Here is a 143,152-nt window from a genome sequence, read left to right on the forward strand (position 1 = left end):
ATGTTTGTTTCAGTTCTATGAAGCTTTGAGTATTTTGGATCAGTAGCACTGCTGTGTTTGTTGCATCATATTGCTGTAATTGTTTATATGCTTTATATATTCTGAGGTAAGTTGATCTATAGTGTTACATCATATTCTATAAGGATGTTATGTGTTTGTATACTTTCTGCCCAGTTTGACCCATTTAGCAGAAGTCAGCCTGTTTAAGGCTCTGATATCTATTCTGTATGACTTAAAGCAGTTATGACATGGTCTGATTTTCTCACCCAATAAAGGAATGTTTCATATATCAGTCTACTCTTCATTTTATCAGAAACAGTTTTCACAGCTCGTACATTTGACTTTTACACATATATGTAAGTATTGAGCCAAATGTAATAATGCCAACATACTGAAGGAACAACATTTGTCTCTTATATATGATACATCTATATATGCACTGTCAAAAATACTTGTCTTTGAGTGAAGATTTAAGGTGATAGGACATATAAATAACTGCAACTTGAATCTTTACTGAAGCTCAGTATTTGAAACAGAGTTCACTCACATGTGCTGTACCAGTGTACCTGCACATGTGATGTGCAGGTACAATAGAAGTGATTTGATTTGAGAGTTCAAACTCACTGCTGTAATAGCTAATAATGATTAATATAATAACTATAATATTGGCCATATCATATTTACACTGACTTTAGTCTCATGAACAACATTAACTATTTGTTATTTACTAGCTAATCTTAAATGACTGTTCAGTACAGATATGAAGCCCAACAATCATGTTTTACAGTCCTGTGGTCTCAGCCTCAGATACTTATTAAATCACACAAAGCTCATGTAGAAACAACCAAACGAACAAAATATGTTCTCCTTCATTTCTGTCAACCACACGTTTCCAGCTATCATGGTTGCTAGGCAACCTGGGCAGCGCGACGGAGGCTAGACCGTCCCATTTCACAAGCCTCACGCTTCCGGCCTTAGCAGTCTTTGAGTACGCGGCCCTTGAGGACCATTGAGGCTGCGTACTTTAAGGCTGCAGACCCTGAATTGGGATACAGCCCTTGTCTGAGGCTTGGTGTGCGTGCTACTTCCTGTTTCATTTTGACAATCCCTTGTCTCTTGTGCATTGTGTGCGGTTTCGCTTCCCCTGTATTGTTATGCCTGATTTGTCCCTCCTGTGTTGCCATGTGTCTCCACTTTCCCAAATAATCCTCATGTGTATATATACTGTATCAGTTCCCCTTTGTCCTTCGCAGGAATGTCAGTTCACCTCCCTCCATGTGTCTTGTCCTTGTTCCAGGTTTAATGTTCTATATTCTGAAGATTTTGTTTTGCCTAGTTCAGTAAAGTCTAAGTCTCCCTTTGCCTAGTTTGGTTTTTCACCCAGCCTAAATAAACGGCTGGCTTTTTGTTAAGTCCAATCTTGTCTCTACACATCTGCATTTGATTCCTCTCTCCAACACAATCTGTGCATGACACATGAGACAGATCATGACACATGCATACAAACTTAATTATAATCTTAACTCTGAGCCGTTGTCCATTGACAATGTATCCAAGTGTACACACACACACACACACACACACACACACACACACACACACACACACACACACACAGAGTTACGGTTCAACGTGGGGGACTCAAGCGCAGGACTCCAGAATCAGTTGAACACAAGAATTTATTTACAGAGTTTACCCGATGTATATACAGGAAGTGCAGGGCAGTGCTATATACAACAATGTGGGGAACGGGGCTCCAGGGAAATCCAAAGGGGGGAATCACTCGTTCTCCAACTCTCCACACTCACGACCGCAGTTCCTTTCTCCATACTTGACACAAAGATTCACACAGGGAAGGTTATCCAGGAGGTCTGTATGTAGGTGAGGAAACAAGAATGAGTTACAACGTTCACAATAGACACTTGACTTAGCTTGAGCTGTAGCTTGACTCTCACTGACGCGTAGTAGACAACTATCCAGCGAAAACCAGCAGACTCCTCCTGGCTTAAACGCCGTTTGCCTTGATGGGCATCAGGTGTGTTCCCCTTCAGTGGGCGTGGGCCGAGGGTGTGAGCCCACAATGAGTTCTGCCCCAGCAACAGAGAGGAGGAGAGAGAGAGCAAGAGAGAGAGAAAAAGGCGGAAATGGCCGATCAGCGTCTTGCTGATCCCCCAGGCCATGACACACACATCGTATACAAGTGTACACACACACACACACACACACACACACACACACACACACACACAGAGATTTATGAGTTGTTTTGCTCATTTCAATTTTAAATCAATTTCAATTTATTTAAACAGCGCCAAATCACAACAACAGTCACCTTGAGGTGCTTTATATTGTAAGTTAGTTATATAATGTTATATATGTAAGTTATATTGCAACCCAACTATCAGACGACACCTATGAGCAAGCACTTTGGCAACAGTGGGAAGGGAAAACTGCCTTTTAACAGGAAGAAACCTCCAGCAGAACCAGGCTCAGGGAGGGGCGGCCATCTGCTGCGGCCAGTTGGGGGGTGAGGGGAGGGAGACAAGACAAAAGGCATGTTGTGGAAGAAAGCCAGAGATGAATAATAACTCATAATTAAATTCCCCTTCACTCACTGTATATAAACACACAGTGAGTGAAGGGGTGAGAGAAGGAGAAACACTCAGTGCATCATGGGAAGCCCCCAGAAACCCAAGTATACTGAAGCATAACTAAGGAAGGATTGAAGGTCACCTGATCCTCATGTGTATATAGCCCTAATTATAAGCTTTGTGACAAAGGAATGTCTTCAGCCTAATCTTAAAAGTAGAGAGGGTATCTGTCTCTAGAAACCAATTTTAATTGTTGGGTTCTTTTCTTTATGTATTATTGTATGGTCTACCTTTCAATAAGGAGATAAGAAGACTGTTGTTGTGATTTGGCTTTGTATAAATAAAAATGAATTTAATTGAATTATGTCCAGCTGTGATGAGTCAACTGCATGAAGGATGCACTGGGATCACCCGGTGGCATCTAGAGCCACCCATTTAAGTTCAAGGTAGTCCGTAGGCCAGGGGCATAGATTGCCGTGGCTGTGGAGGTGGGAGGGGTGTGTGTGGAATAGGGAGCAGGGGGTGTAAGGTCAGCCGGATGGCTCTCCAGCTTAAGTTAGGGTGATGGGGGTATGTGGCGGGGTGTGGTCTGCGACTCTGCTTCAGAGAAGGGGTGGTGCAGTGAGTTCAAGGGGGCAGTGCCAAGGAGGCTGGCAGGGCAGCTGGGACCAGAGAGTGGAGAGCTAAGCACCAACAAGGTTGTTGGTGCGCTCCACAAGGAATTGTAGACATTGTAAATAAATTGCCACTGTCCTTGCAATATTGTGTGATCATTTGGTCATACTTGCAAAGTGTAAATATCTAGAGATAAGATGGGATACATTGCTGTGTCAGACAGAAAGACAGTTCCAATGATTTAATTAGAGAAATAATCACTAAAATATTAGAAAAATGATGTTGTCCTGATAGCCATTATTTATTTTTTCTCTGAGCCCCTACATTCACCCCCGACTCTGCTCATTTTCTGTCTCCCAGCCCAATTCCGCTATCCTTCTGTCCTTCACACATTCTCTGTATTCTCCTTTCCCACAGCCTTGAGTCTATGTGACCCCTGGTGTGTCTATTGTTCAAAAAGTGGGGCAAGATGGACCAGCCATCTCCTTATTGAACCAGTAGTTGGGAAAATGAGGCCATGCTTAATGCCAGTTATTGTGTGTGTGTGTGTGTGTGTGTGTGTGTGTGTGTGTGTGTGTGTGTGTGTGTGTGTGTGTGTGTGTGTGTGTGTGTGAGAGAGGGAGAGAGAGAGAGAGAGGGCGCATGAGCAGGCAATGAACGATATGCTGTTTAATTCTAATCCTATAAGGATATCCTGTCTATTAAAGGATTATGGGTAGAAAACATATGCACTGTCGCATAATCACAACATAACAGTCTGTAATGACATAACTATAGAATAATCTCTTAATAATATTTTAATAGTGCACTGCAATCAGTGTGAAATGTTCTCCATGTAGTAACTGAACATTACTACATAGAGAAAAATATCTAAGAATAACTAAAATAACTAAAAATAACTAAAGTATCTTGAATAAGACTGGCTTGGGTTGAGAGGACAAAGACAGTACAAAGGCATGCTTTGGAAGAGAGCCAGAGATGAATAAAAACTAATGATTAAATGGAGAGAGGTGTATGAACAGAGAGTGAGTGAAAAGAAGTGAATGAAGAAGAAACTCTACACAGTACATTACGGGAAGCTCCCAGCAGCCTAGACCTATTGCAGCATAACAAAGGGAGAATTCAGGGTCACCTGATTCAGTCCTAACTATATGTTTTGTCAAAAAGGAAAGTTAAGCTGAAGGTGATTCTACAGAAGAAGGGCCTGAAAGCTGAAGCTCTCCCTCCCAGTCTACTTTTAAATACTCTGGGAACCACGAGTAAGCCCGCAGTCTGAGAGAGGAGTGCTCTAGTGGGCCGATAAAGTACTATGAGGTCTTTAAGATAAGATGGGGCCTGATTATTCAAGACTTTGTACATGAGGAGCAGGATTTTAAATTCAAATTCTGGATTTAACTGGGAACCAATGAAGAGCAGCCAAAACAAACACAGATATGAGTCAACTGTCAAAGGCCATAAGAAGATCAATGCTGTTTCTGTACTGTACTCTCCTTTCTAAAAGGAAAAAAGGACGGTTAGCGATAGAGGCCTATATTTAGCGAAAACAGGTGGGTCAAGAGATGGATTTTTAAATAGAGGCCTAATTGCTGCCACCTTAAACATTTGTGGTATGTATCCCAATAATAGATACATTGATCAGATTGCAGCATTAATCAATCATAGGACTTCTTTGAGCAGTTTTATCGGAATGGTGTCTAAGAGAGACACTGGTGGTTTGGAAGAAGTGATTACTGAAGTTGAAGTAGACATATATGCATATAGAGTGTGTATACACATGCAGTGGACCCAGGGGTGGGTCCATTTCATACATACTGTAATAGAAGAGTTACAGCTCTTTTTAATTTTGAATACTTAATCAGTGTTGCAAGAATAATGTGATAGTAATATCCTTGGATTAGCGTTATAAACAGAAGGCACAAGGATTTTTGCAGGATTATATCCCAAATGAAGGTCATTGTCTGTAAAGACAACTATCAAGCAAATCTTTACCAACTTAAAAAGCCTGAAAACAACATCAAGTTAGTGTAAGAAAATCCTTCACGTCAGTCAGCCTGTGTACATTTATGCTACACACACACATACACTCAACAAAAATATAAACGCAACACCTTTGTTACTGCTCCCATTCCCTATGGGATGGACGTAGAGACCTAAAATTCATTCCAGATACACAATATAACCATCCCTCCCAAACAGTGATCACAAATCAGTCCAAATGTGTGGTAGTGGGCACATCTGCTATATTGAGATAATCCATCCCACCTCACAGGTGTGCCACATCAGGATGCTGATCTGACATCATGAGTAGTGCACAGGTGTACCTCAGACTGCCCACAACAAAAGGCCACCCTGGAATGTGCAGTTTTTTGCGCTATTGGGGGTCTGGGGACCCAGAACCGGTCAGTATCTGGTGTGACCACCATTTGCCTCATGCAGTGCAACACATCGTCGCATGGAGTCTATCAGATTGTCAATTGTGGCCTGTGGAATGTTGGTCCACTCCACTTCAATGGCTGTGCGAGGTTGTTGGATATTCGTGGGAACTGGTACACGCTGTCGTATACGCCGGTCAAGCACATCCCGAACATGCTCAATGGGTGACATGTCCGGTGAGTATGCTGGCCATGCAAGAACTGGGACATTCTCAGCTGCCATCTGCCCTGAACAATGTGAACCATGATTCATCCGTGAAGCGCACACCTCTCCAACGTGCCAGACGCCATCGAATGTGAGCATTTGCCCACACAAGTCTGTTACGGCGACGAGCTGGAGTCAGGTCAAGACCCCAATGAGGACGACGGGCATGCAGTTGAGCGTCCCTGAGACGGTTTCTGACAGTTTGTGCAGAAATTGTTTGGTTGTGCAAACCAATTGTTCCAGCAGCTGTCTGGGTGGCTGGTCTCAGACGATCTTGGAGGTGAACCTGCTGGATGTGGAGGTCCTGGGCTGGTGTGGTTACACGAGGTCTGCGGTTGTGAGGCCGGTTGGATGTGCTGCCATATTCTCTGAAACGCCTGTGGAGACGGCTTATGGTTGAGAAATGAACATTCAATGCACGGGCGACAGATCTGGTTGACATTCCTGCTGTCAGCATGCCAATTGCACGTTCCCTCATTGCTTGTGGCATCTGTGGCATTTTGCTGTGAGACAAAACTGCACATTCCAGGGTGGCCTTTTGTTGTGGGCAGTCTGAGGTACACCTGAACACTACTCATGATGTCAGATCAGCATCCTGATGTGGCACACCTGTGAGGTGGGATGGATTATCTCAATATAGCAGATGTGCCCACTACCACACATTTGGACTGATTTGTGACCACTGTTTGGGAGGGATGGTTATATTGTGTATCTGGAATGAATTTTAGGTCTCTACATCCATCCCATGGGGAATGGGAGCAGTAACAAAGGTGTTGCGTTTATATTTTTGTTGAGTGTATATATATATATATCGCACACATTGGCACAATTGGCGTTTTATACCTCCTGAGCTACAACCACCCTGGTGTGTGCAATGGGTAGGATCATTTATGCACGTGCGGTGGCATACCATCTTTGGAATTTGGACAAATTTCCTGGCTTAGAGCATTTTTTGTTCAACAATAAATGTATGTGAAAGATCCTAAGAAATAAGTCTTCAGTTGTGTGGTATCAGCTATTGGATCCACTAAAGAGCTTTTGTCTCAACTATGACTGTACATGTCTGTGTAGGTTCTCAGCCATCCAGGTCATGGTAGTCTAAGGAGCTTGAAAAGAAAGCAACTAGATTTCTTTAAATTTCTTGACGACATTTCACCTCTCATCCAAGAGACTTCTTCAGTTCTAACACCAAATGGTGGAGAGTCCCAGGCATTTAACTAGTTATGTGCCTAATCACATGAGTCAAGGTGTTTGGGTCATTGCCACTTGAGTTTTGCGGTAAAACCAGTGTGAGACTTGAAAAACATTGAACAGAAGGGGTTGAAGTTAAGAAGCTTCTTGGATGAAAAGTGAAACGTTTTCAAGAAATTCCCTTAGATTATGACTGTACATGGTTCCTGACCTTAAATACATCTTTTAAGTAGGTTTTCATTAAAAACTGACTGAGACTAAAGCTGAATTAAAATCAGATGTCAGTATATGTTATCAATATTATTAGGCATAGTAACTTGTTCTGGTGCTCCTAGTGGCCCCAGAACACCACCATCAATTTAGCTTTGAAATGTTCTTTTAAAAACTCTTTTAATATCAAACCAGCTGCTAATAGAAACACCAAGACATGGTGCTATACAAATACATTGGAGGTAGTGGGTAGTGGCTTGCTCCTACTCTGTCTGCATCATGTAGGCATTAGATCCATTTAATAAAACAGGATAAGTGACTGTGGGATGAAATGGTGAAATCTTTCCTGTTTTCTATCTGAATAGAGATCTGTCCTGTGGTATCTGCCCACCTGTTTTTATGATTATTGCTTTGTCCATTTGATCTTTCTAGGCCTCCTATCCCATTTGAATAACTGTAAAGGATTCACAAATCACTTAAGATGATGATTGGCCATAAAATGAAAAGTGGTCAAAGGTTATTTAGGGTGACTGGTTCAAGGGTTCCAGAGAAGATGCTGGTATTTAACAACCTTTGGGGATAACAATCATAATAATATTTATGTAGTTCTAAAAGCATTTGTCAAAGACCTTTTTAATAATCATTAAAACCTTTATCATTTAAAAGCTTTTCTGAATTATTAATCACAGAAATCTATGATAAAGTATAAAAAACAAATCGTGCAACAAAAAAAGGAGGAGTCCACTGTGGGCGTGGTTTGTGGCTCATCTGCAGGGGTGGAGTGGACCAGTAGATTCAGAGGTGAACTGGCTGCTCCAGTTTGCATGCCAAATATCCATGGATATGATACTGCTGTCCAATGCATCCATTGGATGCATGTGTGATGGATAGAAAGCACAAAAGCATATAAGAAAGTACTTGTGTGAATGAAGAAAATAAGAATCAGACCATCTGCCATCACATTACTCCAGTGTTAGCAGCCTAGTATAGTATAAAGTATACTTTATACTGTGGCACTGTTCAAGTGACCTCAGGCAAACATCAACTGTAACAGTTTTTAAAACTAAGCTGAAGACTCGGCTTTTCTGTCTTTTCTGTAAGCTTATGGAAACTGCTGATTTTTCTATTGGTTGCTGTTGGGTTAGTTCATGTAAACATTGTGAATGTATGTAGGAAGTTGGGTTCCTAAAATGTTCCTAAAATGTTTTAGGAACCTTTTTATTCTATTTTACTTTAGTGTGAATCACCTCAATTTTATATGTACTATAGAAGTCAAATTTATTGAATCAACACCAGTTCCTTTCATCTCCAGCTACTTGCAAAGGTGAAGCCATTCCTCTGTTTCAGAGACTTTGAGAGAGATATCCATCCCTTCATTTCATCTCATCTCGACTTTTGGAATAGTAAGTCTGTCATCAGTTAGCCGACTGCTGCTGGTCCAAAACGCTCCAGCACGGTTACTAACTGGCACACACAAACGAAACCACATATCTCCCAAACTAACATTCTTACACTGGCTGCCAGTGAGTTTTTAAATTGATTTTAAGATTTAATTATCTAATGCTCCTAGCTGCCGCAAGGTCCAGATTAAAGCACTGAGGAGACCAGGCCTTTGCTGTGACTGCTTCTAAATTGTGGGACAAATTGCTCCTTCACATCAGGACCTCCCCAACATTGGACACTTTCAAGACCCATCTGAAAACCCACTTTTATTCTTTGGCTTTTAAATCAGAATGAGTTTGTACTGCTTTTATTTGTCTTATTTCTTACTCAAATCTTCCCATTTTATGCTTCTTTTCCTAAATAATATCAGGCATATTGTCTATATTATTATCTGTTTGGATGATCTTAAATGTACAGCATCTTGGTCAACAGTTGTTGTTTTAAATGTGCCATATAATTCATTTTGACTCTGACTACAAAAATGAATCATCATGAAGGTGTTTATCAGCTTGGTAAAATAAAACCTGGGTTTAACTGGGGCACATGAAAGGGAAGGTGTTTTGTGGCAGATGAACTGTACATAAAAATGTGCATGTTTTTAAAACACATAATGACTTGCTAACATGTGTCATTTCTTACAGGAAGAAAAAACCTTTGGATGTCAAAGAATCAAAAACTTGGAGAAACCTAGGTTAAAATAATGTAAAAATACCACAACAACTGGTCCCACATAAAAGTAAGTGCAGGTCGCGTTATCATTGCAGAAAGGATCAAATTACAGTTCAGCTGTGGATTTGTTTATTCTGTGATTTTTGAGGCCCCTTTTACTGATATATTCAACAAGTCAGCACAAAACATTTTGCAATCTGTGTGGTATTTCGGCAGGTTGAGCATCTTTTTGGAGGGAAAAGGGAGTGTGAAAGGAGGAGAGAGTAGAGCGAGCATTAAAATAATGTCAGGTGCGAGGGAGCGAAAACAGAGAGAAAGAGAAAACCAACCCAAGCAGCTGGTGTAATTACAGAGCGGCAAACACAGGGAGAATAAAGGGAGAGAAAAAACAAAAAAATGATATAAGATTGAATGCTGGGCTCCACCTCTTGCTGCCTCTGTGCAGCCCTCAACACCTGTCTACCAGCTGGACTAACTTCACTGGACCAGTTTGCTGTTTCTCTCTTAGTATTTTTAAACTTTGACATGCATTCTCTTAGAGTCCTGTATTTACGGCTCCAAGACTTATTCCCAGCACAACACAGCACATTACCTGGGCTGTAACATTAGCAGACCCTCAAAAGTTTGGAATAAAAACTTTTTTCTTTTTTTTTTTTAAATCTACAGCTTCTATAAACTATTACTGTCAGATGAATACAGGTTTTTATCATGAATATGGTATTTCAGATACCCTTCCGTTCTGGTAGAATATAACAAAGGATTTCCCCCTATTATTTTTTTCTTTCTTTTTTTTTTAAACACATCGTCACTGCAATGTCAAACACAAAGAAAGCTCAATAAACCAGGAATCCAGGATCAATCAGTGACGCCATTCCTGAGTTGCAGTTTCCAGAGGTTCCAGGTGTCGAGAGTGCCTACATGACTGAAACATGACCACTGCTCAAATCGGTTCATATGATGAAACATCACTGGCCCTAAGAATACTTAAAGAGAGATTTTTCATAGATTTTCCAGAGAGATAAAATGAGGAAGACTCTTGATGAAGCGGATATACTGGATCGCAGGTTGACCCAGGGCACTGCTCTGTGTCAGCGGTGGTCTTAAAATGTACTCCCAGTTTCTAGATGATACTTCCTTCAAGCAGTGGTACAGGAAGAAGCTCAGTCAACAGAAGTCAACATGATATACAGAACAAAGTTCCATCATATCTGCAGCCAACTACATTACACTACATTGCTCTCTCTCTCTCTCTCTCTCTCTCTATTTGCCTATTTGCACTACTCTGCCTGGTTTGCACTCAATGTCATTTACCCTTATATTGTATATTGTATAGCTTTCTTGTTATATGTAAAATTGTATTATATTATTTAATTTTTTTTACTTTAAAATATTTTACTTGCATTTTTAATCACTCTTATATTTAAATGTTAATTTTCTATTTTATCTAGGGATTGAGAGTAACGAAGTTTCTATTCTCTGTATGTCCTGTACATGTGGCAGAATTGACAATAAAGTTGACTTTGACTTGACTTTGACTCTCTCTCTCTCTCTCTCTCTCTCTCTCTCTCTCTCTCTCTCTATATATATATATATATATATATATATATATATATATATTATATTCATCTGTAAATTCTGCATGCTAATAATATCTAAACTTAAACTTAACTTAAACTTTCCCTCTGCTCTACATGTTCAGGTTTCAGATGTGGTCATTATGCTATCAGGGAATATACAAGTATAGGCTAAAATTGTGTTTGCAGTGGATCAAATACTTGTTAAGATTGATTCATTTGACCCCTTTAAAAGTCACTAATAAAGGCTTTGGAGCAGCACTCGTTTTGCTCTGCTTTTACCCACATGGGGGCAGCAGAGCATTTTGTAAAGACGACTAAACGTGATCAATTGTTAATGTTATTAAGGTGTTTATAGGAAACAGAAAAGGTTAATAAAATGAATAAATTGGATATTTGTATTTTTTTCTGTAGTAAGTAATCTCCAGCAAAGGTTTTGAAAAGCGTTTTCTCTCCTTTTAGGTGACTGTTGTTCACAGTCCAACAAAACACATGGACCCTGATGTTCACATATAGCACAAGGTCTACATATTATAGATTATAGATAGATTATTGATGGATGATGGTATGCCGTGAAAATGTCTGATGCAATTGAGAAATGATTTTAGAGATTATATCAAGTTATATGTAACATTTGTTCCTCGCGTGATATAAAATATTTAAATACGTTTAGATGGACAAATCAATGAGCAGAGATAAAAACATACACAGCTCCAAGGACCGAGTTCATTTACTATATCTACCAATAGGTGTCGCACTCGCCACACGAGGCCGAACAGCCTTATGAATACGTCTGGTCAGGTGTTACAATCGGAGGCTCGTTGGTCTAGGGGTATGATTCTCGCTTTGGGTGCGAGAGGTCCCGGGTTCAAATCCCGGACGAGCCCTCTTTTCTTTTTATTTGTACATTTCCTTGTTTCTTCAGAAAAGCAGTGACTGGAAGCAATTACTGCATGATTTTTCTTTTCTAACATCTACATGTTAGAGCAAGTTATACATTTCTTTCCATGATTTCTTTTAAAGCATTGTGACCGTATGTGATTTAGTGGTTGCCTTGTTATAGCTGAACTCCTCAGCAGCTCAGAGAGACACAGTGTTCTGGTTCCTCTGACTGTATCTACCTCCAAAGAGCTTTAAAGGATATGCAGAGGTAAAAAAGCCCACATGGGCTTTGCATTTGTTGTACTGTATGTAGTTTCTGTGTGCTTCTGTTTTGTATTTTCCATTAACCAAACCTTAGATGGTTTCCCCTCCCTGATTCTGGTTCTGCCACATTGCCTTCCTGTTGTACAGAAGATCTTGTTTCCCACCTTCTGCATCTGAATGCTGGGATGCTCTCCAAAACTGAAGGGTCTTCACCTCATATAAAGCAACTGCGACTGTTGTAAATTATATAAATAAAATTGAACTGAAGTGAACTGAATAACCTCAGACAAAACTTTCCTTAAAATAAAACCTTTATTATATAAAAATGCTTTTGATACAAAAAATGTCACAAGGGTAAATTACGCAAAGCATTCTTAGCAGAGACAACAAGTACAGGGTTTTACTGACACAGTGGTTTGAGGCAGGGCCTATAGCCCTCAACATAAATGTGTTGTGCTGCTAAAAAAGCACCCAACTTCAGCTACCTAAGCTGGAAATCTATTTTAGCTGTAATGTCACCTGACTGGAGATAATTTAATCAGGCAACAGGAACAAAGCTTACTCCAAGACCATGCAATTCCTGACCTTTACAAAGTGCTGCCAAACTGCACTTCCCTCTAACTCATCTAACACAGGTGAACTTCTTCCAGGCACAAAGGGGCAACAAAGGACACTTTCACCTTGATGACTGCTAAAAGAAGCACTTTTCTGACCCACTATCTGTCTTTGAACTTGAAAATGGTTAATTCTCGTGCCAATCTATAGTCTTTACGGTAACAGTGCCAAATATTCCTATAGGGAGTGAATAAAGTTGTGCCCTCTGGATCAGCATGAAATATCGTTGGAGAAAATTCTTTCTTTGAAGCAGGACACAACCAAATTAAAACAGGTCATTCGTAAGTTTAAAATTGTTCATTCTTTTAGGAGCATGATCACCAGCTGTTACTACGACATCAATTTCTTGTATGTAACGAGCAAAGATTAATGGGTCAGCAAAGTCTCGAGATTTCATCCTCAGTGGACTACTAATAGACAACTTCTTCAAAATCTCTCCAGTAGTTATTATCTTACAAAATGTGGCAAAGCTCAGAGGCCAGAAAGTTTGTCTAACCTGAGGCAACTGCTACCTTTGGTTTAATTTAATCCAATTTAATTACATTTTATTTATACAGTTCCATATTAAAGCAACAGTTGCCTCGAGGTGCTCGGGATTACTCAGAATGCTTCAAACTGTGTGTGTTAGACTCACAGCATCTAAACCATCCTTCAAGCTCAGGTTATGCAGTGATGAGTTCATTGTACGAAAACCCGCAAAAGACTTTGTGGGGAGATCAGGGAAGAGTCATCTGAAGCATGGAGGTTTTCAACCTTTTAACCTCCTTCCAAAAATAACTCCTTCAAACCAAACATTTCAACTGACACAGAGACATACATAATGATCTACATACAAAGTACAAAGAACAAACATGGCTATAAGAATAATTTGCTATTAACTGTAAAGTAGCTTCACGATCTACTGTCAGTATAAGAGTGGCAATTTTGGCCTTTCTGTGTAATGATAGTAACTGATATCGTATGTACACAATAGCAGCAAACATATTTTTGGTAAACAGGATGATGAGAATACAGAAAAAGTGATGGAAGAGGTTCTTAGTTACACCAAAAAGCATTAATTTCTCATAACTCAATCACTGACTTCATTACACATATTTACAATAGCTTTACATGTTGGCATTCGTCTGGTGTTTGCAGGCAGGCGGTGACTTTACTCAATGAAGAGACTGTTAGCAGTCGCTTTGTTGACTGGAGAAGGCTCTACTTCTTCACAAGGCACAGGGCTCAGCTATGGAGGATTGAAAGTTTGGAATGGAGGAACAAAATGTGGGAAAAGAAGCAGACTTGACCTCTGTGATCATCCACTCATATTATAAATCAGTCATCAGATTTTTCCAATTCACCTAGCAAGCCTTCACATGCCTGTATGCTCCTGTATATTCATTCATCCTTCATTCACACACTCACTCACTCCACTGTCCTTTGTTTTCTGTCAAGCTGGGGATCACCCACTATGAATAAAGTATGAAAAACATTTCCATTATTTGTTGTTTGTTTTTTTTGTTTTGTTCATGTGATTTTTAACACTACAGTATATACAGTCCTGCTGACACAGATGCTGTGAGGAAGGACAAGACAGATCTGTGAAGATTGGGGGAGATGAGGTGGTGGTCTTTTGGATGCACTGGATCTGTGGTTTTCACACTCAATTGGTGAGGTCACTGCATGCTGAAGAGGAAGTAGCATGAGAAATCAGGATCCTTTTTGGACTGATGGAAACCCAAAACCGGCCCAGCACAGGAAGGTTTCTTCATTCCATGGAATGAAAGTTAAAGAGGGAATGCCCTGAGGCATGGCAGGGACAGCCTTGAACCTTCAACCTGTTCCATGAGAGTGAATGTTCAAGCAGGGCATTTGGAAGATTAGACAATGGCCACCCTGAGAACTCCTGGATGACTGGAATGATAAAAGGACCAATAAGGCATATCAGCCTAATCAGCTGATATGAAGCTCTCGTAGCTAGCTGACTTCATCCCTTTCTTTCTCACAGGGGTCCCAGGCTGTTGAGGGTCATGAAGAGTCAGTGCAGGGAGAGGGAGGAGGGGGACATAGGTGGAAGTAGGAACGCTCTGTAGAAGGGGATGGAGGGCAGCTTTCCTCAGCTGACATGTACTGGGATCGGGGCGTGGGGGGTGGAGGGTATGGGTCAGAGTCTGAGTTGAGGTCCATGTAGTACTTGTGTTTGGTTTGGCTGCCATGGCCAGAGCCCTTCCAGCGACCCACTGACAGCCCCAGCCCAGCCGGCGGGTGGTGGGGAGTGTAGTCGCTGTCGCAAACATCGGTACTGCAGGGAGTGGTAGGTGGGACGGTGCCACGGACCGGGTTATAGGGTCTGAAGGAGAGATGACACAAACTTAGTTTTCATTGCAGTTTACATACAATTAATCTTTGTTTACATCATAATAACCGAAAAAAGTTAAAAAAAAAAAAGATCGCAAAATCAACAGCAGGAGATGTGAACGTCTCCTGCTGAGGAGGAAGTCCAAAGCCCAGTAAAATAATTACAGTGTCATAAAGTTTGCAAGTGTCTGGTAAACACACACATGACAGACACTTGCATCTCTGGCATGTGTGTGCTTGGAGATAGGCAATGATAAGACTGTATGACCTATATGATCTGGTGGTAGATGGACTGTTGGAAGAGTAGAAGATCTCTGTGTTGTAGAGAGAGCGGTCAGTGGCTGGAGAGGGAGGAGGATTCAGGATCTACAAAACAGAACAAAAATCTGTAAGTAAACCGGAAAGTAAACCATAAACAGCCTGTGCACTGTGTGTGTGTGTGTGTGTACCTGAGGATAGAAGGCTCCCTTTGTAGATGAAGAGCTGCTGGATGAAGCTCCAGTCACATGATTTCTATCATAAAGAGGAGCTCCACTGCTGCTGCTGCCCATCAGACTGACAGAACTCATCATGGACTTCCCACAGGAGATACCTGCACACAATAGTTTACAGGTATTATTAACACCTGTGCTGATAAGTAGCAGTGTAACCATAGCACTGCTGCTGTGTGCTCCAGCTTACCTTGATAGGTACCATGCTGAGAACCGCTGGGGGTGATGAAGTTGAGAGGTACATGGGGTGTCCCGCTGATGTACTCATGAGGAAAAGTCCCACTGGGGCCTTTGTATCGTCGACACACCACACGCTGGCAGACAAAATAAGCTCCCCCGATGATGAAGACGAGCAGGATGATGGCAATAACTGGGCCGATAGTGTTGGGCCCAGTGCTAGGGATGCCACTGGAGGGAGGTGACACATGCTCTGAACATGGACAAGAAAAAAAGAATACAGTGTAAGACGGGAAGTTTACCAGAGAATATACAGCCATGTTTCTGCAGTTTGAATATCTCAGTGTTTTTACCGCAGGCGAGCTCATCTGATCCATCAGGACAGTCGGAGTAATTGTCACACTGTTGTTTCTTTGTGATACATTGATTGTCACCACAGCGGAACTGGTTGGGAGGGCAGATAGCTGGAGTAGAAGAGGAAACGTAGCAAGATGTTTCAATGGCATTTTTTTGTTTAAAAAAACAATAAAACCAAAAGCTGTCGCATTTATGTACATTTTATACGCAACAGGAAGAAGAACGATGGAAAATTATATGCCAGTGATTGGAAATTTTCTTTGTTTAGACCGAGCATGGGGGGAACTGTTACTGAATGCAACACAAATATGAGGTGGACAAGATAGCAGAACACATACGTGGAACCTCTGCAAATATTTCTGTTGCAAACAGACAAATCCAGCCATAGCAGTGGAGAATCAACAAAAGAAGGGTGACGTTTCAAAAAGTAGGTGGGTTGGTTTTGTGACTAAGGAGACCCAGGGAAGATGCTCTTTATATATTCTATGAATGATCAGATCAATGAAAATAAACACACTGAGAGCTCCAAGACAGACACGAACAGTGTCGCTGACTTATTGTTTTTATCTATGCAACTGAAATTTCAGCAGTTTAAAAAACCGCAGACATCTTTAAGCGGCAGTTGTGAGCCTGTATGAAAATGTGAAAAATGGCTGTTTGGTGCTGGCGCTACTCATTAGACCAAACACAACAATGCAAGACTACAAGGAGTCACTTTAGTAACTGGCTGTTTTTGTTGGTCAGGCTTCTGTGGCTGTAAATGCAATAGTCTTCTATTCTCCCTGTAGTTTAATTTAAACACAATCTGCATTAAGAGGAGCCAATAATGCTCCAAGCACGCACTTGGCAAGAATGGTAAGGAAAAACTCTTAACAGGAAGAAACCTCCAGCTCAACCAGGCTCACACATGGAGAGCCAACTGATGTGAACAGTTGGGGGTGAGGTTAAAGAGAAGACAGCAGAGGGAGGTAAGGTCACAAGATCCAGCCCTAACTATATACTCTATCAAAAAGGACGTTTTTATAAAACAGTTTTTGAAAAGCAGAAACTTTTTAGAAAGAAGTGCACTATTTGGTCAGTACAGTCCTATGGGTTCTTTAACATTATAACTATATACACTGATAGAGCTTTAGAGGACGTAGAGAGGATGATTTTTTAACCCCACGACAATTCTGGTCCTAATGAGGAAAAAATGACTTAGAAACTTCGTATAAAGAGTATTTATACATTTCATAACTGTAAGGGTTTATCTTACAATAGAAAGTGCTTCGAGGCAACTGCTGTTTTGATTTGGTGCTATGACTCATAGGTAAACTCAGGCTATTATTTGTTTAGTAGAAATATCAAGCATCCTAAAGAACACTGAAAGTAAAACCTAATTTATCAGTCACAAAACTTCCATGCATAATGCTGCAAACATCTGTGCCTGAGTTGAGCGTGTAAACCTACTTTCACAGTCCTGCTCATCAGAGTGATCAGCACAGTCCAATTCACCATTGCAGCGTCTTTGAGCATCAATGCAGCCTCCTTTGTCACATCGGAACTGGTATGTAGAACAGATGGGACAGTTGTCTTCATCACTGCCATCTTCACATTCTGGAAAGCCGTCGCAACGCCAGGCCATTGGAATGCAATCAATCTCCCCTGTGGAGCAGGTGAATTGCTCTGTTGAGCAGGTAGGCGGCTCTGAGAAAAAACAGAGAAGACAACATATAAGGAAGAGAATGAAGCAGAGAGACAAGTCACAATTATCTGTGGAAGGGAGAAGCACTGAACTTTAGATTAGACCCTTCAGACTAAGAGGGACAAAACCTAAACAACAGGAGTGAACATGCATGCAAATGTATATACAGTGTATGTACAGTGTGTCATTAGACATTTAAACATTCCTATAAATAACCTCTGTCACTGTTAGAGTAATTACAACCAGCATTGCTTCCTCTCTGCTGCCTGTATTAATCTGTTGTGCAACAGTATAACTAAAACACAAAGAGTTCTTGAATTGGAGTTGTAGAAGAAAAAGCCTTGAATGTCCTTGTACTTCTGAAACTCAATCAGATATGCAGGTCGGACATGTCTGCTTCTCTGAATTCTCCACCCAGAAATGAAAAGGCACCTGAGTGCTGTTACTGTGTTGCTCACCTCCACAGTGCAGCAGGTCCTGCAGCAACACCAGGTGCATGGGACAGGAGCAGCGAGGTGTTCCATCACCCTTAGCAATGCAGATGTGAGAACAGCCCCCATTGTCACGAGAACATGGGTGGGACGCTGTAGAAAGAAAAACAGCCATTGATACAAAGGCCAAACCATAAAGCCACACTAATATAGCTAATAGTTCTGTGGGAAAGATCTGTACCAAACTCCTGTGGGTCGATCTCTTCCACAGCGTGGATGGAGGTAAGGTATGATATCCGTCCCTGTATGCGTGTGCGCCCATCTCCAGTAAGTTTGTCCACCCTTTCAATCATCTGCTGCTGACGGTCAATCCAGTACAGATGGTCACCCAGCACTGTCAGCCCCATAGGCTGGAGAATGTTTGAGTCCTGTAGGACAATGCGATTTGCTCCTGGGATAGATGCAATGATATAATAAGAACAAGAAAATAGTTTTTCCTGGTGATGATAATTGAGAGTTTGTAAAATCCAACAACCCTACGTTGTTTTTTCCTCACTTCTCTAAATAAAAATATTGATTAACGACAACTCATTGCCACCAAACTAAATGTGTCAGTGTCTCTGGTGGACAACCTCAGGGATGGGAACAGTAAGCTTGGAGTAATAACCACTTATGTGATATATTTGAGCAATGTAAATGAAGCCTATGCATAAGTTCAATAAGGAACATCTGTAATCATTCATCTGCCTGCTTTCCTGGGTGTTCATCTGCTTTTCTGTTGTAAACACAACTACTGCATTCCCACGCCGTCAATCACAATACTGACAACATTACTCTACTCGCCCGCCTTGTGTGAGCCAATGGCGCATGGTTTAAATCTGTGCTCTCCCTCATTCTCCCTTTCTGACTTTTCGTGCATCCCCATCTGCACCTCAGACACCTCAGCCAGCGCACTATCCAAGCCTCAGTCTTCATCTTCACCACCACCAGCGTCTACACTCCAAGGGGCCCTGTCCTAAATCTGATCATCACTGGGATTTTGTTTTGCCATGATGGGTCATCTGGGTCTAATTGCCAAATACATGAATTTCTCTATCTCAATAAATCTTGTTCACTACTTCCAAATGATCTCTCCTTGTTTCATATTTGTTCATATTTCTATTTTATTTTCAATATTTACTGTGAGGCAATATTTGAGTCATATTCTGGCACTGTTCTTTGTTTTATCCAAATGTGTATGAAAACATTTCTTTCATATAAATTACTTCTTTTTATGGTGACTCACCTGTCAGGTCACTGCTCTCAATGCGTTTAAGGTCAGCATCAACCCAGAATAGTTTTCCCAGCTTATTGTCGAGTGCCAGAGCTACTGGTCTGATGAGACCAGTGGTGAACAAAGACTCCCTCTCTGTCCCATCCAAACTGGCACCTTCAATCTTAGCTGAGCGCTCCTGCACTGTGGTGAAATACATGTACCTGTAGAAGTGGACATGTGTCAGCAGGGTACAACTCAAGTTTATTAATAAAGCACCTTTGACGGACCTGAAGTCTCAAAGCACTATATAGCAAAATAAAAAAAAATAGGGATAATCACAATAAATTGTAATAAAAATAGTTAATACTGATATAAAAACAAGGTTAAACAGAATAAAATAGAATAAAAGAAAACTGATCATTTAAAACAGTTAAAATGAATTTAAGCAGTGTACAGAGGAAGCTAAATAAACTTGGAGTTGGAAACTCGTCCAACTTCCAAAGTGCTAAAGACTGAAAGGCTCTATTCCCTCACTCTTCATTGTCATACGAGGAAAAGCCAATTGATTCTGAGCTTGCAACTGAAGACTGCGAGCAGCATTGTGTTGGAAGGAAATGTAAGAGTGGACTTAGTAAAAAGTGGCAGAATTCTGCCCATGGCATTTTGTATAGCCAGGAGGTGAGAAAGAGGTGATTTATCTAAGCTGGTAAACAGAACCGCGGAGTTACAAATGCAAGAGCAATTTTCTCCTGTTCAACCAAAAAACTACAGCTCTCAATTTAGAAAATCTCCTTAATTGGAAAAGGAGTATGCAACAAATGTCACATGCAAGTCAAAGCCCAAAGAGGAACCAAATATTATATTACATTATATAACCAAAATTATGACTGGTGGACTTTCCTTGGCTGATTTGTGAATGTAGATTTCAGTTCAGCATTCAACACCATAATCCCCCAACAGCTCATTCAAAAACTGGTCCAGCTGGGGCTCAACACCTCACTGTGCAACTGGCTGTTGGATTTCCTCACCGGAAGACCTCAAGCAGTACGGGTTGGCAGTAATACATCCAGCACCATCATTTTAAACACGGGGGCCCCGCAGGGATGTGTGCTGAGCCCCCTCCTCTTCACTCTGCTGACCCATGACTGCACTCCATCATACAGCTCCAACCTCTTCATCAAGTTTGCGGACGACACAACGGTGGTGGGTCTCATTAGCAACAGGGATGAGACCGACTACAGAAGTGAGGTGAGACGCCTGGCCACGTGGTGTGCTGACAACAATCTCTCTCTGAATGTGGAGAAGACGAAGGAGATTGTTGTGGACTTCAGGAGAATGCACACCCAACATGCTCCTCTGACCATTGACGGAGCGTCTGTGGAGAGAGTGAGCAGCACCAAGTTCTTGGGTGTGCACATCACAGAGGATCTCTCCTGGACGTACAACACCACAGCACTGGCCAAGAAATCACAGCAGCGTCTCTTCTTTCTCCGCAAACTAAGAAGAGCAGGAGCACCAGCCCCCATCATGTACACTTTCTACAGAGGCACCATCGAGAGCATCCTGTCGAGCTGCATCACTGTGTGGTTTGGAGCCTGCAATGCGTCCTGTCATAGAACCCTCCAACGCATAGTGAGAGCTGCAGAGAGGATCATTGGTGTCTCTCTCCCCTCCCTCCAGGACATTTACAGCACCCGTCTCACTAAAAAAGCCCTTTGCATAGCGGCTGATCCCACGCACCCAATGCAAAGCTTCTTCAAGCTGCTGCCGTCGGGGAGGAGACTGCGGAGTCTCCAGGCCAGGACCAGCAGGCTGAAGGACAGCTTCATCCATCAGGCTGTCAGGAAGCTTAACTCCCTCCCGATTCTGCCCCCTCTCCCCTCTCTCCTCCACGGTCTCACTGAACTCTGTCACACACACACAAACACACACACTCTCTGACTCACTCACTGGCCTGCACCAGTTACCAGTCACTTTGTGGAGCATTGGACTGCCATTACCTCATAAGACTTTGTTGTTACACTTTCTCTTACCGTACACTACTAAATCTCCATTTGCACTATTTGCCTATTTGCACTACTCTGCCTGGTTTACACTCAATGTCACTTACCCATTATATTGTATATTGTATAGCTTTCTTGTTATATGTAAAATTGTATTTATTTAAATTTTTACTTTTTAATTATTTTACTTGCATTTTTTAAATCACTTTTATATTTAAATATATTTAAATGTTCATTTGCTATTTATCTAGGGATTGAAGAGTAACGCAATTTCTATTCTCCGTATGTCCTGTACATGTGGAAGAATCGACAAATAAAGTTGACTTTGACTTTGACTAGTTCGGGAAGAACAATAATCATGGTCTCCTGGTCTTTTAAAAACGAGACTGAAAATGCCCCAAATCAGCAATTTGCATGATAAAACTCTGAATTGACTTTACAGAACTTTTTCTTAAAATTTGCTTATAAACAGCATGTTTGAAATAGCCTGCCAACAGAAATGGCATGAAAATGAGCATTTTTGAGTCACCATTTTCCTCTGTAACTGATGATTAAATGCAGAGAGGTGTACTGTCTATAATGGAAATGGTCCTAGCGTGGAAGCCTGTAGGACTCCATAATTAACGTGTGTGTTAAGAGGACTCTCATCTCTCAGGACTTTCATTCATTGTATTATGAAGCACTTTGTGATTTTCATCTGTGAAAAGCGCTACATAAATACATTTTACTTACTTACTCCATTTACATGGTGGAGTCTATTACATAGATATGATTAAAACCACTGAAGGACCGTTGACACCCACAGCATGCTCTACTCACTGTAATAAATTATTATGGTCAACAGCACTGAACGCTGCCCTGAGGTTTATAGCAGGACAAGCACAGATGTACTGTGATGAGCTCTGAAACCTGACGGAAGCTCTTCAAATAAACTCTTTCTCTACAGATGATTAGTTAGCTCCTTTACAACCACTCTTTCAATCATTTATGAGATAAAAACAATATTGGAGATTAGCTTATAATTAGTTAAGATAACTGTCAAGTGATGGCTTTTAAGTAATGGTTTAACCTCTGCCAGCTAGAACCATCAATCTTTCCAACTGAGCTTAGTAGAGTCACTGTCACAAAAATGAGCTTACCCTTTCTCAGCATTGACCACAATGGCCCTTGGCTTGTCTGTGTCATCCTTGATGACCACGCCCACAGTGTGACCATCCATCCTCTTGACGTTGATGGTGTTGGTTGTCTCACAGGTCCAGTAGATGTTCCGACTATAGGCATCCAGGCTCAGGTCATGAAGCTGGTTGTCCACTGGTTGAGCAGTGCTGCTCACTATCATTGACGACTGAAAACAAACACAGTAAGGTCATAAGGTCAAGATTTGACCTGTTCTGACATTCACTTTGAGTCACATGAAGCATGAAAATAATATAATAAAAAGGTCTTAATCATGATTCTATTCTAATTTCTAAGTCAATGTTTATTTATCCTTTTTTCCACAAAAACAGCCAATGGTGTCAAATGCTGTGAGTATGTGTTTTAAGAGGGTGATGTGGATGTACCATGGCCCCATCATCTCTGGCTCTGCGTATATTCTGTCGCCCATCGAGCCAGTAAACCAGTCGTTCCACCGGGTCATAGCTGACAGCTCGAACATTTCTCATTACATGGATAGGAAGGATGATGTCGGGACTCTGCTCTCCTAAAACCATTCTGCTGATACTAGCCTTTTGACTGAAGAGCAGGAAACTTGAAGGAGCTGCAGACAGAGAAACAACAGAGAGGGGTGTGGGATTAACAGGGTGAACAAATGTAGAGAAAGGGTGTGCCTGGTGAAAAGACTCCATGTTCTCTCTGGCAAAAGAAAGCCAAAGTTTTCTCACACTCACGCACACACACACACACACACTAGAGGAGCTACACTCATGGGAAACAACTAAAGTATGTTGGCTTTCACAGTCTTTCTGTTGGCTGTTGAGAAAGAAGCGGCCGAGGTTTATCGTTTTACTTTCAGTCATTTCTGTTCCATTTGTCCTAACTGTAGACGCATAGTCGTATAACACCAGCAACTATTTTAATGATCATATTTTTCATTGACACTCTGTTCAAGCCACTAGCCTGCACTCTCTCTTACTTGTGTATATGTGTGATTCCCATCAGCTGTACTTACAGCTACAGTTTCGTCCATCTGGGTTCAAGGTGTAGTGGGAGGCACACCGGCACTGGGCACCAGCAGGAGTGGCCAGGCAGAGGTGGGCACAGTTGCCGTTGTTGTGTGTGCACTCATTAGTGCCATCCTGGCGAGAAGAGTGGAAGACCAGGATGTCTAGCATCAGCTCAAGCTGGCCCTGAGGAAACAGTGTGTTAAAGCTCAGCAGTTTCAGATGGAATATGAAAGGACCAACAACAAGTTAGCAGTGCCAAAAAACAAATACACTAGTTAAATGCACAACAGTAAAAATGAGATTACATTTCCTTATTAGGAATACAAAAACATGTTATGGTCTTAAAATGAGCCGTGTCCAAGTATATGCAGGTCATTTGGAAAACAAAACAAAACAACTGAGCACAAATTAGCAATCCAGTTGTTAAACATATGATTGAAACTTGGTATAATGTGGGAAAATATTTAAAAGAAATAGAAAGTATCTAGTGAGAAGATTTTAAAGTACAACCATGGAATAGAACAGAATAGAATATAATAGAACAGCTCTAAACATGAGGTTATTTGAGAAGGCTTGTGGATGTGGAAAGTGGACTGGCTTAGTTTGATGTAAACTGTGGCTTTGAATAAATGGGTCAGAGTGTTGTTTAGTTTCTTTTCATTCCAGTTGTTTGGTTCTTGTCTGTTTGTGTTGTCTTGGTTATATAATAAATTGTTATATTAATGTAAAAAATGAACACATTGTTTAGATAATTAAAGTGGTTTCATACCTGCAGCACCACAGTACGGTTGTATCCGCTGCGTTTGTCTGCACGTTCAATGCTACGCAGGTTAAAATCAGTCCAATAGATAAAATCGCGGTACTGTGTGAGACCAAAGGGATGAGGGAGGTCATCTACTATGATCTCTCTCTGAAGGCCTGCAGAAGATATTGAATTGGGACAACACAGGAAAACTCATAAAAGCCCTAAAATCAATACTTTTTTCTTTTTGCTGTAAGAATTTCTTGTGTAAATTTACCAAGCAGCCTTATGGATTAGACAGGAAAAAACTAACAGACTATAAGACAAATTCTTTAGTTTGCAATGTGCCTAAGGGAATTACATACATATAATTGTATGTATGTATCTGTATATTGGTATTACACTCTCCACTGGCCCTGAAGATGAAGTGAAACTTTCTGTGCATATACAAAAGCATTTTACTCTGTGCAATATCCCACAAAGTCTGTAGCAGCCACTGGAATTCAGTGGCTGCCAACCAAAAAAAATTGTCTAGAAAAAGCTAGTGATTAATCTTTTGCTTTTAAAATTACTAACACATAAACAATTGTAAAGTTGTGTCCAGCAGGCTCTAAAAATACAATTCTGAATATGAGGAGGAAAACAAATTGATGAGTTGACCCATTCAACAAGTATTGGAAAATATGGTCATTTTCTTAATTCCTGGTCACTCCACAGTTCTGCCACTTTCGCCTTCTGTCTTTGCAAGTTTTCTAGTGAAGCACTGCCAAGTGTTTAGGACGAAACCCACACAGGCACAGTGCAAACATGCAAACTACACATAAAAAGGCCTTAGGTAACACTGATATTTAAACAAGGCATTTTCTTGGCAACTGTGCTACTTTGCTAGTTTCCCCCTGGTCTGCCCCACCCTCAACAGTTTCTTTTGTTGTACTCGTGTTCCTACTAGATCGTCTATCTAACTTTATGGACTGGTTTTTGGACTTTGCTTGCCTCATTGCTGCTACAGTGTATTTTTGCTGACTATTGAAAGTTTAAGTCCTCTTTCCCGTGAATCATTACCATGGTAAGTTCTTGGTGTGTGTTTTCAAACCTTGCATGTTGGTGCTTTCAATCATGCATGTGTCTAGGTCAGTCCAGTAGAGACGATGGTCTACATAGTCAATGGTCAGTCCATTGGCACGGCCCACTTTATCCACCAAGGTTGTGATGGTGCTGCCATCCATGTAGGCTCTGGCTATGCGTGGCCGACCTCCCCACTCTGTCCAGTACATGTAGCTGCAGACAGAAAGAACTCTTATGCCTTGTGATACACATGACCAAGGTAATCACATCTGAACGTAAAAGGATGTAAAAGCTTTTGGTGGTTTTATTAAAATCTGTTTCTTTTTGTTTTTTGGGTACATTATTTATCTAACTGGCTAATCTAATCCAAACAGGGAACACGCTTCCACTTTAAGAAGACAACTTTGTTTTTCCTGTTATCAATATTTGATCATGGAATGACATCAGCTGGCTCCAGGCAAGTGTGTTGAAAGGTCTGGCCCATGACAGCATGAAGCCATCACCAAGTGTGTAGCAACTTGGCATGCTGACACACGTACTTAACAATCAAACAGAAAGACTCACACAGGCACATCAGTATGTTTTGGGGTGATCTGCATACAATGTAATAATGCAAGGTTTGTTAATAAACAGGTTTAACAGCACCATCCCTCACAAACTGAAGGTAACTGAGGAGAAGGCAGTGGGATGCAAATGTTGTTTTATTTGACTGTCCATTTGTTTGATGACATACATTCGTCTCACACACATATTCATTAATAAAATGTAGAAAATCAAATGACAGACTTTTCTGCAGATTGTATAGATAGATAGATAGGCCACAGGCACCTGGTAACGCCCCTGTACTATGAAATAGTGGAGGAATTTTTATATCCACAGCAGTGAACTGGGCCAATATATCAGGTATTTTTAAAACTGTATGGTCTTACCCATTGGCTGGGTCCAGTGCTAGTGATCGTGGGTTGTCCAATGATCGAGGATTGTCAAGATCCTTACAGACCAGAACCTGTCGATACTGGCCATCCAACCGGGCCACTTCAATGCGGTTAGTGCCTGTATCTGCCCAGTAAATGTTGTGACCCATCCAGTCAACTGCCATGCCTTCTGGGTAGTCCAGCCCAAACTCTATAATGTGTTCTACAGAGCTGCCATTCATGTAGGCTCTGCTGATTGTCTGGCAGGAAAACGAGCGGAGAGCAAAGTAAGAGATAGACAACAGGAAAGAAAAAGAGCAAATTCTCCTTTAACTGATAGAAGTGAAGAATTCCCAGTTTCTCTTAATCTGATGCAAAAAAAACCCTAACACATCAGGACATTTCTGTTGCAAAACATACCTTTGCCTGTATGTCTGTCCAATATATTCTTCTTTCATAGACGTAAACATCAAGAGCAGAGGCCTCTTTAACTCCTGTCACAGGAATGACCACATCATTGCTGTTGGTACCTAAAGAAATACTCCTGATGTTGTCCCTGAGGAGAAAACAACACAAAAGAATCCCTAAAATTCCCGTGCAAGTTACATTCTCACCTTCAAGGCTGATGGTGAAACAAGCCCGAGGTCAAAGTCTTCCAAGGTCAAGTCCAAGGTGACAAAAGTTAAAAATCAAACAACGAAAGAATGAAACAAAATAAAACTTCAAACTTATGTCCTACTGTTGTTCAAGGTGCACTACAACAGTATGAAACTCCTATTTCTCAGGTTTGTGACATTTGTGACATTTACAAAAACACGAGATAATAAAATGCGAGAGTATAAATGTGGGGTGCATTTAGACAATTATAGAACCTGGTAAGGACCAGATGATTTTTTTATTGTGCCCTGATACATAAAAAATTAGTACTCAGTATTGTGTTCACCGTCTCTAATTCAGGCCACCAAACAGTCTACTACCATTTGATACAGTGAAACGTCCTCCCCACTGATGCATGCATGTTGTGATAGCTGCTCTAGCCTCACTGTGTTAGAGCCATTTGTTAATACTAAAACTATAAAAAGTAAGAGGTTACAGTTGGACAGTGCTTAACAGTGTAGGAAAAGATGAAAGAAATTTGACGGCTGCAATACAGCAAATCTTCAGAACCCCCCCAGCAAAAAAACCTTATGACACTTCAGGGGAAAAAAGAAAAAAATCAGCTGAATTTGTTTGAAACCAAATACTGTAGCATGAGGTCTGCACAGACTGCCAAGAAGTAGCCACTTTAGTCCTCCTTCAGATGGCGCATTCAGGCACACTACTGAGTGTGGTTCACCCTCATTTTGAAAGCACTCGCATTCCAAGACACAGTGAAGTTAGACGTATAAAAACAGAATAAAACAGATCTGAAGCATTAAAATAAACTGCATCCATTGTGTAGACAGCTGGATTGATTTAAACTGACGTGTATCTCTTCCTTCAAATACAGAAAAGAATGAAAAATGCAGCTGTTATAAGCTTGTATAATCAGAATTACTGACACAGATTGACACACAGCAAAGTCAAAGCACCTACTAGACTAAATCATGTCTGAGATAGCAGACACTTTCTCAGGACTGAAGCCTAAACCCAAACTGAAGTACTACAGTCAGGTAAGGAGAATGCTAATCCCCTATGCCATTCATGTTTGTGAGCTTTTCCTGTTTTTTTTGTCATTTGTTTTTGACATAATAATAACAGAATGACTGTAATATGCACCAGTTACAGATAACAAGAGCAGCAGGGCATTTCATGCTATTGATTGAAAGGCAGACAGACCTATTAGTGAAGAGCAGGAAGGCTTCGGGCACCACACAGGTCTGGAGGTCTGAGAGGAGCTCCATCCCCATTGGACAGGCACAGCTGACAGCCTGCTGACGCCAGAAACACAGATGGCTACATCCACCATTATCACCAGCACATCCATTTGTACCTAAAAGAAAAAAACGTTTTTTTATATGCCATTTGATTTTTTTTTTCTAAGTTCCGCTTTGTTGCTGCATGTACAGAACTCAGAGGAAAATAAGCTTACTCACCAAAGGTCTCTGTCACTTTAGTTGCCTTCAGCCCCATTAAATCTGGCAGCTGATCGATAATGATCTCTCGTACAGCTGTGGTTTTGTGGACCCTCTCAATGCTCCGTCTCTGCCAGTCAGTCCAGTAGATATAATCCCCCAATAGAGTAAAACCAAAGATATGAGGCAGCTTGTCCTCTAGTAGAGTCTGTCTGTTACTACCATCCACACTGATCACCTGAAACAGAAACAGAAATGATGATCGGAAAAAAGCGCAGATTAAAAGCTCAGTTTCTTTAATCCATCCTTACAGTTGTCATCATCCTAACCTATAGTTATTTTTTATAGATTAAAGGTGAAAATATAGTCTATGTCCATGTTTTAACTAAATGTAAAACACACAAATGATATAGATTAAAGAATTTGGTCCATATAAAACCATCAACCATTCACCAAAGTGTTGCCAAGCAGAATAATTAGTTAAAGAGGTTTGAAGAGTGGGATTTGAGTTTGACGCATGTTGTAGCAGCCAAAGAAAACACTGCTGGCAAGGTGAAACCCTTCCTGCTCCTAACAATATGGTGACACGTCACGTGTGTGTGTGTGTGTGTGTGTGTGTGTGTGTGTGTGTGTGTGTGTGTTTCTATAAGCAGAAATTGAGAGCTACAATTGACAAGGCTGCAATTAGAACTTGTGTCCAACCCTCCTCCTCACCGCCTGTGCTATTACTGGACTGGCCTCAACTGAAATAGACACGGGGTTTTATTTTAGACACACTACAGTCATTTGCACTCTACATGAAGGTTTGCGAGCGTGTGTGTGCATGTGTGTCTGGTCACATGTTAACTACAAGGTCTCTAATGTGCCATGGTAGACATTTCGCAAACTATGAGCATGGTGGACAGATATATTAAAAATGAGTGCTGGGAAGCGGTTTAGCATAGTAGAGTAAAGCCTGGAGCTGGGGAGGGATCTACCGTTTTCAATATAACTGAAGAGATTATAATAGGCTATTGTTAATGCCAAGTTGTAGCACAAAGAAAATGATCTATGTTGAGACTGAAGGCCAGCTTATGAAAGGTAACTGCTGTTCTGGTATGTACTTTCTTACTACAGCCTAGGCCACACAGTATTAAGTACTGGGGAGTACATGACCGTGTTCACACTTCCGTTTACACTAAGCATTTGTTTTCACAACAAAATCCAGTATAACAGAGGAACATACTGCACTTTCTAATTAATTACAAGCAAGCAAAAAGTTTACAGTTCACTGGTTTCTAAATGGGGTCCAGGTATGCTGTGGGATTTTGGAACAACCGTACATTATTGCAACATACAGCTGCACAAAACTTTGGGAATGATTTATTAATTCACATTTCCCCTAACTAACCACCAGTGCAGATCACCAACCACCAGTCTAATGCCTTTAACTGGACCAGTGATGCTTACAAGCACGCAGGCTAGATTAGAGTAAGTCCATGGCCTAAAGGCTGGTTGGCGACGCCCAAACAATCTATGGTTGCCAGGAAAAAGAGTGTATTCCCTGAAAGGTTGGTTGATCGCTTTCCCAAGTAGTAAACTTCAGTTTAATTCGGTTTTTTATACAGCGTCAAATAACAACAAAGTCGCCTTGAGGCACTTTCTATTCCAACAGACCAAAATTTTACTGTGAAGGTTAACGTTCTCTGTTTACAGTTTGGATAGCACTTGCACAGTTTCTGCACATATTGGCTAAAGTAACATCAGACACCTAACAAGAAAACACTTTAAACTAGGGCTGCCACAAACGATTATTTTGATAGTCGATTAGTCACCCATTATTTTTTCGATTAGTCGACTAATCAGATCATCATCCATTGGACGTACAGCTTATTGCACCAGCAGCATCTGCTCTTATATAACTATCATTAGCTTACAGCTTTAAGTGTTTAAGGTCTGTGCTAACTAAAAATAAAGACAAGATGATAGTTTATTAATTTTTAATGAAATTTGCAGATTGTTTAGGTGAAGTTTAATAAACTCCTTGCTATCTAAAATATAACAGGACACCGGAGTAAACTCTCGAGCATCTCACACTTCTGATAATCAGCTGTCTGCTTGAAGTTTATTCAGCTGTGTAAAAACTATAACTTTAATCTCAGCCAAACCGATTTACTCAGGAACAAATAAAATACTAAAGAAAGCCAAGCAATAACATTTTTAAGTTCTCTAAGTGACTCATATATCATGTTTAACCTGAGTAGCGAAAGACGGCGGTGGGTTTGAAAACGATTTGCAGGGAGTCCGGTGTTCTCACGGCTCTAGTTAGCCTTGCCCCCGCCTAGCTAACGAGCTAGTGGGTAACAGACGTCTCCGAAAACGTCGGAGCGCTTTTGAAAATATGTGGTGTCTTGATAAACTGAGCAGATATTTGAGGTTTACACAGCTACATTCTCGCCTGAGAATATGTTAAACGTTTATTTTGTGACCCAGAAAGAATAATAAGAGTAAAGTTAAAACTAACTAGCTGCCGCCATTGTTGACAGCTGCGCTATGAATTCTGGGACACAGCTTCTTCTTCTTCGGGGTTTAACGGCAGCTGGCATCCTTGTACATGCAGTGCTGCCATCTTCTGTTTCAGTCCGTTATTACACTCTTAAATCCTACTACTCATTCCTGCGTCCTTTGTGATCTTACAAAGCTTCAAACGATGCGTCGACTATTAAATTAGTCGTCGACGATTTTAATAGTCGACATAATCGTGACTAGTCGACTAATCGTGGCAGCCCTACTTTAAACAGAAACTTTTTTTGTTTAAAAGTGTGTTGCATCTCAACTGGAGGCAGCAAGACTGTGTTGATTTGTGCGAACATGCATAATAAGGCAGTGGAAGCAAAGTATTTACTACAGGACCACTGACATTCTTGCAAAATAATTGCTAGGTTGTGCTTGATCAAGACGAAGCAGAGAGGCTGTCAAAAACGTATGCGTTGTCAGATCACACATGAACACATCTGGGGGCTGATATATGTGCAGGTGTACCCTTTGGTGTACCTTCAGCTCAAGTTTAAAAATCTCTGGCTGAAATGACACTAACATGATCATTTTACTGTTCATCGTTGGATTAGCCATCAATAATTCTTATTTCACATCAATAATTCAACATTTGTCAGACTCCAAACTGAAAATAAGGAGTACAGACTATATGATACATTGACTGAAAAACTTGCTACAAATTTGAATTAAATTTAGTCGTCAGTATTACCTTTCAGCTCCTGCTTTTATATATATTTCGAACACAAGAAAAAAGCAGAATTAGAATGAGTGTTTTGCTGTGACGGGCATCTGTTTAATGAATACTCATTTAAATATCCATTCACAGGCCGAGGGGGTGAGCAAACAGAAATAAATAGAACATTCACTTTAATGGGCCTCTGATCCAAGGCAGGCTCCTAACCCCTCCACAAAAAAACCTATTCATTTATCACTGTGAAACAATTAGACATGGACATCCCAGTGAAAAGATGGCAGAGAGACTCCCTTTATCTCCTCTCTCGTCCTCTCTTACTCACTCTTTCTTTCCACTGACTTTTTCAGGAAGAATTATGCACTGGGAATGTGATTTTTTTTCTCATCTTTTTCATTTTGGGTGTGAGAATGTCGCTTTTCTTGATGGACGTCCGGGGGGGATGGGAAGAGGGGGCAAAAGAAAGCTAGCGGAAAAGTAACAAGGTCTCATCAAGCACACAGTGAGACATCAGAGCATCGGATGGTTCACAGACGCTCACACGTGGATTTTCTCTGATAAACATAAAGACAGACCCAGGATGAATAGAATCTACACAAAAAACCAAAGAAGCCACAAAGCTTATACCAATCACAAACCACACCACAAAAGCTTTGACACAAGCAGTGTTTTCCATAGGCAAAAAAAACTACCAATGCATTCACTGTAAATGTCTGGTCCAACATTGATGCTGATGTGAAAAAAAAAAACTGCCAGGAAAACAGAAGCACTAAAGGAAAAAGCAAGAGTGATTTTAACGACTTCCTTACATGTGTCATCAGCACTTCTGTGACTGGTTAGTTTCCCTGAGCGCACTTGATCGTAATTAATTAATTAATTAATTTGCACTTGCGTTCACATAAAATACTGATTGTCTAACGTTTTCTGATTGGTATGATCTGATTTTTTCCCCCAACATAGTAGAGATGAGCACATTTGACTTCACTCTAGTTTTAAGCCTTAATTTCTTTAGTCTGGTAAAATAATCTTTACTTATACGATCCGTATACTGTCTTATTCCAAAGCTTTTCATTCCAACTTTTGGCATATATCTAGCTATTAGAAGTTCCACTACACTGAACTACACACATAAGAAAACCAGATTATAAAGACTTTGACAGGAATACATAAGAATATTTATCAGTCAGATGTTCAATATAGGGCTGCCACGATTAGTCGACTAGTCACGATTATGTCGACTATTAAAATCGTCGACGCATCGTTTGAAGCTTTGTAAGATCACAAAGGACGCAGGAATGAGTAGTAGGATTTAAGAGTGTAATAACGGACTGAAACAGAAGATGGCAGCACTGCATGTCCAAGGATGCCAGCTGCCGTTAAACCCCGAAGAAGAAGAAGCTGTGTCCCAGAATTCATAGCGCAGCCCAGCGCAGTTGTCAACAATGGCGGCAGCTAGTTAGTTTTAATATTACTCTTATTATTCTTTCTGGGTCACAAAATAAACGTTTAACATATTTTCAGGCGAGAATGTAGCTGTGTAAACCTCAAATATCTGCTCAGTTTATCAAGACACCACATATTTTCAAAAGCGCTCCGACGTTTTCGGAGACGTCTGTTACCCACTAGCTCGTTAGCTAGGCGGGGGCAAGGCTAACTAGAGCCGTGAGAACACCGGACTCCCGGCAAATCGTTTTCAAACCCACCGCCGTCTTTCGCTACTCAGGTTAAACATATATATAAGTCACTTAGATAACTTAAATGTTATTGTTTGGCTTTTTTCAGTATTTTATTTGTTCCTGAGTAAATCGGTTTGCCTGAGATTAAAGTTATAGTTTTTGCACAGCTGAATAAACTTCAAGCAGACAGCTGATTATCAGAAGTGTGAGATGCTGGAGAATATACTCCGGTGTCCTGTTATATTTTAGAAAGCAAGGAGTTTATTAAACTTCACCGAAACAATCTGCAAATTTCATTAAAAATTAATAAACTACCATCTTGTCTTTATTTTTAGTTAGCACAAACACTTCAAGCTGTAAGATAATGATAGTTATATAAGAGCAGATGCTGCTGGTGCAATAAGCTGTACGTCCAATGGATGATGATCTGATTAGTCGACTAATCGCAAAAATAATCGGTGACTAGTCGACTATCAAAATAATCGTTTGTGGCAGCCCTAGTTCAATATGATGCCCTCACTGGAAAGCGTGATGTACCATGTCTCTATCTATTCTAACACTTTATGCACACATCTGGGGGGGAAACAACTACAACAACATGTTAGACCTGTTGCACACCAGCAGATGGGAGGCATACAGAAATTCCACAAAGGCTAAAAATTTGCTTTAATTTGTCACTCATCGGGAAATATATAGACTGCTGATAGATCTATCCTATCCATTTTGGCATTCCCCCTATAAAGTTTTCCTGTTGCTTAGTCTATAGCCAGTCCATTTGGCCAGCCCAGAGAGATTTGGCACATATACAGCAGGTTAAATAAGTACTGACCATGTCAACAATTTTCTAAGTAAATATATTTCTAAAGGTGCTATTGACATTACTTTTCACCAGATGTTGGTTACAACCCAATCCACACATGCAAAGAAACCAAACCATAGATGTCCATAAATTAAGTTGTTTGTAATAATGAAAAAATGACTCAGGGAAAAGTATTGAACACACGAAGAAACAAAGGTGCAAAAAAGCAGAGAAAGTCATGACACCAGCTGAAATCCATCAGTAATTAGAAATCCTGCCATTTGTGCAAATTAATATCAGCTGGTTCAGTCCCAACTAATGGCCTGTAAAAATGTGTCATGTGTGTCACACAAGAAATACAACCTTATTGTTGCAAAACATACAGATGGCACTTGACACACAAGAATTTCTGAAGGTTACAGTGAGCACTGCTGGGGCCAAAATCAGAAAGTGGAAAGATCATTTTACCACAAACCGATCACAACCAGGTTCTCCGACAGAGCAGTGAAAAAAATTACGAGAAGCTATCCAAGAGCCAAGGAGCACTTGTAGAGAGCTACAGAATGACCTGGAATCAGCAAGTACAATTGTTTCAGAGAAAACAATAAGTAATGCACTCAAGAGCCATGGCCTATATGCACGCTCACCATCCAAGAATCCAAAGCATGTTGCATCATGTTTAAAGTTTGCAGACAACATTTAGACAAGCCTGTGAAATACTGGGAGAAGTTTGGTCAGATGAGACCAAAACTGAACTCTTTGGATGCCATAAAACACACCGTGTTTGGAGGTCAAAGGTCAAAAGGCACTGCACGTCACCCCAAAACCACCACATCAACAGTGAAGTTTGGAGGTGGGAACATCATGGTGTGGGGCTGTTTAGGCTGTGCGGAGGCGTTCTAAAGCTGTCATCACCAACAAAGCCTTTTGTACGGTGTTTAAATAAATTTCATTAAGTGTGTTGAATAATTTTTCCCTGTGTCATTTCTCATCATTACACATAATTTATCATTTGATTTCTTTGCATGTATGGATTGGATGGATTGCGATCAACATCTGCTGAGAATTTCATGTCAGTAGCGCTTTTACAAATATATCGACTTAGAAAATTGGTGACGTGTTCAATCCTTATTTGACCGGCTGTAACACCCCTGACATTCTCTCATTCTATACAGCATGAAGCAGTGACACTAGACTTGTTACTCAAAAAAAAACAAAAAAAAACGCGCAGGGCCTTAAGCAGGGGAAATTCCACTATATACACCTCCCCATTTTCTGAGTCCCACATCATTCACTCACACACACAAAAAAAAACACAGGCACACATATCCACAAGTAGTAACCATATGGCTCAACAGAGTGGCTGAATGGCGCTACGCACAGTCAATCTGCATAATCACAACAAAGCAGCCGTTTTATGTATGTGTGCTGAGAAAGCAACACATCAGTCAACGCTTTCTCACATGAACACATGCTCGTTTCAAAAGGAGGGGGCCAGCGCGGTAACTTCAGAGGGGTTTTTTCCACAAAGAAGGAGGCGAAGGGGGAGTCAGATTTCTTCAACAAAAAGAGTTGAAAACACTAAGACAGAGGAGGGGCATGGGTGGGGGTGGGGGCAAAGAAGAGAAGCAAAGAGAGGGAACCTGAGGGAGTGAGAGCATTCCTCCAGTGTTCTTAGAGAAGTTCTTCACTTAGCCGAGGCCTTTTGTCGTTCTCTCTTTTAGAAGCTAAAAGGCTATGTGCTGTTAGGCTTTCAGCTGTTTGGTAGGCTTGCTACAACCGCTAACAGTTATGTTTCTAACACTTCAGAGGAGCTTACATGCTATGATATTAATCTCCTGATAAGCAGAACTACTATTCAACCCTCTTGTGGTCATCACACTAAAATTTGCTGGTTGCATTATGGGGACTTGATTCTTGCTCCACAGTGTAGAAACACTTTTTATCTTTTCACAACAGGAGTACATATACACACACATGCCTGAGGTACAATCCATAATCAGTTAAAACAGTTAAAGTGTAAAAGAATGGTGAAACCTTTAACCTTCTAGGACCTGGCGTCCACATATGTGGACATCACATTTTGGATTATTTAGACTAAAATACTCAATTTTGCTCTACATGGGCCTGATATCACTTACGAGGACATTATACTGCTCCTGTTCTATCAAACTTTTAAACAAATATCCTCATATGCGGCTCTTATTTTTCTTAAAAACAAAAATAAGGTTAAAAAAAAATCTGGTAATTCTTTGTTTTTACATTCATCGGGCCCCAATATATCCAAATATCAAAGAGAAATTAAAAATGCATGTCGTGAAAGAGTTCGGGTCTTAGGAGGTTAAAGCACTGTCCTGATCTGATCAGGACAGTCCAACCAGATACTTACTCTGGATGGCAATGCCTCCAGTGACACTATGAGGAATCTTGGAACTGGATATGTTCTTCAAAGTGCATATTAAAAAAATATGTAGGACTGCTTTGTTACACTGTTATATTTCTTGTTTCATTGTTGGGGTTTTCTCTGTATTGTTGGAGTCTTTACCTTACAAAATACAGCACCTTGAGGTGACTGTTGTCGTGATTTGGCACTATATAAAAAACTGAACTGAATTGAAATTAAACTGACAAGGAGTAGAACAAAAATTCTGTAAAGGCTAGAAATTTTACTTTCATTTGACACTCATCTGGAAAAAGACAACTGTTGAACGTACCTCTATCTTATCCGTTTTGGCATCTCCCCAGTAAAGTTTTCCTGCTGTATAGTCTATAGCCAGTCCATTGGGCCAGCCCAGAGAGCTATTGACCAAGACCAGCCGGGCTGTTCCATCCAGATTGGCTCGCTCAATCTTCGGATGCTCACCCCAGTCAGTCCAGTACATGTAACTGTAATAAACAAGAGACAAAAAAACATTTTAGTTCCACTGACAGGAGAATATTAGATTAGGCAGGTATTCTTTTTGAAGCTTGCAAAAGAAATTTCACATTCCTCACGGTAGACAATTATTTGTAAAATCTAATGTTATGATATAAAACATTTTTTTTCTTTCTTTCTTTGTTAGGCCATATGCTTTTTTCAACATCAAAATCAATATTTCCCAACTTGGAACACTTGGGACTGCATTTTGATTTGCATGTTATAAACTCTAATGAATTTGGATTAATATATGGATAAGACGACTTTTGTATGTCGGATGACAGCTGTGTTCAGGTGGGAGAGCCAACTGAAGTACTCACCCATTAACAGGGTCCAGAACAATGGCTCTGGGTTCTTCCAAGTTCTCAGAAATCAAAATTTTCCGAGAGGTTCCATTTAGCCTGGTAACCTGCAACACCACATAACATTCCAATGTAAAAATGTAACACGACAATGCAACATATTTTTTAGATTTATTCAAACGGTTTGTTTGCATATATGTTTAAAATTTCATAGTCTTTTCTTTTTGAGTAATAATCACCAGAAGCTGTCTTGTCAATTGCACAGGCATAAACTTCAAAAGTCTGATTGGTAATCGGTTCACACAGATCCAAAAGTATGCAGACAGGCATTACAAGTGACCCAGTTAGACTTTTGTGTTCAATTCTTTTTAATATAAACCATGCAGCCTAAGAGTAAACTGTACTTAGAGTTTTACATAGTGAATTTTGAAAAATCTAATAAAATCTCTAATGTAACAAATCAGATATACCTCAATCCGATCAGTGCCCGTGTCAGTCCAGTACAGGTTTCTGGCAACCCAATCTACAGCAATGCCATCTGGGTGGTTGATCTCCGTGGTAACCAACATCGTGGCATTACTCCCATCAATGCTGGATCGTCGAATGGCCCGAACCTCATCATCCGTCCAATAGACATAACCTTCAACTGGGTCATAATCTATAGCTATGGCATGGCGAATGTTATCAACCTGCATAATTAGAGGAACAGCAATGACCCTCAGGAACCCTAGCTCAGGTAATTCAGGAGCAGTCAATCTTCCTATGTCTTTTTACCTGCAGTACTATGTCTGTGAAATCTGGCAGGTCCAGTGAGATCCTCCTAAGGTCCGTCCGTCGAGCCAGCAACAGAACTTGCTCTGCTCCTAAACAAGACAGACAGTTATTAATAAGTAATTAGTAATTTATTATTACATTATAGAAATAATGCAATGTATTCTATATACTATAAGCACTCCATCTACTTCATATCCACGGCTAATAAAGAATCCTCAATTAACCTAACATGTATGTCTTTGGACTGTGTGAGGAAGCTGAACCTGAAATAAACGGCGTACCTGAAGTAAACCCATGCAACCATAGGGAGAAAATGCAAACGGCATAAAAAAGTCCCAGCCAGGGTTCAAACCCAAAACATTCTTGCATGTCGCCCATGCACAAGGACAAAGCAGCACAATGGCAAAAATCCCAGTTCAAGTCATTTGTGTAGCATGTTATGTACTGCCTTCTAACTTGGACACTACACACTGTTTCATTGAAAACTACCACAATAACCGCTGACATCAAATAAGATGACTCTTGAAGGAAATTGATACCAGAATTTTGCTTTTTATAAATGGATTCAAAGAACTTTTAAAATTCAACTCCTACCCCCCCAATCCAAAAAACATATGTTTAATATTGTTAATAATATTAGCTGTAGTTGTATCTTAAGACAATGAGATGGCATTAAGCTTGAGGCTTCTATCCTATGTAGGACTAATCTGCTGTTTAGTCATAGTTATTATGCACAAATACCCGTCAGACATTTCTGTCCTATCTGGAAAATCTAACATTTGCCAAAGCCTCCGTTATTTAAACATTTATATCAAGAAGCCATCCAACAAACCAACAAAAGTTGGAGTATTTGGTATCTGGGTTGGAGCCAAAGCCCACAGCCCAATATAAACCTGTCTGTTGTCAAAAAAGATTTCAAGCCTGAGCCAAGCTTGCACTATTATCAGTTTTCTTGCCTCCTCCTTACTCCAACCAGTCTGGAAACAAAGGGCTCTGCTATCCTGGGGGATTCTCCACTGTGCTTGGCTGTTGATTGATTTAACAGGAGCCAAACTCACCTCATGGGAGACAATTAACTATTTTTCTTTGTGTCTTACACGTCTGATTCTGAGGTGCTCGGATTATAAAAAGTTAAAAGTGTTTCTTTCTATGTTCCTACTTGATTTATCTTTCAAATCAATTCACTCAAATCATAAGACAAAACAGTTACTGTACAGCACGTCTGTAAAATAAATTACAAAACCTACAGACAATAAAGATATGTAACTGAACGTTACAAAATACACACCACGCTGAATTTTACTCTATCTGGATAAATCTCTAAGAAGTAAAATCTCATTTTCGAGGCCTCCAAATGTCAGCCTAAATATAAGCTCATATAAAACACACTTCTCCAACGTGTCAGCAAAAGCTTTAATCTGTGTTCTTTCAGCTGCACAACCAGCCAAAATCTGGCATCTCTCAGCCTTGGCACCAATCAGATTTTACAATGAGAGTTATTCATCGTTACTTAAATGTCTGAGGCAAGGCGGGATAAATAAAGGAAGAGAATGAAGAGAAAGGAGGGACAGCATCTGTGATTCCACTCTTCTCTTCGCTTGACTTCATTTTGAGACACTTAAAGACCCCTAACAAACAGTCTTACACACACACACACACACACACACACACACACTCTACAGGCAGCGCAATAACAAACGCCTTCAATTTAACCAGCCAAGCAAAACAAATTAGAAGCACACACAAAAACACAAAGACACACACACACACACCCACAGACACACAAACTGCAGCCTGACACAATAGGGCATTGTTGTTTTTATTGTCAACAGTGGCTAAGTGATTGGTTGGCATGCTTCATTCAAATTTAATACATTCCCATAACACAGCCTAACAGACACAGAAAACTCTAATACAGTGTTGTGCTATTATAGAATAAAGCTCTATTGTTTTAGCCTCATGGGAATCAGCATGGTGGCCGGTCAGCTAACTGTTAAACTGCAGGGTTCATTTTACTGGTCATTTTACTTGTTTTCTAGCTGATGCTCCCCACTCTGCATCACTTTTCACACACCAAACGCAGTGGTAAATGGGGTCGGCAAGAGTACACACTAATTATTCTAGGAAACTACAAATAGAACTGGGTTACTCTAGACCAGGGGTCACCAACCTTTTTGAAAGTGAGAGCTACTTCTTGGGTACCGATTAATGTGAAGGGCTACCAGTTTGACACACACTTCTCAAATGACAAATTTCCTCAGTTTAACTTAATTATGTGTTATCATTAATAATTAATGATATTCATCTATGTACGGACACTAATTATGTTAATTATTTTTCACCATAATTATAAAGAATGCAAGCAGTGTTGGGGAGTAACGGAATACATGTACCGCCGTTACGTATTTAGAATACAAAATATGAGTAACTGTATTCCGTTACAGTTACCGTTTAAAAAGGTGGTATTCAGAATACAGTTACTTTGTTGAAATAAATGGATTACACTGCGGTACTTTCCTGTTTCATTTTGTCGCGGGTCAGGACTGTTTGGGTTTGTTTGACAGCTATGTTCTGTTGTTCCAGGCGGCAGCGTTACGGTTGCCATGGTTACAGGGCGACGCTCTCTCTCTCTCTGCGACTGTGTGTTTCCTGGGTGAGAGAGCGCCTTTTCGTTGTTGTGCTAAGCTAACAGGCAGAATGCTACAAGCATAGCTCTAAAGAATGTAGCATCATGGGCAGTATAGTCCGTGTTGCAGGGAGAATGGACTGCCATACACGTTATGTGTCTGTGAGCGCGAGGAGGGAGAAAAAGGCGAGTGGAAAGGTACGAGTTGCCGTCGAGGAAAAACGGGAGCTGGAAGCATGTAAATATAATAATAACCACTGCAGCCAAGAAGAGTGCCTGACGAGCCCAGTTGTAAGTAAGCTATTAAGACTCGACTGTACACCGTGTTCGTGTTTTCATCCGAAAACAATAAGTTCCGTTGGAGCAGTCTTTCAACGCCTCTCTCTGTCTCTCGCAAGAAAAGTTGACCCACACAACAAAGTAAAGCTATTTTTCGGCTACGAGCCGACAGGGACCCCGCCGTATTAGTCAGAGGTCCCTTTACTACAGTTCGGAGTCGCGGACCTTCAGTAACAGTAATAAATCACACAGCAATAGTACATTCACGTTGTTGTAAAAAGCACGATAATATATTAAGTAATCCAAAGTATTCAGAATACGTTACTCTCATTGAGTAACGTAACGGAATACGTTACAGAATACATTTTGGGGCATGTATTCTGTATTCTGTAACGGAATACATTTTAAAAGTAACCTTCCCAACACTGAATGCAAGTAGGAAACAAGGTAGGAAACATAAATATCAATATGCAATGCTTTATTTCTATATATCTCTGCAAGTATTTACATTTTGAAGTGATCACTTCTACAACATTTTCACTTACCACTAACAAATTTTAACAAATCATGCACTGTGACATACATTATTTTTGTATGTATGTAACATACAAAAAATCAACTTTCAAATTTTACAGAACTTTTCACCAAATTGGCAGCATTTTAAAGCAAATTGCCACTGAGAACATCTAATATGGCTTTCTTTGTCTGTTAGTGGGAAACCTGGCATTGCATGCTGTTCACCAGTGTGTTGTAATCTGGGGTATAACTTGACACTGCAACTCTGAGTGAGTCTTGCAGATGTGCATCGGAGAGGCGTGTTCTGTGTTTGTTCTTGATGAAGTTCATGTCAGAAAAGGCTGATTCACAAAGATAGGTTGAACCAAACAGGCTGGCAACCTTCATAGCTGCTGTGCAAACACCACTGTACTTTTCTGTGTCAACAAGGCACCAAAAGTTTGGTGCACCCTGATAGGCTTTGAGGAGGACGTCATTTTGCAATGTTACAATTTCGATTTCCACCTGTCCAGCATCCAAGCTGAACATTGAACTTAGTTGCTCAGCAATGCATGTTGTGTCCACATTCATGAAAGGATTGGAAACGAATGAGATGCATGGCTCAAGCTGATCAAGGTCACAAAACCTGTTCTCAAACTCTTGACCAAGTCAGTTTATGACTTGAGTGTACTTTTCTGCAACTTTGGCAAAAGTCTCAGATGCAGAAGCATTGTCTTTCAGCACCATCTGCACAGAAAGAAAGTGCAGCACCTTTTTTCTCTGTAAATGCACAGAGAAGATGCTCATCTGGGCTTTAAATCCATTTAAAGCACTTATCATGTCAGCAACAGTCTTACCTTTGCCTTGCAGCTCACAGTTCAAATGGTTCAGTTTCCCAGTAATGTCTGTTAAAAACGCAAGGTCAAGTGTCCACTCAGTGTCCTCCAGCAGAGATGTGTCTTCCCCTTTGGATTGCATGAACTCCTGGATTTCACCCAAAAGTGACAAAAAACGAAGCAAAATCCGTCCCCTGCTGAGCCATCGGATTTCCGTATGTAGTAGCAGGTCACCATATTCAGCTGACAGCTCCTCCAATAGCACCTTGAATGTTCTGTGCTGTTTAGCTCTGGAGCGGATGCTGTTTATGATCTTCACGACGGGAGTCATGACGTGCTCGAAGCCGATCACCTTTGCGCATAACGCCTGCTGGTGAATGATGCAGTGGTAATGCATGAAGTTTGGGAACTCTGTGTCACCTTTACAGTGAGCGATGAATCCCGTATGTCGGCCGATCATAGCAGGAGCCCCGTCGGTAGTCACTGATACCAGCTTTTCCAACGGTACCTTTTTCTTCGCGAAAAACTCCTTCACCGCGTTATAGATGTCAACTCCCTTCGTAGTTGTCTTTAGCGGCAGTAGTGTCAGAAGTTCTTCTTTTGTGGAGAAACCATCAAATACCATCCGGATAAAGACCATCAGCTGTGCTGTACTGCTGCTGTCCACGGACTCGTCACACTGGATGCTAAACCAACTGCACTTTGCCAGATCCTGATCCAACTGATTGGCCAAGTTCCCGGACATAGCCGACACTCTTCTAACAATTGTAGTTGCCCCCAGCTGGACATCAGAGAGAGTGGAGATTACATCGTTTCCATATTTCTCGTCTTTAAGCACAGTTTTTGCAATTATCATCATTGCTTCTTTGAAAACCTCCCCGTCTAAAAATGCCTTCTTTTTCTTAATCATGAAATGTGTAGCTCTAAATGAGGCTTCGGTTGCTTTTTGAGAGTTTTTCACCGGTCTCGTGAAAAAAGACTGCTGTTTGCTCAAACCTGCCTTTAATTCGCGGGCCTTTTCCGCTCGCAGTGTGCTGCCCTTTGGGTAGTTAGCATGGTAGCTTGTGTGACACGTTCGGAAATGTCTCTCCACGTTGTGCCGCTTTGCCGTTGCCACAGTTGCCCCGCAAATGAGACACACGCATGAATCTTTCACAGTGGTAAAAAAGAACTCTTCCTCCCATTCACTGTTAAAATTATATGTTTTCTTCCTTTTTTCCGCCATGTTTTCCTCATCTCCTCACCTTTGCCTTTGCTGGTCTTCACGGCAACTGTTTCCGTGGAGACCAGCTAGCACTAAATATTAGATCATGATCTAATATTTAATAATAAACTTTTTTTTTTATATATTATCTCTTTTTTTTCTCTTTTCTTCCTTCTTTTTTTCTTTTCTTTTCTTTTTCTTTTTTTTTAATATATTATCTCTAACAAATTAACACCAATGCAATTGTGATTAAAAAAAAATAGCAAGAAAAAATAAAAATAGATGCAGCTTACTGGTAAGTTGTTATGGTGAGCTATTTTTAGAACAGGCCCGCGGGCGACTCATGTGGTCCTTGCGGGCGACTTGGTGCCCGCGGGCACCGTGTTGGTGACCCCTGCTCTAGACTGAATATGATTAGCACAGATATGAAGATGTAATTAATGATTATATAATTTATACTCACTATATATTAATTGCCCTTCATTTGTGGTAACATATTCAAAACAATCACGTATTTATTAAAGAAGTCGTTTGTTGTTGTCCACTCAGTAAAATTTCATGGTGTTGCTGATCATGGCATTAAGTTTTTATTTAAACGGTTTGCTAGCATTGCTACCATTCTCTGAGCTTTTTACTACATTTCGCAGACTTACAGACAGCTTGCTATGTCACAGATTCTGATTAACTTTATTTTTTATAACTTTTATCTAGAACTTCATTAATATGACATTACTCCTCCACATATGCTAATTTCTCATGAGCAACATTTAAACCCTTTTTAGGCAATAACTTACTCATGTACCTGAAATACCAGAAAAGTCCACAGTTATGTTACAGAACACAATACATCATTTTTCAGTTCAATGGAATTAATTTTATTTATATATTTATACATTTTGTCTACTCTCTCCAGTAGTTTGTGTTTTGTCCTTAGCTCTCTATGCTTTAATTTTTTCCCTCTTCTCTTTCCCCTCTGAGCCTGGCTCTGCCAAAGGTCTCTTCTTTTTAAAAGGGAATCCTTCCCCATTGGCACAATGTTCCTGCAATAGGAAACTGTTTGAGTGTTGGAGTCACAATATAATAATATATCTATCCTGAAGCAACTATTATTGATAACTACCATTGCAAAAAAACCCAAAAAACGTTATTTTTTATTTGTGCACGGCACGCATACTGAGTTTTTCACAATAAATTACTGGATTTATCTGTGCTAAACAGCTAAATGCAGACCAACAATGGAATGGATTTTTGATTTTAAAAAATGCAGCCTACCCTACCCCCTGGTTCCCCTGTGACATGCAAACACCCCAAACAAAAATAAAGAATGCCAAAGAGCAGAGAAAATGGACAAACAGACCCAGTACAGAAACTAAACTTAAAAACTAAAACTGAAGGAATAGAGCCATTCCTTTAAAACAAATGGTAAGTAGACTAGCCCATTTCTACTCAATTTGAGCACTAAAAACACATGTTTTTATCCGTACCTAAGCACTTTTAACTACATGTCCATTCTTTCGCTCTCTCTCTCTAGTGGACACATTGGGGGTAACTTGGGGTTCAGTATTTTACCCAAGGACACTTTGACACATGGACAGGGGAAGACAAGGTTTGGTTTATTCTGAGGTTATAGTAATGTAAATGATCCATACCTGGTTTGCATGTCTTTCTGTCTGGTTTAAGCTGCACGCCAGTGGGGCAGGCACAGCTATAGAAAGGCTCAACTGGAGAGAGTAAGCAGAGGTGACTGCAGCCTCCATTATCGATACTACATGGTGTCTGGACTGCAACAAAAATACACGTTGGGGTGAGAATAAGCAGAGAGATCATTAAATAATTACCAGAAAGTAGATCAAAGTTGGCCAGAATTATCCAGCTACAAACCTAATCTACAAACACAAATGTAAAACAGTGAAACACGTACTGTCTGGTTGGCGGTAGGGCTCCAGAACCTGTATGTCCATGGGAGAGTAAATCCCACTGAGGATCTCTCTGGTTTTGTCTCCACTGTGTTTGCTACAGGCGTGGATGGAACGAGTCTGCCAGTCGGTCCAGTATAATGTCTCCTCAGACAACGTTAGGGCAAAAGGATGGGTCAGGGTGCCTTCCACCACCGTTTCCCTGCAGGATGAAATGAAAGCTTATTAATTTATGTTTACTCATGTCATTAAAAATGCATTTTGAAATGCTGATACAGGGAATTAATGAATAAATATAAACAACGTGATTTATCGGGTTTTTTTGTTTGCTCTATAATGTACTTAAAAATCAACATTTGTGTTAGCATTCATGTTTGCAAATTTATCTGCACTTCCATTAACACTTTAACCGATCTTACCAGTGACTCACAGGATTATATTTCTCAAATCATATAAATGCTCAGCCAAACCATTTTCAACACCACAGACAAGAAAAGGATTCTTAGAACTGCAAACTCTTGTGTACAAATGAAATTTTGGTTCAATGGAGGCAACGTAGGAATGAAACTGTCCTCTTTAGAACATAAATATCTAAACCACATTCAGGTACAACCTCACTCACTCTCTCCATCGTTAATATAAAAAAACTACATAAAACTAAGATTGGAGAAGTGTTTGAGGAATCACTGATAAGGAATAAATGTTTCATTTCTGAAACACAATCATGTAAAGAAAAATATAAAGAAAACACAAAGAACTGGCTGTAACCAGTCATCATTCTTAGTTACATGCCTGAGTGTGTTTGTGTGTGTGTGCATTAGGAAACAGGAAAAATGTAACTAACTCCAGATTTCAAAGCTTTGTCCAGCTTTTGTATGTAATTGAGGGCGAGAGCAGATATTGATTTGCAGACAAACATTATCCACTGATAATTACTACAAGTTCTACAGTTACTACAAGTAAAAGGCCTGTGTGACTTGGCTTGTTCTAGACAGAAACATCATCAATCCAAAGCAGTGCTGGTAAATCCTGTGACACACAAAAATCCAGGATCTATGTTCAGGGATGGCCAGGATTTTATCAAACCAGGAAATTAAGATGAGCACTTTTTCTGTTTCTCTTAAAGAAAGTATGTCTGTTTGTCTAGTTCCTTCTCCTTGTTTTTTCCAGTCCTCATTTTCCCAGTCTCTGGTACATCTGGTCGAATTCCATTAACTATGTTTAAAAGGTCAGTAACTGGAAATCTTTTACAGATGGACTGAATGTTGGTGGGCTAACTAACTATCAGTAATATAATATAGTAACTATCAGTTATATGTGCTTTACTCTGCACTATTTGGTACATTCGTTTTTTGGATGGAAACAAAAAGAGAAAAAGAGTTAAAGAGCATATGTGGAGAAAAAAGGCCAATAGAAGGAAAAAGAAACAAAAGAAAATCCTGAGCTGTGAGCAAAATGCAGTGTGTGTGTGTGTGTGTGTGTGTGTGTGTGTGTGTGTGTGTGTGTGTTTTGACTGGGGAATGCACACCACAGCTCTGTTTGTCTTGGACTATTCCATCTATTTTTTTATTCGGTCTGTGCAGCTATTTTTCACTTCCCACCTCCATTTTTCTGTTCCCAGTGAAAACTCAAAGCGTTATTTGCTGATCGTTGATGTTTTTATTCTTGATCCTGATTAAGAATTTTGAAAATCATGTTTTATTTCTGCCTTAATTAAAGAGATACTGTCATAATAGGTGACTGTTGACAACTGAAAGAACTATATGAAGTAAGACGTCAGTAAATCTCATCTCTCTTGTACGGTGACAAATATTGTTCTCACATAAAATGTCAATAGTGCTTCAAATCAGTGCTACACTGAGCTAGGGTTTTCTATTTCCAATTCAATACTGATACCTTGGTACAAAGAATCAATAAATACCAGTGATAAGACAGACAGGGAATGTATATGTTTAAGACATCCTCAAACATTGATCTTCTAATTTTGGCAAGATACACTGAAAAAAAAATATTGGTGATGTTCATCTAATTTATTTGAATTAGCTTTCATGTCTGCTCTAAGTGAGAGTCATCATGCTGCAGCACACTGCTGTCATTAAAAGTTGCAGTACTTTCTTTGTTTCCTGCACCTCTTTATGCATTTTATGTAGATAAGACAGCTGGAAAGAAACATTAAAAATTCAGTTTATGACAATATATTACATACCATTAGCGTACTTATAGTATTTCAAACGTCCTTCTATCTTCTACCATGTACATTGTAATTTAACCCCTAATGCGTGTAGTGCATCTGTCCTGTCTGCCTCTCCTCGCCCAACAAGTTGCAGAACGAGGCCCAGGGAGGAGCAGCCGTCTGCTGCGACCTGTGAAAAGGGAGTTTTTCCTTCCTACTGCCAACAAAGTGCTATTTTCTCTGAATTCCTGCAGGGTTAGGGCATGGGGTTGAGATATTGGCTTGATATAACTGGGCTCCTCTCACAGCACAAGCTTGGTTTGAAACCAGTCTCCTGCAGAGGGGCTAGCTTCTATTCCACTCTAAAGTTGTACTCAGTAAGAGGCAACAAAAGGGGATTTGGTTATACTGGCTTATTGTCTTTGCAGTGTAGTTTTTACCAGTGGACCAGAACAACAGTCAGGGTATGCGGTAATGTTTTTGGTTTTGGATTACAGTATATGGATCCCCATATACTGAACTGAATGAAAAGGAAGGAGGAAAAGCATACATCATTACACTCTTGGTTTGAATTCATTCTAAGACAGTCTTTTACACGCACGCACACACACACGCAGATGTACATAAAGCTGCATACCGTGCTGATCCATCCAGATTGGCTCTATGAATGAAGCTGAGTTTGGCATCAGCCCAGTACAACTTCTGTTCCACCAGGTCTATGGTGAGACCGTTGGGCCAGTAAATGTCCTCATTCACTATTACTCTCCTGATACAAGACAGAGATGCTTAGAATTGAGATTTTAAAAAAAACATTTTAATGTGACTTTTTTGTAACACATCTAAACAAAAAGTCCACACTACAAAAGTAAAACTACAACTAGTATACTACTGTAAACACAGAAGATCTGAGTGCAGTCTTATGTAGTTACCGTACCTGTTGCTGCCATCCATGCCAGCACGCTCGATCCTGGGTTCCTCCCCCCAGTCTGTCCAGTACATGTAGCTGAGGGGAAGAGCAAAGAAATATATCACTCATACACATAACATTAAAACCAAAATGGTTTTGTTCTTTTTTGGGGGGTTTTAAATTTATTTATTTAGTTAATTAGTTTGTTTTTTGTTTTTACGTTTATACAACTTCTCAACATGTGATGTTTTATCTGTGTAATACGAGTTAATGAGTACTGTGCTAGAGGTTATTAGCATCTATTCCCCAGTCTCCTGTAGTACACAGGTCATCCAGAAGGCTGTGGAAAAGTGTTTTTGTTGGTGGATGATATCAAATATAACTTTTTGGTTTAAATGATAAACTTTCTGTTGGTAACAGGAAAATCCTGAGCTCCATCAGGACCTTATCCCATCTTTGAAATATGTTTTTAGTGTCAGGGTTTGGAGTTATTTTGCTTAATCTAAACCACCACTGATGGAACAAAGTTTTACATTTTAAGTTACATAAAGAAAATTTTCAGGAAAGGTGCAAGTTTTGTATAGTTTCCCTTTCACAGATACTAATACTAATACTGGATAGTAATACTGGATAATTAAAGTTAAGTAACTAAAGTTAAATTTGTACTTTTCATCTGTTTTAGTAATTGTTCTTATTATACTGACTTGATATCTATATGCTACTCACAGTGGTGGTATGGTGGCGCAGTGGCTGGTACTGCTGCTTGACAGCAACAAGGTCCTGGGTTTGAATCTGCAGTTTGCATGTTCTGCCTGAGACAATGTGGGGTTCCCTCCAAAGGAATACATCTTAGGTCATGTGGTTATTCTAAAATGGCCTTGGGTGCGAGGTAGATAAAGTGTAATAATAACTAAAAGGCACGTATGAATCGATGGTTAAATGTGGTTTGCAGTCTGAAGAAGTCTGAGTGGTCAGTATGACTAGGAAAGCATTATAAAAGCCAGTCCATTTGTGCAAAAACTATTCTTAAACTCCTGCAACTGTAGCTAAAGAATTGAAATGAGAAATCTGGGAATAATGTGTATATATACAATATTGTCTTTGCATCTCAATGTTGTCTTTTATGTTTTTTTAAATATGATTCCATATATATACTGTATATATACTACAGATTCAATGACCCCACCTGTAGTAACATTTCACTGGCACTGTAATGTGAATGCAGATGCTTCTTAAGAATTTAATCGACCTGCTTGAGTTTCATCTTTTCTCACACCACCAATGATTATTTTCTTTATAATGAAAAACATTGGCCTGAAACTCCAACACAGAAACACCGCATGGTTCTTGTGCTCTATAAAAATGTTATCTGTGCACACTGACGATCTAACTTTTTCTGTCATTGACATGTTTTTTAGCCTGTGGTGAAAAACTTTTCTTACTGTGAAATGTGTATTTAAGGGAAAAACACATTTAAACATAAAAAGGTCAAATGCCTTTAATGCAATAACAAGAAATGTGATTTCCAGCTCCACTGTTCTAGTCAGGCTGAATTTACCTGCAACATAATATGTGTCGTCTGATGTTCTCAGGTGCAAACAAAACTGACCACGGCAGCTTTTCATTTTTTTAGTCATAATAAAAAAAAAATAAAAAATAAAAAACAAGCCTCTGAAAAGGGAACTTTGTATAAAAATGGCTGTAGTTCATAAAAAATGTTCTTAACCCCTTGAATTAAAGGCAAAAGCAAAAAACAAACAAACAAAACAGCAGTGTCACTATCCATACACTTAAGGACCTAATTGTATGTACAAGGCGCCGTTTAGCAGGGTTTTTTTTTAACCTTTATTTATACAGGTATTTCCATTGAAACTCAATGTCTAATGTACAAGGGTTTTGGTTCTTAACCCTATTAAAACAGTGAAAGTAAAGTGCAAACCATAAAGCTCCTAAATGGGACACAACCTGTCTGGGTTGGAAACCCTGTGACTTCTTACATTACAGCCAAAGAACAAAGGCGAAGAACACCTTCTGTGTACATTTGGGACCCCACTGGCTTCTGACAATTTTACTCTTTACTCTTTGGATAAGAAAGCTTTGCCTACCTGTCTTTTTTTTTTTTTTTTTTAATCTGGGTATGTGCAGCATTTCCAGCAACATTTTCAGTTGCCCTTAGCTCAATTGTTCAGTAACCCAGTGTGTTAAAGAATGATCCTCATCTTCTCGGAATATTTGTGGTAGCATATAGATATAAAATTATAAAAACTGTGTCACTGTCACTGTATCAGTGTTTTTAGGGTTTGTTTTTTTAGATGAATTGCTATTTCTTAGTGCCCTAAACATGTTTATCTCTGTGTTCAGCTTGCCCTGTCACTCATTCAGCCAGCCAGACTCATTTTCCATCATCACTGATTGTAAGGTCAATATAATCATAAAAAATAGTACAGCTTTTTTTTTCCTGTAACAACAGTAGTTACATTTTGAAGTGTTTCTACTGGCATTTATAATAATTAGTGAGCTTTCCAGTTTCATTGAGGACAACATGAGCTATAAGAGATCAAATCAGCAGAATCAGTAGAGCCAAGAAACTAGAAACTAGGTTATAAAATGTAAAAAAAAAAAAAGATTTTTGATATCCATATCAGTTTTACACCCAATTATTAATTTGATGTAGAATCTGGTCTGTGGTTTGATTGTGAGGATATTTTACATAGCCTACACCCCACCCAATATCTGATCCATTCAATAACAAAAAATGAATGGTGTCAGACACATCTTTGCACATTTCTGTGTGTATTTTGTTACCGCTGGCCAGGGTTGAGAGCGATAGCCCTGGGCTGGTCCAAGTCCATCCAGAACAACACCTTTCTTGAGGTTCCATCTAGGTTGGCCACTTCAATGCGATTGGTCTCTGAGTCCGTCCAGTAGAGCTTTTTACCCAACCAGTCACAGGCCAGCCCATCAGGACTGTCTAACCCTGATACTACCACAGTCTGGCCTGTTCCCAGTGCCTCTTTAAGGGCTGTAGGTAAAAAAACCCCAACAAACTCAGTTGAAACTGTTACATGAAAAAGGGTGTATATTTCAATAAATCATTAACACATGCAGCAATAGTTATTTTAGCTTTTTACGAGAAAGTCCTCACCAAGTAGAAAAATTAAAAGTAAACAGTGTCTAGTCTTACAGTTAGAAGACTGATTCCAGTGAGTCTGTTTGATGGCTTCTTCACTGACATCCGTCCAAAATATCAGGCGTTCAGAATACAAGAAGTCCACAGCTGCTGCATCTTCCAGGTCACTCACGATGATGGCGGACTCCCCTCGGACACCATCTGCATCTACCAATCGCACGTCACGTCGATTGGCAAAAAGAAGGAGCGGTGACCCTGGAATGGAAAAGATCCTTTATGTAACATTTCATACATCACTCAGATTTCTCACAATGCTATTTCATACAGAGACGCAAAGATGCTTATATTCGAACAGTTATTAAATTTCACTGGTTTGCTAAAAAAACAAAACAGCTATTGGATCTGCCTCTAGCAATCTGACTAAAGCTTTCAATTGATATCACGGCAATTCTCTCAAAAAATGAATAAACTTTTTCAAACAAAATGCTGCTTTATTTCTTCTGAATATTCTCATTTTTGTCTTTTTACCAAGTACAGACTGGAAATATGTGGGAAACATATCCAAAAGACTGACAAACACTCATTTCAGGGAGTTACTGCACTGGGGGAAAAATGCATTTTGGAGTCTCCATACTCTAACCTTTCGTGTCTCCTATAAGATCAGCAGAGGGGGAAATTAATGCATTATGCAATTATTACGGTACCACTCTCCACCTTCTCTAATGCAGAGACGCACACCTGGGGGTTATTTTGCAGTTCCAGCACGTGTTACACCAGCGGAAGCCTTTTCTCTGTACCTACAGTTCTACTGACTCTCTAATCAGTCTGCTTTTATATGTGTAAACTGGCTGACTGTTCTCTCCTCCTCTCTGCACGGCACACACACAGTGGTGTCTTTCACATGCCCAGTGAACTACAATCCTTTTCTGAGCTCAGAATTAAATATACATAAAAAACAAACCTATTCTCAGATAAATACTGACACTGAGCACAGTGCTGATTCTAGACCCACACACAGTCAAGTTCACAATAGAACATAAAACAAACCAGGGCAATATAAGAAAAATGTTTGTACAAGAAAGCATTCCCACTCTGTCCCAACCATGCGGTAAGTATGCAAATGTCAGGGTCCAGATTCCATAAACCCATGTCTTTGTTAGCGCGGTTCAGTAACTCAAGAGATGTTGTCCTCCCACTGTTGAAGCCAGTAGTGATCACAGCAGCTGCCACAGAGCCTCTGGGGAATCCTGTGGTTTTGGCCAGGCAGGGTGGCAGAGCTACTACGCTGTGGTTTGGCACAACCGTGCCTCCTATAATCCCACAGAACGAAGCCAGTCTGCCTCTGTTAGTACGAACGCTGCCCAGAAACAATACCCAAGCCCTAAAAGACACATGGTACTACTTTTATTAAACATAGTGTCTCCATAAGGCAATGGTTTAAACGTTCACTTAGCAAGCTAAAGCTCTCAGTTCCAGGACGAGCAGGGATTGCACCAGGAAGGGTATCTGATGTAAAAATCTGCCAAGTCAAACATATTGCTCTACCTGTTGTGGTGCCCCAAAGTGAGCGCTGAACGTAGTCTCTACTGGTGTTATTGAAATCAAATTACATAGGTAAAAGCAAGCACGGTGGTGCGGTGGATAGCACTGTTGCCTCACAGCAAGAAGGTCTGCGTTAGATTCGAGTTCGGGTTCGAGTTCAGGGCCTTTCTATGTGGAGTTTGCATGTTTCTCCCCATGTTTGCGGGGGTTCTTCCTCCCACAGCCCAAAGACATGCAGTTAGTAAGGTTAGGTTAACTGATGATTCTAAATTCCCCATAAGTGTGAATGTGAGTGTAAATGGTTGTCTGTCTCTGTGACAGGCTGGCGACCTGTCCTATCATTCATGCTGAAACACACTGCTGATTAATCAAACCAATAATTCTTTAAAATATTCCGTTCAAACACAACGTTGTTATGTTACTAGAGAGGAAATAGGTAGCTTTACTGTAACAGTAATGAAACAGATACATTAAACAAAATGACAGGAAATTACAGCAATTCACATCAAGTGAGTGGGCATCACGTGTCCATGCTCATCCACACTCAGGCTACACCCTTGACATAAACAGTGTGCTTCCAGTACTGAAAACAAGTCTGAAGCGGTGCTGTTTGCTACATGTCAGAAATGACAACTGTGGATAATGTCCAGAAGCGATTCTCCTAACAGAGGTAGGATTTCATGTATGAAAACACCTAAGCAGAGCGAGGCCCCCCAGATGGACGAGGACAGGGATAACTCTGGGAATCAGAGAGCTGATACATTTAAGTGACTTTCAACACACTGGCAGTTTTTTAGTTGGAATAAAACCTGGAAATGAATGAAATGAATGTTAAGCAACACAAAGTTTAACACAGGTTACTCCTACAGTTTCATTGAACTGTGTTTTCTCTATCACTTATTTATTTTGCACAAAGAAAACCAAAACACTAACTTAAAGACCAACTTCCAGTTTGGTAACCTCAGTGAAAGAAATGTGCTGGAAAATTATCTATACATGCTGAAATAACAACTGAAGTAATTTTTATAACAGTGTTTATTCTTTCCTCAAAACACACAGGGCTGAGCCGTAAGAATGAGAGTGCCATTCTTATAATCCTATGAGTGAGTGCTGTTTTTTCCTACTGTTGCTTTTTTGCTAAAGGAGATGTTTTTTTTACATTTATGGGGGACTCTCAGAGAGCTTATTATACTCTGAGGAGTTTCATTTTTGTTATTGATGAATAAGAATATAAACTTTGTTAGTATTAATGTAAACGGGCTGAACGGACCAGTTAAAAGAAAGAAAGTTTTAAACCAGCTAAGAAAAATGTAAATTAATGTTGCCTTTATGCAAGAAACCCATCTTACTGCAATAGAACAAAGTAGGTTGGCCATGTTATGTCATCTTCATTTCATTCTACAGCCAGAGGACTGGCTATACTGATGAATAAAAATATTCCAGTGACAATAAAAGAAACTTTAATTGACCCTTCTGGTTGATTAGTTAATTGTGAAATTTATTCAGAACAATGGACCCCCCCCCCCCCCTAAATTAATACAACCCAGTTATGATCATAGTTCCTTTTTCAAGATATTCTTCTGATAATAGCAGAAGGTCAGAAAAACATACTGGTACGGAATGATATAACTTTTTTTCTACTTCATATTTTGGACAAATCAACTACAACTGTATCCAGTTTAAAACTATTCCAAATAACTGTGGCTTTCTGCTCTTGTTTGCGTAATTCCCATATTAGAATAGATCGTTTTTTTGTTTGTGTCAACACAACTATTCCACAGAACACTGGATAATCCACAGCTGCCCAGGATCCTGTCTGACCACTCAGCTCGTGATTCCAGGAAAAACAGCTGTTTTATACAGACAGCCTTAAAATCCCACAATTCTCCAAAAACCTGTTTCTTTGTAATTAATTAGAAATCAGATTAAAATAATCTGTGAAATGAATCGCATTTCCGCTCCCAACAGCTTTATACTATGAGACACATTAAAAGCATATTTGAAAGGTCAAATAATATCATTAACAAAAAGTATTAAAAATATATAATGCAAATGCAAACAATATAAGAATTGAACAAAGCAATGTCTAAACCTGTAAAGGAATTTCAACATACTGGCTGCTGACACAACAAAATGCACATCATATCGCCTATTTCTTTATGAACACAGACTATAAATTCACTTCTAAGGCACTGGCTAACAGGCTTGGTAAGTATTTGCCACGCCTGATATACCAGGATCAAAATGTAGTTATTTATAATCGCTCACTATCTAACAATTTATGTAACCTTTTTAACAGTGTCCATCTTTCAAAATCCCAGTACAGCCCAGTACAGCAGTAACTCATGATGCCAAAAAGCCTCTGACAGACTGGAGTGGCCATATTTGTTCAGGCCCGGGCGAAGGCTTCCACTAATGCACAGATTTCAGCTGAACAGGTCAAGTCGACAGGGTTGTCCTCTGTCTCCGGCACTATTTGTTTTAGCTGTTGAGCCTTTGATAAGGTCAATCAGATGGGATCCTGATATAAAAGGCTTTGAAATAGATCACAGAAACAAAAACACTTACCCTGGTAAGTTCCTCGTTAGGCTACAGACATTGGTTAATGCCTCCACTGGTATTTCAGAATGCAAATTAACTTGATTGGGAGGGTTAATTGTGTCAAAATTTAAATTTTACCAAGACTGTAAAATTCTTTTTAGTCAAGTTTTTTTCTTTTTTTTCAAAAGAATCAATAATTATGTCAGACAGTTTCTATGAAAGGGTAAATCATTAAGAGTCTCCCTTGAAAAGTTAACTTGGGATCATAAATATGGGGAGGCTTCAACTACCCAACTTTAAAAAAGTTTATTTAATTGCTCAGTTGAAATTTATCTCATCTTTCTTTTAGGCTGATAGATCCGTGTGTGAACTCAGATGGATCAGGATTCTTTGAAAGAGAAAGTTGGCAGTGAATTTGTTTATAAATGAATATCTAGGTTAATAGTGTCATGGTCCCTTAATTAAAGCTGCCTCCCTTAGTTAATTCTTTTAAGTTTTGAGTCCTGCATTTGGGTCCTCATCCTGACTGCCACAGGACCGTACTTGACAAATACCTAGAAAATCTGATAACATCATCATAACATCTGTTGCACTTAATTCAAATCTGGTATGACATTCACAAAATGCTTAGACTGGAAATTCTGGATGCATGAAACCAGCAAGTAAACTTGTTCAACTGGAGACAGAACAAAAATGTATTCCCAAAGCATATTCTCTATTATAGAGTCCAAAGCTCTGTTTGCATGAACCTAAACAGGTTCATGCAATGTCAGATTTAAACAAAGATTTAAGCATAAGAACTGATGACCATCTGTGATCAGATTTATGCTGGAATAGCTGAATTGTCACATTACAACTTCCTTCACCAACTGTAGATCCAGATCCAAACCTGAAATCTCAGAAATGTGTTTTAGATGTGATGTAGAAGGTGGTTCCTTCCACCACTGAATCTGGCTTTGTACAAGGGTACACTCTTTCCTGCACTCTTTATAGTACCACCAATATTATGGGGATTAATATTCCATTAGATCCTGAATTGTGTTTACTGGAAACAAAGGTCAGTGGATCTATGAATAAATATCAAGTAAAACTTATGTTTTATGTCATTTCTCCATTTGGCATTCACATGGACAAGTCTTGGTTTGGCAGTCGCCAGGAGAATGATACTTGTCTTCTTGTCTGACTGCATAGTATCAATTGTAAAGCTTGGTGTTAATGGTATGAGGTTGGTTTTCAGGATTTGGGATCAGCCCCTTAGTTCCAGTAAAAGGAAATCCTAATGCTTCAGCATACCGAGACATTTTGGACAATTTCATGCGCCCAACTTTGTGGGAACAGTTTGGGGATGGCCCATTCCTGTTCCAACATGACTGTGCACCAGTACACAAAACAAGGTCCACAAAGACATGGATAAGTGAGTTTAATTTGGAAGAACTTGAGTGGCATTCACAATCTTGATTCTCAAAAGTCAGAAGAAATAGTAAAAAGTAAAAACTGGATTTTCTAAGGAGAGTTCTTGCTAGCTGAAAGTACTTGCGAAACAAGATAAAAAACAACAACAAAAAACCAACTGACAGCAAAAGAAAAAAACAGCAATATTGATAGTGAGTTGTGAGATTTGTCTGTCTGTCACTGTTAACTATGTTAGTCTCTTTTTTTTATAAACAAATCGGGGGTTTCTCCGATGCGTCATCTAGCAGGCTATTTGAGGAGCAGCTGGACAGCTCTCAGGTGTTGGATTATTGTCTCAGTCTTAAGTGGTAACACGTCAACTGTCTATTATGTAGAACTTTGATTAGCAGGACATTCACGGATCGTGACGCTCACTGCCCAGCTATTCTCAGCCTGTGATCTCTGCCTACCTTTCCGTACTACCTCAGTTCCTCTCTTCCAGACCTCAGCCTCCCTGCTCACCTGCACTGCCACTGGTCCAAGCCATCCCCGTTTCAGTCTCCATCCTTACATACCTCGCCCAAGACTGCAGTAAACATGTGGCAAACAGTTCGAGTTTCTCGTTCTCATTCCAGTGTTCTGTTTATCATTTCATCCTCACTGTAAATAAACCTGCCTTCACTGCAGCTGTGTCTGTCTGAGTGATCTGCCACCAGGGTCCACTAGTGTAAAATGGTAAATGGCCTGTATTTATATAGCGCTTTACTAGTCCCTAAGGACCCCAAAGCGCGTTACATATCCAGTCATCCACCCATCAGTGATGGCAAGCCACATTGCAGCCACAGCCACCCTGGGGCGCACTGACAGAGGCAAGGCTGCCGGACACTGGCGCCACCGGGCCCTCTGACCACCACCAGTAGGCAACAGGTGAAGTGTCTTGCCCAAGGACTCAACGACCGAGACTGTCCAAGCCGGGGCTCGAACCGGCAACCTTCCGATTACAAGGCGAACGCCCAACTCTTGAGCCACGATCGCCCCACGTGTAATTCCTGACATCCTGGTACATTTCTGGAATGAACTCCTGATTCAGCTGTTTATTTTCCTCAATGTGCTTCATAAATGGGAGGTGAACCTAACCCGCAGAATCACTGAGCGAGAGGGATACTAATGCCAAGTTTTGGCCCAGATGTGCCAGAGGTCAGTTCGAGTTGCTTCCTTTCAGGCGTTTTTACATTCTGAAAAATTTGGGGATATTTTTTTAATATTAGTATAATGTGTTTAATAAGTTTAAAAGAGCATTTGCATTACATATGGTTCACTTTTTGAAGTATTCTGTTTTATTGTGAAGAGCTCATGATTGTAAGAGGAAGTCAATGTGGTTGTGATCGGTAAATCAGATATTGCATCTGTATATATGAAATTGTGTTTTTTCATATTGTGAAACATGTTGCAAAACAGTAAGGCAGACTAACTGTATTATTTAAAGATTGCATGAATATACTCTGCAGGTTAGTGCAGAATGAACAGGTTAGTTTGCTGTACTGTGATGGGTTTAAAGTAAACAACAGTGTGTTGGACTGGTGCACAGTGGCTGTGCGGTCGTGGTTAAAGTTTGATTACATGAAATGTAGCATTGGCTAATATGAACTTTAGCTGATGATGCTTCATACCAGCTGTATACTGTCTAATATGAAGACAGCATAAACAGTGTACTGTTAGTACATAGAATGGAAATTGGCCAGGACAACTCATGAAACATCTGCTGACATCTGGTTCAAGTTTATAAATCCACAAAGGGCAGCAGGTCAGCTGATCACAGCTTGTACACTAACAAAATCTACTGAAGCTCTCAGTTTTTATTATTGTGAGTAGTGATTCTTTTCTTTGCGCTGAGCCACTACAATTGATTTTAGGGTTGAATCCCACTGTAACCCGTGACTGTGCTCATTTTCCTGTTTAGAGGCAAAGTCACCCTCTATAATGTAGGCAACAGAAAATATGTTTTTCTTTTTCTTCTGACTCAAGCTGCCTACAATACTACTTTCTTACTTTGAGTCCATTTCACAGCCTGTACTTTTTTACTTTTACTTGAGTAACGAACATTACTTCAACTTTTACTAAAGTAATTTTTTTAAAACTAGTATTTGTACTTCTACTTAAGTACAGAATGAAGGTACTTTTGCCACCTCTAATGTTAAGAAATGAGGATGTCATAGGGGCAGCTCAGGTTGAGTGGATTCAGGCAAAATTACAGAAGCAAGGCTGAGATGGTTTGGACATGTGTGGAAAAGAATTTTAATACAGAGCTGCCAGGCTGGAGGGAAAGAAGAGGACCAAAAAAAAAGATTTGTGGATGTCGTAAAGGATGTTATGCAGAGGGTTGGTGTAACAGAGGAGGATGCTATGAATAGGATCTAATGAATCCACCGTAGTGATCCCTAAAGCGAGCAGCCAAAACCCAAAGAAGAACACTTAATGTAATGACCACGCTATATCTTGACTAAATTTTTACCCCAGATAATCCTCCTCCGAAACAGCAAATCAGCCCGTAAACTCATCAGGAAAGTCTCTAAAGATCTATTTTCCCAAAGACCTCTATTTAACTTTTTCTATACAACAGGCAGGTTTAAGGCACTTCTGCACTAGCTTTACCTTTCAGGCCCAAAAGCTACATACATCTTTTATACTGTCACCCCTAATAAAAAGTTCTGAAAGATCCTACACCATGACTTTACGTAGTAGGATCAAACTAAAGGTGCAGGGCATCAAAAATCTCCTGATGATTCCATCACTGGAAAACTGTTTATTTATATTATAAGATGCCAACGCCCTGTGGCAGATTCCAAGTAAGGACCAAGTCTCTCTGTGATCCTACAGCCAGCAGTGTGTGTTAAGTCTGAATCAGTACATTATGAATCCAGTGTCAGTCAAGTCATAGAAGTCCTGAGAAAGACAGGGTATGCCTGTGTGTGTGTGTGTGTGTGTGTGTGTGTGTGTGTTGGGGGTGGGGGCTTGAAAACAAAGAAGGGCTCCAAAAGAAGTTTTGAAGGAGTAGGCAATGCACTGCTGAACTCTTTTCCATGCATACACGCTCATGCACAAATGAACACACACAACTTCTCAGCTCTCCTGTTTTGTTCTGCCTGGAGAAAGCCAGCAGGCCCCCCTCACTTTACTTCTTATCAGAACCCATCTCAACAAAGGCGTCTGTGTGTTTGGTGAAGGGCTAAAAGGAAGGAAGAGATTTTCTTCACACCTCCCCAATCGGGACGAGAAAAATGTGCATGATAAGAGTGGGGAACATGGTTAGTGTGTGCATGTGTGTTAGAGAGTGGACCCCAGAGAAATCAAGGTAGACTGCCACAGACTTCCTCTGTCTCCACCTGTGCGAGTTCTTTCCTATTTTCTCTCTCATTCTTTCGTCCTACCTACTTCTCCCGCTCTTCTTTTCTCTCCATTTGTTACATCAGGCTTTTACAAAATCCAAACAGCATAGAGTCTCCAACCAGGCTAATGCAAACACGAAAAGTCATAAAGCATGCTGTAGTCCACCCGATTCTTAAAAAAAGAAATTCTGACTGTTATGACCTTTCAAACTATAGACCGATCTCTAAGCTTTCGTTCTTGTCCAAGATCCTGGAGAGACTAGTTCTCTCCCAGCTCCAGGCGTACTTGGACACAAACAATATTGCTGAGAAATTTCAATCTGCCTTTAAGCCATTGCATAGCACTGAAACAGCGTTGGTTAGAGTTCTTAATGATATTCTTGTAACCACTGATACTGGACGCTCTATGGTCCTAGTTTTACTGGACCTCTCTTCGGCCTTTGATATGGTAGACCATAACATTTTATTACTAAGACTTGAGCACACTGTGGGTATTAGAGGCACTGCCCTCGACTGGTTTAAATCATACCTCGCTGATAGATCCTTATCAGTTAACTTAGGCACCTTCTCCTCTTCCTCCGCTCCGGTCTGTTGTGGTGTGCCTCAAGGATCAGTTTTAGGCCCTGTTCTCTTCTCATTGTATTTGCTCCCTCTAGGTGCAATCTTTGAAAAATACAATATCGCCTTCCACTGTTATGCCGATGACATACAGATTTATTTTGAACTTACTGACGACCTTGCTGTGTCCCTGCACTACTTTCAAGAATGCATGCGGGAGGTCAAAGAATGGTTCCTGAGTAATTCCCTCGTTTTAAATGATAAGAAGACTGAGATTGTGGTGTTCAACAGTAAAATCCCTCGTGCCCAACTCTGTGCTGCCCTGGGTTCCTTTGCTAGTTTTTCTTGTGACTATGTCAGTAACTTGGGTGTACTGCTGGATAGCTCGCTCAAACTCGATAAGCAAGTGTCTGCTGTAGTGAGATCTAGCTTCCACCAACTGCGCCTTATCTCTAAGGCTAGGCATTATGTTCCGCATGAGGACCTGGAGAAGCTTATTCACGCTTTTGTGACCTCCAGGTTGGATTATTGTAACTCCTTGTACTACGGTCTTCCCTCTTCTCTTCTTCTTAGACTGCAAACAGTCCAAAATGCAGCAGCCCGCCTTTTAACAGGTACCAGGAAATTTTGCCATATTACCCCTGTCCTAGCTAGCCTGCATTGGCTGCCCATAAAGTACCGTATTCAATTTAAAATATTACTTCTTACTTTCAAAACTATTAATAAATTAGCGCCAAGTTATCTTAGTGAACTTCTCAAACCACATACTCCTGCTAGAACACTCAGATCTGCTACTCCACTACTTCTGACCCAACCCAGATCTCGACTGAAGTCTCGGGGTGACCGTGCGTTTGCTCTGGCTGCCCCGGTACTGTGGAACACCCTTCCTCTCGACCTCCGCGCATCTGATTCCATTGCACTGTTCAAATCACGATTAAAAACCCACTTATTCAATCTTGCCTTTCCCTCTAGTTAATATTTCTTTTATGATTTTATATCACGCACTTTTATGCTCATTTAAATTCTTGTTTGCTCTGTACCTGTTGCTTTCCTATGTATTAGTGACAGTTATCTGCTTGCATATTTAGTACTTGCTTTGGTCCTATTTCTATTATTTCTATTATCCTCCTCCTATACTCTATTTTACTTGTTAAGCACCTTGGCATACCCTTGGTTTTTAAGTGTGCTTTATAAATAAAGTTTATTATTATAAACCCAGTACTTTCATTCCTACTCAGTGCTGTTACCATACCCCTTCTCCTCACGTTTAGCTCCTCAGATTTCCCTTCCTACCCTTAAACCATTTTCCCTTCACTTCTCATATTCTAATGCATCTCATTCAGTGAGTTTTTGCAAGGCTGGAAATCACATCAACTTTTTAGTAGTAACAGATCAAGCATATCCTAACTTGTAAATCTCAGAACATGAGTTTGGTGTTAAAGTGTGGATTTGCAAAACCCTGATGTATGCCACACCAGAGAGGTCCCAAAGTTGTTGCCTGAAAGCTTCTTTATATTAATTGTGAATATTGGCAAAACACACAGCCTAGCTGTTTTCAACTGTGATCATCCGCTTTTTATCCTCACAACTTAAGCATAAAACAGTTTCGATGTTGTGCCACAGTAACTTGTTAGCATGTGGCATTTATGAGGTTCAATTACAGCAGCATTTCATTTTCCATCCAATATTGTCATAATGTCTGACAACAGAAACACAAAAAACATGTGAATGAGAACAACAGTATTATAAATGTAGCTGTATTGTTGCTGCTGGGATTTAGCTGTTTTTGGTTTGTATTATTGTAGGGTCTTCACGTTGCAATATAAGGCACCTTGAGGCGAATGCTGTTGTGTTTTGGCACCTTATAAATAAAACTGATTTGATTTGAACTGAATTGCTTCAGCGCAGGCAGAGGTCCGTACTAAAACATTTTAAACATCAGATATGAGTGCCATTCATCTCTTCTTACAGTTTCATAAGGATACCTGTCAGCATACACACACTTGCATGGTATTGCACCTACAGTGGACTAAAGGTAATGCACCACAGTGATCGGAATTATACGTATGTATAAGACTCCAATTTGTTCATGTAAATGGAGAATCCTCTTCAGATACTAAGGTTAATTATGCAGTTCACAGAGTTCTGCACTAGGGCCAATTCTGTTTACATTATACATGTTTCACATAGGTAGTATCATTAGAAGGCAATGCATACATTTTCACTGCTATGCAGATGATACCCAACCAAGAAGCCTGATAACATCCACCAATTATTGAAATAATGTCTTAAAGACATAAAGACCTAGATAGACTCTAATTTCCTGCTTCTAAATTCAGATAAAACTGACGTTAATGTACTTGTCCCTAAAAATCTTAGAAACATGGTGTCTAACCACATGCTTACTGGAGGCCAGCATTACCTTGGCCTCCAGTAACACTGTGAGGAAAAGACTGAAAGTAGCTTTTGACCAGGATTTGTTCTTCATTGCACATATTAAACCAATATGTAGGACTGCTTTCTTCAATTTGTGCAATATCTCTAACATTAGAAATCTCCTCTCTCAGGGCGATGCGGAAAAACTAGTTTTAGGCTGGACTACTGTAATTCATCATTATCAAGGTGTGATCTAGTGCTATATAAATAAAATTGAACTGAATTAATACACAATCACTGCTGTGCTGCAAAATGCTAACTATGGAATGCTTGATACTCTGTATAAATATTGCTATATTCTATTGTCAATCACCATATTAATAGTTATGTTCCTAACAGGCAAAGCTATCTCAGTGTTTCCTACACTTGGAGTGTACTTATTATGCCTGGGTGGCCAGCCAGGTATATTATCTTACATAATCTGTAGCTAATGTTGCTATTGTGGCAGTCCTCTATGTCTTTCAGTGGCCTCCCAGAAAGGATCTCATCCTGTGGTTCTGTGTATGTCAGCTCCAACTGTTTTCCTCTGGAAATCTGCTAAGCACCACACTAAGAAGAACCTGCGGCAGGTGGTGAAGGGGTTCATGGTTACCAAGGGTAAAGAGCTAAACAAGGACAGTTGAAGCCCAAAACCGGAGAAACTGAGTTCAGGATGAGAGATTTTCTTGAAAGGCATAGACTCATGCACATACAAATACATCCTAGATGTGGATCTGTAGGAAACATATACATGACTTGGATGAATGTTCTTATGGTTAATGGTTAATTTGACATTACTCTGTTCAACTGTAAGTGATAATGAATAGTGTCATGCTTTCTCAAGGGTACAAGATAAATATGTTACTTTGAGCAACAGGTTCTTGTTGGACTTTGTTACCATTTATGACACAGCTGAAAGTGTGTGAAAGATTTCATTTGAAAATAGTACAACAGGCCTAAGGAATTTTTCAACTGGCCTACTGTGCTGTTAGAAAAAAAACTGTTAAGAAAAAACTGAAGTCCTAACAAAACATGCTTCACTTTAAATAAGAGGACAGTTAAATTATAACAATGACACAGTGGTGCTCAGGCAAAAAGTAGCAAAATACAACTTAAACATACTTGAACAGAATTAGAGGACCTCTGTTGAAAGATTACTGAATGAAAACGATGTAAATATTAGTAAAAAAAATGTGTTTAAAGAATTAATTTTGCTCACAAATTAGGCTTCATTAGCAGTTTACTGGATGCATTAACAGGTTTGTAGTATTTAAGTGCTGCAGATGAATAATATAAAATGCATGTTTTATATACTGCCGCAATTTATTTTATTTTCTATCAACTATTAAACCACGACATTGTTTTTTAGTCCCTAACCTTTAAAATAATTATTGCTGTTAGCTACATGTCATTAAATAAAAGGCACTGTGCTTTCTCTACGGTTAAAGTGAAGTGAAAACTAAAAGAAAAGAAAATTACTCACCCAGCTCTCAAGCTGAGAATTGTTCCTTACCTAATACCACAGTTGTAAAGTAATCATGAAGGACTTACTACTAGAAGGTTGGCAGTAGTTGGAGTAATAAGTAATGAGTGAGTATTTACTGCGTTTTCTCTGGCTGTGTTTGGTTAAAGGTTTATCAAAAATAACTCAGAGAAAGCGTATGAGCTACTTAGCGATCATAAAAAGGAATGATGAAATCTGAAGAGTCAGTAATACAGTGCCTTTCAGTCGGTTCTCTATTATCTACTATCTAGTCAAGGATTAAGAACGATAAGTTCTTAAGAAATGTCACTATTGTGTGCTTGAGGGCTATACACAATCCAACAAACACAAATACTGTGGACACATTTTGTTTTTTTGAACCTCATAATATACATTTACACAGTCAGCAACTACACTTCATGCTCTTTGTTTGAGTAGTAAAACCAGTAAGATTCTTTTAACACATAATTGACCAGCTAACCAGCTCAGTGACGACATGAGGTAGCTGACTCAGTAAAATTGTAATGATAAAATAGCTGAGTAGGTGCGGCATATAGCTCAAACTGTTAAGTTAGAATGAAGTCAGAGATAGCCTCCACTTTGGTCATTCTTCTTATGTAAATTATTGTTATGCAAAGTTATAACTAGCTTTGAGTCAGTGGCCCGGTGACACTAACGGAAAGTAGAAAATCAAAGATTGCAACTTTCATCAACAAATCTGGAATTGGTCTTATCTGTACCTTAAAAAAACAATTGAGTGAGCTTAAAGGGAGCTAGAGTTTTTAGAAGTAAATTTTATATGAAGTATTGGAGCATGAAATAATATGCCTGAGCTGTAAGTGGCCGCATAGAAAGCACCAGGACCTGCAAAAATGTATCCATATGAGAGAAAACTAAGCTCCGCCTCTCGCTGAGCCGTTTCAGGCGATTAAATAGTAATAGCGCAATTCAGGCGGTGGAGAAGGGAATGCTTATAAAGACATCGATCCTCATTGGAAAATGTTTGCCTGGTTCTCTGGTGTGCTCTTTCTCAAATAAACATACCGGCGTATTTGCACCATTACAGAAGAAAGACTGGCTGACATCCGACACCGAGCACGAATGGAGCTACCGAGGCCCGACAAAACAGCCAGGCTGACTTTAAAGTTAATTTATTTTCCTGTAACTGTGACGGCTGTAAAACTGAGGGGGAAAGCAGGGGTCCGTTTGGTTACACAATCCCTCTCATAGAGCGTGTCGCCAACACCAATTCAAAGTTTAAAGACTTCCATTGTGTTGGTTTGCCCTTGGGATATAAAAATCTAAAGTTTGACACAAGAAATCGCTGCTAGACTCAGACTGACCAAATGTGGTAACATTTGAGGGCAGTGAAGTGCACAAATGCGCGGCAGGCTCGGACCGTGTTCACCAGTGTTCTTATCAGCTTTCGTGCTTCCACCTTTCTTGAGGATCCATGTTGTGAACAAAAAGTAAACGTACCGTCAACCGCCGACAGAAGGCAACTCCAGAGCAGCAACGCCAGCAGTAGACCGCCCATTTCAAGTCCTCTGCACTTTAAATCCATAACTCCGGGTCCATTTTCTTATATTTACTCCTCAGTCGAGTTGTGAAGCCCTCCACTCCTCAGTGCTCACATGTACACATATGGTCTGTGTTCCACTGTAACGCCAGATGTGGCTGCATGCAGGAGTGTGCGCTTCTGTGTGTCCTCCGCTATCGACTACATTCCCCCCCACCCCGTCCCACTTAAGGCGCTCGCGCTACTTTATACTTTGGACTCTCGAGCTCGCGCACTGAGAGAAAGGGCAGGCGGGCGTGGAATTACGTCACTCAACACGAGCCTGTCCCATTTTTTATTCTTACTAATTTGACTTTTGTGTAAATGTCAGAAATATCAGATGTTGGACAGCAGTTAGAGTAAACGCTGCTCTGTTGCTTTAAGGACAGACTTTTATGTCCCTGCACATGAAATTCTAAAACAAGATGTAAAGTATGACTTTTAAATGAAGTGAACCTCTGTAAAACTAGGATGAAACAAAGGAAATTACTAGTTAAGAGACTCCTTCCACTTGTTGTTTATGTCGAGTGGGGCGAGACACTTAAAATAACCTGGATTTCTCTGTGTATGCTAATAATCCACGTCATTAAAGATGATAGCAAATGAAAAAATCACTTGATTGAATATCAGCTGCAACTGATTTTTTTGGAAATAAAGCTGACTTTTTTTCATAGGTTTGCAAAAAGACATGCTGCAACAGGTCATTTTAGCCTACACTTACAGGAATTTTTAATGGATTTGCCGATTTTGTTATTCATAAGTAATAAATTATCCAGTTAATAAGTAATAAAAATCATTAAATGTGTCCTTACAACAACAACAACAACCTTTATTTATAGAGCACATTAAAAGCCTAGGCATACCAAAGTGCTTTACAGAAAAACAATAAAATAATACAATTAAGAGCATTAATATCAAAAATAATAAGAACAGCAGACAATGTTCACAGTAGAAAGCCACTAATAAAATGGACTGCAGCACATAGATTATAACAGACCCAGTGCCGCATGATAGAGAACACCAAGAATGAAGGAATAGTAAAAGTTAATGCAATAGGTCGCAGTTAACAGTCAGCATTTAACGGGTAGAAAAGGCAAGTTCAAAAAGATAAGTTTTAAGGCGTGCTTTAAAAGAAAAAATAGAATCAGACTCCCGAATGCCAATCGGGAGGCTGTTCCATAACTCAGGTGCAGCAAAGGCAAACGATCGATCGCCTCTAGATTTCAACCGAGATCTGGGCTGAACTAACAATAACTGCGAGGATGACCTTAAAGCCCTGGCAGGGACATAAGGGTTTAAAAGTTCCTTAAGATAGGTTGGTGCAGTATTATTGATGATTTTAAAAGTAAGCAGCAAAATTTTAAATTGAATACGGTATTTGATAGGCAGCCAATGCAGCTCAGCAAGAACCGGAGTAATATGGTCAAACTTCTTGGTTTTAGTTAGAATACGAGCCGCAGCATTCTGAACTGTCTGTAATCTATGTAGAAGGGTAGCATGGAGACCAGAATAGAGTGAGTTACAGTAATCTAGTCTTGACGTTACAAAAGCATGAATGAGCTTTTCTAAGTCATTATACGGGATATAGTGTCTGGCCCTGGAGATGAGACGAAGCTGATAAAAACTAGATCTGACAACAGCAGACACCTGTTTATCAAGTTTAAAGGAGCTGTCAAACAAGACACCCAGATTCCTGACAGTATCAGAGAAAGAACTAGTAAGAAAGCCAAAGGCATCTTGAAGTTTGGCGCGAAGGGCATTACTGCCAAAAATCACGATTTCAGTCTTTTTTTCATTGAGAATAAGAGTATTTGCCAACAGCCATTTCTTGACCTCACTCATGCACTCACGAAAGTTATTCAAAGATAAAGCGAGATCATCATGTAACTCAAAATAAATCTGGATGTCATCCGCATAATAGTGAAAAGCAATGTGGTATTTCTCAAAGATAGCACTTAAAGGAAGCATATACAGTGAGAAAAGGGTCGGGCCTAACACAGAACCCTGGGGGACACCACAGCAAACAGGTACAGGGGAAGAGGAAGATGAGGCCAGATGTACCGAAGAAAGCCGATTGGAGAGGTAAGATTTGAACCAGTCCAAGGCAGTGCCCTTAATGCCAACAGAGTGCTCTAATCTTGCGACTGTCCTTAGTAGGGACAGTGACAGCAAAACCTTCTAACAAACCTCACCCTGTCAGTCATGACAGAATATGATGCCCTTCTTAAATACACTTATGTTGATACAGGATAACCTTGTAAATTAAAGTAACCAAACAACCATTCAAATTAAGCAAGAACTCTAGCTTGTTTTTGTCTGGACTCCAAGCATTTTTTTTTATTAATCAAACTGACTTCCAGGATGTATTGCAGCATACCTCAGTCGTCCCCAAATGTTCTTGGTTTTAAACGCAAAAGCAAGTAAGCCATGTAATCATCGACTAGTTAAAGAAATATCGTACACCAGTCTAACGATATCTCCTCCTCCTTCCCAGACACCACAGATCCGCTGCAGTTCGCCTTCCGATCCAACAGATCCACAGAGGATGCCATCGCCCACGTCCTGCACACCACCCTCAGCCACGTGGACAAGAAACAGGGTAACTATGTGCGAATGCTGTTTGGTGATTAAAGTTCAGCGTTTAACACAATAGTGCCCTGCAGACTGTTCACAAAGCTCAGGGATCTGGGACTTAACAGCCGTCTGTGTGCATGGGTGTTGGACTTCCTCACTGGCAGAACTCAGGTGGTGAGGGTGGGCAGGTGCTTCTCCAACAGCATCACCATCAACACAGGAGCACCTCAGGGATGTGTCCTCTCGCCACTGCTCTACTCCCTCTACACTTCAGACTGTGTGGCCACCCATGGCTCCAACACCATTGTGAAGTTTGCTGACGACACAGTGGTGTTGGGTGCCATCTCCAACAACGATGAGGCGGCCTACATGGATGAAGTGAAGAATCTGGCATCATGGTGCCAGGACAACCACCTCCAGCTGAACGTCAGCAAGACCAAGGAGCTGGTGGTGGACTTCAGAAGGGGTCAGCACAGAGACTACAAGCCCATTATCATCAATGGAGCTCCAGTGGAGAGGGTGCAGTCCTTCAAGTATCTCGGTGTCCACATCTCCTCAGACCTGACATGGGCTGCCCACATTCAGGTCCAGACCAAAAAGGCTAGGCAGCGCCTGTATCACCTACGACAACTGAGGAAGTTCAGGGTCTCTCCAAAGATCCTCAGGATTTTCTATACAGGCGCTGTGGAGAGCATCCTCACACAGAACATCACATCGTGGTTTGGGAACAGCTGTGTGAAGGACCAAAAAGCTCTCCAGAGAGTGATCCGTACAGCAGAACGCTGCTGCAGGATTGCTCTCCCCCCGCTTCAGGACACCTACACCAGGAGATGCTGGACTAGAGCAGCGCAGATACTGAAGGACCCGTCCCATCCAGGCAACAAACTGTTCCAACTTCTGCAATCTGGTAGAAGGTTCCGCATCTTCCGGGCAAGGACAGAGAGACTCAAGAGGAGCTTCTATCCCCAAGCCATCCGTGCCCTAAACACACACACCCGCCCTCTCACATCATCTATAATTGACTGAGACAGGACTCTCTTCCAGACTCTCTCTCTATCTCTCTATCTATCTATCTATCTATCTATCTATGAATATGAATGTAAGAAGGAGGGAAAAATGAATTTGAGAAAACAAATGAAGCTTTTACCCACTGACACAGGAGATGCACAGGGGACAAAAGACACAGTGGAAGACAAATGTATGTACATGGGGGACACATTATGACACAGCTGTGAACAGGCCACAGGTACTACCTACTCTGTAATTTCTGAGATTATTAGCCATAAGTAATAAAAAAAAAAAGACATTTAACTTCAGAAACGGCATGATTATTTGTTATTGAGTGATTTCCATAATATTTATCTAAAAATATTATGGAAATCACTCAATAACAAATAATCATGCAAAAAAAAAAAAAATACACTGAGCCTGAGATTATTACTTATGGCTTGGAAACATCAAATATTCGCTCCCAACTACTGCTACCGCTGCGGCAACCAGGCGGCAATCATGGAACTAGACGACACCCTAAAATACTCTTTCTTGCAGTTTGATCCAGCGCCTCGCAGAGGGGAGCCCCACGTCACTCGCCGCACCCCAGACTACTTCCTGTAAACTCTGTTTATTGATTGCCCTTTGACATTTGTACAGTATGACTTTCAACTGATGACAACATGAACTGGGAGGGTGAGAGACTTGGGGTGGAGCAGGAGGCACACCGGTACACATTGTATATCAACACACACGAAAAAAACAACTATTTAAACATTTAGCAAAAAACAATGTCTGTGTCTGAGGATGGACCAAAAAGTGTGTGCCATAATCGTAACAATATCCATTGCCGAGGACTTGTATTGCGAATCTTCCCATTATATGGAAAAAACAAAACAGAAATGTTTAAATTCCCTTTCCTGTTACTGTGTAGCTGGACTGATGGCACCGAGGTCCAAGACATAAATTTTGCTACTCTGAATGCGGCTGTTTGAGTCCCACGCGCCATGGCTTATATTGAGTAGATCTGAACGTGATCTGTTTGCACTTTTGTAAATGAAAAGAAATGTAACATATGTCAAAATATGGAAAAGATTTCACACTACAGATGTTTGTTGTTTGTTTTTTTTCCCTTTTTTTTTCTTCCCAACCCAAGCTCTACACAAGGTTTCTTGTTCTTGTTTTTTTATTTAATTTTTTTTTTTTTTGGCTTTGTTTTGTTTTGTTTTTTGCAGTCACACAGCTTGGTGTTTAAGATTACATGGAGTGTTCATCCACTTCAGCTCACTGACTCCCTCTGAGCTACAGCATCTGTATTAACCAAACAATTTTATTAATAAAGACGAAGGTGGCTTCTTGATGTGAAAAAAAAAAAAAAAGAAACATCAAATACCAATCCGGACCAAATCCTCCAGTGGTCTGTTGTAAAGTTTGCAAACAAGACTTGTAGCATTTAACCAATAAAATCCATGTTTTCAAGTCACATAAAAAGTGAGTGGAAGCAGACAGTTTTTGATAAGGCCCATGTTACACATCCTATTTGATTAGATTCAAGGTCATTTTCATTAAAAAATACATGTAAAAATGCCTGTGCTATATGGTATACTGCTGTATGAAACAATCATCAGCAAATGTGATCATAAAAGAGTGTGACAATTATTCGTATTATTATCAGTTCTTGGCATTTGTACTGTGTGCTGCTGTTACTAGCCACCCAAACCAGAGACAGATGAAAACTGTGTGCCCCCTAAATAATGTCTTTGATTGTTGATTACATTAATAATGGATTTGCTTATTCAGTCAAATCAGTGAAGTAGACAATAAATCATTTCCAGATCACACTAAAAAAAGGTGCAATATCAGTTTCTTAAGAAATGTCAAAAAAACAGATAAAGGCTGTATACAACATTATACATTATGTGTCTGTAGATACTGGACGGTTCTCTTGTGTTGTGCAGCTGTTGTTAGCTGGCATACTGGCATCCCCAGGGGAGGGATAGCTCAGTAGGTAGAGTGGTGGACCCAGGATTGGAAGGTCGGGGGTTTGAATCCACTGAACGGCTACCCTGAGTTACCCCTGAGCAAGGTACCGTCCCTACACACTGCTCCCCGGGTGCACAGTGGCTGCCCACTGCTTCACTGAGTGAATGGGTTAAATGCGGAAAGGATTTTCCCCACGGGGATCAATAAAGTATACATTACTATTATTGTTGTAAAGGCTCACCTTTCAGCACATTCACTTCACCAGATGCACCTTGTTTCTTTCCTCACCTTTGATTGGGTGTGGTGCTTGGCCTTAATTGCACTCACCTGTCACTCGTTATATAAGGGCTGCACTCACCTACCCCTCACTCTTTCTTCACTCCCACATGGGGTGGCAGCTGAGAGATAGCAGTCCATGTGTGTCTTTCCTTTACCCCTTTATTCAATAAAACGACAAAACCTGCAAATGATAGATGACTGCTTATTCCCATTCTAATCGGATGAGCCCATGATGATGACTACTTAAACCCTGAACCTTCCTTCCTCCAAAACAATTATTATTATACCACAGCAAATAGCATGCACTATTGTAAATGCAAAAAAATACTTCCTGAAGTAGTCACTCAATAGGATTTCGGCACTCACTGTTTATGAACTGTGGTCTAAATTTCATCTACAACACAAACACAAGAATAGTGGAGATTGTGTAAATGGCTCCCTTCCAGTATGTCTGTGAAGGTTCTCAGTCATCCAGGTCATCGTAGTCAAAGGAGCTCGCAAAGAAAAGCCACACCGGCTGATTGGGACCCACACCCAGTTTCACACCTTGGCTCAGGCGATTAGAGGATCATCAGGGGGTCCTTTTGTCCCTCTGTGGGGGGACACTCCCACTAGGTTTATATCTGGGACTCTCCACCATTTGACCTTAGAACTGAAGAAGCTTCTCGGATGAGAGGTGAAACGTCTTCAAGTAACTTAAAGAAGTCCAGACGCTTTTCTTTGCAAGCTCCTTTGCCTCCTTCCAGTATGCAACTTAGAGTCAGATGTTTTAATTTAGGACATGACATTGGATCTATAGCCCATAGAGGCACCCCTCCCAGCAAATACAGGCATATAGCTTAGTTACTGACAAAGTCATTCTTGTTAGTAAAATCTGGTAGATGTGAACCACGATACAATCACAACAACTTAGAATGGACCCTAAAAAAACAAACAAACATTATAAATATGCAGAAAGAACTCCAAAAGCATTTCTAAGTAGCTGACTTTTTTGTAGTTTGAAATGATGAATAAAGAAAAGCAAACTCTCAAAGAACTTCTTTTAGACAGTTTAGAAAAGCTCCTTCAAAGATTACACAAAAAGAACTACGTGCAATTCTGTGAGAGTATCCTGCCTTTCATTTAAGTGTTTGTCACACTTAAATGTTTCAGATCTTCAAACAAATGTAAATATTAGTAGTAGTAAGTTCTGAGTGTTTCTTTGTTACAAAATCCCATTTAAGATACGTAGCTAACATTTGTTATCTGTACATTGGCACCAGCAGGTTATTCTGGTTGAGTAGATGTTTATACTGTGATAAGGGCAAAGTACACTCTAAAAAATCTGCTAAGTGGAGTTCAGTATCAAAATCAGGCTGTATAGAAACATGACTGAGTAAAGTTGTCAGGCTTCTTTGTTATGCTGTTTTAATGCCAGTTAATGTTAAACCCCCAAATCAGATTTTAAGCCATAAAAGCTAAGATAAAAAAAACCCAGCAAACATACTGTCATGGTCCTGCGACCATGACTCAGTGACTTTATGTTTATGTACTTATTGTTATTACTTTCATTATTATTCATGGCTGTTTTGGGATGGTTTGTGTTTGGGATTTTAGACACTGGGTTCTGGGTTTGTGCTCCCTCTGTTGGTCCCTGGTGTTAGTGTTCCCCTGTCTCGTCAGGTTAATCAGGTCCAGCTGTTTCCCCCATCTGTGTGTGATTTCCCAGTGTCTCTTTGTGTATTTATAGCGTGTGATTTCCTCTGCTCCTCGTCGCGTCGTCTGTGTTCCTACCTGTGTTCCTACCTGTGTTCATCCTCTGTGTTACCCTGCGTACTCTGCATCTACCCTGTGAAATCCTCTGCGTGCTCTCCCTGCTGTTCTCCCTTCGTGTTCAGGTTTGCCACTCCTTTGTGTAGTTTCACCCAGTTTAGTTCCTCCGTAGTTCTGTTTTGCCATCTCCTCTTTATGTTTGTTATTATCAATAAATCACCCTCACACCTGAATGAGTGCTGCGCTTTGAGTCCTCCTTCCACTCTCCACACGGCCGCTGCCCCGGACCGTGACAGTACGACGCGACCACAACATGGACCCAGCAGCGCTTAATCCATCCAGGGAACTACGGGAAAATCTCATCGATGCCACACAGGAGCTGATCGACCTGTGGCTGGAAAGCCCGGGTGGCACGTCCCAGCGCGCTGTAGAGAGGCGGCTACAGCGTCTGGTGACCGGTCTCCCATGGCTTCTGGGCTCGCTTTGTTCGTGGGAGCGGGAGTTCCTCCTTCTGGACCTCGGTCTTCACCCCCCGTCTGCTTTTACTTCCGAGCAGTCCGAGGCGGTGAGCGAGCGACATGTTCTGGCTTCCCCAGATTCCGAGACTCTGTTTTCTGGGGCTATCCAGAGCGGGATGGGAGACTGTTCGGATCGCTTACCCACCTTCGTGGTAACGGACCCTTCGCAAGTGGGCGTGTACAGACCCTCTGTGAAACCGAGAGACTGTTTCTCTGCCGCTCCTTCTGAGCCAGGACTCTATCACCATTCTCCGGCTCAGTTCTGTGTCCAGTCACAAGCTTCCCAGTCTGTAGCTCAACCATTAGCCTCCCTTAAGCCACAATTTTCACACTGTTTTTCCACCGCCGTTTCTGAGCAGGGAGACAAACTGTTACATTACGGACCTGTTCCTCAACAGCTGGCAACATTAGTGACTGTTACTCACTCCGGGGCTTCCCCAGAGGCGGGGTTGCTGCCCTCAGCTTACTCTGGACCCCTGGTGGCCAGCTGTGAACTGCACCGGGCTGTCACTGCCTGAGCAGGGTCAGTGCTCTGCGCAGCTGCAGCCCTCCGTATGTGTGCCAGAGGCCCACGTGCCTACTGGTTTTGTTTCACATGTGCCAGAGGCCCACGTGCCTACTGGTTTTGTTTCACATGTGCCAGAGGCCCACGTGCCTACTGGTTTTGTTTCATGTGTGCCAGAGGCCCACGTGCCTGCTGGTTTTGTTTCATGTGTGCCAGAGGCCCACGTGCCTACTGGCTTTGTTTCATGTGTGCCGGGGGCCCCGGTGCCCACTGGTTCTGTGGCTGTTTTCGCTGGGGGGCCCGAGGAGCCCGTCCAGTCTCCCGCTTCGCCTGCTGGGGGGCCCGAGGAGCCCGTCCAGCCTCCTGTTTCGCCTGCTGGGGGGCCCGAGGAGCCCGTCCAGCCTCCTGCTTCGCCTGCTGGGAGGCCCGAGGATCCCGTCCGGCCACCTGTGGCTGCTTCTCCACCTGTGGCTGCTTCTCCACCTGTGGCTGCAGCGCCGCCTCCTGCAGTATCATCACCTGCAGCGCTACCACCTGCTACTGCCACGCCTCAGCCTGAAGCTTCAGCCTCGCCTGATTCTGGTCCAGCTTCATCCTCACCTGGCCCAGCTTCAGCTACAGCGTCAGCTTCGCCTGGCCCAGCTTCAGCTGCAGCTTCTTCATCGCCTGGCCCGGTTTCACCTTCGCCTGGCCCGGTTTCATCTTCGCCTGGCCCGGCTTCATCTTCGCCTGGCCCGGCTTCATCTTCGCCTGGTCCGGCTTCATCTTCGTCTGGTCCGGCTTCATCTTCGTCTGGTCCAGCTTCAGCTTCATCTTCGTCTGGTCCATCATCAGCATCATCAGCATCGTCTGGTCCAGCCTCCGTGTCTGCATCCTCGCCTGGTCCAGCCTCCGTGTCTGCATCCTCGCCTGGTCCAGCCTCCGTGTCTGCATCCTCGTCTGGTCCAGCCTCCGTGTCTGCATCCTCGCCTGGTCCAGCCTCCGTGTCTGCATCCTCGTCTGGTCCAGCCTTCGTGTCTGCATCATCATCTCCGCCTGCTGCGGTCCCGGCTTCCGTGCCCTCAGCCTCGCCTGGCCCAGCCTCGTTTGGGTCTGGAGCTAAACGGCCGTTTTCTGGACCGCTGGCTAGGCTACTGGCCGAGCACCATCGCCTGAGTGGCCGCCGTTGCCTTCCGCACGGCCGGCCCCCGGACCGCCATCGCCTGTGTGGCCGCCGCTGCCTTCCGCACGGCCGGCCTCCTGAACTCTTTACGCGCCGCCGTTGCCTTCCGCACGGCCGGCCTCCTGAACTCTTTACGCGCCGCCGTTGCCTTCCGCACGGCCGGCCTCCTGAACTCTTTACGCGCCGCCGCTGCCTTCTTCGTGGACGGCCTCCTGAACTGTGCTTTGGACTCTGCTCCCCTGTGGGTTTTGTGTTCATCTTTGTTTTGGGACTCTGGGGCCTCCGTCCGTGGTCGTGGTCCGGTCCCTCCGTCCTGGGCCCCCTGCCGCCCGCCCGGATCTGGTGGTGTGTTTCTGTGGCTGTCGGGGGCCAGCCCTTGAGGGGGGGGGGTACTGTCATGGTCCTGCGACCATGACTCAGTGACTTTGTTTATGTACTTATTGTTATTACTTTCATTATTATTCATGGCTGTTTTGGGATGGTTTGTGTTTGGGATTTTAGACACTGGGTTCTGGGTTTGTGCTCCCTCTGTTGGTCCCTGGTGTTAGTGTTCCCCTGTCTCGTCAGGTTAATCAGGTCCAGCTGTTTCCCCCATCTGTGTGTGATTTCCCAGTGTCTCTTTGTGTATTTATAGCGTGTGATTTCCTCTGCTCCTCGTCGCGTCGTCTGTGTTCCTACCTGTGTTCATCCTCTGTGTTACCCTGCGTACTCTGCATCTACCCTGTGAAATCCTCTGCGTGCTCTCCCTGCTGTTCTCCCTTCGTGTTCAGGTTTGCCACTCCTTTGTGTAGTTTCACCCAGTTTAGTTCCTCCGTAGTTCTGTTTTGCCATCTCCTCTTTATGTTTGTTATTATCAATAAATCACCCTCACACCTGAATGAGTGCTGCGCTTTGAGTCCTCCTTCCACTCTCCACACGGCCGCTGCCCCGGACTGTGACACATACACTTTGCATTTTAATATTTGAGATCTCAAATATTTAAAAAATGTATCTGGTAATTCCAAAAGGCTGGCAAATCTGTAACATAGAGCGTGGCTGCTATTCTCTTTGTCAAAGATTATTTTTTATTTTTTAGTTATATATGACTTTAAAAAACAACTTCAAACAGCTGGATGACAAGTCTACAAAACAAAAACATTGCACAGGTTAACATTCAACATTTAGTTACACTAAACTAAAACTGTAATCGCTTTACAAGCGGATATACTGCAACTGTTAAAAAACTGTTAATACACACACACACACACACACACACACACACACACACACACACACATATATATATATATATATATATATATATAAATGAAAAATATCCAGATTACATCCTCACATTTCACAGGCACTTGTATTGACCTTGTTGTTTCACTCTTGCAGAGGACACACATGTACAGTAAAGTGTACACTTTACTGTAGCAGATTCTTAAATTTTGCAATATTTTGGCAAAACAAAATTTTTTTTAAACCACAATAGCAAATAATCATGCAGAAACAAAATTGCAGTCCCATTTAAAAGGAAAAATTGAAATATCACATAATTGAATAGTTGCAGTTTTTATGTTTTTCTCTGTAGATTTGTTTCAGACTCTGATAGGATAGATGGGAACCGTCAGTAGACAATTCAATTCTGTTTTATTTATATGCCACCAAATCACAACAGCAGTTGCCTCAAAGCGCTTTATGATGTAAGGTAGAAATCCTGCAATAATACTAAAGAAAACCACAACAATCAAACTAGCTCCTTTGATAGAGTACTTGGCAACAGTGGAAAGAAAAAAACCCTCCTTTTTACAGGAAGAAACCTTCGGCACGTCCAGGCTCAGGGAGGGGCAGCCATCTGTCATGACTGAAATATGGCAGATGCGCTGATGCTCAAATTCTCAATATAAATTTGAAGTTAAGAATAGAAAAGTACTGTATTTACACTGTTCATTTACAATTTAAAGCTTTATTATCATCGGTGAGGCAAGAAAAGGAGTACAAATTCCAGCCTTTTCTATTTCATATCGAAAGCAATAGAATGGACCTTTGTGACAGCAGCATTGATGTTCATGAATCGTGCATGTGCCCTCAGATTACTGTACATTTAACTACAAACCGTGTGTGTCAGTGTTTGTACTGCAAAAGAAAAAAGAAATAATGCGAATGGAGCTTTATATGTCTTAACTTCTCATCCATTGCTCATTGGCCCCAAAGCCATGCTGTATATGCATACTGTATATCTGCACAACATAATGACATTCCCTAACATCTTCCAGGAGGAGTACACAGTCCAACAATGAAAAATCTCAAATAAATGATGAATTATTCTGGTCAATACGGTCTTTGCGTCAGTAAAATAGACAAGAGGAGAAGGAAACTTGGGGACATATTGTTTTCCAAACAATAGAATAGCTCTCGGTTTTCAAACACACCTAAACCTAAGCCACGCTCTCATTTCTTCTCTATTTTCTCAGTACCTTGCTTCTCTGCTCCAATTGGCTCTTCACTTTAAAGGCTCTGAAAACTCAAAACACATGTTTCTCTCCTCTGTCTTTCCAAGCACATGTAGAGAGGCTGGCAGCTTTCGTAACATAGAATATGGAATACAGAGTAGGTAGTACCTGTGGCCTGTTCACAGCTGTGTCATAATGTGTCCCCCATGTACATACATTTGTCTTCCACTGTGTCTTTTGTCCCCTGTGCATCTCCTGTGTCAGTGGGTAAAAGCTTCATTTGTTTTCTCAAATTCATTTTTCCCTCCTTCTTACATTCATATTCATAGATAGATAGATAGAGAGAGAGAGAGAGAGAGAGAGTCTGGAAGAGAGTCCTGTCTCAGTCAATTATAGATGATGTGAGAGGGCGGGTGTGTGTGTTTAGGGCACGGATGGCTTGGGGATAGAAGCTCCTCTTGAGTCTCTCTGTCCTTGCCCGGAAGATGCGGAACCTTCTACCAGATTGCAGAAGTTGGAACAGTTTGTTGCCTGGATGGGACGGGTCCTTCAGTATCTGCGCTGCTCTAGTCCGGCATCTCCTGGTGTAGGTGTCCTGAAGCGGGGGGAGAGCAATCCTGCAGCAGCGTTCTGCTGTACGGATCACTCTCTGGAGAGCTTTTTGGTCCTTCACACAGCTGTTCCCAAACCACGATGTGATGTTCTGTGTGAGGATGCTCTCCACAGCGCCTGTATAGAAAATCCTGAGGATCTTTGGAGAGACCCTGAACTTCCTCAGTTGTCGTAGGTGATACAGGCGCTGCCTAGCCTTTTTGGTCTGGACCTGAATGTGGGCAGCCCATGTCAGGTCTGAGGAGATGTGGACACCGAGATACTTGAAGGACTGCACCCTCTTGTAGTCTTGGGCTTGTAGTCTCTGTGCTGACTCCTTCTGAAGTCCACCACCAGCTCCTTGGTCTTGCCGACGTTCAGCTGGAGGTGGTTGTCCTGGCACCATGATGCCAGATTCTTCACTTCGTCCATGTAGGCCGCCTCATCGTTGTTGGAGATGGCACCCAACACCACTGTGTTGTCAGCAAACTTCACAATGGTGTTGGAGCCATGGGTGGCCACACAGTCTGAAGTGTAGAGGGAGTAGAGCAGTGGCGAGAGGACACATCCCTGAGGTGCTCCTGAAGACACCTAGGCGGAGGAGAAACAGTCCCTGATGGATCTTTTCTTAATAACTTTGCCTCGACCTTGATGGAAAACATCATGAGGTGAAGGAAACACGTTAAGGAGAATTTATAAGGACTTACTCAAAGAATCCAACTCCAGGCAAGGCTCCTAATGTCACATCAAATGCTGGTGTTGCTTTGTTGTACAACGATGGTTTAGAAAAAGCATATCTTGACATGTTCTCATTGTTGTTTTCATATTAAAGGGAACCACATTTGCAAATTTCCCTTCATTACAGATAAATATTTGTCATATTGAGATTAGATTAATCTGTCCTACCCACTCATATGTTTCCTCTGTTGGAGAGAAGGACCATTTCAACTCTTGTCTTTATTAACTTTCCATCTCTGAAGTCAAATGAATTAATGATCATCTTAAAGGCTGTTGTACAGCAACAGACATAACCAGTGCAAACTAAGATGTGGCGAACCTAAAATTTATTGCGATCATCATTTTAATATGATACAAATAATCTTTATTTATAGAGCCCCCGTGTTATTAATTCAAGTGTAGCCAGGTAACTCAGAGTATCATGTATGAGCAAGATATACAAATCTGTTGGGAAATGTCTGGGACAAATGAATGACCTCATGAACAGAATATCTTTTGGGACAAAGGGACGCATTTTTGGAACTGAAACAGGTCTTGGGTAATAAGGATTAGGATTTTATTCTTTAGTGAGTAAAATGTGTCAGCCTATAGCAGCCACAGCTAGCTTTTCCTATCACTATAAAAAAAAAGAAAAAAAAAGAAATTTTTATCATGTTCAATGTTTTGTGTCTGAGAAAAGGCAAGAAAGGTAAATATTTGACATATTAGAAACTTTGAAACATTGTAATATCAAGCTGGGATAATGTGGGTTAGTTTGGTTTTGTGATTGCTTGACTGTATGTTTTCATTAAACTTTTTTTTTTATCCAAAAAGAAAAATGAAGTTCCAAAGAAATTCTGAATCGAGTGAAACTCCCTATATGTAAACAGTATGTGGGGTATTCAGCACTTTAGTCACCTGGCACTCAGTGTCACCTTGTAAATGCTGACAGCTCGTACTGCATAGTAATTTTAAAAAGCATACTGCATCCCATCTAGTTTATTCCATTTCTATGCACCCACCCTGGTGCTGGAATGCAGTAATAAAATATTTTTTCTTTCAGCAGTCACCTGCAACTCACAGCCGCTGGCCTGACTTCACACTGCTCTACAAATATCAAAACAGTCTCTGCATAGGTCTGCATTCTTCTTTCTGCCCAAGTCCAAGGCTTAGGAGTAATATAGCTGAGTCTAACAAATACCGCTCGCTTTCTCCGTGGGTAACAAGGAACAGGTGAGGCTCCCAGCTGGCTGAGGTAAACACTGACTTTTCTAAATAAAACTCTTTCACATGTGGTATCTTTTACTCAGACTCTCACTCAGCTCACAGCAGAACATCATGCCACTCAGACAACTCTGAAAAGTATGCACATTAAAACAAAAATGAAAAAAAGCAAGTTATTTTAGACCTCAGTCTGATCCATACACCCTCCTTATCCAGGGCCACCATTCCATAATCATTTAAGATGGTATATGTAATTTGAAAAAGTTTTTGAAAAACAAAGACAAAAGAAACTTGGGTATAAGACTGACAAAATTGTAATTAAAATACATTATTATTTAAATTCATTATTCAACGAGCATATTTCAACTCCACTGCTGTAACTTGACTAATTTCTTGGTACCAGTTTATTTTGTTTGCTTTGTTTTCCACTGCAAATGCGACTTCCTGTGTAGATAGTGCTGATCATAGAAGAGCTGCTTGAAACATCTCTGATGCATAGGGAGCCAATGTTTTTTTATATTTGTACATAGCTGCTTGGCACAGTTGGCACTGCCAGTCTAGCCATTTAAAACTGCCATGACTGATGTCGTGTTGCATATAGGACAGTTCTAATGCCACTTCTTTCCAACCAATCAGCATTCTGCATCATAGTCTTAAGTATCAGCTCAGCTCACTTAGAATCATGACTGGGGTGCTGACTCAAAAAGTACAAGGTACTTTCCAAAATGAAAAAAAAAAAAGAGAGAGAAAAGACAAACCATAGAAACTGTACAGAAGAAAAGAGAAGGATTCATACAGAGATGGTTACCTGTTGAATTGTCTGTGGGTTTAAATTCAGACAATTCAACATGAACTGAACAACTGCTAAAGGATTTTCATCAAAGGGAAGTTTTTCTTTTTTGAGAATGATCCATAACAAAAAATATATACTTAAACTAAATGGTTCATACATTTAAAATAAAGTTGTATCAGACCAAACTCCTTAACAGTAAACAATAAATGTTGGTGGTATATTTATTGACCGAGTCCGACTCAGATTACTCCTTATCATCGATCCACCATACTTTATCAATAAATGTGTCTGGTCATACTTGAGACTGTGGTACAAGCTCCTCGTGTTTCACTAAAAGACTAAAAGTAAGTACTTCGGATTAGTCTCTTAAATTATAATAGGCCAAATGAATACGAATTTGTGTGCCTATGTGGCGACGTTTCGACCTGTGAAGGTCTTCTTCAGGCCTAGGCACACACAGAAAAAATGAAAAACAGGCTTGCTCTCAGAGGTCTGCTCTGTCCGATGGTTTGGAGTGGAATGAGCAGAGTGCCTTCCCCTTCTATTTATACCCTCCCACTTTTTTTCAGTTCGAATTTAGTTTTAGAAAGCCAAATTAGTGTTTTTACCTTTTAGGATTTGGGTAAAGAGCAGGCCCGGCTATGCCGGAACCTGAGTGCACGGGCCATCACTGGGACTGGTGTTGGTGCCCCTGTTCAAAAAATTACCCTAAGCGGGTGTAGTGCACTGTGGTGGGCCAATCGCGACGTTTCGGCTCAATTTAGCCTTCTTCAGGCTGGCCCACCCGCTCTTGTGTTCAGTTTTGCCACTCTGGGCCTTTTATACTCTTCTTTTTCATTTCTGTTTTTCTTAACTTTTTCTGTTTCTTAGTTTTTTTCTTGTTCTCAGTTTTTTCTGCTTTAGCTCTCCCTTTTTCTATCTTTTTCTGTTGTTCTTTGTTCTTTCTGTTTTTCTTTATTCTTTCTGTTCTTCTTTATTCTTTCTGTTCTTCTTTATTCTTTCTCTTTGTTTTTCTGTTGTTCTTTTCTTTATTCTTTCACATATTTCTTTAAATGGCACCCCCTACTCTTTAGACATCCCGTCCTATGTTCTGTATTTTTCTTTTATGGCACCCCCTTCCTGTAAATCCTTTCCTTTATGTACTCTGTCTTTTTTTCTGACCTTTCTTGTCTTTTTTTCTCTTAGTTTAGGTTTTTAGGGCTCCATTAGGGTTAGGGCTAGAAGGGGAGGGGGGCAAAGGGTTAGGGTAGGGTTAGGGTTGTGTAAATAAGCAGGCCGCCAGCAAGCTGGCAACCTGAAGTGCACGGGCCATCAATGGGGCTGGGTGGTGATGTCCCTGCCCTGTTTCAAAAAATTACCCATCTTGGGTGTATGCGCATTGTACATCATTGGGCCCTCGCGACGTTTCGGCATATCTGTGCCTTCTTCAGGCTGGGCCAATGTGTGTTCTCTTGTGTCTGTTTGACTTCTGTCTTGTCTGTGCCTCTCTTGGCTTTTATACTCTTTCTTGGCTCCTCCCACTCTTGGGTTTCCAACTTGTGTTTCTTACTTGTTTTTCTTTCTGTTTTTCTCTTTACGTGACTTTCTTGTCTTACGATGTTTCTTAAAAATTCTTACTGCTTTTCTTACTGTTTTTCTCTTTACGTGACTTCCTTGTCTTACTGTACTTATGTTTTCTCTTACTTTTCATCTCTTTATCTTTGTTTCTTACTTTTCTTTCTCTGTTTCTTTTTTGTGACTTTCTCTTTGTCTTTCTTTGTCTTTATCTTTGTTTCTTACTTTTCTTTCTCTGTTTGTTTTTTCGTGACTTTCTCTTTGTCTACTTTTCTTCATTTCTCCACTTGTTTTCTGTATTATTGTTTTTCATGGCACCCCCTGCTGTTTTGACATCCCGTCCTTTGATCTTTATTCATATTTATGATTTTGGCACCCCCTTCCTTTTATGTCCTTTCCTTGTTTCCTACTTGGTTTTTTACGTGACTTTGTTTCTTTTTCTTTGTGTTTTAGGGGACCCCCCTGGGGTTAGGGGGGTTAGGGGGGTTAGGGGTTAGGGTGTGGGAAAGAGCAGGCCCGGCTATGCCGGAAGGGTTAGGGGTTAAGTAAGGAACAGGCCACCAGCAAGCTGGTAGCCTGGCGTGCACGGGCCATCGATGGGGCTGGGTGGTGGTGTCCCTGCCCTGGTTCAAAAAATTACCCATATCTTGGGTTCAGTGCACTTTTTTGGGCCTTCGCGACGTTTCGGCGTAGTTTCGCCTTCCTCAGGCTGGCCCAATATGTTTCTGTCTGTTTGTTCTCTGTGTGCCTCTCTTGGCTTTTATACTTGTGTTGTCTCCTCCCACTTTTAGGTTTTCTGTTTGTGTTTTTTTCAAAATTTCTTTCTTAGTTTCTCACTTGTTCTTTCTTAGTTTCACACTTGTTTTTTCTTTTCTCTCTTTCTCTTACTTGTTTTTCTGTTTCTCTTATTTGTTTTTCCTCTTCTCTTATTTGTTTTTCTGTTTCTCTTATTTGTTTTTCCTCTTCTCTTATTTGTTTTTCTGTTTCTCTTATTTGTTTTTCTTCCCCTCTTATTTGTTTTTTCCTCTTCTCTTATTTGTTTTTCCTCTTCTCTTATTTGTTTTTCTATCTTTATATTTCTCTTCATTTTCTCTTTGTTTTTATGGCACCCCCTACTTGGTTTGACATCCCGTCCTATTTCATGTACTTGTTTTTTCTTTGTCTGTCTCTTGTCTTTAAGTTCTTTTTTTGTTTTTATGGCACCCCCTGCTTGGTTTGACATCCCGTCCTTTGTTGTTCATGTTCTCTTTGTTTTCAACTTCTCTTTCTGTGTTTGTTATACGTGGCTTCTCTTTTTACTTTTTCTGTTTTTACGTGACTTCATGTCTTTCTTTCTGCTTTTCTTTGACTCTCTTGTCTTTCTTGTCTTAATTGTTTTTTGTTTTTTATAGGGACCCCCCTGGTTAGGGTTAGGGTTTGTTAGAGGGCAGGGGCACCCCCAACCCCACGAGGCACTGGCTGGTTAGGTGTTAAGTAAGGAACAGGCCACCAGCAAGCTGGTAGCCTGGCGTGCACGGGCCATCGATGGGGCTGGGTGGTGGTGTCCCTGCCCTGGTTCAAAAAATTACCCATATCTTGGGTTCAGTGCACTTTATTGGGCCTTCGCGACGTTTCGGCGTAGTTTCGCCTTCCTCAGGCTGGCCCAATATGTTTCTGTCTGTTTGTTCTCTGTGTGCCTCTCTTGGCTTTTATACTTGTGTTGTCTCCTCCCACTTTTAGGTTTTCTGTTTGTGTTTTTTTCAAAATTTCTTTCTTAGTTTCTCACTTGTTCTTTCTTAGTTTCACACTTGTTTTTTCTTTTCTCTCTTTCTCTTACTTGTTTTTGTGTTTCTCTTATTTGTTTTTCCTCTTCTCTTATTTGTTTTTCTGTTTCTCTTATTTGTTTTTCTTCCCCTCTTATTTGTTTTTCTGTTTAGGGTTAGGGTTAGGGATTGGGTTGAAACAGGCCAACAATGGACCTGACGGGCACTGTCCATCAATGGGGGCCGAGGGTTCTTGCCGGGAGGTGGAGACCCTGCCCGGCGTTTCCAAAAATTACCCATGTCTTGGGTTGAGTTTTCAATGAGCCGTCGCAGCAAAGTGGCCACAAATGGCCAGTATAGAGCCACAATCAAGTGGGCGGTGGGCCGTTGGGGTAATGCAACATGGGGTAGAAGGACCGGGCGAAGTTATTGGTAAGGGTGCAGCTGGAGTCACTTTCCGACATTGGAATCAGGCAGGGCAGGAGCAGGAGCAGGAGGAGCAGCAGCAGGAGCTGAAGAGGGAAGGCGGCACGCAGGGCCCGGTAGAAGAAGGATCGAGGGGGAGACGATTCCCGCTTCTCTCTTTGAGTGGAGGAGCCTTTCTTTGAATTTGCAGCCTCCTGAGAAACACTTTGACACTGGGCGGCTGTAGCAGATTCACAGTCCAGACGTTGCCGCAGGTTGCTGAGGTCGCCGTCCACCTGCTTCAGGAGCAGCTTCAGCTTGCTCCCCGTCACGTGGAGTTTCTCCCGGGCCTCGTTGCTCTCCTCTGTGCCGTCTTCAGGCTGGAGCTGAGACCACAGAGTCTGAAGGGAGGCCTGATGAGCCTGCCTGTCCTGCAGCTCCTTTTGCAGAGCAGTGAGGGTGTTGCTGTGCTGTTGCAGCGCTGTGAGAGTCGTGTCTGGGTGGCCGATGTCCACTGCGTAGCGTCTGCTCTCTGCGTGAGCGAGCCACAGCAGCAAAGAGTGGAGGCTTTCATGAAAGTCCTGCTGCATCTTGTAGCTGTGTCGTCTTAAATTGGTCATGACGTTTCGGCTGTATTGTGCCTTCTTCAGACTGGCTCAGGTAAGTATGTTCTCTCCTTTTATTTAGGTTTTTCACTGGTAAGTATTTTCCTTTTAACTTTTTTTCCTTTTTTAGGTTTCACGGTAAGTATTATTTACTTTTTTTCTTTTTTTAGGTTTTTCTTAAGTTGAATTAAATCCCCCCTGGTTAGGGTTAGGGTTTGTGACAGGCAGGGGCATCTCCCACCCCCATGAGGCACGGGCTGAGTTAGGGATTGGGTTGAAACAGGCCAACAATGGACCTGACGGGCACTGTCCATCAATGGGGGCCGAGGGTTCTTGCCGGGAGGTGGAGACCCTGCCCGGCGTTTCCAAAAATTACCCATGTCTTGGGTTGAGTTTTCAATGAGCCGTCGCAGCAAAGTGGCCACAAATGGCCAGTATAGAGCCACAATCAAGTGGGCGGTGGGCCGTTGGGGTAATGCAACATGGGGTAGAAGGACCGGGCGAAGTTATTGGTAAGGGTGCAGCTGGAGTCACTTTCTGACATTGGAATCAGGCAGGGCAGGAGCAGGAGCAGGAGGAGCAGCAGCAGGAGCAGCAGCAGGAGCTGAAGAGGGAAGGCGGCACGCAGGGCCCGGTAGAAGAAGGATCGAGGGGGAGACGATTCCCGCTTCTCTCTTTGAGTGGAGGAGCCTTTCTTTGAATTTGCAGCCTCCTGAGAAACACTTTGACACTGGGCGGCTGTAGCAGATTCACAGTCCAGACGTTGCCGCAGGTTGCTGAGGTCGCCGTCCACCTGCTTCAGGAGCAGCTTCAGCTTGCTCCCCGTCACGTGGAGTTTCTCCCGGGCCTCGTTGCTCTCCTCTGTGCCGTCTTCAGGCTGGAGCTGAGACCACAGAGTCTGAAGGGAGGCCTGATGAGCCTGCCTGTCCTGCAGCTCCTTTTGCAGAGCAGTGAGGGTGTTGCTGTGCTGTTGCAGCGCTGTGAGAGTCGTGTCTGGGTGGCCGATGTCCACTGCGTAGCGTCTGCTCTCTGCGTGAGCGAGCCACAGCAGCAAAGAGTGGAGGCTTTCATGAAAGTCCTGCTGCATCTTGTAGCTGTGTCGTCTTAAATTGGTCATGACGTTTCGGCTGTATTGTGCCTTCTTCAGACTGGCTCAGGTAAGTATGTTCTCTCCTTTTATTTAGGTTTTTCACAGGTAAGTATTTTCCTTTTAACTTTTTTTCCTTTTTTAGGTTTCACGGTAAGTATTATTTACTTTTTTTCTTTTTTTTAGGTTTTTCTTAAGTTGAATTAAATCCCCCCTGGTTAGGGTTAGGGTTTGTGACAGGCAGGGGCATCTCCCACCCCCATGAGGCACGGGCTGAGTTAGGGATTGGGTTGAAACAGGCCAACAATGGACCTGACGGGCACTGTCCATCAATGGGGGCCGAGGGTTCTTGCCGGGAGGTGGAGACCCTGCCCGGCGTTTCCAAAAATTACCCATGTCTTGGGTTGAGTTTTCAATGAGCCGTCGCAGCAAAGTGGCCACAAATGGCCAGTATAGAGCCACAATCAAGTGGGCGGTGGGCCGTTGGGGTAATGCAACATGGGGTAGAAGGACCGGGCGAAGTTATTGGTAAGGGTGCAGCTGGAGTCACTTTCCGACATTGGAATCAGGCAGGGCAGGAGCAGGAGCAGGAGGAGCAGCAGCAGGAGCTGAAGAGGGAAGGCGGCACGCAGGGCCCGGTAGAAGAAGGATCGAGGGGGAGACGATTCCCGCTTCTCTCTTTGAGTGGAGGAGCCTTTCTTTGAATTTGCAGCCTCCTGAGAAACACTTTGACACTGGGCGGCTGTAGCAGATTCACAGTCCAGACGTTGCCGCAGGTTGCTGAGGTCGCCGTCCACCTGCTTCAGGAGCAGCTTCAGCTTGCTCCCCGTCACGTGGAGTTTCTCCCGGGCCTCGTTGCTCTCCTCTGTGCCGTCTTCAGGCTGGAGCTGAGACCACAGAGTCTGAAGGGAGGCCTGATGAGCCTGCCTGTCCTGCAGCTCCTTTTGCAGAGCAGTGAGGGTGTTGCTGTGCTGTTGCAGCGCTGTGAGAGTCGTGTCTGGGTGGCCGATGTCCACTGCGTAGCGTCTGCTCTCTGCGTGAGCGAGCCACAGCAGCAAAGAGTGGAGGCTTTCATGAAAGTCCTGCTGCATCTTGTAGCTGTGTCGTCTTAAATTGGTCATGACGTTTCGGCTGTATTGTGCCTTCTTCAGACTGGCTCAGGTAAGTATGTTCTCTCCTTTTATTTAGGTTTTTCACAGGTAAGTATTTTCCTTTTAACTTTTTTTCCTTTTTTAGGTTTCACGGTAAGTATTATTTACTTTTTTTCTTTTTTTAGGTTTTTCTTAAGTTGAATTAAATCCCACCTGGTTAGGGTTAGGGTTTGTGACAGGCAGGGGCATCTCCCACCCCCATGAGGCACGGGCTGAGTTAGGGATTGGGTTGAAACAGGCCAACAATGGACCTGACGGGCACTGTCCATCAATGGGGGCCGAGGGTTCTTGCCGGGAGGTGGAGACCCTGCCCGGCGTTTCCAAAAATTACCCATGTCTTGGGTTGAGTTTTCAATGAGCCGTCGCAGCAAAGTGGTCACAAATGGCCAGTATAGAGCCACAATCAAGTGGGCGGTGGGCCGTTGGGGTAATGCAACATGGGGTAGAAGGACCGGGCGAAGTTATTGGTAAGGGTGCAGCTGGAGTCACTTTCCGACATTGGAATCAGGCAGGGCAGGAGCAGGAGCAGGAGCTGAAGAGGGAAGGCGGCACGCAGGGCCCGGTAGAAGAAGGATCGAGGGGGAGACGATTCCCGCTTCTCTCTTTGAGTGGAGGAGCCTTTCTTTGAATTTGCAGCCTCCTGAGAAACACTTTGACACTGGGCGGCTGTAGCAGATTCACAGTCCAGACGTTGCCGCAGGTTGCTGAGGTCGCCGTCCACCTGCTTCAGGAGCAGCTTCAGCTTGCTCCCCGTCACGTGGAGTTTCTCCCGGGCCTCGTTGCTCTCCTCTGTGCCGTCTTCAGGCTGGAGCTGAGACCACAGAGTCTGAAGGGAGGCCTGATGAGCCTGCCTGTCCTGCAGCTCCTTTTGCAGAGCAGTGAGGGTGTTGCTGTGCTGTTGCAGCGCTGTGAGAGTCGTGTCTGGGTGGCCGATGTCCACTGCGTAGCGTCTGCTCTCTGCGTGAGCAAGCCACAGCAGCAAAGAGTGGAGGCTTTCATGAAAGTCCTGCTGCATCTTGTAGCTGTGTCGTCTTAAATTGGTCATGACGTTTCGGCTGTATTGTGCCTTCTTCAGACTGGCTCAGGTAAGTATGTTCTCTCCTTTTATTTAGGTTTTTCACAGGTAAGTATTTTCCTTTTAACTTTTTTTCCTTTTTTAGGTTTCACGGTAAGTATTATTTACTTTTTTTCTTTTTTTAGGTTTTTCTTAAGTTGAATTAAATCCCCCCTGGTTAGGGTTAGGGTTTGTGACAGGCAGGGGCATCTCCCACCCCCATGAGGCACGGGCTGAGTTAGGGATTGGGTTGAAACAGGCCAACAATGGACCTGACGGGCACTGTCCATCAATGGGGGCCGAGGGTTCTTGCCGGGAGGTGGAGACCCTGCCCGGCGTTTCCAAAAATTACCCATGTCTTGGGTTGAGTTTTCAATGAGCCGTCGCAGCAAAGTGGCCACAAATGGCCAGTATAGAGCCACAATCAAGTGGGCGGTGGGCCGTTGGGGTAATGCAACATGGGGTAGAAGGACCGGGCGAAGTTATTGGTAAGGGTGCAGCTGGAGTCACTTTCCGACATTGGAATCAGGCAGGGCAGGAGCAGGAGCAGGAGCTGAAGAGGGAAGGCGGCACGCAGGGCCCGGTAGAAGAAGGATCGAGGGGGAGACGATTCCCGCTTCTCTCTTTGAGTGGAGGAGCCTTTCTTTGAATTTGCAGCCTCCTGAGAAACACTTTGACACTGGGCGGCTGTAGCAGATTCACAGTCCAGACGTTGCCGCAGGTTGCTGAGGTCGCCGTCCACCTGCTTCAGGAGCAGCTTCAGCTTGCTCCCCGTCACGTGGAGTTTCTCCCGGGCCTCGTTGCTCTCCTCTGTGCCGTCTTCAGGCTGGAGCTGAGACCACAGAGTCTGAAGGGAGGCCTGATGAGCCTGCCTGTCCTGCAGCTCCTTTTGCAGAGCAGTGAGGGTGTTGCTGTGCTGTTGCAGCGCTGTGAGAGTCGTGTCTGGGTGGCCGATGTCCACTGCGTAGCGTCTGCTCTCTGCGTGAGCGAGCCACAGCAGCAAAGAGTGGAGGCTTTCATGAAAGTCCTGCTGCATCTTGTAGCTGTGTCGTCTTAAATTGGTCATGACGTTTCGGCTGTATTGTGCCTTCTTCAGACTGGCTCAGGTAAGTATGTTCTCTCCTTTTATTTAGGTTTTTCACAGGTAAGTATTTTCCTTTTAACTTTTTTTCCTTTTTTAGGTTTCACGGTAAGTATTATTTACTTTTTTTCTTTTTTTAGGTTTTTCTTAAGTTGAATTAAATCCCCCCTGGTTAGGGTTAGGGTTTGTGACAGGCAGGGGCATCTCCCACCCCCATGAGGCACGGGCTGAGTTAGGGATTGGGTTGAAACAGGCCAACAATGGACCTGACGGGCACTGTCCATCAATGGGGGCCGAGGGTTCTTGCCGGGAGGTGGAGACCCTGCCCGGCGTTTCCAAAAATTACCCATGTCTTGGGTTGAGTTTTCAATGAGCCGTCGCAGCAAAGTGGCCACAAATGGCCAGTATAGAGCCACAATCAAGTGGGCGGTGGGCCGTTGGGGTAATGCAACATGGGGTAGAAGGACCGGGCGAAGTTATTGGTAAGGGTGCAGCTGGAGTCACTTTCTGACATTGGAATCAGGCAGGGCAGGAGCAGGAGCAGGAGGAGCAGCAGCAGGAGCAGCAGCAGGAGCTGAAGAGGGAAGGCGGCACGCAGGGCCCGGTAGAAGAAGGATCGAGGGGGAGACGATTCCCGCTTCTCTCTTTGAGTGGAGGAGCCTTTCTTTGAATTTGCAGCCTCCTGAGAAACACTTTGACACTGGGCGGCTGTAGCAGATTCACAGTCCAGACGTTGCCGCAGGTTGCTGAGGTTGCCGTCCACCTGCTTCAGGAGCAGCTTCAGCTTGCTCCCCGTCACGTGGAGTTTCTCCCGGGCCTCGTTGCTCTCCTCTGTGCCGTCTTCAGGCTGGAGCTGAGACCACAGAGTCTGAAGGGAGGCCTGATGAGCCTGCCTGTCCTGCAGCTCCTTTTGCAGAGCAGTGAGGGTGTTGCTGTGCTGTTGCAGCGCTGTGAGAGTCGTGTCTGGGTGGCCGATGTCCACTGCGTAGCGTCTGCTCTCTGTGTGAGCGAGCCACAGCAGCAAAGAGTGGAGGCTTTCATGAAAGTCCTGCTGCATCTTGTAGCTGTGTCGTCTTAAATTGGTCATGACGTTTCGGCTGTATTGTGCCTTCTTCAGACTGGCTCAGGTAAGTATGTTCTCTCCTTTTATTTAGGTTTTTCACAGGTAAGTATTTTCCTTTTAACTTTTTTTCCTTTTTTAGGTTTCACGGTAAGTATTATTTACTTTTTTTCTTTTTTTAGGTTTTTCTTAAGTTGAATTAAATCCCCCCTGGTTAGGGTTAGGGTTTGTGACAGGCAGGGGCATCTCCCACCCCCATGAGGCACGGGCTGAGTTAGGGATTGGGTTGAAACAGGCCAACAATGGACCTGACGGGCACTGTCCATCAATGGGGGCCGAGGGTTCTTGCCGGGAGGTGGAGACCCTGCCCGGCGTTTCCAAAAATTACCCATGTCTTGGGTTGAGTTTTCAATGAGCCGTCGCAGCAAAGTGGCCACAAATGGCCAGTATAGAGCCACAATCAAGTGGGCGGTGGGCCGTTGGGGTAATGCAACATGGGGTAGAAGGACCGGGCGAAGTTATTGGTAAGGGTGCAGCTGGAGTCACTTTCCGACATTGGAATCAGGCAGGGCAGGAGCAGGAGCAGGAGGAGCAGCAGCAGGAGCTGAAGAGGGAAGGCGGCACGCAGGGCCCGGTAGAAGAAGGATCGAGGGGGAGACGATTCCCGCTTCTCTCTTTGAGTGGAGGAGCCTTTCTTTGAATTTGCAGCCTCCTGAGAAACACTTTGACACTGGGCGGCTGTAGCAGATTCACAGTCCAGACGTTGCCGCAGGTTGCTGAGGTCGCCGTCCACCTGCTTCAGGAGCAGCTTCAGCTTGCTCCCCGTCACGTGGAGTTTCTCCCGGGCCTCGTTGCTCTCCTCTGTGCCGTCTTCAGGCTGGAGCTGAGACCACAGAGTCTGAAGGGAGGCCTGATGAGCCTGCCTGTCCTGCAGCTCCTTTTGCAGAGCAGTGAGGGTGTTGCTGTGCTGTTGCAGCGCTGTGAGAGTCGTGTCTGGGTGGCCGATGTCCACTGCGTAGCGTCTGCTCTCTGCGTGAGCGAGCCACAGCAGCAAAGAGTGGAGGCTTTCATGAAAGTCCTGCTGCATCTTGTAGCTGTGTCGTCTTAAATTGGTCATGACGTTTCGGCTGTATTGTGCCTTCTTCAGACTGGCTCAGGTAAGTATGTTCTCTCCTTTTATTTAGGTTTTTCACTGGTAAGTATTTTCCTTTTAACTTTTTTTCCTTTTTTAGGTTTCACGGTAAGTATTATTTACTTTTTTTCTTTTTTTAGGTTTTTCTTAAGTTGAATTAAATCCCCCCTGGTTAGGGTTAGGGTTTGTGACAGGCAGGGGCATCTCCCACCCCCATGAGGCACGGGCTGAGTTAGGGATTGGGTTGAAACAGGCCAACAATGGACCTGACGGGCACTGTCCATCAATGGGGGCCGAGGGTTCTTGCCGGGAGGTGGAGACCCTGCCCGGCGTTTCCAAAAATTACCCATGTCTTGGGTTGAGTTTTCAATGAGCCGTCGCAGCAAAGTGGCCACAAATGGCCAGTATAGAGCCACAATCAAGTGGGCGGTGGGCCGTTGGGGTAATGCAACATGGGGTAGAAGGACCGGGCGAAGTTATTGGTAAGGGTGCAGCTGGAGTCACTTTCCGACATTGGAATCAGGCAGGGCAGGAGCAGGAGCAGGAGGAGCAGCAGCAGGAGCTGAAGAGGGAAGGCGGCACGCAGGGCCCGGTAGAAGAAGGATCGAGGGGGAGACGATTCCCGCTTCTCTCTTTGAGTGGAGGAGCCTTTCTTTGAATTTGCAGCCTCCTGAGAAACACTTTGACACTGGGCGGCTGTAGCAGATTCACAGTCCAGACGTTGCCGCAGGTTGCTGAGGTTGCCGTCCACCTGCTTCAGGAGCAGCTTCAGCTTGCTCCCCGTCACGTGGAGTTTCTCCCGGGCCTCGTTGCTCTCCTCTGTGCCGTCTTCAGGCTGGAGCTGAGACCACAGAGTCTGAAGGGAGGCCTGATGAGCCTGCCTGTCCTGCAGCTCCTTTTGCAGAGCAGTGAGGGTGTTGCTGTGCTGTTGCAGCGCTGTGAGAGTCGTGTCTGGGTGGCCGATGTCCACTGCGTAGCGTCTGCTCTCTGCGTGAGCGAGCCACAGCAGCAAAGAGTGGAGGCTTTCATGAAAGTCCTGCTGCATCTTGTAGCTGTGTCGTCTTAAATTGGTCATGACGTTTCGGCTGTATTGTGCCTTCTTCAGACTGGCTCAGGTAAGTATGTTCTCTCCTTTTATTTAGGTTTTTCACAGGTAAGTATTTTCCTTTTAACTTTTTTTCCTTTTTTAGGTTTCACGGTAAGTATTATTTACTTTTTTTCTTTTTTTAGGTTTTTCTTAAGTTGAATTAAATCCCCCCTGGTTAGGGTTAGGGTTTGTGACAGGCAGGGGCATCTCCCACCCCCATGAGGCACGGGCTGAGTTAGGGATTGGGTTGAAACAGGCCAACAATGGACCTGACGGGCACTGTCCATCAATGGGGGCCGAGGGTTCTTGCCGGGAGGTGGAGACCCTGCCCGGCGTTTCCAAAAATTACCCATGTCTTGGGTTGAGTTTTCAATGAGCCGTCGCAGCAAAGTGGCCACAAATGGCCAGTATAGAGCCACAATCAAGTGGGCGGTGGGCCGTTGGGGTAATGCAACATGGGGTAGAAGGACCGGGCGAAGTTATTGGTAAGGGTGCAGCTGGAGTCACTTTCCGACATTGGAATCAGGCAGGGCAGGAGCAGGAGCAGGAGGAGCAGCAGCAGGAGCTGAAGAGGGAAGGCGGCACGCAGGGCCCGGTAGAAGAAGGATCGAGGGGGAGACGATTCCCGCTTCTCTCTTTGAGTGGAGGAGCCTTTCTTTGAATTTGCAGCCTCCTGAGAAACACTTTGACACTGGGCGGCTGTAGCAGATTCACAGTCCAGACGTTGCCGCAGGTTGCTGAGGTCGCCGTCCACCTGCTTCAGGAGCAGCTTCAGCTTGCTCCCCGTCACGTGGAGTTTCTCCCGGGCCTCGTTGCTCTCCTCTGTGCCGTCTTCAGGCTGGAGCTGAGACCACAGAGTCTGAAGGGAGGCCTGATGAGCCTGCCTGTCCTGCAGCTCCTTTTGCAGAGCAGTGAGGGTGTTGCTGTGCTGTTGCAGCGCTGTGAGAGTCGTGTCTGGGTGGCCGATGTCCACTGCGTAGCGTCTGCTCTCTGCGTGAGCGAGCCACAGCAGCAAAGAGTGGAGGCTTTCATGAAAGTCCTGCTGCATCTTGTAGCTGTGTCGTCTTAAATTGGTCATGACGTTTCGGCTGTATTGTGCCTTCTTCAGACTGGCTCAGGTAAGTATGTTCTCTCCTTTTATTTAGGTTTTTCACTGGTAAGTATTTTCCTTTTAACTTTTTTTCCTTTTTTAGGTTTCACGGTAAGTATTATTTACTTTTTTTCTTTTTTTAGGTTTTTCTTAAGTTGAATTAAATCCCCCCTGGTTAGGGTTAGGGTTTGTGACAGGCAGGGGCATCTCCCACCCCCATGAGGCACGGGCTGAGTTAGGGATTGGGTTGAAACAGGCCAACAATGGACCTGACGGGCACTGTCCATCAATGGGGGCCGAGGGTTCTTGCCGGGAGGTGGAGACCCTGCCCGGCGTTTCCAAAAATTACCCATGTCTTGGGTTGAGTTTTCAATGAGCCGTCGCAGCAAAGTGGCCACAAATGGCCAGTATAGAGCCACAATCAAGTGGGCGGTGGGCCGTTGGGGTAATGCAACATGGGGTAGAAGGACCGGGCGAAGTTATTGGTAAGGGTGCAGCTGGAGTCACTTTCCGACATTGGAATCAGGCAGGGCAGGAGCAGGAGCAGGAGGAGCAGCAGCAGGAGCTGAAGAGGGAAGGCGGCACGCAGGGCCCGGTAGAAGAAGGATCGAGGGGGAGACGATTCCCGCTTCTCTCTTTGAGTGGAGGAGCCTTTCTTTGAATTTGCAGCCTCCTGAGAAACACTTTGACACTGGGCGGCTGTAGCAGATTCACAGTCCAGACGTTGCCGCAGGTTGCTGAGGTCGCCGTCCACCTGCTTCAGGAGCAGCTTCAGCTTGCTCCCCGTCACGTGGAGTTTCTCCCGGGCCTCGTTGCTCTCCTCTGTGCCGTCTTCAGGCTGGAGCTGAGACCACAGAGTCTGAAGGGAGGCCTGATGAGCCTGCCTGTCCTGCAGCTCCTTTTGCAGAGCAGTGAGGGTGTTGCTGTGCTGTTGCAGCGCTGTGAGAGTCGTGTCTGGGTGGCCGATGTCCACTGCGTAGCGTCTGCTCTCTGCGTGAGCGAGCCACAGCAGCAAAGAGTGGAGGCTTTCATGAAAGTCCTGCTGCATCTTGTAGCTGTGTCGTCTTAAATTGGTCATGACGTTTCGGCTGTATTGTGCCTTCTTCAGACTGGCTCAGGTAAGTATGTTCTCTCCTTTTATTTAGGTTTTTCACAGGTAAGTATTTTCCTTTTAACTTTTTTTCCTTTTTTAGGTTTCACGGTAAGTATTATTTACTTTTTTTCTTTTTTTAGGTTTTTCTTAAGTTGAATTAAATCCCCCCTGGTTAGGGTTAGGGTTTGTGACAGGCAGGGGCATCTCCCACCCCCATGAGGCACGGGCTGAGTTAGGGATTGGGTTGAAACAGGCCAACAATGGACCTGACGGGCACTGTCCATCAATGGGGGCCGAGGGTTCTTGCCGGGAGGTGGAGACCCTGCCCGGCGTTTCCAAAAATTACCCATGTCTTGGGTTGAGTTTTCAATGAGCCGTCGCAGCAAAGTGGCCACAAATGGCCAGTATAGAGCCACAATCAAGTGGGCGGTGGGCCGTTGGGGTAATGCAACATGGGGTAGAAGGACCGGGCGAAGTTATTGGTAAGGGTGCAGCTGGAGTCACTTTCTGACATTGGAATCAGGCAGGGCAGGAGCAGGAGCAGGAGGAGCAGCAGCAGGAGCAGCAGCAGGAGCTGAAGAGGGAAGGCGGCACGCAGGGCCCGGTAGAAGAAGGATCGAGGGGGAGACGATTCCCGCTTCTCTCTTTGAGTGGAGGAGCCTTTCTTTGAATTTGCAGCCTCCTGAGAAACACTTTGACACTGGGCGGCTGTAGCAGATTCACAGTCCAGACGTTGCCGCAGGTTGCTGAGGTTGCCGTCCACCTGCTTCAGGAGCAGCTTCAGCTTGCTCCCCGTCACGTGGAGTTTCTCCCGGGCCTCGTTGCTCTCCTCTGTGCCGTCTTCAGGCTGGAGCTGAGACCACAGAGTCTGAAGGGAGGCCTGATGAGCCTGCCTGTCCTGCAGCTCCTTTTGCAGAGCAGTGAGGGTGTTGCTGTGCTGTTGCAGCGCTGTGAGAGTCGTGTCTGGGTGGCCGATGTCCACTGCGTAGCGTCTGCTCTCTGTGTGAGCGAGCCACAGCAGCAAAGAGTGGAGGCTTTCATGAAAGTCCTGCTGCATCTTGTAGCTGTGTCGTCTTAAATTGGTCATGACGTTTCGGCTGTATTGTGCCTTCTTCAGACTGGCTCAGGTAAGTATGTTCTCTCCTTTTATTTAGGTTTTTCACAGGTAAGTATTTTCCTTTTAACTTTTTTTCCTTTTTTAGGTTTCACGGTAAGTATTATTTACTTTTTTTCTTTTTTTAGGTTTTTCTTAAGTTGAATTAAATCCCCCCTGGTTAGGGTTAGGGTTTGTGACAGGCAGGGGCATCTCCCACCCCCATGAGGCACGGGCTGAGTTAGGGATTGGGTTGAAACAGGCCAACAATGGACCTGACGGGCACTGTCCATCAATGGGGGCCGAGGGTTCTTGCCGGGAGGTGGAGACCCTGCCCGGCGTTTCCAAAAATTACCCATGTCTTGGGTTGAGTTTTCAATGAGCCGTCGCAGCAAAGTGGCCACAAATGGCCAGTATAGAGCCACAATCAAGTGGGCGGTGGGCCGTTGGGGTAATGCAACATGGGGTAGAAGGACCGGGCGAAGTTATTGGTAAGGGTGCAGCTGGAGTCACTTTCCGACATTGGAATCAGGCAGGGCAGGAGCAGGAGCAGGAGGAGCAGCAGCAGGAGCTGAAGAGGGAAGGCGGCACGCAGGGCCCGGTAGAAGAAGGATCGAGGGGGAGACGATTCCCGCTTCTCTCTTTGAGTGGAGGAGCCTTTCTTTGAATTTGCAGCCTCCTGAGAAACACTTTGACACTGGGCGGCTGTAGCAGATTCACAGTCCAGACGTTGCCGCAGGTTGCTGAGGTCGCCGTCCACCTGCTTCAGGAGCAGCTTCAGCTTGCTCCCCGTCACGTGGAGTTTCTCCCGGGCCTCGTTGCTCTCCTCTGTGCCGTCTTCAGGCTGGAGCTGAGACCACAGAGTCTGAAGGGAGGCCTGATGAGCCTGCCTGTCCTGCAGCTCCTTTTGCAGAGCAGTGAGGGTGTTGCTGTGCTGTTGCAGCGCTGTGAGAGTCGTGTCTGGGTGGCCGATGTCCACTGCGTAGCGTCTGCTCTCTGCGTGAGCGAGCCACAGCAGCAAAGAGTGGAGGCTTTCATGAAAGTCCTGCTGCATCTTGTAGCTGTGTCGTCTTAAATTGGTCATGACGTTTCGGCTGTATTGTGCCTTCTTCAGACTGGCTCAGGTAAGTATGTTCTCTCCTTTTATTTAGGTTTTTCACAGGTAAGTATTTTCCTTTTAACTTTTTTTCCTTTTTTAGGTTTCACGGTAAGTATTATTTACTTTTTTTCTTTTTTTAGGTTTTTCTTAAGTTGAATTAAATCCCCCCTGGTTAGGGTTAGGGTTTGTGACAGGCAGGGGCATCTCCCACCCCCATGAGGCACGGGCTGAGTTAGGGATTGGGTTGAAACAGGCCAACAATGGACCTGACGGGCACTGTCCATCAATGGGGGCCGAGGGTTCTTGCCGGGAGGTGGAGACCCTGCCCGGCGTTTCCAAAAATTACCCATGTCTTGGGTTGAGTTTTCAATGAGCCGTCGCAGCAAAGTGGCCACAAATGGCCAGTATAGAGCCACAATCAAGTGGGCGGTGGGCCGTTGGGGTAATGCAACATGGGGTAGAAGGACCGGGCGAAGTTATTGGTAAGGGTGCAGCTGGAGTCACTTTCCGACATTGGAATCAGGCAGGGCAGGAGCAGGAGCAGGAGGAGCAGCAGCAGGAGCTGAAGAGGGAAGGCGGCACGCAGGGCCCGGTAGAAGAAGGATCGAGGGGGAGACGATTCCCGCTTCTCTCTTTGAGTGGAGGAGCCTTTCTTTGAATTTGCAGCCTCCTGAGAAACACTTTGACACTGGGCGGCTGTAGCAGATTCACAGTCCAGACGTTGCCGCAGGTTGCTGAGGTCGCCGTCCACCTGCTTCAGGAGCAGCTTCAGCTTGCTCCCCGTCACGTGGAGTTTCTCCCGGGCCTCGTTGCTCTCCTCTGTGCCGTCTTCAGGCTGGAGCTGAGACCACAGAGTCTGAAGGGAGGCCTGATGAGCCTGCCTGTCCTGCAGCTCCTTTTGCAGAGCAGTGAGGGTGTTGCTGTGCTGTTGCAGCGCTGTGAGAGTCGTGTCTGGGTGGCCGATGTCCACTGCGTAGCGTCTGCTCTCTGCGTGAGCGAGCCACAGCAGCAAAGAGTGGAGGCTTTCATGAAAGTCCTGCTGCATCTTGTAGCTGTGTCGTCTTAAATTGGTCATGACGTTTCGGCTGTATTGTGCCTTCTTCAGACTGGCTCAGGTAAGTATGTTCTCTCCTTTTATTTAGGTTTTTCACTGGTAAGTATTTTCCTTTTAACTTTTTTTCCTTTTTTAGGTTTCACGGTAAGTATTATTTACTTTTTTTCTTTTTTTAGGTTTTTCTTAAGTTGAATTAAATCCCCCCTGGTTAGGGTTAGGGTTTGTGACAGGCAGGGGCATCTCCCACCCCCATGAGGCACGGGCTGAGTTAGGGATTGGGTTGAAACAGGCCAACAATGGACCTGACGGGCACTGTCCATCAATGGGGGCCGAGGGTTCTTGCCGGGAGGTGGAGACCCTGCCCGGCGTTTCCAAAAATTACCCATGTCTTGGGTTGAGTTTTCAATGAGCCGTCGCAGCAAAGTGGCCACAAATGGCCAGTATAGAGCCACAATCAAGTGGGCGGTGGGCCGTTGGGGTAATGCAACATGGGGTAGAAGGACCGGGCGAAGTTATTGGTAAGGGTGCAGCTGGAGTCACTTTCCGACATTGGAATCAGGCAGGGCAGGAGCAGGAGCAGGAGGAGCAGCAGCAGGAGCTGAAGAGGGAAGGCGGCACGCAGGGCCCGGTAGAAGAAGGATCGAGGGGGAGACGATTCCCGCTTCTCTCTTTGAGTGGAGGAGCCTTTCTTTGAATTTGCAGCCTCCTGAGAAACACTTTGACACTGGGCGGCTGTAGCAGATTCACAGTCCAGACGTTGCCGCAGGTTGCTGAGGTCGCCGTCCACCTGCTTCAGGAGCAGCTTCAGCTTGCTCCCCGTCACGTGGAGTTTCTCCCGGGCCTCGTTGCTCTCCTCTGTGCCGTCTTCAGGCTGGAGCTGAGACCACAGAGTCTGAAGGGAGGCCTGATGAGCCTGCCTGTCCTGCAGCTCCTTTTGCAGAGCAGTGAGGGTGTTGCTGTGCTGTTGCAGCGCTGTGAGAGTCGTGTCTGGGTGGCCGATGTCCACTGCGTAGCGTCTGCTCTCTGCGTGAGCGAGCCACAGCAGCAAAGAGTGGAGGCTTTCATGAAAGTCCTGCTGCATCTTGTAGCTGTGTCGTCTTAAATTGGTCATGACGTTTCGGCTGTATTGTGCCTTCTTCAGACTGGCTCAGGTAAGTATGTTCTCTCCTTTTATTTAGGTTTTTCACTGGTAAGTATTTTCCTTTTAACTTTTTTTCCTTTTTTAGGTTTCACGGTAAGTATTATTTACTTTTTTTCTTTTTTTAGGTTTTTCTTAAGTTGAATTAAATCCCCCCTGGTTAGGGTTAGGGTTTGTGACAGGCAGGGGCATCTCCCACCCCCATGAGGCACGGGCTGAGTTAGGGATTGGGTTGAAACAGGCCAACAATGGACCTGACGGGCACTGTCCATCAATGGGGGCCGAGGGTTCTTGCCGGGAGGTGGAGACCCTGCCCGGCGTTTCCAAAAATTACCCATGTCTTGGGTTGAGTTTTCAATGAGCCGTCGCAGCAAAGTGGCCACAAATGGCCAGTATAGAGCCACAATCAAGTGGGCGGTGGGCCGTTGGGGTAATGCAACATGGGGTAGAAGGACCGGGCGAAGTTATTGGTAAGGGTGCAGCTGGAGTCACTTTCCGACATTGGAATCAGGCAGGGCAGGAGCAGGAGCAGGAGGAGCAGCAGCAGGAGCTGAAGAGGGAAGGCGGCACGCAGGGCCCGGTAGAAGAAGGATCGAGGGGGAGACGATTCCCGCTTCTCTCTTTGAGTGGAGGAGCCTTTCTTTGAATTTGCAGCCTCCTGAGAAACACTTTGACACTGGGCGGCTGTAGCAGATTCACAGTCCAGACGTTGCCGCAGGTTGCTGAGGTCGCCGTCCACCTGCTTCAGGAGCAGCTTCAGCTTGCTCCCCGTCACGTGGAGTTTCTCCCGGGCCTCGTTGCTCTCCTCTGTGCCGTCTTCAGGCTGGAGCTGAGACCACAGAGTCTGAAGGGAGGCCTGATGAGCCTGCCTGTCCTGCAGCTCCTTTTGCAGAGCAGTGAGGGTGTTGCTGTGCTGTTGCAGCGCTGTGAGAGTCGTGTCTGGGTGGCCGATGTCCACTGCGTAGCGTCTGCTCTCTGCGTGAGCGAGCCACAGCAGCAAAGAGTGGAGGCTTTCATGAAAGTCCTGCTGCATCTTGTAGCTGTGTCGTCTTAAATTGGTCATGACGTTTCGGCTGTATTGTGCCTTCTTCAGACTGGCTCAGGTAAGTATGTTCTCTCCTTTTATTTAGGTTTTTCACAGGTAAGTATTTTCCTTTTAACTTTTTTTCCTTTTTTAGGTTTCACGGTAAGTATTATTTACTTTTTTTCTTTTTTTAGGTTTTTCTTAAGTTGAATTAAATCCCCCCTGGTTAGGGTTAGGGTTTGTGACAGGCAGGGGCATCTCCCACCCCCATGAGGCACGGGCTGAGTTAGGGATTGGGTTGAAACAGGCCAACAATGGACCTGACGGGCACTGTCCATCAATGGGGGCCGAGGGTTCTTGCCGGGAGGTGGAGACCCTGCCCGGCGTTTCCAAAAATTACCCATGTCTTGGGTTGAGTTTTCAATGAGCCGTCGCAGCAAAGTGGCCACAAATGGCCAGTATAGAGCCACAATCAAGTGGGCGGTGGGCCGTTGGGGTAATGCAACATGGGGTAGAAGGACCGGGCGAAGTTATTGGTAAGGGTGCAGCTGGAGTCACTTTCTGACATTGGAATCAGGCAGGGCAGGAGCAGGAGCAGGAGGAGCAGCAGCAGGAGCAGCAGCAGGAGCTGAAGAGGGAAGGCGGCACGCAGGGCCCGGTAGAAGAAGGATCGAGGGGGAGACGATTCCCGCTTCTCTCTTTGAGTGGAGGAGCCTTTCTTTGAATTTGCAGCCTCCTGAGAAACACTTTGACACTGGGCGGCTGTAGCAGATTCACAGTCCAGACGTTGCCGCAGGTTGCTGAGGTTGCCGTCCACCTGCTTCAGGAGCAGCTTCAGCTTGCTCCCCGTCACGTGGAGTTTCTCCCGGGCCTCGTTGCTCTCCTCTGTGCCGTCTTCAGGCTGGAGCTGAGACCACAGAGTCTGAAGGGAGGCCTGATGAGCCTGCCTGTCCTGCAGCTCCTTTTGCAGAGCAGTGAGGGTGTTGCTGTGCTGTTGCAGCGCTGTGAGAGTCGTGTCTGGGTGGCCGATGTCCACTGCGTAGCGTCTGCTCTCTGTGTGAGCGAGCCACAGCAGCAAAGAGTGGAGGCTTTCATGAAAGTCCTGCTGCATCTTGTAGCTGTGTCGTCTTAAATTGGTCATGACGTTTCGGCTGTATTGTGCCTTCTTCAGACTGGCTCAGGTAAGTATGTTCTCTCCTTTTATTTAGGTTTTTCACAGGTAAGTATTTTCCTTTTAACTTTTTTTCCTTTTTTAGGTTTCACGGTAAGTATTATTTACTTTTTTTCTTTTTTTAGGTTTTTCTTAAGTTGAATTAAATCCCCCCTGGTTAGGGTTAGGGTTTGTGACAGGCAGGGGCATCTCCCACCCCCATGAGGCACGGGCTGAGTTAGGGATTGGGTTGAAACAGGCCAACAATGGACCTGACGGGCACTGTCCATCAATGGGGGCCGAGGGTTCTTGCCGGGAGGTGGAGACCCTGCCCGGCGTTTCCAAAAATTACCCATGTCTTGGGTTGAGTTTTCAATGAGCCGTCGCAGCAAAGTGGCCACAAATGGCCAGTATAGAGCCACAATCAAGTGGGCGGTGGGCCGTTGGGGTAATGCAACATGGGGTAGAAGGACCGGGCGAAGTTATTGGTAAGGGTGCAGCTGGAGTCACTTTCCGACATTGGAATCAGGCAGGGCAGGAGCAGGAGCAGGAGGAGCAGCAGCAGGAGCTGAAGAGGGAAGGCGGCACGCAGGGCCCGGTAGAAGAAGGATCGAGGGGGAGACGATTCCCGCTTCTCTCTTTGAGTGGAGGAGCCTTTCTTTGAATTTGCAGCCTCCTGAGAAACACTTTGACACTGGGCGGCTGTAGCAGATTCACAGTCCAGACGTTGCCGCAGGTTGCTGAGGTCGCCGTCCACCTGCTTCAGGAGCAGCTTCAGCTTGCTCCCCGTCACGTGGAGTTTCTCCCGGGCCTCGTTGCTCTCCTCTGTGCCGTCTTCAGGCTGGAGCTGAGACCACAGAGTCTGAAGGGAGGCCTGATGAGCCTGCCTGTCCTGCAGCTCCTTTTGCAGAGCAGTGAGGGTGTTGCTGTGCTGTTGCAGCGCTGTGAGAGTCGTGTCTGGGTGGCCGATGTCCACTGCGTAGCGTCTGCTCTCTGCGTGAGCGAGCCACAGCAGCAAAGAGTGGAGGCTTTCATGAAAGTCCTGCTGCATCTTGTAGCTGTGTCGTCTTAAATTGGTCATGACGTTTCGGCTGTATTGTGCCTTCTTCAGACTGGCTCAGGTAAGTATGTTCTCTCCTTTTATTTAGGTTTTTCACAGGTAAGTATTTTCCTTTTAACTTTTTTTCCTTTTTTAGGTTTCACGGTAAGTATTATTTACTTTTTTTCTTTTTTTAGGTTTTTCTTAAGTTGAATTAAATCCCCCCTGGTTAGGGTTAGGGTTTGTGACAGGCAGGGGCATCTCCCACCCCCATGAGGCACGGGCTGAGTTAGGGATTGGGTTGAAACAGGCCAACAATGGACCTGACGGGCACTGTCCATCAATGGGGGCCGAGGGTTCTTGCCGGGAGGTGGAGACCCTGCCCGGCGTTTCCAAAAATTACCCATGTCTTGGGTTGAGTTTTCAATGAGCCGTCGCAGCAAAGTGGCCACAAATGGCCAGTATAGAGCCACAATCAAGTGGGCGGTGGGCCGTTGGGGTAATGCAACATGGGGTAGAAGGACCGGGCGAAGTTATTGGTAAGGGTGCAGCTGGAGTCACTTTCCGACATTGGAATCAGGCAGGGCAGGAGCAGGAGCAGGAGGAGCAGCAGCAGGAGCTGAAGAGGGAAGGCGGCACGCAGGGCCCGGTAGAAGAAGGATCGAGGGGGAGACGATTCCCGCTTCTCTCTTTGAGTGGAGGAGCCTTTCTTTGAATTTGCAGCCTCCTGAGAAACACTTTGACACTGGGCGGCTGTAGCAGATTCACAGTCCAGACGTTGCCGCAGGTTGCTGAGGTCGCCGTCCACCTGCTTCAGGAGCAGCTTCAGCTTGCTCCCCGTCACGTGGAGTTTCTCCCGGGCCTCGTTGCTCTCCTCTGTGCCGTCTTCAGGCTGGAGCTGAGACCACAGAGTCTGAAGGGAGGCCTGATGAGCCTGCCTGTCCTGCAGCTCCTTTTGCAGAGCAGTGAGGGTGTTGCTGTGCTGTTGCAGCGCTGTGAGAGTCGTGTCTGGGTGGCCGATGTCCACTGCGTAGCGTCTGCTCTCTGCGTGAGCGAGCCACAGCAGCAAAGAGTGGAGGCTTTCATGAAAGTCCTGCTGCATCTTGTAGCTGTGTCGTCTTAAATTGGTCATGACGTTTCGGCTGTATTGTGCCTTCTTCAGACTGGCTCAGGTAAGTATGTTCTCTCCTTTTATTTAGGTTTTTCACTGGTAAGTATTTTCCTTTTAACTTTTTTTCCTTTTTTAGGTTTCACGGTAAGTATTATTTACTTTTTTTCTTTTTTTAGGTTTTTCTTAAGTTGAATTAAATCCCCCCTGGTTAGGGTTAGGGTTTGTGACAGGCAGGGGCATCTCCCACCCCCATGAGGCACGGGCTGAGTTAGGGATTGGGTTGAAACAGGCCAACAATGGACCTGACGGGCACTGTCCATCAATGGGGGCCGAGGGTTCTTGCCGGGAGGTGGAGACCCTGCCCGGCGTTTCCAAAAATTACCCATGTCTTGGGTTGAGTTTTCAATGAGCCGTCGCAGCAAAGTGGCCACAAATGGCCAGTATAGAGCCACAATCAAGTGGGCGGTGGGCCGTTGGGGTAATGCAACATGGGGTAGAAGGACCGGGCGAAGTTATTGGTAAGGGTGCAGCTGGAGTCACTTTCCGACATTGGAATCAGGCAGGGCAGGAGCAGGAGCAGGAGGAGCAGCAGCAGGAGCTGAAGAGGGAAGGCGGCACGCAGGGCCCGGTAGAAGAAGGATCGAGGGGGAGACGATTCCCGCTTCTCTCTTTGAGTGGAGGAGCCTTTCTTTGAATTTGCAGCCTCCTGAGAAACACTTTGACACTGGGCGGCTGTAGCAGATTCACAGTCCAGACGTTGCCGCAGGTTGCTGAGGTCGCCGTCCACCTGCTTCAGGAGCAGCTTCAGCTTGCTCCCCGTCACGTGGAGTTTCTCCCGGGCCTCGTTGCTCTCCTCTGTGCCGTCTTCAGGCTGGAGCTGAGACCACAGAGTCTGAAGGGAGGCCTGATGAGCCTGCCTGTCCTGCAGCTCCTTTTGCAGAGCAGTGAGGGTGTTGCTGTGCTGTTGCAGCGCTGTGAGAGTCGTGTCTGGGTGGCCGATGTCCACTGCGTAGCGTCTGCTCTCTGCGTGAGCGAGCCACAGCAGCAAAGAGTGGAGGCTTTCATGAAAGTCCTGCTGCATCTTGTAGCTGTGTCGTCTTAAATTGGTCATGACGTTTCGGCTGTATTGTGCCTTCTTCAGACTGGCTCAGGTAAGTATGTTCTCTCCTTTTATTTAGGTTTTTCACTGGTAAGTATTTTCCTTTTAACTTTTTTTCCTTTTTTAGGTTTCACGGTAAGTATTATTTACTTTTTTTCTTTTTTTAGGTTTTTCTTAAGTTGAATTAAATCCCCCCTGGTTAGGGTTAGGGTTTGTGACAGGCAGGGGCATCTCCCACCCCCATGAGGCACGGGCTGAGTTAGGGATTGGGTTGAAACAGGCCAACAATGGACCTGACGGGCACTGTCCATCAATGGGGGCCGAGGGTTCTTGCCGGGAGGTGGAGACCCTGCCCGGCGTTTCCAAAAATTACCCATGTCTTGGGTTGAGTTTTCAATGAGCCGTCGCAGCAAAGTGGCCACAAATGGCCAGTATAGAGCCACAATCAAGTGGGCGGTGGGCCGTTGGGGTAATGCAACATGGGGTAGAAGGACCGGGCGAAGTTATTGGTAAGGGTGCAGCTGGAGTCACTTTCCGACATTGGAATCAGGCAGGGCAGGAGCAGGAGCAGGAGGAGCAGCAGCAGGAGCTGAAGAGGGAAGGCGGCACGCAGGGCCCGGTAGAAGAAGGATCGAGGGGGAGACGATTCCCGCTTCTCTCTTTGAGTGGAGGAGCCTTTCTTTGAATTTGCAGCCTCCTGAGAAACACTTTGACACTGGGCGGCTGTAGCAGATTCACAGTCCAGACGTTGCCGCAGGTTGCTGAGGTCGCCGTCCACCTGCTTCAGGAGCAGCTTCAGCTTGCTCCCCGTCACGTGGAGTTTCTCCCGGGCCTCGTTGCTCTCCTCTGTGCCGTCTTCAGGCTGGAGCTGAGACCACAGAGTCTGAAGGGAGGCCTGATGAGCCTGCCTGTCCTGCAGCTCCTTTTGCAGAGCAGTGAGGGTGTTGCTGTGCTGTTGCAGCGCTGTGAGAGTCGTGTCTGGGTGGCCGATGTCCACTGCGTAGCGTCTGCTCTCTGCGTGAGCGAGCCACAGCAGCAAAGAGTGGAGGCTTTCATGAAAGTCCTGCTGCATCTTGTAGCTGTGTCGTCTTAAATTGGTCATGACGTTTCGGCTGTATTGTGCCTTCTTCAGACTGGCTCAGGTAAGTATGTTCTCTCCTTTTATTTAGGTTTTTCACAGGTAAGTATTTTCCTTTTAACTTTTTTTCCTTTTTTAGGTTTCACGGTAAGTATTATTTACTTTTTTTTCTTTTTTTTAGGTTTTTCTTAAGTTGAATTAAATCCCCCCTGGTTAGGGTTAGGGTTTGTGACAGGCAGGGGCATCTCCCACCCCCATGAGGCACGGGCTGAGTTAGGGATTGGGTTGAAACAGGCCAACAATGGACCTGACGGGCACTGTCCATCAATGGGGGCCGAGGGTTCTTGCCGGGAGGTGGAGACCCTGCCCGGCGTTTCCAAAAATTACCCATGTCTTGGGTTGAGTTTTCAATGAGCCGTCGCAGCAAAGTGGCCACAAATGGCCAGTATAGAGCCACAATCAAGTGGGCGGTGGGCCGTTGGGGTAATGCAACATGGGGTAGAAGGACCGGGCGAAGTTATTGGTAAGGGTGCAGCTGGAGTCACTTTCCGACATTGGAATCAGGCAGGGCAGGAGCAGGAGCAGGAGGAGCAGCAGCAGGAGCTGAAGAGGGAAGGCGGCACGCAGGGCCCGGTAGAAGAAGGATCGAGGGGGAGACGATTCCCGCTTCTCTCTTTGAGTGGAGGAGCCTTTCTTTGAATTTGCAGCCTCCTGAGAAACACTTTGACACTGGGCGGCTGTAGCAGATTCACAGTCCAGACGTTGCCGCAGGTTGCTGAGGTCGCCGTCCACCTGCTTCAGGAGCAGCTTCAGCTTGCTCCCCGTCACGTGGAGTTTCTCCCGGGCCTCGTTGCTCTCCTCTGTGCCGTCTTCAGGCTGGAGCTGAGACCACAGAGTCTGAAGGGAGGCCTGATGAGCCTGCCTGTCCTGCAGCTCCTTTTGCAGAGCAGTGAGGGTGTTGCTGTGCTGTTGCAGCGCTGTGAGAGTCGTGTCTGGGTGGCCGATGTCCACTGCGTAGCGTCTGCTCTCTGCGTGAGCGAGCCACAGCAGCAAAGAGTGGAGGCTTTCATGAAAGTCCTGCTGCATCTTGTAGCTGTGTCGTCTTAAATTGGTCATGACGTTTCGGCTGTATTGTGCCTTCTTCAGACTGGCTCAGGTAAGTATGTTCTCTCCTTTTATTTAGGTTTTTCACTGGTAAGTATTTTCCTTTTAACTTTTTTTCCTTTTTTAGGTTTCACGGTAAGTATTATTTACTTTTTTTCTTTTTTTAGGTTTTTCTTAAGTTGAATTAAATCCCCCCTGGTTAGGGTTAGGGTTTGTGACAGGCAGGGGCATCTCCCACCCCCATGAGGCACGGGCTGAGTTAGGGATTGGGTTGAAACAGGCCAACAATGGACCTGACGGGCACTGTCCATCAATGGGGGCCGAGGGTTCTTGCCGGGAGGTGGAGACCCTGCCCGGCGTTTCCAAAAATTACCCATGTCTTGGGTTGAGTTTTCAATGAGCCGTCGCAGCAAAGTGGCCACAAATGGCCAGTATAGAGCCACAATCAAGTGGGCGGTGGGCCGTTGGGGTAATGCAACATGGGGTAGAAGGACCGGGCGAAGTTATTGGTAAGGGTGCAGCTGGAGTCACTTTCCGACATTGGAATCAGGCAGGGCAGGAGCAGGAGCAGGAGGAGCAGCAGCAGGAGCTGAAGAGGGAAGGCGGCACGCAGGGCCCGGTAGAAGAAGGATCGAGGGGGAGACGATTCCCGCTTCTCTCTTTGAGTGGAGGAGCCTTTCTTTGAATTTGCAGCCTCCTGAGAAACACTTTGACACTGGGCGGCTGTAGCAGATTCACAGTCCAGACGTTGCCGCAGGTTGCTGAGGTCGCCGTCCACCTGCTTCAGGAGCAGCTTCAGCTTGCTCCCCGTCACGTGGAGTTTCTCCCGGGCCTCGTTGCTCTCCTCTGTGCCGTCTTCAGGCTGGAGCTGAGACCACAGAGTCTGAAGGGAGGCCTGATGAGCCTGCCTGTCCTGCAGCTCCTTTTGCAGAGCAGTGAGGGTGTTGCTGTGCTGTTGCAGCGCTGTGAGAGTCGTGTCTGGGTGGCCGATGTCCACTGCGTAGCGTCTGCTCTCTGCGTGAGCGAGCCACAGCAGCAAAGAGTGGAGGCTTTCATGAAAGTCCTGCTGCATCTTGTAGCTGTGTCGTCTTAAATTGGTCATGACGTTTCGGCTGTATTGTGCCTTCTTCAGACTGGCTCAGGTAAGTATGTTCTCTCCTTTTATTTAGGTTTTTCACAGGTAAGTATTTTCCTTTTAACTTTTTTTCCTTTTTTAGGTTTCACGGTAAGTATTATTTACTTTTTTTCTTTTTTTAGGTTTTTCTTAAGTTGAATTAAATCCCCCCTGGTTAGGGTTAGGGTTTGTGACAGGCAGGGGCATCTCCCACCCCCATGAGGCACGGGCTGAGTTAGGGATTGGGTTGAAACAGGCCAACAATGGACCTGACGGGCACTGTCCATCAATGGGGGCCGAGGGTTCTTGCCGGGAGGTGGAGACCCTGCCCGGCGTTTCCAAAAATTACCCATGTCTTGGGTTGAGTTTTCAATGAGCCGTCGCAGCAAAGTGGCCACAAATGGCCAGTATAGAGCCACAATCAAGTGGGCGGTGGGCCGTTGGGGTAATGCAACATGGGGTAGAAGGACCGGGCGAAGTTATTGGTAAGGGTGCAGCTGGAGTCACTTTCTGACATTGGAATCAGGCAGGGCAGGAGCAGGAGCAGGAGGAGCAGCAGCAGGAGCAGCAGCAGGAGCTGAAGAGGGAAGGCGGCACGCAGGGCCCGGTAGAAGAAGGATCGAGGGGGAGACGATTCCCGCTTCTCTCTTTGAGTGGAGGAGCCTTTCTTTGAATTTGCAGCCTCCTGAGAAACACTTTGACACTGGGCGGCTGTAGCAGATTCACAGTCCAGACGTTGCCGCAGGTTGCTGAGGTTGCCGTCCACCTGCTTCAGGAGCAGCTTCAGCTTGCTCCCCGTCACGTGGAGTTTCTCCCGGGCCTCGTTGCTCTCCTCTGTGCCGTCTTCAGGCTGGAGCTGAGACCACAGAGTCTGAAGGGAGGCCTGATGAGCCTGCCTGTCCTGCAGCTCCTTTTGCAGAGCAGTGAGGGTGTTGCTGTGCTGTTGCAGCGCTGTGAGAGTCGTGTCTGGGTGGCCGATGTCCACTGCGTAGCGTCTGCTCTCTGTGTGAGCGAGCCACAGCAGCAAAGAGTGGAGGCTTTCATGAAAGTCCTGCTGCATCTTGTAGCTGTGTCGTCTTAAATTGGTCATGACGTTTCGGCTGTATTGTGCCTTCTTCAGACTGGCTCAGGTAAGTATGTTCTCTCCTTTTATTTAGGTTTTTCACAGGTAAGTATTTTCCTTTTAACTTTTTTTCCTTTTTTAGGTTTCACGGTAAGTATTATTTACTTTTTTTCTTTTTTTAGGTTTTTCTTAAGTTGAATTAAATCCCCCCTGGTTAGGGTTAGGGTTTGTGACAGGCAGGGGCATCTCCCACCCCCATGAGGCACGGGCTGAGTTAGGGATTGGGTTGAAACAGGCCAACAATGGACCTGACGGGCACTGTCCATCAATGGGGGCCGAGGGTTCTTGCCGGGAGGTGGAGACCCTGCCCGGCGTTTCCAAAAATTACCCATGTCTTGGGTTGAGTTTTCAATGAGCCGTCGCAGCAAAGTGGCCACAAATGGCCAGTATAGAGCCACAATCAAGTGGGCGGTGGGCCGTTGGGGTAATGCAACATGGGGTAGAAGGACCGGGCGAAGTTATTGGTAAGGGTGCAGCTGGAGTCACTTTCCGACATTGGAATCAGGCAGGGCAGGAGCAGGAGCAGGAGGAGCAGCAGCAGGAGCTGAAGAGGGAAGGCGGCACGCAGGGCCCGGTAGAAGAAGGATCGAGGGGGAGACGATTCCCGCTTCTCTCTTTGAGTGGAGGAGCCTTTCTTTGAATTTGCAGCCTCCTGAGAAACACTTTGACACTGGGCGGCTGTAGCAGATTCACAGTCCAGACGTTGCCGCAGGTTGCTGAGGTCGCCGTCCACCTGCTTCAGGAGCAGCTTCAGCTTGCTCCCCGTCACGTGGAGTTTCTCCCGGGCCTCGTTGCTCTCCTCTGTGCCGTCTTCAGGCTGGAGCTGAGACCACAGAGTCTGAAGGGAGGCCTGATGAGCCTGCCTGTCCTGCAGCTCCTTTTGCAGAGCAGTGAGGGTGTTGCTGTGCTGTTGCAGCGCTGTGAGAGTCGTGTCTGGGTGGCCGATGTCCACTGCGTAGCGTCTGCTCTCTGCGTGAGCGAGCCACAGCAGCAAAGAGTGGAGGCTTTCATGAAAGTCCTGCTGCATCTTGTAGCTGTGTCGTCTTAAATTGGTCATGACGTTTCGGCTGTATTGTGCCTTCTTCAGACTGGCTCAGGTAAGTATGTTCTCTCCTTTTATTTAGGTTTTTCACAGGTAAGTATTTTCCTTTTAACTTTTTTTCCTTTTTTAGGTTTCACGGTAAGTATTATTTACTTTTTTTCTTTTTTTAGGTTTTTCTTAAGTTGAATTAAATCCCCCCTGGTTAGGGTTAGGGTTTGTGACAGGCAGGGGCATCTCCCACCCCCATGAGGCACGGGCTGAGTTAGGGATTGGGTTGAAACAGGCCAACAATGGACCTGACGGGCACTGTCCATCAATGGGGGCCGAGGGTTCTTGCCGGGAGGTGGAGACCCTGCCCGGCGTTTCCAAAAATTACCCATGTCTTGGGTTGAGTTTTCAATGAGCCGTCGCAGCAAAGTGGCCACAAATGGCCAGTATAGAGCCACAATCAAGTGGGCGGTGGGCCGTTGGGGTAATGCAACATGGGGTAGAAGGACCGGGCGAAGTTATTGGTAAGGGTGCAGCTGGAGTCACTTTCCGACATTGGAATCAGGCAGGGCAGGAGCAGGAGCAGGAGGAGCAGCAGCAGGAGCTGAAGAGGGAAGGCGGCACGCAGGGCCCGGTAGAAGAAGGATCGAGGGGGAGACGATTCCCGCTTCTCTCTTTGAGTGGAGGAGCCTTTCTTTGAATTTGCAGCCTCCTGAGAAACACTTTGACACTGGGCGGCTGTAGCAGATTCACAGTCCAGACGTTGCCGCAGGTTGCTGAGGTCGCCGTCCACCTGCTTCAGGAGCAGCTTCAGCTTGCTCCCCGTCACGTGGAGTTTCTCCCGGGCCTCGTTGCTCTCCTCTGTGCCGTCTTCAGGCTGGAGCTGAGACCACAGAGTCTGAAGGGAGGCCTGATGAGCCTGCCTGTCCTGCAGCTCCTTTTGCAGAGCAGTGAGGGTGTTGCTGTGCTGTTGCAGCGCTGTGAGAGTCGTGTCTGGGTGGCCGATGTCCACTGCGTAGCGTCTGCTCTCTGCGTGAGCGAGCCACAGCAGCAAAGAGTGGAGGCTTTCATGAAAGTCCTGCTGCATCTTGTAGCTGTGTCGTCTTAAATTGGTCATGACGTTTCGGCTGTATTGTGCCTTCTTCAGACTGGCTCAGGTAAGTATGTTCTCTCCTTTTATTTAGGTTTTTCACTGGTAAGTATTTTCCTTTTAACTTTTTTTCCTTTTTTAGGTTTCACGGTAAGTATTATTTACTTTTTTTCTTTTTTTAGGTTTTTCTTAAGTTGAATTAAATCCCCCCTGGTTAGGGTTAGGGTTTGTGACAGGCAGGGGCATCTCCCACCCCCATGAGGCACGGGCTGAGTTAGGGATTGGGTTGAAACAGGCCAACAATGGACCTGACGGGCACTGTCCATCAATGGGGGCCGAGGGTTCTTGCCGGGAGGTGGAGACCCTGCCCGGCGTTTCCAAAAATTACCCATGTCTTGGGTTGAGTTTTCAATGAGCCGTCGCAGCAAAGTGGCCACAAATGGCCAGTATAGAGCCACAATCAAGTGGGCGGTGGGCCGTTGGGGTAATGCAACATGGGGTAGAAGGACCGGGCGAAGTTATTGGTAAGGGTGCAGCTGGAGTCACTTTCCGACATTGGAATCAGGCAGGGCAGGAGCAGGAGCAGGAGGAGCAGCAGCAGGAGCTGAAGAGGGAAGGCGGCACGCAGGGCCCGGTAGAAGAAGGATCGAGGGGGAGACGATTCCCGCTTCTCTCTTTGAGTGGAGGAGCCTTTCTTTGAATTTGCAGCCTCCTGAGAAACACTTTGACACTGGGCGGCTGTAGCAGATTCACAGTCCAGACGTTGCCGCAGGTTGCTGAGGTCGCCGTCCACCTGCTTCAGGAGCAGCTTCAGCTTGCTCCCCGTCACGTGGAGTTTCTCCCGGGCCTCGTTGCTCTCCTCTGTGCCGTCTTCAGGCTGGAGCTGAGACCACAGAGTCTGAAGGGAGGCCTGATGAGCCTGCCTGTCCTGCAGCTCCTTTTGCAGAGCAGTGAGGGTGTTGCTGTGCTGTTGCAGCGCTGTGAGAGTCGTGTCTGGGTGGCCGATGTCCACTGCGTAGCGTCTGCTCTCTGCGTGAGCGAGCCACAGCAGCAAAGAGTGGAGGCTTTCATGAAAGTCCTGCTGCATCTTGTAGCTGTGTCGTCTTAAATTGGTCATGACGTTTCGGCTGTATTGTGCCTTCTTCAGACTGGCTCAGGTAAGTATGTTCTCTCCTTTTATTTAGGTTTTTCACTGGTAAGTATTTTCCTTTTAACTTTTTTTCCTTTTTTAGGTTTCACGGTAAGTATTATTTACTTTTTTTCTTTTTTTAGGTTTTTCTTAAGTTGAATTAAATCCCCCCTGGTTAGGGTTAGGGTTTGTGACAGGCAGGGGCATCTCCCACCCCCATGAGGCACGGGCTGAGTTAGGGATTGGGTTGAAACAGGCCAACAATGGACCTGACGGGCACTGTCCATCAATGGGGGCCGAGGGTTCTTGCCGGGAGGTGGAGACCCTGCCCGGCGTTTCCAAAAATTACCCATGTCTTGGGTTGAGTTTTCAATGAGCCGTCGCAGCAAAGTGGCCACAAATGGCCAGTATAGAGCCACAATCAAGTGGGCGGTGGGCCGTTGGGGTAATGCAACATGGGGTAGAAGGACCGGGCGAAGTTATTGGTAAGGGTGCAGCTGGAGTCACTTTCCGACATTGGAATCAGGCAGGGCAGGAGCAGGAGCAGGAGGAGCAGCAGCAGGAGCTGAAGAGGGAAGGCGGCACGCAGGGCCCGGTAGAAGAAGGATCGAGGGGGAGACGATTCCCGCTTCTCTCTTTGAGTGGAGGAGCCTTTCTTTGAATTTGCAGCCTCCTGAGAAACACTTTGACACTGGGCGGCTGTAGCAGATTCACAGTCCAGACGTTGCCGCAGGTTGCTGAGGTCGCCGTCCACCTGCTTCAGGAGCAGCTTCAGCTTGCTCCCCGTCACGTGGAGTTTCTCCCGGGCCTCGTTGCTCTCCTCTGTGCCGTCTTCAGGCTGGAGCTGAGACCACAGAGTCTGAAGGGAGGCCTGATGAGCCTGCCTGTCCTGCAGCTCCTTTTGCAGAGCAGTGAGGGTGTTGCTGTGCTGTTGCAGCGCTGTGAGAGTCGTGTCTGGGTGGCCGATGTCCACTGCGTAGCGTCTGCTCTCTGCGTGAGCGAGCCACAGCAGCAAAGAGTGGAGGCTTTCATGAAAGTCCTGCTGCATCTTGTAGCTGTGTCGTCTTAAATTGGTCATGACGTTTCGGCTGTATTGTGCCTTCTTCAGACTGGCTCAGGTAAGTATGTTCTCTCCTTTTATTTAGGTTTTTCACAGGTAAGTATTTTCCTTTTAACTTTTTTTCCTTTTTTAGGTTTCACGGTAAGTATTATTTACTTTTTTTCTTTTTTTAGGTTTTTCTTAAGTTGAATTAAATCCCCCCTGGTTAGGGTTAGGGTTTGTGACAGGCAGGGGCATCTCCCACCCCCATGAGGCACGGGCTGAGTTAGGGATTGGGTTGAAACAGGCCAACAATGGACCTGACGGGCACTGTCCATCAATGGGGGCCGAGGGTTCTTGCCGGGAGGTGGAGACCCTGCCCGGCGTTTCCAAAAATTACCCATGTCTTGGGTTGAGTTTTCAATGAGCCGTCGCAGCAAAGTGGCCACAAATGGCCAGTATAGAGCCACAATCAAGTGGGCGGTGGGCCGTTGGGGTAATGCAACATGGGGTAGAAGGACCGGGCGAAGTTATTGGTAAGGGTGCAGCTGGAGTCACTTTCTGACATTGGAATCAGGCAGGGCAGGAGCAGGAGCAGGAGGAGCAGCAGCAGGAGCAGCAGCAGGAGCTGAAGAGGGAAGGCGGCACGCAGGGCCCGGTAGAAGAAGGATCGAGGGGGAGACGATTCCCGCTTCTCTCTTTGAGTGGAGGAGCCTTTCTTTGAATTTGCAGCCTCCTGAGAAACACTTTGACACTGGGCGGCTGTAGCAGATTCACAGTCCAGACGTTGCCGCAGGTTGCTGAGGTTGCCGTCCACCTGCTTCAGGAGCAGCTTCAGCTTGCTCCCCGTCACGTGGAGTTTCTCCCGGGCCTCGTTGCTCTCCTCTGTGCCGTCTTCAGGCTGGAGCTGAGACCACAGAGTCTGAAGGGAGGCCTGATGAGCCTGCCTGTCCTGCAGCTCCTTTTGCAGAGCAGTGAGGGTGTTGCTGTGCTGTTGCAGCGCTGTGAGAGTCGTGTCTGGGTGGCCGATGTCCACTGCGTAGCGTCTGCTCTCTGTGTGAGCGAGCCACAGCAGCAAAGAGTGGAGGCTTTCATGAAAGTCCTGCTGCATCTTGTAGCTGTGTCGTCTTAAATTGGTCATGACGTTTCGGCTGTATTGTGCCTTCTTCAGACTGGCTCAGGTAAGTATGTTCTCTCCTTTTATTTAGGTTTTTCACAGGTAAGTATTTTCCTTTTAACTTTTTTTCCTTTTTTAGGTTTCACGGTAAGTATTATTTACTTTTTTTCTTTTTTTAGGTTTTTCTTAAGTTGAATTAAATCCCCCCTGGTTAGGGTTAGGGTTTGTGACAGGCAGGGGCATCTCCCACCCCCATGAGGCACGGGCTGAGTTAGGGATTGGGTTGAAACAGGCCAACAATGGACCTGACGGGCACTGTCCATCAATGGGGGCCGAGGGTTCTTGCCGGGAGGTGGAGACCCTGCCCGGCGTTTCCAAAAATTACCCATGTCTTGGGTTGAGTTTTCAATGAGCCGTCGCAGCAAAGTGGCCACAAATGGCCAGTATAGAGCCACAATCAAGTGGGCGGTGGGCCGTTGGGGTAATGCAACATGGGGTAGAAGGACCGGGCGAAGTTATTGGTAAGGGTGCAGCTGGAGTCACTTTCCGACATTGGAATCAGGCAGGGCAGGAGCAGGAGCAGGAGGAGCAGCAGCAGGAGCTGAAGAGGGAAGGCGGCACGCAGGGCCCGGTAGAAGAAGGATCGAGGGGGAGACGATTCCCGCTTCTCTCTTTGAGTGGAGGAGCCTTTCTTTGAATTTGCAGCCTCCTGAGAAACACTTTGACACTGGGCGGCTGTAGCAGATTCACAGTCCAGACGTTGCCGCAGGTTGCTGAGGTCGCCGTCCACCTGCTTCAGGAGCAGCTTCAGCTTGCTCCCCGTCACGTGGAGTTTCTCCCGGGCCTCGTTGCTCTCCTCTGTGCCGTCTTCAGGCTGGAGCTGAGACCACAGAGTCTGAAGGGAGGCCTGATGAGCCTGCCTGTCCTGCAGCTCCTTTTGCAGAGCAGTGAGGGTGTTGCTGTGCTGTTGCAGCGCTGTGAGAGTCGTGTCTGGGTGGCCGATGTCCACTGCGTAGCGTCTGCTCTCTGCGTGAGCGAGCCACAGCAGCAAAGAGTGGAGGCTTTCATGAAAGTCCTGCTGCATCTTGTAGCTGTGTCGTCTTAAATTGGTCATGACGTTTCGGCTGTATTGTGCCTTCTTCAGACTGGCTCAGGTAAGTATGTTCTCTCCTTTTATTTAGGTTTTTCACAGGTAAGTATTTTCCTTTTAACTTTTTTTCCTTTTTTAGGTTTCACGGTAAGTATTATTTACTTTTTTTCTTTTTTTAGGTTTTTCTTAAGTTGAATTAAATCCCCCCTGGTTAGGGTTAGGGTTTGTGACAGGCAGGGGCATCTCCCACCCCCATGAGGCACGGGCTGAGTTAGGGATTGGGTTGAAACAGGCCAACAATGGACCTGACGGGCACTGTCCATCAATGGGGGCCGAGGGTTCTTGCCGGGAGGTGGAGACCCTGCCCGGCGTTTCCAAAAATTACCCATGTCTTGGGTTGAGTTTTCAATGAGCCGTCGCAGCAAAGTGGCCACAAATGGCCAGTATAGAGCCACAATCAAGTGGGCGGTGGGCCGTTGGGGTAATGCAACATGGGGTAGAAGGACCGGGCGAAGTTATTGGTAAGGGTGCAGCTGGAGTCACTTTCCGACATTGGAATCAGGCAGGGCAGGAGCAGGAGCAGGAGGAGCAGCAGCAGGAGCTGAAGAGGGAAGGCGGCACGCAGGGCCCGGTAGAAGAAGGATCGAGGGGGAGACGATTCCCGCTTCTCTCTTTGAGTGGAGGAGCCTTTCTTTGAATTTGCAGCCTCCTGAGAAACACTTTGACACTGGGCGGCTGTAGCAGATTCACAGTCCAGACGTTGCCGCAGGTTGCTGAGGTCGCCGTCCACCTGCTTCAGGAGCAGCTTCAGCTTGCTCCCCGTCACGTGGAGTTTCTCCCGGGCCTCGTTGCTCTCCTCTGTGCCGTCTTCAGGCTGGAGCTGAGACCACAGAGTCTGAAGGGAGGCCTGATGAGCCTGCCTGTCCTGCAGCTCCTTTTGCAGAGCAGTGAGGGTGTTGCTGTGCTGTTGCAGCGCTGTGAGAGTCGTGTCTGGGTGGCCGATGTCCACTGCGTAGCGTCTGCTCTCTGCGTGAGCGAGCCACAGCAGCAAAGAGTGGAGGCTTTCATGAAAGTCCTGCTGCATCTTGTAGCTGTGTCGTCTTAAATTGGTCATGACGTTTCGGCTGTATTGTGCCTTCTTCAGACTGGCTCAGGTAAGTATGTTCTCTCCTTTTATTTAGGTTTTTCACTGGTAAGTATTTTCCTTTTAACTTTTTTTCCTTTTTTAGGTTTCACGGTAAGTATTATTTACTTTTTTTCTTTTTTTAGGTTTTTCTTAAGTTGAATTAAATCCCCCCTGGTTAGGGTTAGGGTTTGTGACAGGCAGGGGCATCTCCCACCCCCATGAGGCACGGGCTGAGTTAGGGATTGGGTTGAAACAGGCCAACAATGGACCTGACGGGCACTGTCCATCAATGGGGGCCGAGGGTTCTTGCCGGGAGGTGGAGACCCTGCCCGGCGTTTCCAAAAATTACCCATGTCTTGGGTTGAGTTTTCAATGAGCCGTCGCAGCAAAGTGGCCACAAATGGCCAGTATAGAGCCACAATCAAGTGGGCGGTGGGCCGTTGGGGTAATGCAACATGGGGTAGAAGGACCGGGCGAAGTTATTGGTAAGGGTGCAGCTGGAGTCACTTTCCGACATTGGAATCAGGCAGGGCAGGAGCAGGAGCAGGAGGAGCAGCAGCAGGAGCTGAAGAGGGAAGGCGGCACGCAGGGCCCGGTAGAAGAAGGATCGAGGGGGAGACGATTCCCGCTTCTCTCTTTGAGTGGAGGAGCCTTTCTTTGAATTTGCAGCCTCCTGAGAAACACTTTGACACTGGGCGGCTGTAGCAGATTCACAGTCCAGACGTTGCCGCAGGTTGCTGAGGTCGCCGTCCACCTGCTTCAGGAGCAGCTTCAGCTTGCTCCCCGTCACGTGGAGTTTCTCCCGGGCCTCGTTGCTCTCCTCTGTGCCGTCTTCAGGCTGGAGCTGAGACCACAGAGTCTGAAGGGAGGCCTGATGAGCCTGCCTGTCCTGCAGCTCCTTTTGCAGAGCAGTGAGGGTGTTGCTGTGCTGTTGCAGCGCTGTGAGAGTCGTGTCTGGGTGGCCGATGTCCACTGCGTAGCGTCTGCTCTCTGCGTGAGCGAGCCACAGCAGCAAAGAGTGGAGGCTTTCATGAAAGTCCTGCTGCATCTTGTAGCTGTGTCGTCTTAAATTGGTCATGACGTTTCGGCTGTATTGTGCCTTCTTCAGACTGGCTCAGGTAAGTATGTTCTCTCCTTTTATTTAGGTTTTTCACTGGTAAGTATTTTCCTTTTAACTTTTTTTCCTTTTTTAGGTTTCACGGTAAGTATTATTTACTTTTTTTCTTTTTTTAGGTTTTTCTTAAGTTGAATTAAATCCCCCCTGGTTAGGGTTAGGGTTTGTGACAGGCAGGGGCATCTCCCACCCCCATGAGGCACGGGCTGAGTTAGGGATTGGGTTGAAACAGGCCAACAATGGACCTGACGGGCACTGTCCATCAATGGGGGCCGAGGGTTCTTGCCGGGAGGTGGAGACCCTGCCCGGCGTTTCCAAAAATTACCCATGTCTTGGGTTGAGTTTTCAATGAGCCGTCGCAGCAAAGTGGCCACAAATGGCCAGTATAGAGCCACAATCAAGTGGGCGGTGGGCCGTTGGGGTAATGCAACATGGGGTAGAAGGACCGGGCGAAGTTATTGGTAAGGGTGCAGCTGGAGTCACTTTCTGACATTGGAATCAGGCAGGGCAGGAGCAGGAGCAGGAGGAGCAGCAGCAGGAGCAGCAGCAGGAGCTGAAGAGGGAAGGCGGCACGCAGGGCCCGGTAGAAGAAGGATCGAGGGGGAGACGATTCCCGCTTCTCTCTTTGAGTGGAGGAGCCTTTCTTTGAATTTGCAGCCTCCTGAGAAACACTTTGACACTGGGCGGCTGTAGCAGATTCACAGTCCAGACGTTGCCGCAGGTTGCTGAGGTTGCCGTCCACCTGCTTCAGGAGCAGCTTCAGCTTGCTCCCCGTCACGTGGAGTTTCTCCCGGGCCTCGTTGCTCTCCTCTGTGCCGTCTTCAGGCTGGAGCTGAGACCACAGAGTCTGAAGGGAGGCCTGATGAGCCTGCCTGTCCTGCAGCTCCTTTTGCAGAGCAGTGAGGGTGTTGCTGTGCTGTTGCAGCGCTGTGAGAGTCGTGTCTGGGTGGCCGATGTCCACTGCGTAGCGTCTGCTCTCTGCGTGAGCGAGCCACAGCAGCAAAGAGTGGAGGCTTTCATGAAAGTCCTGCTGCATCTTGTAGCTGTGTCGTCTTAAATTGGTCATGACGTTTCGGCTGTATTGTGCCTTCTTCAGACTGGCTCAGGTAAGTATGTTCTCTCCTTTTATTTAGGTTTTTCACAGGTAAGTATTTTCCTTTTAACTTTTTTTCCTTTTTTAGGTTTCACGGTAAGTATTATTTACTTTTTTTCTTTTTTTAGGTTTTTCTTAAGTTGAATTAAATCCCCCCTGGTTAGGGTTAGGGTTTGTGACAGGCAGGGGCATCTCCCACCCCCATGAGGCACGGGCTGAGTTAGGGATTGGGTTGAAACAGGCCAACAATGGACCTGATGGACACTGTCCATCAATGGGGGCCGAGGGTTCTTGCCGGGAGGTGGAGACCCTGCCCGGCGTTTCCAAAAATTACCCATGTCTTGGGTTGAGTTTTCAATGAGCCGTCGCAGCAAAGTGGCCACAAATGGCCAGTATAGAGCCACAATCAAGTGGGCGGTGGGCCGTTGGGGTAATGCAACATGGGGTAGAAGGACCGGGCGAAGTTATTGGTAAGGGTGCAGCTGGAGTCACTTTCCGACATTGGAATCAGGCAGGGCAGGAGCAGGAGCAGGAGGAGCAGCAGCAGGAGCTGAAGAGGGAAGGCGGCACGCAGGGCCCGGTAGAAGAAGGATCGAGGGGGAGACGATTCCCGCTTCTCTCTTTGAGTGGAGGAGCCTTTCTTTGAATTTGCAGCCTCCTGAGAAACACTTTGACACTGGGCGGCTGTAGCAGATTCACAGTCCAGACGTTGCCGCAGGTTGCTGAGGTCGCCGTCCACCTGCTTCAGGAGCAGCTTCAGCTTGCTCCCCGTCACGTGGAGTTTCTCCCGGGCCTCGTTGCTCTCCTCTGTGCCGTCTTCAGGCTGGAGCTGAGACCACAGAGTCTGAAGGGAGGCCTGATGAGCCTGCCTGTCCTGCAGCTCCTTTTGCAGAGCAGTGAGGGTGTTGCTGTGCTGTTGCAGCGCTGTGAGAGTCGTGTCTGGGTGGCCGATGTCCACTGCGTAGCGTCTGCTCTCTGCGTGAGCGAGCCACAGCAGCAAAGAGTGGAGGCTTTCATGAAAGTCCTGCTGCATCTTGTAGCTGTGTCGTCTTAAATTGGTCATGACGTTTCGGCTGTATTGTGCCTTCTTCAGACTGGCTCAGGTAAGTATGTTCTCTCCTTTTATTTAGGTTTTTCACAGGTAAGTATTTTCCTTTTAACTTTTTTTCCTTTTTTAGGTTTCACGGTAAGTATTATTTACTTTTTTTCTTTTTTTTAGGTTTTTCTTAAGTTGAATTAAATCCCCCCTGGTTAGGGTTAGGGTTTGTGACAGGCAGGGGCATCTCCCACCCCCATGAGGCACGGGCTGAGTTAGGGATTGGGTTGAAACAGGCCAACAATGGACCTGACGGGCACTGTCCATCAATGGGGGCCGAGGGTTCTTGCCGGGAGGTGGAGACCCTGCCCGGCGTTTCCAAAAATTACCCATGTCTTGGGTTGAGTTTTCAATGAGCCGTCGCAGCAAAGTGGCCACAAATGGCCAGTATAGAGCCACAATCAAGTGGGCGGTGGGCCGTTGGGGTAATGCAACATGGGGTAGAAGGACCGGGCGAAGTTATTGGTAAGGGTGCAGCTGGAGTCACTTTCCGACATTGGAATCAGGCAGGGCAGGAGCAGGAGCAGGAGGAGCAGCAGCAGGAGCTGAAGAGGGAAGGCGGCACGCAGGGCCCGGTAGAAGAAGGATCGAGGGGGAGACGATTCCCGCTTCTCTCTTTGAGTGGAGGAGCCTTTCTTTGAATTTGCAGCCTCCTGAGAAACACTTTGACACTGGGCGGCTGTAGCAGATTCACAGTCCAGACGTTGCCGCAGGTTGCTGAGGTCGCCGTCCACCTGCTTCAGGAGCAGCTTCAGCTTGCTCCCCGTCACGTGGAGTTTCTCCCGGGCCTCGTTGCTCTCCTCTGTGCCGTCTTCAGGCTGGAGCTGAGACCACAGAGTCTGAAGGGAGGCCTGATGAGCCTGCCTGTCCTGCAGCTCCTTTTGCAGAGCAGTGAGGGTGTTGCTGTGCTGTTGCAGCGCTGTGAGAGTCGTGTCTGGGTGGCCGATGTCCACTGCGTAGCGTCTGCTCTCTGCGTGAGCGAGCCACAGCAGCAAAGAGTGGAGGCTTTCATGAAAGTCCTGCTGCATCTTGTAGCTGTGTCGTCTTAAATTGGTCATGACGTTTCGGCTGTATTGTGCCTTCTTCAGACTGGCTCAGGTAAGTATGTTCTCTCCTTTTATTTAGGTTTTTCACTGGTAAGTATTTTCCTTTTAACTTTTTTTCCTTTTTTAGGTTTCACGGTAAGTATTATTTACTTTTTTTCTTTTTTTAGGTTTTTCTTAAGTTGAATTAAATCCCCCCTGGTTAGGGTTAGGGTTTGTGACAGGCAGGGGCATCTCCCACCCCCATGAGGCACGGGCTGAGTTAGGGATTGGGTTGAAACAGGCCAACAATGGACCTGACGGGCACTGTCCATCAATGGGGGCCGAGGGTTCTTGCCGGGAGGTGGAGACCCTGCCCGGCGTTTCCAAAAATTACCCATGTCTTGGGTTGAGTTTTCAATGAGCCGTCGCAGCAAAGTGGCCACAAATGGCCAGTATAGAGCCACAATCAAGTGGGCGGTGGGCCGTTGGGGTAATGCAACATGGGGTAGAAGGACCGGGCGAAGTTATTGGTAAGGGTGCAGCTGGAGTCACTTTCTGACATTGGAATCAGGCAGGGCAGGAGCAGGAGCAGGAGGAGCAGCAGCAGGAGCAGCAGCAGGAGCTGAAGAGGGAAGGCGGCACGCAGGGCCCGGTAGAAGAAGGATCGAGGGGGAGACGATTCCCGCTTCTCTCTTTGAGTGGAGGAGCCTTTCTTTGAATTTGCAGCCTCCTGAGAAACACTTTGACACTGGGCGGCTGTAGCAGATTCACAGTCCAGACGTTGCCGCAGGTTGCTGAGGTTGCCGTCCACCTGCTTCAGGAGCAGCTTCAGCTTGCTCCCCGTCACGTGGAGTTTCTCCCGGGCCTCGTTGCTCTCCTCTGTGCCGTCTTCAGGCTGGAGCTGAGACCACAGAGTCTGAAGGGAGGCCTGATGAGCCTGCCTGTCCTGCAGCTCCTTTTGCAGAGCAGTGAGGGTGTTGCTGTGCTGTTGCAGCGCTGTGAGAGTCGTGTCTGGGTGGCCGATGTCCACTGCGTAGCGTCTGCTCTCTGCGTGAGCGAGCCACAGCAGCAAAGAGTGGAGGCTTTCATGAAAGTCCTGCTGCATCTTGTAGCTGTGTCGTCTTAAATTGGTCATGACGTTTCGGCTGTATTGTGCCTTCTTCAGACTGGCTCAGGTAAGTATGTTCTCTCCTTTTATTTAGGTTTTTCACAGGTAAGTATTTTCCTTTTAACTTTTTTTCCTTTTTTAGGTTTCACGGTAAGTATTATTTACTTTTTTTCTTTTTTTAGGTTTTTCTTAAGTTGAATTAAATCCCCCCTGGTTAGGGTTAGGGTTTGTGACAGGCAGGGGCATCTCCCACCCCCATGAGGCACGGGCTGAGTTAGGGATTGGGTTGAAACAGGCCAACAATGGACCTGACGGGCACTGTCCATCAATGGGGGCCGAGGGTTCTTGCCGGGAGGTGGAGACCCTGCCCGGCGTTTCCAAAAATTACCCATGTCTTGGGTTGAGTTTTCAATGAGCCGTCGCAGCAAAGTGGCCACAAATGGCCAGTATAGAGCCACAATCAAGTGGGCGGTGGGCCGTTGGGGTAATGCAACATGGGGTAGAAGGACCGGGCGAAGTTATTGGTAAGGGTGCAGCTGGAGTCACTTTCCGACATTGGAATCAGGCAGGGCAGGAGCAGGAGCAGGAGGAGCAGCAGCAGGAGCTGAAGAGGGAAGGCGGCACGCAGGGCCCGGTAGAAGAAGGATCGAGGGGGAGACGATTCCCGCTTCTCTCTTTGAGTGGAGGAGCCTTTCTTTGAATTTGCAGCCTCCTGAGAAACACTTTGACACTGGGCGGCTGTAGCAGATTCACAGTCCAGACGTTGCCGCAGGTTGCTGAGGTTGCCGTCCACCTGCTTCAGGAGCAGCTTCAGCTTGCTCCCCGTCACGTGGAGTTTCTCCCGGGCCTCGTTGCTCTCCTCTGTGCCGTCTTCAGGCTGGAGCTGAGACCACAGAGTCTGAAGGGAGGCCTGATGAGCCTGCCTGTCCTGCAGCTCCTTTTGCAGAGCAGTGAGGGTGTTGCTGTGCTGTTGCAGCGCTGTGAGAGTCGTGTCTGGGTGGCCGATGTCCACTGCGTAGCGTCTGCTCTCTGCGTGAGCGAGCCACAGCAGCAAAGAGTGGAGGCTTTCATGAAAGTCCTGCTGCATCTTGTAGCTGTGTCGTCTTAAATTGGTCATGACGTTTCGGCTGTATTGTGCCTTCTTCAGACTGGCTCAGGTAAGTATGTTCTCTCCTTTTATTTAGGTTTTTCACAGGTAAGTATTTTCCTTTTAACTTTTTTTCCTTTTTTAGGTTTCACGGTAAGTATTATTTACTTTTTTTCTTTTTTTAGGTTTTTCTTAAGTTGAATTAAATCCCCCCTGGTTAGGGTTAGGGTTTGTGACAGGCAGGGGCATCTCCCACCCCCATGAGGCACGGGCTGAGTTAGGGATTGGGTTGAAACAGGCCAACAATGGACCTGACGGGCACTGTCCATCAATGGGGGCCGAGGGTTCTTGCCGGGAGGTGGAGACCCTGCCCGGCGTTTCCAAAAATTACCCATGTCTTGGGTTGAGTTTTCAATGAGCCGTCGCAGCAAAGTGGCCACAAATGGCCAGTATAGAGCCACAATCAAGTGGGCGGTGGGCCGTTGGGGTAATGCAACATGGGGTAGAAGGACCGGGCGAAGTTATTGGTAAGGGTGCAGCTGGAGTCACTTTCCGACATTGGAATCAGGCAGGGCAGGAGCAGGAGCAGGAGGAGCAGCAGCAGGAGCTGAAGAGGGAAGGCGGCACGCAGGGCCCGGTAGAAGAAGGATCGAGGGGGAGACGATTCCCGCTTCTCTCTTTGAGTGGAGGAGCCTTTCTTTGAATTTGCAGCCTCCTGAGAAACACTTTGACACTGGGCGGCTGTAGCAGATTCACAGTCCAGACGTTGCCGCAGGTTGCTGAGGTCGCCGTCCACCTGCTTCAGGAGCAGCTTCAGCTTGCTCCCCGTCACGTGGAGTTTCTCCCGGGCCTCGTTGCTCTCCTCTGTGCCGTCTTCAGGCTGGAGCTGAGACCACAGAGTCTGAAGGGAGGCCTGATGAGCCTGCCTGTCCTGCAGCTCCTTTTGCAGAGCAGTGAGGGTGTTGCTGTGCTGTTGCAGCGCTGTGAGAGTCGTGTCTGGGTGGCCGATGTCCACTGCGTAGCGTCTGCTCTCTGCGTGAGCGAGCCACAGCAGCAAAGAGTGGAGGCTTTCATGAAAGTCCTGCTGCATCTTGTAGCTGTGTCGTCTTAAATTGGTCATGACGTTTCGGCTGTATTGTGCCTTCTTCAGACTGGCTCAGGTAAGTATGTTCTCTCCTTTTATTTAGGTTTTTCACTGGTAAGTATTTTCCTTTTAACTTTTTTTCCTTTTTTAGGTTTCACGGTAAGTATTATTTACTTTTTTTCTTTTTTTAGGTTTTTCTTAAGTTGAATTAAATCCCCCCTGGTTAGGGTTAGGGTTTGTGACAGGCAGGGGCATCTCCCACCCCCATGAGGCACGGGCTGAGTTAGGGATTGGGTTGAAACAGGCCAACAATGGACCTGACGGGCACTGTCCATCAATGGGGGCCGAGGGTTCTTGCCGGGAGGTGGAGACCCTGCCCGGCGTTTCCAAAAATTACCCATGTCTTGGGTTGAGTTTTCAATGAGCCGTCGCAGCAAAGTGGCCACAAATGGCCAGTATAGAGCCACAATCAAGTGGGCGGTGGGCCGTTGGGGTAATGCAACATGGGGTAGAAGGACCGGGCGAAGTTATTGGTAAGGGTGCAGCTGGAGTCACTTTCTGACATTGGAATCAGGCAGGGCAGGAGCAGGAGCAGGAGGAGCAGCAGCAGGAGCAGCAGCAGGAGCTGAAGAGGGAAGGCGGCACGCAGGGCCCGGTAGAAGAAGGATCGAGGGGGAGACGATTCCCGCTTCTCTCTTTGAGTGGAGGAGCCTTTCTTTGAATTTGCAGCCTCCTGAGAAACACTTTGACACTGGGCGGCTGTAGCAGATTCACAGTCCAGACGTTGCCGCAGGTTGCTGAGGTTGCCGTCCACCTGCTTCAGGAGCAGCTTCAGCTTGCTCCCCGTCACGTGGAGTTTCTCCCGGGCCTCGTTGCTCTCCTCTGTGCCGTCTTCAGGCTGGAGCTGAGACCACAGAGTCTGAAGGGAGGCCTGATGAGCCTGCCTGTCCTGCAGCTCCTTTTGCAGAGCAGTGAGGGTGTTGCTGTGCTGTTGCAGCGCTGTGAGAGTCGTGTCTGGGTGGCCGATGTCCACTGCGTAGCGTCTGCTCTCTGCGTGAGCGAGCCACAGCAGCAAAGAGTGGAGGCTTTCATGAAAGTCCTGCTGCATCTTGTAGCTGTGTCGTCTTAAATTGGTCATGACGTTTCGGCTGTATTGTGCCTTCTTCAGACTGGCTCAGGTAAGTATGTTCTCTCCTTTTATTTAGGTTTTTCACAGGTAAGTATTTTCCTTTTAACTTTTTTTCCTTTTTTAGGTTTCACGGTAAGTATTATTTACTTTTTTTCTTTTTTTAGGTTTTTCTTAAGTTGAATTAAATCCCCCCTGGTTAGGGTTAGGGTTTGTGACAGGCAGGGGCATCTCCCACCCCCATGAGGCACGGGCTGAGTTAGGGATTGGGTTGAAACAGGCCAACAATGGACCTGATGGACACTGTCCATCAATGGGGGCCGAGGGTTCTTGCCGGGAGGTGGAGACCCTGCCCGGCGTTTCCAAAAATTACCCATGTCTTGGGTTGAGTTTTCAATGAGCCGTCGCAGCAAAGTGGCCACAAATGGCCAGTATAGAGCCACAATCAAGTGGGCGGTGGGCCGTTGGGGTAATGCAACATGGGGTAGAAGGACCGGGCGAAGTTATTGGTAAGGGTGCAGCTGGAGTCACTTTCCGACATTGGAATCAGGCAGGGCAGGAGCAGGAGCAGGAGGAGCAGCAGCAGGAGCTGAAGAGGGAAGGCGGCACGCAGGGCCCGGTAGAAGAAGGATCGAGGGGGAGACGATTCCCGCTTCTCTCTTTGAGTGGAGGAGCCTTTCTTTGAATTTGCAGCCTCCTGAGAAACACTTTGACACTGGGCGGCTGTAGCAGATTCACAGTCCAGACGTTGCCGCAGGTTGCTGAGGTCGCCGTCCACCTGCTTCAGGAGCAGCTTCAGCTTGCTCCCCGTCACGTGGAGTTTCTCCCGGGCCTCGTTGCTCTCCTCTGTGCCGTCTTCAGGCTGGAGCTGAGACCACAGAGTCTGAAGGGAGGCCTGATGAGCCTGCCTGTCCTGCAGCTCCTTTTGCAGAGCAGTGAGGGTGTTGCTGTGCTGTTGCAGCGCTGTGAGAGTCGTGTCTGGGTGGCCGATGTCCACTGCGTAGCGTCTGCTCTCTGCGTGAGCGAGCCACAGCAGCAAAGAGTGGAGGCTTTCATGAAAGTCCTGCTGCATCTTGTAGCTGTGTCGTCTTAAATTGGTCATGACGTTTCGGCTGTATTGTGCCTTCTTCAGACTGGCTCAGGTAAGTATGTTCTCTCCTTTTATTTAGGTTTTTCACAGGTAAGTATTTTCCTTTTAACTTTTTTTCCTTTTTTAGGTTTCACGGTAAGTATTATTTACTTTTTTTCTTTTTTTTAGGTTTTTCTTAAGTTGAATTAAATCCCCCCTGGTTAGGGTTAGGGTTTGTGACAGGCAGGGGCATCTCCCACCCCCATGAGGCACGGGCTGAGTTAGGGATTGGGTTGAAACAGGCCAACAATGGACCTGACGGGCACTGTCCATCAATGGGGGCCGAGGGTTCTTGCCGGGAGGTGGAGACCCTGCCCGGCGTTTCCAAAAATTACCCATGTCTTGGGTTGAGTTTTCAATGAGCCGTCGCAGCAAAGTGGCCACAAATGGCCAGTATAGAGCCACAATCAAGTGGGCGGTGGGCCGTTGGGGTAATGCAACATGGGGTAGAAGGACCGGGCGAAGTTATTGGTAAGGGTGCAGCTGGAGTCACTTTCCGACATTGGAATCAGGCAGGGCAGGAGCAGGAGCAGGAGGAGCAGCAGCAGGAGCTGAAGAGGGAAGGCGGCACGCAGGGCCCGGTAGAAGAAGGATCGAGGGGGAGACGATTCCCGCTTCTCTCTTTGAGTGGAGGAGCCTTTCTTTGAATTTGCAGCCTCCTGAGAAACACTTTGACACTGGGCGGCTGTAGCAGATTCACAGTCCAGACGTTGCCGCAGGTTGCTGAGGTCGCCGTCCACCTGCTTCAGGAGCAGCTTCAGCTTGCTCCCCGTCACGTGGAGTTTCTCCCGGGCCTCGTTGCTCTCCTCTGTGCCGTCTTCAGGCTGGAGCTGAGACCACAGAGTCTGAAGGGAGGCCTGATGAGCCTGCCTGTCCTGCAGCTCCTTTTGCAGAGCAGTGAGGGTGTTGCTGTGCTGTTGCAGCGCTGTGAGAGTCGTGTCTGGGTGGCCGATGTCCACTGCGTAGCGTCTGCTCTCTGCGTGAGCGAGCCACAGCAGCAAAGAGTGGAGGCTTTCATGAAAGTCCTGCTGCATCTTGTAGCTGTGTCGTCTTAAATTGGTCATGACGTTTCGGCTGTATTGTGCCTTCTTCAGACTGGCTCAGGTAAGTATGTTCTCTCCTTTTATTTAGGTTTTTCACTGGTAAGTATTTTCCTTTTAACTTTTTTTCCTTTTTTAGGTTTCACGGTAAGTATTATTTACTTTTTTTCTTTTTTTAGGTTTTTCTTAAGTTGAATTAAATCCCCCCTGGTTAGGGTTAGGGTTTGTGACAGGCAGGGGCATCTCCCACCCCCATGAGGCACGGGCTGAGTTAGGGATTGGGTTGAAACAGGCCAACAATGGACCTGACGGGCACTGTCCATCAATGGGGGCCGAGGGTTCTTGCCGGGAGGTGGAGACCCTGCCCGGCGTTTCCAAAAATTACCCATGTCTTGGGTTGAGTTTTCAATGAGCCGTCGCAGCAAAGTGGCCACAAATGGCCAGTATAGAGCCACAATCAAGTGGGCGGTGGGCCGTTGGGGTAATGCAACATGGGGTAGAAGGACCGGGCGAAGTTATTGGTAAGGGTGCAGCTGGAGTCACTTTCTGACATTGGAATCAGGCAGGGCAGGAGCAGGAGCAGGAGGAGCAGCAGCAGGAGCAGCAGCAGGAGCTGAAGAGGGAAGGCGGCACGCAGGGCCCGGTAGAAGAAGGATCGAGGGGGAGACGATTCCCGCTTCTCTCTTTGAGTGGAGGAGCCTTTCTTTGAATTTGCAGCCTCCTGAGAAACACTTTGACACTGGGCGGCTGTAGCAGATTCACAGTCCAGACGTTGCCGCAGGTTGCTGAGGTTGCCGTCCACCTGCTTCAGGAGCAGCTTCAGCTTGCTCCCCGTCACGTGGAGTTTCTCCCGGGCCTCGTTGCTCTCCTCTGTGCCGTCTTCAGGCTGGAGCTGAGACCACAGAGTCTGAAGGGAGGCCTGATGAGCCTGCCTGTCCTGCAGCTCCTTTTGCAGAGCAGTGAGGGTGTTGCTGTGCTGTTGCAGCGCTGTGAGAGTCGTGTCTGGGTGGCCGATGTCCACTGCGTAGCGTCTGCTCTCTGCGTGAGCGAGCCACAGCAGCAAAGAGTGGAGGCTTTCATGAAAGTCCTGCTGCATCTTGTAGCTGTGTCGTCTTAAATTGGTCATGACGTTTCGGCTGTATTGTGCCTTCTTCAGACTGGCTCAGGTAAGTATGTTCTCTCCTTTTATTTAGGTTTTTCACAGGTAAGTATTTTCCTTTTAACTTTTTTTCCTTTTTTAGGTTTCACGGTAAGTATTATTTACTTTTTTTCTTTTTTTAGGTTTTTCTTAAGTTGAATTAAATCCCCCCTGGTTAGGGTTAGGGTTTGTGACAGGCAGGGGCATCTCCCACCCCCATGAGGCACGGGCTGAGTTAGGGATTGGGTTGAAACAGGCCAACAATGGACCTGACGGGCACTGTCCATCAATGGGGGCCGAGGGTTCTTGCCGGGAGGTGGAGACCCTGCCCGGCGTTTCCAAAAATTACCCATGTCTTGGGTTGAGTTTTCAATGAGCCGTCGCAGCAAAGTGGCCACAAATGGCCAGTATAGAGCCACAATCAAGTGGGCGGTGGGCCGTTGGGGTAATGCAACATGGGGTAGAAGGACCGGGCGAAGTTATTGGTAAGGGTGCAGCTGGAGTCACTTTCCGACATTGGAATCAGGCAGGGCAGGAGCAGGAGCAGGAGGAGCAGCAGCAGGAGCTGAAGAGGGAAGGCGGCACGCAGGGCCCGGTAGAAGAAGGATCGAGGGGGAGACGATTCCCGCTTCTCTCTTTGAGTGGAGGAGCCTTTCTTTGAATTTGCAGCCTCCTGAGAAACACTTTGACACTGGGCGGCTGTAGCAGATTCACAGTCCAGACGTTGCCGCAGGTTGCTGAGGTTGCCGTCCACCTGCTTCAGGAGCAGCTTCAGCTTGCTCCCCGTCACGTGGAGTTTCTCCCGGGCCTCGTTGCTCTCCTCTGTGCCGTCTTCAGGCTGGAGCTGAGACCACAGAGTCTGAAGGGAGGCCTGATGAGCCTGCCTGTCCTGCAGCTCCTTTTGCAGAGCAGTGAGGGTGTTGCTGTGCTGTTGCAGCGCTGTGAGAGTCGTGTCTGGGTGGCCGATGTCCACTGCGTAGCGTCTGCTCTCTGCGTGAGCGAGCCACAGCAGCAAAGAGTGGAGGCTTTCATGAAAGTCCTGCTGCATCTTGTAGCTGTGTCGTCTTAAATTGGTCATGACGTTTCGGCTGTATTGTGCCTTCTTCAGACTGGCTCAGGTAAGTATGTTCTCTCCTTTTATTTAGGTTTTTCACAGGTAAGTATTTTCCTTTTAACTTTTTTTCCTTTTTTAGGTTTCACGGTAAGTATTATTTACTTTTTTTCTTTTTTTAGGTTTTTCTTAAGTTGAATTAAATCCCCCCTGGTTAGGGTTAGGGTTTGTGACAGGCAGGGGCATCTCCCACCCCCATGAGGCACGGGCTGAGTTAGGGATTGGGTTGAAACAGGCCAACAATGGACCTGACGGGCACTGTCCATCAATGGGGGCCGAGGGTTCTTGCCGGGAGGTGGAGACCCTGCCCGGCGTTTCCAAAAATTACCCATGTCTTGGGTTGAGTTTTCAATGAGCCGTCGCAGCAAAGTGGCCACAAATGGCCAGTATAGAGCCACAATCAAGTGGGCGGTGGGCCGTTGGGGTAATGCAACATGGGGTAGAAGGACCGGGCGAAGTTATTGGTAAGGGTGCAGCTGGAGTCACTTTCCGACATTGGAATCAGGCAGGGCAGGAGCAGGAGCAGGAGGAGCAGCAGCAGGAGCTGAAGAGGGAAGGCGGCACGCAGGGCCCGGTAGAAGAAGGATCGAGGGGGAGACGATTCCCGCTTCTCTCTTTGAGTGGAGGAGCCTTTCTTTGAATTTGCAGCCTCCTGAGAAACACTTTGACACTGGGCGGCTGTAGCAGATTCACAGTCCAGACGTTGCCGCAGGTTGCTGAGGTCGCCGTCCACCTGCTTCAGGAGCAGCTTCAGCTTGCTCCCCGTCACGTGGAGTTTCTCCCGGGCCTCGTTGCTCTCCTCTGTGCCGTCTTCAGGCTGGAGCTGAGACCACAGAGTCTGAAGGGAGGCCTGATGAGCCTGCCTGTCCTGCAGCTCCTTTTGCAGAGCAGTGAGGGTGTTGCTGTGCTGTTGCAGCGCTGTGAGAGTCGTGTCTGGGTGGCCGATGTCCACTGCGTAGCGTCTGCTCTCTGCGTGAGCGAGCCACAGCAGCAAAGAGTGGAGGCTTTCATGAAAGTCCTGCTGCATCTTGTAGCTGTGTCGTCTTAAATTGGTCATGACGTTTCGGCTGTATTGTGCCTTCTTCAGACTGGCTCAGGTAAGTATGTTCTCTCCTTTTATTTAGGTTTTTCACTGGTAAGTATTTTCCTTTTAACTTTTTTTCCTTTTTTAGGTTTCACGGTAAGTATTATTTACTTTTTTTCTTTTTTTAGGTTTTTCTTAAGTTGAATTAAATCCCCCCTGGTTAGGGTTAGGGTTTGTGACAGGCAGGGGCATCTCCCACCCCCATGAGGCACGGGCTGAGTTAGGGATTGGGTTGAAACAGGCCAACAATGGACCTGACGGGCACTGTCCATCAATGGGGGCCGAGGGTTCTTGCCGGGAGGTGGAGACCCTGCCCGGCGTTTCCAAAAATTACCCATGTCTTGGGTTGAGTTTTCAATGAGCCGTCGCAGCAAAGTGGCCACAAATGGCCAGTATAGAGCCACAATCAAGTGGGCGGTGGGCCGTTGGGGTAATGCAACATGGGGTAGAAGGACCGGGCGAAGTTATTGGTAAGGGTGCAGCTGGAGTCACTTTCTGACATTGGAATCAGGCAGGGCAGGAGCAGGAGCAGGAGGAGCAGCAGCAGGAGCAGCAGCAGGAGCTGAAGAGGGAAGGCGGCACGCAGGGCCCGGTAGAAGAAGGATCGAGGGGGAGACGATTCCCGCTTCTCTCTTTGAGTGGAGGAGCCTTTCTTTGAATTTGCAGCCTCCTGAGAAACACTTTGACACTGGGCGGCTGTAGCAGATTCACAGTCCAGACGTTGCCGCAGGTTGCTGAGGTTGCCGTCCACCTGCTTCAGGAGCAGCTTCAGCTTGCTCCCCGTCACGTGGAGTTTCTCCCGGGCCTCGTTGCTCTCCTCTGTGCCGTCTTCAGGCTGGAGCTGAGACCACAGAGTCTGAAGGGAGGCCTGATGAGCCTGCCTGTCCTGCAGCTCCTTTTGCAGAGCAGTGAGGGTGTTGCTGTGCTGTTGCAGCGCTGTGAGAGTCGTGTCTGGGTGGCCGATGTCCACTGCGTAGCGTCTGCTCTCTGCGTGAGCGAGCCACAGCAGCAAAGAGTGGAGGCTTTCATGAAAGTCCTGCTGCATCTTGTAGCTGTGTCGTCTTAAATTGGTCATGACGTTTCGGCTGTATTGTGCCTTCTTCAGACTGGCTCAGGTAAGTATGTTCTCTCCTTTTATTTAGGTTTTTCACAGGTAAGTATTTTCCTTTTAACTTTTTTTCCTTTTTTAGGTTTCACGGTAAGTATTATTTACTTTTTTTCTTTTTTTAGGTTTTTCTTAAGTTGAATTAAATCCCCCCTGGTTAGGGTTAGGGTTTGTGACAGGCAGGGGCATCTCCCACCCCCATGAGGCACGGGCTGAGTTAGGGATTGGGTTGAAACAGGCCAACAATGGACCTGACGGACACTGTCCATCAATGGGGGCCGAGGGTTCTTGCCGGGAGGTGGAGACCCTGCCCGGCGTTTCCAAAAATTACCCATGTCTTGGGTTGAGTTTTCAATGAGCCGTCGCAGCAAAGTGGCCACAAATGGCCAGTATAGAGCCACAATCAAGTGGGCGGTGGGCCGTTGGGGTAATGCAACATGGGGTAGAAGGACCGGGCGAAGTTATTGGTAAGGGTGCAGCTGGAGTCACTTTCCGACATTGGAATCAGGCAGGGCAGGAGCAGGAGCAGGAGGAGCAGCAGCAGGAGCTGAAGAGGGAAGGCGGCACGCAGGGCCCGGTAGAAGAAGGATCGAGGGGGAGACGATTCCCGCTTCTCTCTTTGAGTGGAGGAGCCTTTCTTTGAATTTGCAGCCTCCTGAGAAACACTTTGACACTGGGCGGCTGTAGCAGATTCACAGTCCAGACGTTGCCGCAGGTTGCTGAGGTCGCCGTCCACCTGCTTCAGGAGCAGCTTCAGCTTGCTCCCCGTCACGTGGAGTTTCTCCCGGGCCTCGTTGCTCTCCTCTGTGCCGTCTTCAGGCTGGAGCTGAGACCACAGAGTCTGAAGGGAGGCCTGATGAGCCTGCCTGTCCTGCAGCTCCTTTTGCAGAGCAGTGAGGGTGTTGCTGTGCTGTTGCAGCGCTGTGAGAGTCGTGTCTGGGTGGCCGATGTCCACTGCGTAGCGTCTGCTCTCTGCGTGAGCGAGCCACAGCAGCAAAGAGTGGAGGCTTTCATGAAAGTCCTGCTGCATCTTGTAGCTGTGTCGTCTTAAATTGGTCATGACGTTTCGGCTGTATTGTGCCTTCTTCAGACTGGCTCAGGTAAGTATGTTCTCTCCTTTTATTTAGGTTTTTCACAGGTAAGTATTTTCCTTTTAACTTTTTTTCCTTTTTTAGGTTTCACGGTAAGTATTATTTACTTTTTTTCTTTTTTTTAGGTTTTTCTTAAGTTGAATTAAATCCCCCCTGGTTAGGGTTAGGGTTTGTGACAGGCAGGGGCATCTCCCACCCCCATGAGGCACGGGCTGAGTTAGGGATTGGGTTGAAACAGGCCAACAATGGACCTGACGGGCACTGTCCATCAATGGGGGCCGAGGGTTCTTGCCGGGAGGTGGAGACCCTGCCCGGCGTTTCCAAAAATTACCCATGTCTTGGGTTGAGTTTTCAATGAGCCGTCGCAGCAAAGTGGCCACAAATGGCCAGTATAGAGCCACAATCAAGTGGGCGGTGGGCCGTTGGGGTAATGCAACATGGGGTAGAAGGACCGGGCGAAGTTATTGGTAAGGGTGCAGCTGGAGTCACTTTCCGACATTGGAATCAGGCAGGGCAGGAGCAGGAGCAGGAGGAGCAGCAGCAGGAGCTGAAGAGGGAAGGCGGCACGCAGGGCCCGGTAGAAGAAGGATCGAGGGGGAGACGATTCCCGCTTCTCTCTTTGAGTGGAGGAGCCTTTCTTTGAATTTGCAGCCTCCTGAGAAACACTTTGACACTGGGCGGCTGTAGCAGATTCACAGTCCAGACGTTGCCGCAGGTTGCTGAGGTCGCCGTCCACCTGCTTCAGGAGCAGCTTCAGCTTGCTCCCCGTCACGTGGAGTTTCTCCCGGGCCTCGTTGCTCTCCTCTGTGCCGTCTTCAGGCTGGAGCTGAGACCACAGAGTCTGAAGGGAGGCCTGATGAGCCTGCCTGTCCTGCAGCTCCTTTTGCAGAGCAGTGAGGGTGTTGCTGTGCTGTTGCAGCGCTGTGAGAGTCGTGTCTGGGTGGCCGATGTCCACTGCGTAGCGTCTGCTCTCTGCGTGAGCGAGCCACAGCAGCAAAGAGTGGAGGCTTTCATGAAAGTCCTGCTGCATCTTGTAGCTGTGTCGTCTTAAATTGGTCATGACGTTTCGGCTGTATTGTGCCTTCTTCAGACTGGCTCAGGTAAGTATGTTCTCTCCTTTTATTTAGGTTTTTCACTGGTAAGTATTTTCCTTTTAACTTTTTTTCCTTTTTTAGGTTTCACGGTAAGTATTATTTACTTTTTTTCTTTTTTTAGGTTTTTCTTAAGTTGAATTAAATCCCCCCTGGTTAGGGTTAGGGTTTGTGACAGGCAGGGGCATCTCCCACCCCCATGAGGCACGGGCTGAGTTAGGGATTGGGTTGAAACAGGCCAACAATGGACCTGACGGGCACTGTCCATCAATGGGGGCCGAGGGTTCTTGCCGGGAGGTGGAGACCCTGCCCGGCGTTTCCAAAAATTACCCATGTCTTGGGTTGAGTTTTCAATGAGCCGTCGCAGCAAAGTGGCCACAAATGGCCAGTATAGAGCCACAATCAAGTGGGCGGTGGGCCGTTGGGGTAATGCAACATGGGGTAGAAGGACCGGGCGAAGTTATTGGTAAGGGTGCAGCTGGAGTCACTTTCTGACATTGGAATCAGGCAGGGCAGGAGCAGGAGCAGGAGGAGCAGCAGCAGGAGCAGCAGCAGGAGCTGAAGAGGGAAGGCGGCACGCAGGGCCCGGTAGAAGAAGGATCGAGGGGGAGACGATTCCCGCTTCTCTCTTTGAGTGGAGGAGCCTTTCTTTGAATTTGCAGCCTCCTGAGAAACACTTTGACACTGGGCGGCTGTAGCAGATTCACAGTCCAGACGTTGCCGCAGGTTGCTGAGGTTGCCGTCCACCTGCTTCAGGAGCAGCTTCAGCTTGCTCCCCGTCACGTGGAGTTTCTCCCGGGCCTCGTTGCTCTCCTCTGTGCCGTCTTCAGGCTGGAGCTGAGACCACAGAGTCTGAAGGGAGGCCTGATGAGCCTGCCTGTCCTGCAGCTCCTTTTGCAGAGCAGTGAGGGTGTTGCTGTGCTGTTGCAGCGCTGTGAGAGTCGTGTCTGGGTGGCCGATGTCCACTGCGTAGCGTCTGCTCTCTGCGTGAGCGAGCCACAGCAGCAAAGAGTGGAGGCTTTCATGAAAGTCCTGCTGCATCTTGTAGCTGTGTCGTCTTAAATTGGTCATGACGTTTCGGCTGTATTGTGCCTTCTTCAGACTGGCTCAGGTAAGTATGTTCTCTCCTTTTATTTAGGTTTTTCACAGGTAAGTATTTTCCTTTTAACTTTTTTTCCTTTTTTAGGTTTCACGGTAAGTATTATTTACTTTTTTTCTTTTTTTAGGTTTTTCTTAAGTTGAATTAAATCCCCCCTGGTTAGGGTTAGGGTTTGTGACAGGCAGGGGCATCTCCCACCCCCATGAGGCACGGGCTGAGTTAGGGATTGGGTTGAAACAGGCCAACAATGGACCTGACGGGCACTGTCCATCAATGGGGGCCGAGGGTTCTTGCCGGGAGGTGGAGACCCTGCCCGGCGTTTCCAAAAATTACCCATGTCTTGGGTTGAGTTTTCAATGAGCCGTCGCAGCAAAGTGGCCACAAATGGCCAGTATAGAGCCACAATCAAGTGGGCGGTGGGCCGTTGGGGTAATGCAACATGGGGTAGAAGGACCGGGCGAAGTTATTGGTAAGGGTGCAGCTGGAGTCACTTTCCGACATTGGAATCAGGCAGGGCAGGAGCAGGAGCAGGAGGAGCAGCAGCAGGAGCTGAAGAGGGAAGGCGGCACGCAGGGCCCGGTAGAAGAAGGATCGAGGGGGAGACGATTCCCGCTTCTCTCTTTGAGTGGAGGAGCCTTTCTTTGAATTTGCAGCCTCCTGAGAAACACTTTGACACTGGGCGGCTGTAGCAGATTCACAGTCCAGACGTTGCCGCAGGTTGCTGAGGTTGCCGTCCACCTGCTTCAGGAGCAGCTTCAGCTTGCTCCCCGTCACGTGGAGTTTCTCCCGGGCCTCGTTGCTCTCCTCTGTGCCGTCTTCAGGCTGGAGCTGAGACCACAGAGTCTGAAGGGAGGCCTGATGAGCCTGCCTGTCCTGCAGCTCCTTTTGCAGAGCAGTGAGGGTGTTGCTGTGCTGTTGCAGCGCTGTGAGAGTCGTGTCTGGGTGGCCGATGTCCACTGCGTAGCGTCTGCTCTCTGCGTGAGCGAGCCACAGCAGCAAAGAGTGGAGGCTTTCATGAAAGTCCTGCTGCATCTTGTAGCTGTGTCGTCTTAAATTGGTCATGACGTTTCGGCTGTATTGTGCCTTCTTCAGACTGGCTCAGGTAAGTATGTTCTCTCCTTTTATTTAGGTTTTTCACAGGTAAGTATTTTCCTTTTAACTTTTTTTCCTTTTTTAGGTTTCACGGTAAGTATTATTTACTTTTTTTCTTTTTTTAGGTTTTTCTTAAGTTGAATTAAATCCCCCCTGGTTAGGGTTAGGGTTTGTGACAGGCAGGGGCATCTCCCACCCCCATGAGGCACGGGCTGAGTTAGGGATTGGGTTGAAACAGGCCAACAATGGACCTGACGGGCACTGTCCATCAATGGGGGCCGAGGGTTCTTGCCGGGAGGTGGAGACCCTGCCCGGCGTTTCCAAAAATTACCCATGTCTTGGGTTGAGTTTTCAATGAGCCGTCGCAGCAAAGTGGCCACAAATGGCCAGTATAGAGCCACAATCAAGTGGGCGGTGGGCCGTTGGGGTAATGCAACATGGGGTAGAAGGACCGGGCGAAGTTATTGGTAAGGGTGCAGCTGGAGTCACTTTCCGACATTGGAATCAGGCAGGGCAGGAGCAGGAGCAGGAGGAGCAGCAGCAGGAGCTGAAGAGGGAAGGCGGCACGCAGGGCCCGGTAGAAGAAGGATCGAGGGGGAGACGATTCCCGCTTCTCTCTTTGAGTGGAGGAGCCTTTCTTTGAATTTGCAGCCTCCTGAGAAACACTTTGACACTGGGCGGCTGTAGCAGATTCACAGTCCAGACGTTGCCGCAGGTTGCTGAGGTCGCCGTCCACCTGCTTCAGGAGCAGCTTCAGCTTGCTCCCCGTCACGTGGAGTTTCTCCCGGGCCTCGTTGCTCTCCTCTGTGCCGTCTTCAGGCTGGAGCTGAGACCACAGAGTCTGAAGGGAGGCCTGATGAGCCTGCCTGTCCTGCAGCTCCTTTTGCAGAGCAGTGAGGGTGTTGCTGTGCTGTTGCAGCGCTGTGAGAGTCGTGTCTGGGTGGCCGATGTCCACTGCGTAGCGTCTGCTCTCTGCGTGAGCGAGCCACAGCAGCAAAGAGTGGAGGCTTTCATGAAAGTCCTGCTGCATCTTGTAGCTGTGTCGTCTTAAATTGGTCATGACGTTTCGGCTGTATTGTGCCTTCTTCAGACTGGCTCAGGTAAGTATGTTCTCTCCTTTTATTTAGGTTTTTCACTGGTAAGTATTTTCCTTTTAACTTTTTTTCCTTTTTTAGGTTTCACGGTAAGTATTATTTACTTTTTTTCTTTTTTTAGGTTTTTCTTAAGTTGAATTAAATCCCCCCTGGTTAGGGTTAGGGTTTGTGACAGGCAGGGGCATCTCCCACCCCCATGAGGCACGGGCTGAGTTAGGGATTGGGTTGAAACAGGCCAACAATGGACCTGACGGGCACTGTCCATCAATGGGGGCCGAGGGTTCTTGCCGGGAGGTGGAGACCCTGCCCGGCGTTTCCAAAAATTACCCATGTCTTGGGTTGAGTTTTCAATGAGCCGTCGCAGCAAAGTGGCCACAAATGGCCAGTATAGAGCCACAATCAAGTGGGCGGTGGGCCGTTGGGGTAATGCAACATGGGGTAGAAGGACCGGGCGAAGTTATTGGTAAGGGTGCAGCTGGAGTCACTTTCTGACATTGGAATCAGGCAGGGCAGGAGCAGGAGCAGGAGGAGCAGCAGCAGGAGCAGCAGCAGGAGCTGAAGAGGGAAGGCGGCACGCAGGGCCCGGTAGAAGAAGGATCGAGGGGGAGACGATTCCCGCTTCTCTCTTTGAGTGGAGGAGCCTTTCTTTGAATTTGCAGCCTCCTGAGAAACACTTTGACACTGGGCGGCTGTAGCAGATTCACAGTCCAGACGTTGCCGCAGGTTGCTGAGGTTGCCGTCCACCTGCTTCAGGAGCAGCTTCAGCTTGCTCCCCGTCACGTGGAGTTTCTCCCGGGCCTCGTTGCTCTCCTCTGTGCCGTCTTCAGGCTGGAGCTGAGACCACAGAGTCTGAAGGGAGGCCTGATGAGCCTGCCTGTCCTGCAGCTCCTTTTGCAGAGCAGTGAGGGTGTTGCTGTGCTGTTGCAGCGCTGTGAGAGTCGTGTCTGGGTGGCCGATGTCCACTGCGTAGCGTCTGCTCTCTGCGTGAGCGAGCCACAGCAGCAAAGAGTGGAGGCTTTCATGAAAGTCCTGCTGCATCTTGTAGCTGTGTCGTCTTAAATTGGTCATGACGTTTCGGCTGTATTGTGCCTTCTTCAGACTGGCTCAGGTAAGTATGTTCTCTCCTTTTATTTAGGTTTTTCACAGGTAAGTATTTTCCTTTTAACTTTTTTTCCTTTTTTAGGTTTCACGGTAAGTATTATTTACTTTTTTTCTTTTTTTAGGTTTTTCTTAAGTTGAATTAAATCCCCCCTGGTTAGGGTTAGGGTTTGTGACAGGCAGGGGCATCTCCCACCCCCATGAGGCACGGGCTGAGTTAGGGATTGGGTTGAAACAGGCCAACAATGGACCTGACGGACACTGTCCATCAATGGGGGCCGAGGGTTCTTGCCGGGAGGTGGAGACCCTGCCCGGCGTTTCCAAAAATTACCCATGTCTTGGGTTGAGTTTTCAATGAGCCGTCGCAGCAAAGTGGCCACAAATGGCCAGTATAGAGCCACAATCAAGTGGGCGGTGGGCCGTTGGGGTAATGCAACATGGGGTAGAAGGACCGGGCGAAGTTATTGGTAAGGGTGCAGCTGGAGTCACTTTCCGACATTGGAATCAGGCAGGGCAGGAGCAGGAGCAGGAGGAGCAGCAGCAGGAGCTGAAGAGGGAAGGCGGCACGCAGGGCCCGGTAGAAGAAGGATCGAGGGGGAGACGATTCCCGCTTCTCTCTTTGAGTGGAGGAGCCTTTCTTTGAATTTGCAGCCTCCTGAGAAACACTTTGACACTGGGCGGCTGTAGCAGATTCACAGTCCAGACGTTGCCGCAGGTTGCTGAGGTCGCCGTCCACCTGCTTCAGGAGCAGCTTCAGCTTGCTCCCCGTCACGTGGAGTTTCTCCCGGGCCTCGTTGCTCTCCTCTGTGCCGTCTTCAGGCTGGAGCTGAGACCACAGAGTCTGAAGGGAGGCCTGATGAGCCTGCCTGTCCTGCAGCTCCTTTTGCAGAGCAGTGAGGGTGTTGCTGTGCTGTTGCAGCGCTGTGAGAGTCGTGTCTGGGTGGCCGATGTCCACTGCGTAGCGTCTGCTCTCTGCGTGAGCGAGCCACAGCAGCAAAGAGTGGAGGCTTTCATGAAAGTCCTGCTGCATCTTGTAGCTGTGTCGTCTTAAATTGGTCATGACGTTTCGGCTGTATTGTGCCTTCTTCAGACTGGCTCAGGTAAGTATGTTCTCTCCTTTTATTTAGGTTTTTCACAGGTAAGTATTTTCCTTTTAACTTTTTTTCCTTTTTTAGGTTTCACGGTAAGTATTATTTACTTTTTTTCTTTTTTTTAGGTTTTTCTTAAGTTGAATTAAATCCCCCCTGGTTAGGGTTAGGGTTTGTGACAGGCAGGGGCATCTCCCACCCCCATGAGGCACGGGCTGAGTTAGGGATTGGGTTGAAACAGGCCAACAATGGACCTGACGGGCACTGTCCATCAATGGGGGCCGAGGGTTCTTGCCGGGAGGTGGAGACCCTGCCCGGCGTTTCCAAAAATTACCCATGTCTTGGGTTGAGTTTTCAATGAGCCGTCGCAGCAAAGTGGCCACAAATGGCCAGTATAGAGCCACAATCAAGTGGGCGGTGGGCCGTTGGGGTAATGCAACATGGGGTAGAAGGACCGGGCGAAGTTATTGGTAAGGGTGCAGCTGGAGTCACTTTCCGACATTGGAATCAGGCAGGGCAGGAGCAGGAGCAGGAGGAGCAGCAGCAGGAGCTGAAGAGGGAAGGCGGCACGCAGGGCCCGGTAGAAGAAGGATCGAGGGGGAGACGATTCCCGCTTCTCTCTTTGAGTGGAGGAGCCTTTCTTTGAATTTGCAGCCTCCTGAGAAACACTTTGACACTGGGCGGCTGTAGCAGATTCACAGTCCAGACGTTGCCGCAGGTTGCTGAGGTCGCCGTCCACCTGCTTCAGGAGCAGCTTCAGCTTGCTCCCCGTCACGTGGAGTTTCTCCCGGGCCTCGTTGCTCTCCTCTGTGCCGTCTTCAGGCTGGAGCTGAGACCACAGAGTCTGAAGGGAGGCCTGATGAGCCTGCCTGTCCTGCAGCTCCTTTTGCAGAGCAGTGAGGGTGTTGCTGTGCTGTTGCAGCGCTGTGAGAGTCGTGTCTGGGTGGCCGATGTCCACTGCGTAGCGTCTGCTCTCTGCGTGAGCGAGCCACAGCAGCAAAGAGTGGAGGCTTTCATGAAAGTCCTGCTGCATCTTGTAGCTGTGTCGTCTTAAATTGGTCATGACGTTTCGGCTGTATTGTGCCTTCTTCAGACTGGCTCAGGTAAGTATGTTCTCTCCTTTTATTTAGGTTTTTCACTGGTAAGTATTTTCCTTTTAACTTTTTTTCCTTTTTTAGGTTTCACGGTAAGTATTATTTACTTTTTTTCTTTTTTTAGGTTTTTCTTAAGTTGAATTAAATCCCCCCTGGTTAGGGTTAGGGTTTGTGACAGGCAGGGGCATCTCCCACCCCCATGAGGCACGGGCTGAGTTAGGGATTGGGTTGAAACAGGCCAACAATGGACCTGACGGGCACTGTCCATCAATGGGGGCCGAGGGTTCTTGCCGGGAGGTGGAGACCCTGCCCGGCGTTTCCAAAAATTACCCATGTCTTGGGTTGAGTTTTCAATGAGCCGTCGCAGCAAAGTGGCCACAAATGGCCAGTATAGAGCCACAATCAAGTGGGCGGTGGGCCGTTGGGGTAATGCAACATGGGGTAGAAGGACCGGGCGAAGTTATTGGTAAGGGTGCAGCTGGAGTCACTTTCTGACATTGGAATCAGGCAGGGCAGGAGCAGGAGCAGGAGGAGCAGCAGCAGGAGCAGCAGCAGGAGCTGAAGAGGGAAGGCGGCACGCAGGGCCCGGTAGAAGAAGGATCGAGGGGGAGACGATTCCCGCTTCTCTCTTTGAGTGGAGGAGCCTTTCTTTGAATTTGCAGCCTCCTGAGAAACACTTTGACACTGGGCGGCTGTAGCAGATTCACAGTCCAGACGTTGCCGCAGGTTGCTGAGGTTGCCGTCCACCTGCTTCAGGAGCAGCTTCAGCTTGCTCCCCGTCACGTGGAGTTTCTCCCGGGCCTCGTTGCTCTCCTCTGTGCCGTCTTCAGGCTGGAGCTGAGACCACAGAGTCTGAAGGGAGGCCTGATGAGCCTGCCTGTCCTGCAGCTCCTTTTGCAGAGCAGTGAGGGTGTTGCTGTGCTGTTGCAGCGCTGTGAGAGTCGTGTCTGGGTGGCCGATGTCCACTGCGTAGCGTCTGCTCTCTGTGTGAGCGAGCCACAGCAGCAAAGAGTGGAGGCTTTCATGAAAGTCCTGCTGCATCTTGTAGCT

The 143,152-nt window shown here is 45.9% G+C and overlaps 2 protein-coding genes across 2 annotated transcripts; both read right to left on the reverse strand.

The window, feature by feature from the left end:
* Nucleotides 1-12,369: 12,369 nt before the first annotated feature.
* Nucleotides 12,370-66,832, reverse strand: lrp5 (low density lipoprotein receptor-related protein 5). Its single transcript, XM_082541276.1, has 29 exons — nucleotides 66,426-66,832; nucleotides 51,684-51,884; nucleotides 51,305-51,521; nucleotides 48,527-48,595; nucleotides 48,230-48,358; nucleotides 45,425-45,621; nucleotides 45,153-45,284; nucleotides 38,064-38,152; nucleotides 37,760-37,978; nucleotides 37,308-37,396; nucleotides 36,785-36,956; nucleotides 28,391-28,607; nucleotides 28,134-28,287; nucleotides 26,736-26,871; nucleotides 26,331-26,575; nucleotides 25,430-25,614; nucleotides 24,364-24,512; nucleotides 23,600-23,777; nucleotides 22,992-23,188; nucleotides 22,569-22,774; nucleotides 19,457-19,647; nucleotides 18,413-18,622; nucleotides 18,199-18,324; nucleotides 17,506-17,742; nucleotides 16,053-16,163; nucleotides 15,713-15,952; nucleotides 15,481-15,623; nucleotides 15,300-15,397; nucleotides 12,370-15,023 (listed from the first exon to the last, which is right to left on the reverse strand). The coding sequence occupies exons 1-29, from the start codon at nucleotides 66,508-66,510 to the stop codon at nucleotides 14,702-14,704; spliced, it is 4,944 nt and encodes a 1,647-aa protein (XP_082397402.1). The 5' UTR covers nucleotides 66,511-66,832; the 3' UTR covers nucleotides 12,370-14,701.
* Nucleotides 66,833-75,562: 8,730 nt separating this feature from the next.
* On the reverse strand, nucleotides 75,563-76,058 carry LOC309712212 (uncharacterized protein). Its single transcript, XM_082542854.1, has 2 exons — nucleotides 75,625-76,058; nucleotides 75,563-75,594 (listed from the first exon to the last, which is right to left on the reverse strand). Exon 1 carries the CDS (start codon nucleotides 76,036-76,038, stop codon nucleotides 75,721-75,723), a length of 318 nt encoding a protein of 105 aa, XP_082398980.1. The 5' UTR covers nucleotides 76,039-76,058; the 3' UTR covers nucleotides 75,563-75,594; nucleotides 75,625-75,720.
* Nucleotides 76,059-143,152: the final 67,094 nt, after the last annotated feature.

This window comes from Aulonocara stuartgranti (assembly GCF_965226115.1).
Source record: "Aulonocara stuartgranti genome assembly, chromosome: 7".
Classification (NCBI taxonomy): Eukaryota; Metazoa; Chordata; class Actinopteri; order Cichliformes; family Cichlidae; genus Aulonocara; species Aulonocara stuartgranti.

Coding starts and splice junctions, on each gene's coding strand:
- lrp5 (XM_082541276.1), bottom strand. CDS start 66,510: ATGGATTTAAAGTGCAGAGGACTTGAAATGGGCGGTCTACTGCTGGCG. Junction 45,622..48,229: donor AATCTGGATGGATCAGCACG/GTATGCAGCTTT, acceptor TTCATCCTGCAG/GGAAACGGTGGTGGAAGGCA. Junction 26,576..26,735: donor GGACAGACATACAGGCAAAG/GTATGTTTTGCA, acceptor TTTTCCTGCCAG/ACAATCAGCAGAGCCTACAT.
- LOC309712212 (XM_082542854.1), bottom strand. CDS start 76,038: ATGCAGACACGGAGGCTGGACCAGGCGAGGATGCAGACACGGAGGCTG.